We start from the raw sequence: 123,788 nt of genomic DNA, 5'->3' as shown, positions 1-123,788 counted from the left end.
ATGTTAGGTGATGTCCTACCATCTTTCTTGTCTATTCACTTGAGAAACAACAGTAAACGGATTTCACTGTAAGCGAAATGCACAAGCGCAAGACCTTTTATTTGTTCGGCTGTTGTAAAATTTCTATAGTGTTCAAAGCAGTCGCAATAGTCCAGGGATCATACATTTGAATCCACACGGTTTTATGCTAAAAACCCGGGGAGCTTCTGAAATGGGAGTATCTTGTGTACCTTGCTTTGTCCGCCAACTACAATTTCTTAGAGTCTTCTTAGGAGTTGCCGGTAATAGGTTCCAAATATACTTTAAGCTTTCAATGTATTTGAATTGCGTCAATAAGCAAGGTAAGGTCGTAAGGTAAGATCAACATCGTCACGTTATTCTTTGTGTAAAGGTATAAGCTATGATCAGCGTCATCACGTGATTTATTTGTGTAAAGCTGTATGGTAAGATCAGCGTCATCATATGATCGCAATATGCCAGTCTGTTTTAAAATAGACCCTGGTGCTGCTGTCGCAGTTATACCTGAGTCCCTGTACGTATCCATTGGAAAGCCAAAATTAAATGTTACGAAACTCTATAATGTCCAGGGGGTTATAAATTGAATGTCTTGTTCTTTTGTCGAAACCCTATCTAAGGACAACATGTATACCGTAGAACATATATTTGTTGTCCCCGACATTGACCTTAGTCTGTTAGGCAGGCCTGCAATCTAAATTAGTCAAGTTTATCATAAACGAATGGTTACCTAAAATTATGTTATTAAGCAGAAACATCCCAAATGGGAAGAGGAACACCGTATTTCCCTCAAAGGAGGACCTGAACAATATATATCGGCGCATACCGATTCCGCTGCTTCCGAACGTGAAAGCTGAATTATTACAGAAAATGTAAAAGTGAGGTTGACCTTAGCACTGGCAGGTGCGCGGGAATAGTTTGTTTACAAATTAATGATAGTAACATTAGGATATACGTCGATCTTACACAGTTAAATAAAACCGTATGCCGCAAAAACTTTCAATTGCCTATCATAGACCAGAGTCTAGGACGCTTGGCTGGTGAAAAGCATCTTTGCATTAGCAGTTCTTGGCCAATAAATCTCGCTAACGAGAGCCAGTTAAAAAATACGTTTATTACGCCATTCGGTAGGTTTGCATTCAAGCTACCTAAGTGCAGACTATATATTGTGGCTTGAAAAGGGCAAAGACATTGACGATATGGTGAACTGATGCGATATTTGTGATAAAGTAAATCAATGATAGCTACGCCTTTCCCGGATAGGTTGATCGAGATCGGGATCAGACATATTCCACTGGCGTGGTTCTAAATACCTGCTGGTGATCGATTACTGTCCGCGCTACATTGAACTGGCTAAACTCAGTTCCTTGTCGTTGGCTGTTGCCGTAGCACAATTCAAATCAATACTATCGCGGCATGATCTATGCGTCACAATAGTAACGGACGGGGTCAACAATATGCTTCGGACACTTTAAAAATTTTGCACTGAATACGGTATTAAACACATACCCTCAAGTCCGAGGTATCCAATGGGAAATGCAGAAGCAGAGCGCGAAGTGCAAACTGTGAAACGCTTACTGAATGCATGAGAAGACCCTTGTCTCATTTTGTTGACATATCGGGATACGCCGCTTCAGAATGGGCTTTCGCTGAGTCAGATGTTGTTTTGGCGACCGGTTAAAAGCACAATTCCGCAGGCGCCGAAAAAGTTTGAGCCCACACAATTAGGTTCTACCCAATTAAGGCAAAAAGAGAATACTTACCATCAAAACTGTTCACATTCCCTTTCAGCATTTTAGCCAGGAGACGGGGTATACGTGAAAGATATGGGCGGTGAGGGTATAGTTATAAAGGAAAATCCCCGACCACGATCCTTAGATTTGTTGTTGAAACTCCAAAAATCACTTTTTACAAGGAATCGTAGGCATTTGGTTAAACTGGATAATAACGCGAAGTTTGACAAGGACATCGATATTCTTATCACAAAATGCCAGCTAGTCACCAGTGTCTAACAATGAATCAGACTCACAGCTTAAATACTGAAAAACCAAACAGCTCAGGGAATGTTTATATTACACAGTCCAATTTTGTGATTGTTTTTTAAGTTGAAGATGATTTTTTTTTTTACTTTAACAGTATATTGATTTAAATGCATTAAGCTGAAGTATAGAACAATCTACGAGGGGTGCTCCATAAATACGCGGAAATGTGCTCTCATTTCTTCATGTATCATGTAAAAATGAATGAAACAGCTATATAATGTAGATTAAATAATACTGAGTTGACATGAAAAAATCAAAGCCTTGAAATGTCTGATGGTTGCGGGTTTTTTTGGTAGATTTATTTTCTGTTTAAATGCCAGTCTATGAATATACATGAACGAGAAACAAATAAAAATTTAATGTGCCTCATATCTAAGATTAACTCTGCCTGACCCAACTTGTGACGTAACCATGGCCTGGAATACTTTATCATTGATAGATCTTATATAATCTAAATGGTCAGCGTGAGTGGATACAGGTTGAATAAGAACTGCTTTTTCATTGATAATTCATCCGCATTTTTCATGAATGGGACTATTTTGTGTAGCACATGAAGATCATTTGGATGTGATTCGGAATAAAATAAAGATGCTATGATTGTCAGCAGAAATACACTTTAACTTTGGTAGCGGGATAAACCCGCAACCAAAAACTGTTTTCTTTGGATAAATAATAAGTAAATACTAGTCCCCACGGCAACATCATGTGACGTCATTCGGCCAAATTGTGTTTCCTTTTCATACATCATACGCGTAAACAGTACTTACTACTGGCGTATTTTTCAAGCTACCTTTTCTTTAATTTGCTTAATATAAACGTTACAGGCAAACCACGAGTTTATATTCAAGGTAACTTTTAGACATTGGAAAAGTGTGTTGTGTATCTACGTACATCACATTTTCTTAAAGCTCCGCCTCCTGTCAAGTTTTAATAATCTATTACAGTGCATGTTTTATCAGATAGTACAGTTGTACAGATTCCCTTGCTTGATGCAGATTAAAGATGTATAAAACCCGTGGTTGTTTATTTGAGTATCATCCTGACATAATACTAGGGTGCGTGAAATGTGTTACAAATTTCATTACATCTGCCTCTCATATACAGACTCAATCAATGGTTGCATTTTTAGCTTCCAAGGGGTCTTTTATATATTATAAATTACAAAGCTACAATGTCCACAATTTCATTCAGTATATTTTTGTGTTCCTATCATATCACTTTTGTCCCAGAAATAGACCAAACTTAAATCACGGGATATTCTACGTAAAGTAAGCCTGTAATAAATAAACATCCTCGTTCAAATACTAGGAATGTCGTTAAACCTAAGTAAAATTTAAGGAAGTAAATTATAACGCTTAATATACAGATTTGAAACTAGTGTTGTGTTTTGTTACTGCAAATAAGCGTGGACTAATATTCATGTTTGTATATTTTGTTACAAATAATTTACACTATTTATTTTAAAGTTAATTGTAAAGCAATTTCTTTGTTTTTCAGCGCGTTTAGATGTTTTGAAAACGAAAGTAGAGCTACCTGGGAAACGAGCTGACAAACAAGCAAATTCTATGAATCTTTATGCCCTGAGAATGTACACCAAAGAAACTATAAGAATATCATTATACATGTAAAAACTGTCATTCTTTTAAAATAAAACATCTGCTGAGATGTATTTGCTAGAACATAAAAAGATTCCCATAAAACAACTAGATTTGACACTAAGGAGACAGACAGTGCAGTTTGTAATTTGTAAGGGAAAATTCTGGTATCTATAAATGTGATTTTGAAAAATAGTTTTGCTGAAAAGCATCTTACAGTTATTACAAAAAACAATAAAAAAGTAACACCCATATAAACTCATATGATATGACAAAGAGCTTTTAACCTAATCTCTGTTCGTAGTTCAGTTTGATACAATGTTGTTAAGCACAAATGGGGAAATCATATATTTCTTCTATTTCTTACCTTCCGTTTAATTCTAAACTGTTTAAAAAAATAAGCAATTAAGCTGTTCAATCCAATCAACTCAAATATAAAACTATTAACTTTGTTTTGGGGTTTTTTTTGTTGTTGTTGTTGTTTTTGTTTGTTTTCGAGCCGGGTAGGAACTACAGATCTATATCATTAGTTATGGATTTAGATAATGTATCTAATGAAATATCAACTTTTTATCTTTATCAACAGCTTATCAAGTGAAAACAAGCAGACGAAATCGGTTTATATATTTCATCGTCGGAAGAAAATGGCGGAGGACAATTATGTTTTAATTGTGGCAATAGATTTTGGGACAACGTACTCCGGCTATGCTTTCCAGCTTACCAGCGAGTATGACCAGAACGATCCGACAAAGAGAATCCTGTCGCCACAGGCATGGAATGAAGGACCAACGAAACTGACATCCATGAAGACCCCAACATGTCTCCTTCTAGATAGAAATCAAGATATTGATTCGTTTGGTTTTGTCGCAGAAGACAGATATGCTGATTTATGTATGGATGGAGACAACAAGAACTGGTACTACTTCAGAAGATTCAAGATGAAGCTGCATGAAACAAATGTATATCTTTTAATCTGTTATTTTTGTACTTTTAATAATCGTCCTTTAGCAAACGCCCTGCAGTTTTCTTTGATTCATGTAATATTCGTTATTATACGTATTTTGTTTCAACTATTAAATCATATCCTGTTTCCTCAAGTTTAAATTTTAGCCAAAATAAGCAAGTATGTTAACAACTTCTACAATTTCACTAATTATGGTAATTGTTGTAGAATACTGCTATGGTTATAATTATTTGTATGGGTTAGATTTGTATGCAAATGTGAATATAAATTAATCGCACCCATAGCCTGGTACGGGTACCTTTCTAAGATACAAGGTCACTTTTGTATACAACTGACCGTCAGAATATCAGGTAAGTTGCACAAACATCCGGGATGGACTAAATTTGATAATGTCTAAAATTTGGTTTCTTAATTTTTGTCAAGAACCATAGCATAGGAGTTTTATTTTAACCGCTAGGTAATAAAGGCAAAATAATTTATGTGTATTAAAAAGTCAAACTTAAATAAATTGTGTTTTTGATGAATAAATAAAAAAAATTATTTACATGTTATAAACGTTTCCAGTTGTTGTTGTTGTAACTGTTAAAATAATGTTCACTATTCATAAATCTGTTCTTTGATTTTCATAGTCATAAAATATTTCTAGTCTAATTTTTAACAATCCGTTATATAAAAAAAACTTGTTGCAACAAGTATCGTTGAATTTTGCTTTTTAGATAAGAACAAATGTTCAAACATGTTCCTATTCGTGAAAATAGGAAGTAAAAAGATATACCTTGAACCCATTATCTATAAGTGTTCTCGTGTCATGAAATCTACTTCACCTTAACGTTCACAATTGTATTAATCTCTACAGGGATTAAAGAGGACTACACTTATCAGTGACGAGACAGGAAAACAGCTACCTGCACTCACAGTATTTAGCAAATCCATCGAATGTCTGAAGAATCACCTGATTGATTTACTTGGGAAGAAAAACTTTGATGTGAAAGAAGACGAGATAAAATGGGTACTGACCGTACCTGCTATCTGGGATGATACTGCTAAAGGCTTCATGAGAGAGGCTGCAAAAGAGGTCATTTATGTTCAATAGATCATTATAACTTATAATTGTTTTCAGGGCATCAATGAAAAATAAATGTTGAACTTTAAGATGCATTAAAATTGTAAACATAACACGATGACAGACTCAATCAAATCGAATTTCCAATTATTCTATTGGTTGTGTTTTGTGCTTCCAACCAGTCTTACTAACCGTTTTTGAAGCGAAACATGTATTGGCCTTCTGCCAAAAAAAAATTCACGTAAACTCTTGATAACAAATTTTAATATTTAATTAGAAATCATACATGTGTGAAGACGAGTAAACACTTTAACGTTCATATCTCGTTTTCCGATCTAAGATAATTTTGGTGCGATATGAGAGTTTAATAATAATGGTGGTATACACTTTTCTAGCCTGTAAGATAAAGACATAGATAATGTCGACCAGTCTAACTTCTTTTTGTAACCTAACAAACTTACTGAGAGGGCTCTGGCTTTGATTTGTACGTTAAACCAAAGTTTCATAAGCAGTAATATTCACTGTTTTAAGCTTTTAAAGGTGGTTAATCAGGTTTTGGTCAACTAATGGATTTGTTCGGAACGTAATCAGCTGATCATTTACACCTACTTGTGTTCATAAAGTTCTTAATATACGTCAGATTTTCACTGGAAATATTTTTACACTTTGATCTTCCTATCCTGGTTGCGCAACCAAGATAGCATTATTTTAGCATATGTATAAATTTAATAAACACATTTTACCTGAGGAATGATATGAGTACAAGCACTGTTGTATTAAAGCTGTCAAAGATTTGCATTGGCAGGTCTATTGCGCAACCAAGATAGATTGGAAATAAAATAATTCCAAAGCTGCACACTGTTTTAGCTTTTGTTGCAGGTAGTTGAAATATCCCAAAATTTATCACATGCAAATGTAAAACTAGAAATTATATTGAAATCAAAAGAAATAATCCACTTTTTAAACACTTCTGAATTAAAGGGTGGTAAATACAAAATCTCATAAAAAGTAATAAAAAATCCATTTCCAACAGGGATCTAACTCTATGTAATGGGCCTTTTTGTCCCTAAATTACATCTCTTACAGAATATATGAAAACTGATAAATGTCAGGAAAAGTTGTTCAAATCTGTTTGATAATTTTTATACGCCCGTTTGAAAAACGGGACGTATTATGGGAACGCCCCTGGCGGGCGGGCGGGCGGCGTCCACAGACCTTGTCCGGAGCATATCTTCTACATGCATGAAGGGATTTTGATGAAACTTGGCACAGTTGTTCACCATCATGAGACGGAGTGTCATGCGCAAGAACCAGGTCCCTAGGTCTAAGGTGAAGGTCACACTTAGAGGTCAAAGGTCAAATTCAAGAATGACTTTGTCCGGAGCATATCTTCTTCATGCATAGAGGGATTTTGATGAAAGTTGGCACAATTGTTCATCATCATGAGAAGGAGTGTCATGCGCAAGAACCAGGTCCCTAGGTCTAAGGTCAAGGTCACACTTAGAGGTCAAAGAATACAAGAATGAAAACTTTGTCCGGAGCATTTCTCCTTCATGCATAGAGGGATTTTGATATAACTTGGCACAAATGTTCACCACCATGAGGCGGAGTGTCATGCGCAAGAACCAGGTCTAGGTCTAAGGTCAAGGTCACACTTAGAGGTCAAAGGATACAAGAATGAAAACCTTGTCCGGAGCATTTCTTCTTCATGCATAGAGGGATTTTTATATAACTTGGCACAAATGTATACCACCACGAGACGTAGTGTCATGCGCAAGAACCAGGTCCCTAGGTCTAAGGTCAAGGTCACACTTAGAGGCCAAAGGTCAGATACAAGAATGACTTTGTCCGAAGCATTTCTTCTTCATGCATGGAGGGATTTTGATGTAACTTGACACAATTATACACCATCATGAGACGAAGTGTCATGCGCAGTTCCCTTCTTTAGAATTACTTCCCTTTGTTGTTACTATAAATAGCTTATATTGTAACTTTTTCATTACTAGTCGTAGGGACAAATCGAGACCACTTTTCTGTAGTACAACATGCATGCTACATCCAATTTTGAGGTGTATTTTGACCAGTCTCTACCTGGTAAAGATTTTTGTGAGGACTTACAATTTTATATATTTTTTTTTTTTTTTTTTTTTAAGATTTACTTCCCTTAGTTGTTACTATAAATAACTTATATTGTAACTTTTTTATTATTGACCGTAGGGAAAAACCAAGACCACTTTTCTGTGGTACAACATAGATGTTACTTTCCAATTTTAGGTGTATTTTAAGGTATCTCTACCTGGTAAGGAGTTTTTTTGTGGACTTAGAAAACAAAACAATTAGTTATTACTAAACAACCACAAAATTAAAATTCCATTTGCAAATACAGGTGCTAGAGTAAAGAAATTTGCTGTGACGGGCGTATATTGTGACATTCTTGCACTCTTGTTAGAATTTAAGCATGTCATTCAAAGGAGTTGAACCACATTTAACATTTTTCAGTTTTCATATGTTCATATGAGATGTATTTAAGGAACAAAAAGGCCCATTACATAGACTTAAATCCCTATTGAAAATGTGTATTTTATTACTTTTTATAAAATTTTGTAATTACCTCCCTCTGATATAAAAGTATTTAAAAAGTGGTCTATTTCTTTTGATTTCAATATTATTTCTAGTGCAATATTTGAATCTGAAGAATGTTGAGATATTTCAGCTACTAGTACCTGAAATAAAAGGCAAGTTTGATAAACAGCGTGTAGCATCGGAATTCATCTCCTTTAAATCTAATTTTGTTGGGCAACCGAGACAGACAAAGGAAGTTAATAATAATTTTATAAACGCATATTTCTAATTAATTTTTGCAAAACTTTGACAACTTTAATACAATAGTTCTTATATACATATTATTCCTTAGGCACAACATGTTTATTTAATTCATACTTTGGCTAAGATAACGTTATCATGGTAAGGCAACCAGATCAAATTTAAAAAATATTTCCAATGAAAATCTGACGTGTATTAGGAACACAGTGAAAACAAGTAATTGTAATGAGCAGCTAAATTAAATTAAGCTTGAACAAATCCATTTGTTGATCAACATCTGATTAACCACCTTTAAAAATTAATCACAATAATGACAAGTGTCTGCTGACGTGAACAGCATTTCAGATCAGGTGCCTAACTGATTTTGTGTCATTTTGTAGTGTGTGTTTTCTGAAGCACACGGGTGAATAAGCAGATAGTCATAATGAACTTTTTGTTCAGTATTAGCTACATGTAGAGCTATGTACTTGGAAAGTTGAAGCAAACCATATTCTTTAAATAGAGATTATTTAAGTTTTAAACGGTTCAGTATACTTTTGCATATGGAGACTGGAGTACTTTATGTGCCCAGTAACAAGCACTGCATTTAAACACCAGGTCTTTTCACGATATATATTTAGTCCTGTACTTTTCATGTACTTTTTTGTTTCATTTTTGTATGGTTTAACGTCATACCGACACAGCTTTTGATAGCGGAGGAAGACCCCAGGTGTCACTCCTTGTTTTATTTCATCACGGGTTGGCATCTGGGTAGAACCACAGACCTTCCGTATGCCAGCTGGATGGATTCCTCACATGAAGAATTCAAAGCCCCCAGCGAGGCTCGAACCCACATCGAAAAGGGGCGTGTGATTTGAAGTCCGCAATCTGAACCACCTATGCACGGAGGCCCCTACTTTTCATATAACACAGATATTATCAGAGTTTTGATCGATATTACAAATTTGATAATGAATGAACTTAAGCCGGTGCTAGAGGCTCGTTAGAGGTGTTGTACTTTCCATTACCTCTCATGAACAGACTCGGTCAAACTGAGTCTGCTATTAGTTTGCTTGATTGCATTCTACGCTTCCAAAGGATATTTTTACATATTTCATTAGTTAATATTTAATGACCATATCTTGTAATTTACAACGGAAACAGAAAATTGCACCTGTAAAGATATATTTTACTCAGAAACTAACTAAACTAAAGCGTACTAAGAACTGTGAGCCTTAGTTTTATGTCATGATGCAGCAAAATCACATGAAACATTTCTAAGGACATTACCTTAATATTGTTTTTCTTGTATGTGTTCTGAAATTAGTACTTTTTTCTGCGTTATGGTAATTCCTAATGATTATTTCTAAATACCACCACATGACGGTTATCACAACGTTGTTTTTGTAGGCTGGAATTCCCTCTCATCATTTGACTATAGCACTTGAGCCTGAAGCTGCGTCGTTGTTCTGCCAGTACCTTCCAGTTGAGAAATTCAGTGTCGGTGGACAGGTTAAGTTTTCGGACGCAAAGCCTGGTACTACATATATGATTGTTGATCTTGGAGGTAACATCTTGACGTTTTTTTTTTTTTTTTGTTTTATGTATACCGACTGAGGGTCAAGTTTCAAAATGGAATTATGTATTAAAAATTATAGGTACCCGCGCTTGTTCTTGAATTATCTGTCCTTGAAAATAGATCTTTTTCAGTTATATTTTCCTACTTTCAAGGGCAGATAATTCATGACCAAGGCTATGTACCTATGATTTGTTTTATTTCATACTTCTGTTTTTGATTTGATTCTCTGTCAGTAAACACAGTTTGTAGAAGAAACTTATGTCCGTAAGAAAATTTTGTCCCATGTCAATATTGACCATGTGGCAAATGTCCTTAACTATGAATATGACAAAATGATACTTCAAAGTTCTGTCCGTAGGAAAATGTTTGCATATACATATAGAAAACTGTCCAATATGTCTTTAAAGACTAAACTAAGTTATAAAATACTATTAATACATATTAGCCTTAAACTTTTTCGTTGCAAGTGGTCATTTCGGTAATAATTATAACCACAAACTTGGACTTATTACAATTTGCCTAGCGCTCTAAATGTTGAAATAAAAAAATATTACTGTAAAGTTGTTATTTAACATTTTACTCACTTATATTCGCAGGTGGTACGGCTGATATAACCGTTCATGAAAAGGTCTCAAGTGGAAAGCTGAAAGAAATTCACCGTGCAAGTGGCGGCCCTTGGGGAGGTACGTCAGTAGATGGCGCTTTCATTGGTCTGATCAGTAAAATAGTAGGTGGACCAGTACTAGCTACATTCATGAGGGAGCAAACGTTCGACTATCTAGATATGATGCGCGAGTTCGAATCAGTCAAACGTAATGTCAGTCTTTCCACTACCGAAGACGTTAAGATGAAGATACCTGTCACACTTAGCGAGACATGCAGCAAAGTGAGGAGGAAGGACTTTAAAGCGCTCGTGAAAGAGGCTGGAAAAGATAAGCAAATCACATTCGTTGGCGACAAGGCTAAGTTCAAGCCGGCATTGATGCAAGAGCTGTTCAAAAAAGCAACAGATAAAATTGTAAGCCACATGAAAGAAATCCTTGATACCAGTCCTGCTGGAAAGAAGGTGTCTCTCATTCTGATGGTAGGCGGATTCTCTGAATCTGCATTCGTACAGGATGTTATCAAACAAGAGTTCCACGAGAAGAAAGGAAGAAAGGTCCTCATACCAAAGGATGCTGGCATATCTGTAGTCCAAGGGGCAGTCGTGAATGGGCGACAACCAGGCAATATTACATCGCGTATACTTCGTTATACATACGGAGTGAGAATTAGCCCAGACTTTGAACGTGGAAAACACAATCCATTAAAGCTGATAACAGTTGCTGGCGTTGATAGATGTAAAGATATATTTTCGAAGTTTATTGACATAGGTACAGAAGTTGAAGTTGGACATCAAGTAGACGTAAGCTATAAAACGATCGATCCAGCAGCCACGTTATGCACATTTGCGGTTTTCTTTTCAACAAATTCGAACCCTATGTATACGGACGAGGGGTCATGTCAACCACTGGGACAACTTGATGTCGATTACAAAAATCCAAATCACCAGATTAAGGACATCGAAGTTGACTATATCTTTGGGGACACAGAACTGCACATTAAAGCGAAGGATACAGAAAGCAGGAAATCATGCCAAACAACGCTGAAGATGTTTGAGTAACTTTTGACATATAAAACAGTTTCCACAACTGATACCATACGTATGGAAGACGGATAATGTAAGATGAACTTTAATCATTTTCATGCGTGCGCATGTGATTGTGTGTGTTCTTTATATGTACATTCATATATTTCTTTCTTGGTGATCAACTATTAAATAAATGACAGTTTTGGTTTATTATCTAAAACGTAGAATCACACGTAGACACATAGAAAGAATACTATTTCAAAGTGTTGTGAAGACTGCTTCCTTCTATTCTCTGAATATATCTACCAGTGCGATAGATAACCGACATATGTTGGAAACAATGCCGTTGGTGACAGCTAATTCTACCACCTGAATGATCCCGATTGCACGTTGCTCACTTAAGTTAAAGACTTAATGTAGTATCATGTTTCAGTTAACAACACCAAGAACCTACCTTTCAAGTGTTTGTCAAGGCAAGATATAAGATAAAAATCTAACTCTTGCGAACAGAAACATTGGGCGTGATCGGACAGTTAGTAGACTAGATGTACACTGTTTATATTAACACATATATTGACCCCTCATTTTGTTTGAGAATAGTTTCACTCTCGATTATTTAATCAGCTGTTTGCACAAAAGTGAGTGTGTGTGCTTGTGGGGATCCAAATGTTTTCAGCGTTACGCGTGTTTTGTATCTGGATAACCACATAAAAATCTAATCTGTAATATAAGCATTACTGCTACACGCAGTTTATTTTCATTATATTATACATTGAATTTATTTAACCTAACCATAGATAAATAGAGAATAATAGGTTAGTGCCGTAGATGAGAAAGTTTATCTGGCGAGGTGGAGGAGGTTATCGGGTGAGCCGAAGGCGAACCTGATAACGTTCGGGGCCGAGCCAGATAAACTTTCTCCATCTTAGGCACTAACCTATTATTCTATTTATCTTGTCTTTACTTCATTTTCCGATATTTGGCAATTTATTTTACAAAAATAAGTGTGCGACAACCGTTTTAATGACGTCATATTCGTAATGACGTCACTTATATAATGTCGTAATCACCGACAAAATCGCAATAACTTCTTCGTTTTTGAATAAAAATTCATTACTTGACCATTCATTTTCTTAGTTCGGACATTTCTAACACAATGGTGATGGTTTCAATGCAAAATTTCTTATTACAACAATATCGATCAGAAGGACACATGATCAACTGACCGTATATCACTGGTCACGTGTCAACTGACGGTATATCAAGAAAGATATACGGCACCCTGATATCGGGTCGAAAATACTGCAAGTGACGGGAAAAATATATATCAGCAGGCAGCTAGAGGAGAAGCTGTCTGTGAAGAAGCAACATAGGCTTTGGGTTCCCTCCACCTACTTTTGCCTTACAGTCCCTATTTATGTAGGAACAAACACTAAACAAAGATAGATAATGTCTATTTCAAAGAGCATACAGGTAACTGTGACTATTCTTAAAAATTGTATCAAAAGTTAGGGGTTTGGTCCCACCACCTTTCATGTCCTTGCTCAAAAGCCTATGGGTAGGAACACGATATTGTAACGGACATGCCTGACAATATTGATATTACGGACTCAGCAAGTTACCACATTGTTCCAAATATATAATATATATTTGCGTGTGGGGAAGGTGTGTTCGGGTTTAGCTCCTTTTTGAATATCTATATGTATATAAGTGCATCATGACTTTGAAGAGATGGTATCGCTTGGAAGGCTGAAATGTGTTTTTGCTAAATAAAGGTTGTAACTCATGAAATGTTCCTGCCTCTGTAGTCACGTCAGCAATTCAAACGTGGAGGTTATACTAATTTGAAATAAACCCTGTGTTAGAAATAATTAATTCTTTTCTGATTTATATTTCAACTCTTGTTGAATCCATATAAGGTTATTTTTAAGATAAAAGGATTTTTTTATTATACAAATTGTAAATTTCAATGATTGTCATTGTCATTGGTTTGTCATTAGCTTCATCACAAAGCACAAAATACATACATTCAACTAACTTGTAAGTTAAATAATGTCACATCGGAAACTAACTTTCAAATCTTCTAGCCAGAAACCCCTTGCCCGATTTCAAATAATTTCTCAATAATTATCTTTGGTTAAATATTTTCAATGTTGTTCAAATTATTTTGATTTGTCAAAACCATGACTTGTAAGCTAACAGATGGAAGAATTTTCAAATGCCGTCTCTTCCTATATTGTTGGCCTAATTAAAACTAATTTGTATGAAGCTACCAGATACATTCGATTACATTTACGGTAACATTAACGAAATACTTCCGATGTAAACTTCATATTTTACACATTTGTAAAGACTTGTGGTTTTCCATTTTTTCTCTCAATGAAACGCTTCTCATTTCAATACAAAAATCGTTTTATTTAACCATTAAGACAGTTGATACTTTTAAAAGCAGTAAACTGAACAACTATCTGGAGAAATACTTAAGACGTTGAACAACTTTTTGGTACCACTGATATTTTTCAGACTGACTCTTAAAAAGTCTTAAAACAAATCATATTCATACCGTTTAAAATGTTTTATTCAATTCCCGATCCAGGCCAACGTAAATCAGAAGTATTATATTTATATTTCCCTAATGTGTTAAAAATGTAACTGAAAAAAACAAAAGGTATTTCCAAATTTTAAGAAAGTGATACTTTGAAATATTAAGACTGACCAACTGTTCAAGCAACAGTATTGGAAATTATGAAAAATGACAGTTTATGTGATAAGAGAAACACCTCATTTGGTTTATAAATGTGATCTTTAATACAATACTTGACAAGTTTTGAAATCTCTGCTAGAATCCCTTCTACTATTTTATATGAATGACTATTATATATTTTGTTTTATATGCAAAAATCACATAGAGACGAAAAAGCTTTCAATAAGATTGGAGCCTCCTCATTAATATAACATACTAGATTCTCCAATCAATACGTTTGGCGGTCATCATAAAAGGTAATGACAAAACGTAACCTTTCAACCCATTTAAATATTTTGTAGGGTGCATGTAGCTTCCAAGCGCGGTGAAGTTGTTTGCTTAAATAAAATTAAGGTCCAATTTAAAATACAAGATATATACAAAAAAAAGTTAATTTCTAACCAATTTAATTGTGACACTGTGAGGAAACTTACTAGTAATGTATATAATATTTTATATATGCATTGTTTAATATTGTGGATGTGGTTAAGTATAAGAAGTAAGTTATCATCAGAATAAAATCACGTGGAAATTTAGAAACCCGAATACCCTTTACCTGTAACTTTAAAACCCCTGATAACTGCAAAAACTAAATCGCGCACGCATGTTTCCATTGTTCTGCAATCACTTCGATCATCAGGTGGAGCCTGGAAAAATATCGGTTCACTGTCAGGCGGAGTTTTTTCAAATTCAATAATCTCCATTTGAATGCGTGCTTCAATCATCTCTATCTCCCGTGGCGGTACAATTTCTCCGCGAAGAATGCTGTCTGCATACTCCTCTTCTGTCCTCGGTCGTGGCAGACTGTAGCAGCTTTGCGCGTATAAATTCTTCTTGTTCCTGCAATCAACAGATGAAGTATTACTTTGATTAAGAAGGTCACTTGGCGGCGGTGTCTGCCTTGCCTGCCTTTTCTTCCTCCCGCCATTGTTTAAATCAAAACGTATCTCTCCCGTACATAAGTCCTTAATAGGGTCGCAAAACATATCTGGCGTATCTCCGCAGTTTGTATCACATGTTGGGGTATCTTCGTAATTATACCAGTTTGTTGTCCAGTAATCAGCGATGCCATCTCTATTAATAAGAAAACGCATGCCATCCATTGGTTGTTCCGCATCGTGGTTTTCGTCAGAGGTCGGAGGGTAATCGAATGCAGGGTCAATGTCACAGTCATTTATTTGATGCTCCCGGAACTTTTCCCACTGGTAATCTACAAATGCATGATGCATATAAAATACGGGGTCACTTGCAGCGAAGCTTCGGGCCATTGTCCCACCAACCCAGCGGTGGACACCGTTATGGGCGTTTTCCCAACGTCTAGTAAAATCCTGCAAACAACAGAGTTATCAGTGACTACACAATTGTCACTATTTTCAAAAAACCCCATTAGCAGCTTGAAAGTTATAACGATATTTAAAAAACATGCCCGATCTAATCATGTGTAAAACAACTCTAGTAACACGTGTTAAACTTTTATAACGTGCCGTAAGAGAATGAATGTATAGTATGTATTGTTCAAATTATATATTTGAGCCGCACCATGAGAAAACCAACATAGTGCGTTTGCGACCAGCCTGGATCCAGACCAGCCTGCGCATCCGCGTAGTCTGGTCAGGATCCATGCTGTTCGCTAACGGTTTCTCTAATTGCATTAGGCTTTGAAAGCGAACAGCATGGATCCTGACCAGACTGCGCGGATGCGCATGCTGGTCTGGATCCATGCTGGTCGCAAATGCACTGTGTTGGCTTTCTCATGGCGCGGCTCATTTACTCTTCAGTGTAACTCTTTAGGCGGAGCACTGCTAGTGGGCTGATATTTACGAAAGACCCGTGGTGACATTTCAACTTCATTATTTCACGATTTCTGCTTCCTGATTTCACGATTTCCACTTCATGAATTCACGATTTCACGATTTCCACTTCATGAATTCACGATTTCACGAATTCACGATTTCACGAAAAAACTTCACGATGTCTTGATTTCACGATTTCATGATATCACGATTTCTTGATTTCACGATTTCCACTTCATGAATTCACGATTTCACGATTTCTGCTTCCTGAATTCACGATTTCCACTTCTTTAATTCACGATTTCACGATTTCCACTTCATGAATTCACGATTTCCACTTCACGATTTCACGATTTCAACTTCACGAATTCACGATTTCCACTTCACGAATTCACGATTTCACGATTTCAACTTCATGAATTCACGATTTCCACTTCACGAATTCACGATTTCCACTTCACGAATTCACGATTTCACGATTTCCACTTCATGAATTCACGATTTCACGATTTCAACTTCATGAATTCACGATTTTCACCTCACGATTTCACGATTTCCACTTCATGAATTCACGATTTCACGATTTCCACTTCATGAATTCACGATTTCCACTTCACGAATTCACGATTTCAACTTCATGAATTCACGATTTCCACTTCACGAATTCACGATTTCACGATTTCAACTTCACGAATTCACGATTTCCACTTCACGAATTCACGATTTCACGTTTTCAACTTCATGAATTCACGATTTCACCATCGTGAAATCGTGAATTCGTGAAGTGGAAATCGAGAATTCGTGAAGTGGAAATCGTGAATTCATGAAGTGGAAATCGTGAAATCGTGAATTCATGAAGTGGAAATCTTGAAATCATGAAGCAGAAATCGTGAAATAATGAAGTTGAAATGTCACCACGGGTCTTTGTTTGTTGTTGAGGACACTACTGTAAATATGCTTTGTTTGAATATACATAAACTAAACAAAAGAGGATAGGTAAGGGTAGATTTGAATAGACTATAATATATTTCTTGGCAATAAGTTTTGATTAGAAGCCACTCAAATATGGTTCTTTGTCATTTATTGGGTAATTATTGCTAATTTTCTACTTTCTTGTTAAGAATCATGGACTATACATGCATTTTATAACCAATTATATTGCTTGCTTTTTGTAAGATCATATTGAATTGATGCTAAGTCGAAATGTGTAACAGAAAAGCACATATATTTAATACGGCAATAACATTCGTGCCGTACGCATTTTCCAGAAAATGTTAAACCATGCGAGCATACGTTAATTAAGATACATGCTAGTGATCTGCATCAACAATGTATGGTATAAAACCTGTTGTTGAAGGAAACCAAAGCTTAAATATTCAAAAGCAAGGTCACAGAATAATGTTATACCAGAACTTGAACAAAAACTTCTTAGTCAGAAAAGGAGTATAACATCGTGAGAAAAATAGAGTTGCGGAACTTTTGCAGTGCACCTCAGATAAGCGCAGTGAGTTTCGAGCCAAACTTCAATTTTTCATTTAAAAGTATCCTAAATTTCCCATATCTATTTGCGCTGAACAGATTTTTGCTAAAAGCCCATTTTTGACTAGTTACTTACAAAAAGTAATTTTGATGCAATAGCACAGACTAGATTCTTTAAAAATATTAAAAGATACGGTACATTCTACAAATATTACAAATACATGTTTTGTCGTATTTATTTGAGTTCAATGAATATTTCAATATTTTTTAATCCTTTAAGCCAAAATATACCCTCCCAAAATAAATAACGTACAAAAATGGTATGTAAACTGAAATGGTCGACTGTTTAGTAATCTTCTAAAAACGTGGGTACAAAGGTTCTTGCTAACAAAGAAAGAAAACTTACCCCAAGGCGACAAAGAAGCATAGCTGTGTCGATTCTAGACTGTCTAATAAGACTGCCGGTACCTCGAGCTATTTCCCGTCTGAGAGGACTCTGGGGTGTAACCCAGCCGGCAAATGGACCAGAGTTCACCACACCGTTTCCTGGTCCTAACCATTACACACATAAAATTATGTTGGCATAGTAATTGAAACAAAGTTGATGTTTCAAGTTTTGTTTTCAACATGAAATAATAAACATGATATTACTTATTTCACCAATTTACAAAATTTACTAAATAGATATATGTTTTTCTTTAATTAATGTTATATTTTCTGGTCCTTTAGGATCATGGAGTCCATTCAGCATATAATAGAGCTCCGCTTAAGCCGGTGCTATGGAGCGTGAGAGGTGCTGCACATTCCATTACCTATCATGAACAGACTCAGTCAAATTAAGTCTGCTATTATTATTCTTGGTTGCATTCTTTGCTTCCAGTGGATCTTTTTACAGGTTTTATTCACCAATTATAGTCTATATCAAAAGTACACAAAACGTAAAGGTAAATGTGTAAGCAAATTTAGCTGTGTGAAGCCATTTTTACGGGGTGAATATACTGGGTTCAACTGTGTATAATCATGTTGCAGTGTGGAGTAACTGGGTCATACTGAATTAGGCCATATTGTGGTGTGAGGATACTGGAACAAACAAGATTTAGCATGTTATGATAAGAGATATATTGTGGTATAAAGGTATTGGAACAAGTTGGGTGTAGCTATGTTTGCGGTGTGAATAAATTGGGACAAACCGGGTGGAGATGTAGAGCAAGCTGCCTATAGTCAAGTGTGAAGATTTATTAACCCGGCCTGAGTGCTAACATTATGCCAAAATGCACAAATGAAATACACACTTTCTATTGGTTTACTAAATATTAGATGACCACATTTTCTTAACTTTTAACATACTTAGTATGTAAATACAGTTTAGTGGTTAAGTCATCTTTTAAAAATTACACATATTTATCCCATTGATACAAAAACTTTTTGTACGGTACGGTCGAAATAGATCACCATCAGCTCAAACAACAGTGGAATAGTTTACCTAGATGTTCATTGTCCCACATTACGGAAAGTGCTGGACCGGCCTCCATATTGTCATCAATGGAACTATCCCAGTAAGGGATAAATACTCTGGTGTCGACTTGGCGTAAGGCTTCTTCAAACCTTCATAATTGAAACAAAAAGCTGCGTTTCCTTTTCTCATTAACATAAAATATTGCAACTACCTTTGTATAGTGATGTCAGTGTTTTGATGACAATCACGCAGGAAAAAAATGTTTGTGAAGGATTCAACGGGTTGTCGAGACATTAAATAAGCTTAACTATCCGTCCCTGACCTATTCACCTAGATTTATAATTTGTTCATAATTACATGAACGTAACGTAAGGTAGCGTTTCAATCAGTCGGCTTAATGTCTGACAAATTAAAAAAAGTTTCACTACTATTACAGTTATGGGCAAAACACATAATAAAAATCGAATTTCCATCTGTGTACTTACAATGCGAGGAACGCCCTGTGCCACGGCAGGAATGCAACGCCACCGTGAGCCCCGCTACTGCGTATAGCGTTTCTATGCACCCGAGAGAAACAGTCGATTGTACCATCCTAAAACAAATGGAAACTGAAGTCAGTTATGTATGAGATTGGAATTTTACTTGCCACCCGGCCGGTAGATTTCTAAACGAACCATATCCATGCAGTAGACTGTAGATTCGTGTAGTAATTTTTTACGTAAGATTGGATGAACAAAATAAAATATCTTGATAGTTAAAATTTGTTCCTTATACATTGCAACTTGCAACTGGTCTCAAAATATAACACCGTATTCTCTCTCTCCCCCCCCCCCCCCCCCCCACCCCAAACCACTACCTAAAAAAACTGAAAAAAAGTGGTCTCATAAAACAAGTGGTTTCATAATAGACGTGGTCTTTGAGCAAGTTTGACAATGGTGTAATTTTGGCATCACGATGCGCACTTTCATGGGTAACGTTTAACCGTCTAAATGCACAAAACTTTGCGTACCATTCAGTCTTTATACTTACTGTTTTACAAGAGTTTGTTTAGGAATTAATACATCTCATTTTGTGATTTGTCGTTAAATAAAAGCATTGTCTGGCGTTCAGATGCGTAGGAATTATATGAGCCGTGCCATGAGAAAACCAACATAGTGGGTTCGCGACCAGCATGGATCCAGACCAGACTGGTCAGGATCCATGCTGTTAGCTTTCAACGTATTTTGCAATTTGAGAAACCGTTAGCGAACAGCATGGATCCTGACCAGACTGCGTGGATGGTCTGGATCCATGCTGGTCGCAAACCCACTATGTTGGTTTTCTCATGACGTGGCTCATATCGCGAGGGCGCAGGATATCAACAGATCAGCCAAAATGGCAAGGCCACATTAGATTATAATTCACCATCCAGAAAAAAATACAGTTGCTGATATAAAGTCGTCCTTTTATATTATTGCACCAATGTAGTTTGCTTGTCTCTGTCTATATAAAACATATTGGGCTTCGCTGTTCGCTAACGGTTTCTCTAATTGCAATAGACTTCAGACCAGCCTGTGCATCCGCGCAGTCTGGTCAGGATCCATGCTGTTCGCTTTCAAAGTCTATTGCAATAAGAGAAACCAGTTGGTTTTTTCATGGTGCGGCTCAATATTACAGTAATTTACTGTGAATGTTTTGTAAAGGAACAAATGGGGAAAATGTAAATATTGTAGATAATCGAGCTGCGTAGTGTTTTGTGCATTTGGAGCTTAATAATTTCATAAGAGTTTGGAATGCAGCATATGAAGGGTTGCCAAGCCGGTATCGTAAATAAAAGGAAATTGCTTGATTCGGGTAACAGTTTTGCTTTTAATTTCCTTATCACGTGACTGAATTTAATAATATAAAAGGCATCGAAGAAAGGAAAACGAGTGCTTTTCTTGAAACTCAATATCAAAAGTTCGAGGTATTTGGCATGTATATATGATGGGCGTGTAATTTCGTGATTTTGGTCAAAGGGATATGAATTTCATATTTTGAAGATATAATGAATGGAAATTTTACTTGTTCGTTAAGCATTAAATTTCGTAGATTGACTCAACCGTAAAACCCACGACTTTTTTCCTCCACGAAATTTAATGATTAAACAGGATGTCGATGCAAAAGTAGTCTGGCTACCGACTAGATAATTTTTTTTTCAGAAAAAAAATAGTTCTTTTATATATTCTGACTTCATCAGTCTTGGTTCTTATGTTTTGAGAATAAAAGGGACATATACTCAGTTCCAAAAGAAAGTGTGCACTTTTTAAGTTTTAAATATTTCAAAAAAATACCCGACGTTTTTGTTTCATTTTTTCATACACCAACTCTCAAGTATAACTCAAAATCTAAAATGCACACCAATTTGTTCACGAACTGATTTAAATTGTGGTACCAAACATTATAAGTTTTCATGAAAATAACCGAGAAAAAATAACATAAAACTAAGTGCACACTTTCTTTTGGAACTGAGTATAATGATACAAAATTTGTATAGCCTCAGTAGGGTCTGAACAAGCTATACTACCTCATACAGTACATTTAACGCATCATGAAATCTTCGCCTCTCTGCACGCGTGAGTGTTCGGTATTCCCGCCTTATTCTGAAACCAGAAGGAGGCTGTGTCATGTCACGTGGTGCTAGTCGTCTGCGGATGAATCTGGCGCTTCTTTTACTTCTTGTGTTATCTGAAACTTGCAAAATTTCCAAGTCGGAGTCATCTTCATATTCGTCTGAATAGTTATGGTTGAATTGCCATAGCGAAAGTCTGAGGCACCAGATGTAAGCATTTTCTTTCGGCATTACGTCAAGGTCAAGGCTCTTCATGCAGTCGTCAAATGCCGATGTGACATCAACACGCACTGGTTTACCATCGGAACGGTCTTCTTCATCCGTAAGGTCAACTAACATTAGAAAAAAAGTTTTGTTATGCACATGTATATTTTTTATCATATATATTACTTTTCGATCGTACTTATTAACGTACTCTGGCCTTGAAATATGTATATACACATGTACAGAAATTGGACACTGAATGCATAAAAAGAGAAAGCACATCCATTTTTCCTACTCGAACCTCGCTAGAAAAATGTCTAAAAATGGACTTGGATCTCAGAGTTATATTTTGATTTCGAAAGAATATATTAGTATAGATTAAGAACCAGATTACTTACTGTGAGGAGGTCCAGAGGTGACACCACCTATGTTGTCATCGATGATTTTGTCAGAAAGTTTTTGCAGCTCTTTTGTCATGTTGGCGACCGAAGCTTCACACTGATCTTTTTGTGATTGCAATGTGTCAAGCTGTAAGGTAAAATTAATGTAATCGTGTAATGGCAATGTGTCGAGCAGTAAGGTAAAATTAATGTAATCGTGTAATGGCAATGTGTCGAGCTGTAAGGTAAAATTAATGTAATCGTGTATTGGCAATGTGTCGAGCTGTAAGGTAAAATTAATGTAATCGTGTATTGGCAATGTGTCGAGCTGTAAGGTAAAATTAATGTAATCGTGTAATGGCAATGTGTCGAGCTGTAAGGTAAAATTAATGTAATCGTGTATTGGCAATGTGTCGAGCTGTAAGGTAAAATTAATGTAATCGTGTATTGTAATCGTGTAATGGCAATGTGTCGAGCTGTAAGGTAAAATTAATGTAATCGTGTAATGGCAATGTGTCGAGCTGTAAGGTAAAATTAATGTAATCGTGTATTGGCAATGTGTCGAGCTGTAAGGTAAAATTAATGTAATCGTGTATTGGCAATGTGTCGAGCTGTAAGGTAAAACTTGTTTAAACATATTATCGCAGTGTGGTGATCTGTAAGAAAAAATCGCATTGTATCAAACTCTAAAATTAAGTTATTGACATTTCAAGTCGAGATTCATTTAATACGGAACATAAGTTATTTCTGTCAGATTTAAATAAAATTGACAAATACATTGTCAGTAATTTTCACAGAAACATGGTAATATAGATTCATTTACAAAACGGTTCCTCACATTACGCCCAGGTACATCTTTCTGGCCCAGTTAATTAATTGAAGTGATATTTTGTTCTTTCCTAGTAGTTTTCCGCCTCACGAAAATTTATAATGAACTTTAAGCTCTTATTTTACATGCAGTACACTATATAAAATTTACTATACCCAGGTGCCCGCTCGGGATGAAATAATGCACGAAGGGGCACCTGGGATCTTCCTCCACCATTAAAGCTGGATAGTCGCCATATGACCTATCATGTGTCGGTGCGACGTTATATCCAAAAAAAAATTACTAACCATCGAAACAACATTTTCCAATGATTTGCTCATCATTTTCATCCGTTTGCTAATTTTTCTTGTCATTTTGTGGTGTGTCTCATCATCGTAAATTCCATGTCCGACAACTGCAGATATAAACAAAGAAAATATAAGAATTTTCATATCTTGCAAGCGCATCATTGCGCATACTATCGTTGTCTTTTAAGGAATAAGACAACATATTTGTGTTTTGTGACATTTATATTCTAGACTTCTTAACAAAACTATCGAAGTAGAAAAAAAAATCTCATGACGAATGAATTTCTTATTAGTATATATATTGTCAACTACATTAGACATTAGCTAAGGCCTAAAAATATTGTTTGTTTCCAGTATCCCGACCTACCCTAATTTTTTTGGCCCGACTCTAAATGTTTTTATGGCCCTGAAGATTTTTTTCAAATTTTTTTTCAAAAAGTTGCAAAACTGCACTTTTTATGCTTTAAACATGGTCAAAGATGTTAGTAATCAACTTACTGCCGCTGTAAAGGCATAACAACCTTATCTGTATTCATTTTTGACACAAAAATAATCTTCGAAAAGTCCCACTTAATAAAAACAAAATAAATAAATAAATTACCGACCTACCTACCCTAATTCTTTTACCATGTTACCGGAAACAGACATTTTTTTCACGCCTATTGGTTCTTTCTGGCGGGATTCAAACTTGTTACATCTACATATTTCTTCTGTCGTATTTGATTTCGAAAGTCTTATTATTTGTATGTTTACTTTAGTTCCGATGATATTGTTACCTTGAAAATCCCAAACTACTTGTCCACTACATACATGTATACATTTAACAAATGTCTTTGAAGGGGCCACTGAAAGACAATTAAATCTCTTCTCCTTTAACTATATGATGATCAGCGTTGTAAATGGATGTACCACTATATCTTTTAACTTTTTTTCTTTCCTTTTTTCTTCATTTGCTTTTTTAAAAAAAACGCTGTATTTCTATTTGTAAATGCACTAAACTTAGTGTTTCGAAAATATCTCCTGCGTTAACCTCGCAGTAAAACTTTGATGTAATACATGTATCTATCTTTGATTACTGATCACCTTCCTTTTCGGGTATTATTAACAGACTCACAAACAGTGCAAGAGAAAGATTTTTACAAAAATATTATTGGCTGGGAGACATTAAAGTAAGAAAGTGAGACTGGAAACAGTAAAAAGTGTTAAATCTATAGGCAAGGGTAACAAAATCAGGTTACTGCTAGCATACATCCTGCTTGTAAGATTAAATCGTGCATAAGACAACAATTTTGTTTTACCTTTCTTAAGATTCTTCACATTTTCTTTGTATGAAAGGTGATCACGTGGTGACCGGCGGGTCAATAGATTTTCATGTCTTTTCATGCAAAAATATGTGGTCGATAAAACAAATCAATTATAGGCTTTGATAGTGACCCTCCACGGAAATATGTGGGGTCAGTGTGATAAATAGGGGGACTCGGCTAACTCCTCCCCCACTCCCTCTCCCCTCCCCCCACCCATTATTCACACAGACCCCAAATATTTTTGTGGAGAGTCACTACCAAACCCACTAATTAATACCGGTAATGGATGGAGGGTTGTTTTATAAGGGCACTTTGAAAATACGTCTGGAAATTATATGGATTCGTCTATAGGCTAGTATAGAATTAATTATAGTGACACTGCGCCGGAATATGTGGGGTTGTAGTATGATAAATAGGGGCGAGGCGTTAGCCGAGTTTCCATATTCATCATACTGACCCCACAGATTTCTGTAGAGGGACGCTGACAAGCCCTATAATTGATTTGTTTTATCGACCGCTTGTTTTTGCCTAGAACACCATGAAAATCTACGGAGCCTGTGGTCATCACGTGACCTTCTTTAAACCAATGAAAATACTAGAATCTTATGGAAGTAAAACAAAGTACTTTAGAAAGTTTTAGCAGTTCTTTGTGGATACTCATCAAACCGTAGGCTATATCATATAAATATACGTTTGTGATGTTAATCTGAAGACATTGCTATCAGTCCTCATTTTCATTATATAAAACTAGAATGACGGTTGTCAATTTTAGCATGTGTCATTTTGTGTGAAGTGTAATTTTACAGGGAAAAAAATCTATCCCACATATGTTACCACTACGCTTATTCTTGCTTCTCATAAAAATAATAGGATTAGGAAAAATTTGTTCTTCCAAAAGACGTAAATGTGCTAATCCAAATCTAGGTTAGGATAATGACATTCAGAGAGAAATGTAGGCTTAACCCTGAAATGTAATCAACCTCAAACTGAACTCAAAGCCGGTAATTAAGTCGCAAGACGGTGATACCACTTCTTGAACTGAAGCCCACTTGCAATTAGTTAAGTTTGTATACTCATTATAATAATTCTGATAAATGTATTTTATTATTATTATAAGCTTAAAATTATGTGCGCATAGTTTGTTTCAAGTTTATGAGTAAAACATCGGGATACTAAAACACTTAAGAGTGTTCTTAGTCATATTGTGTGCAACTATTGTACATCGACTAACCCATACATCGACTAACCCATTTTTGCGGTTATACATCAGATGTTGCTATGGCCACTGGTACTTTGCGGCTGCACAAAATATCCGATTTTAAATGCACTAATCAGAACCTAAATCCAATCTGTGTCAAATGTTGCAATAGCTGTTTTATATTAATACATGATTCGCTGTATACATATTTGTCCATAGCCTAAAGTTTGTACTGTCGACCGGTCTCTTCTTCAAATTAGGTTTGTCGGGATAAAGACACACTGAGACAAAACCCTTTAGATTCATTTCTAACTTCATGCTTCAAAACACTTAGAGAATAGCTTGACAATTAATATTGAATATTAGTTGTCAAAATTTCGAACCTCGGGCAAATAGTATTGACTATTGACCGGCTATCCATTCAGTAAGTGTTTACTGCTACATTGTTTTAAATAGCATGTTCCTTTATTTTGGTACAGATAAATTTAACAGTAAGGCAAAATGGACACATTTCAATGCTGAATTAAACAAACGGTCACGAATATGATCGCTAAGCGAAATACTTCTTTTAAAAACATGCAAGGGTAATACTTCAATATATGCTAAAACTGAACTTGCAAGTTTATTGAAAGATCAAAATAATTCAACCGATAGAAGTGAGATAATGACAAAATGACCAGTGCAAAAGAAACCTATGTTGCACTTTATTTAATGAAGTTTAAAATACCCTGCTTCCGCACATTTAAAATTCTGTGTACACCAAACAGCGATGTTTTGTGTCTGTTTAGACCATAGAATTTTTTTCCTTAACCCCCTACCTCGAAATTTGAGTCCAAACTACGCAACTACGATGATGAAAGTTGAAATCGCGATTGTGAGAATGCGAAATCATACTGCGTTCTGTCATCATGGTTTCGTATTTTGTGTTCTTATCATTTTCACTATCGTGATTTCCACTTCCTCTACAGGAATTTCGACTTCCAACTTCGACTTTCATCATCATGGATTTGTTTAATAGTGGTTTCGAGCACAACCCTGATAGTGTCGTAGGAACTGAGTCCTAGCTAACTATAGACCACATCAAAAGCATCACTAAGTTACCCCATTTTCGTCAACGTAAGACAAAGTGGGAACGGAGAGTGAGTCTTCGTTGTATTCAAAAGTAAATATACATTTCATCAGTGCAGCAGCACCTCAATATACCCTGAGAAATCTCACGTGTGTCAAACCATCCCTTGTTGCTGCCTAGTATAGACGAAACGGAAAGTAATACTGCATTTGAATGCCTTTTGGTCACTGTCCAGAACTCATCAGATCCCTCAAAGGCACCAAACAGATATTTGGTGACTTCAACTCCTATAAATTATTATAGAATACTGCCCATACTGTGTACCTATAACGAAGCCAAGTATTGATATCTATTATGGCAAACTCCCCTGCCTTAAACGTTAATTTTATGGTTTTATTCCTATCTAATCAACAATGTCTACAATTAATATATCTATGGTTAGTTACACTTTATTTGATTTCCAATTAGCGTTTGTTACTTCATTTCCTGCAACTGTACAAAATTTGCAGAAATTCTATTTGACGGATTTTATTCTATATATAGTCGCTTACGCAAATAAATAGAAAATCTCTTCAAATGATGCCCCTTTTTTCAAGGAAAATGCAGTATGTTTACTCATTGAAACACAGCAAAAATTCTGTTTGATAGAATGCTTAAAACTTTGCATAATGACTGGAAATGTAATAAATAATGTGAAACGAAATAAGGTATTCGTATGCTAGGTTTTGAGTTATCTGCCCTTGAAAATGACCTTAAAGAGCAAAAATCTCTCATTCAGGTGCAGGTAACTCATAAAGTAGCACCGGGACCCCCAGTTTTTTTCTCATAAATTTGTTTCTAATATAATGCTCTATGATCATGCAAAGTTTAAGAAAATTCTCTCCGCTAGTTAAAATTTTCCGTCAGTCCGTGCGTCCGTACGATTTTGTCTGGACTATAACTTTGACACGCATAGACCAATCTTGTTTATATTTGGCATGAATGTTTACCTCAATAAGGAGGAATGTCATGCGCAGACCCCATGTTCCTACCTCAAAGGTCAAGGTCATATTTGGAGGTCAAAGGTCAAATTGAAGTTTGTCCACAGCATTTCTTCTTCATGTAGGCATATGAAATAGAGATCAATATATAATTGCACCTTTACTAATCCTACCAGGTGTCCTGTATTACAAAAGTGCTTCTATTGTGACATTTTGATACAAGCAAAACTGTATTATCTGTACTATTAATTACTTACAGGTATTTCATTTTATTATTGGCTTGTTAAAAGTTTATTTTTTACCATAAGTAGGTTGACAAAATCATAGGAACCATGTTTTGAAGGGTACATCAAACATATATGAATAAATCCTATATGTTTTTGTTGTGCAAAAAAAGTATGATATTGTGTCTAAAACAGTTTTCATTTTCCACTCAATTGTGTAATTGCAAGGGAAGTAAACTAATAGATATCTCTGCTTATAAGTACTAGCCCAAGGCACGAGTTGTCGTTCTTTGTGGATCACAACTTTAAATCAAAAATGAAAACTTCTGTTATTGATATTAACAAAACTATCATAAACTTCACATTTGTGAAATCATTTTTGGTTATTTGAAGGACTTGGAAATAAATTTCTAGACTTTATTTAATGTATATCACTGAATCTCTACTTCATGCACAATAAATAGCATGTGATTACAATACATTTTTACAAAAGCAATGGATCGAGTAGTAAGCTAATAAGCTTTTTTTAGAAACTCTTTCCCGAAAACAGGTACATACTAAATGGCAGTAACAACAATGAATTGTAAAATTAATGCTTGCTTGCAGTCAATTCTTTATAAAAACGTTCAACTTCAAGTGGGGTTTTGATATAACTTGGCATGAATGTTCACCATTAATGTCATGCGCAAGACCCAGGTCCCTATGTCTAAGATCAAGGTCACACTTGGAGGCCAAAGGTGCTGGCGGGCTCGACATTCAGCCCGTGAATGTAGAATGTATTTTTAAACTGGTGGTCTCTGATCTAGATATAGGTTTTATCAAGACGACAACAATTTAAAATTCCTGTTCGTTTATATATTATAGTGACGTCATTGGTTTATGCGTAAATACACATGCGGAAGGAAAACGGCGGTTGTTTTGTTTTGCGAAAAATGAAAAATAATTTTTAGTTACAAAAACAAGAATAATGGAGTTGTCTGTTTTGAAAAAAAGCATCGTAAAGCTCAAGTCTGACGAGGTCTTTAATGTTTTAAATAGATGGTCTTTCTTGAAAAAGGAGGAAGTTCAAGATGTGCGAGAATTGTTGGCTTCAAAGTCAAAACAGTCTAAACAATCTTTGGCACTAGAAGTAGCCAATGTTTGTTGTGTATGTACAGTTTTTTTCCTAAGAGGGGAAGAGATACTGGCCTGTTATTTGGTGGGGGAATACGTTGGTATTTTCACAAAAGGAAATAATAAATTCCTATACTATACGGATAATTTACAGGAAAATTTAGCCAAAAAGTTTGAAGTGTCAAGGCTAGCAAGACATTTCGACCCCAAGACATTTCAACCCCAAGAGACAATTCGACCCCAAGACATTTCAACCCCAACTCCTTGGACATTTCGACCCCATTCAATGATATGCCAGAAAACATCTAAGAATGCCGTCATAATAAATTTATTATAATTAAGCTTTAATCTATAGATAATTGAGCAATTTCAAAATGTTATAACGCTTAATTAGCAATTAAAATGTTAAAATACGGTTATTTTCGCGAAAATAAGATTTTAATAGAAAACACTGTAAGTTAAGCGTTCATAATTAATCCATTTTACTTCGAAATAATAACTAAAAGTTATTAATAAATTGCTTGTTTTATAACCTTTCCATTGATCAAAAAAATATTGAATATAATTTGTGTTTTAAAGAAGTTTAAGCCGTTAGAAAAACATCACTGTTTACAAAAAACATGTACGCTCGGCGTCTGCCCACCCAATCTCTGTCTTACCAGTACTGAAAATAGAAAATGCAACGGATTTGTATACAAACACGATCTCTCCTAAATAATTTAATAACAAACCGTTCTGATTATCTATCTTAAAATAACCTTTATATAACATATTTTCATACTTGGTGTTTATTTATATTTTCAAATCATCTTAAAGACTATTTTAGTACACGGCTATATTAAAAAAAAAAACAAGATTTTTAAATCATGGGCCGATGCGCTGATTTTAATTATGAAAATAACTTTAATAAAGTCACATCTTTAATACCTCTTTATTTATTTATTTCAACCAAATATAAATAATTATAATGTAACTCAAAGAAGTATAAGATGTCACCATCTTCATTACATTGATATTTAAAATCATAATCAGAAAAACGTGATCTTTTGATTGGATTATCACACCTTGATTAATTGTTTGTTGATATACAGCACGTGTATATTTATCAGCAGTGCGCATTGCAATTAACAATCAATTAAGCGACTGTGGTGACATCGGATATTTATAAACATGTGTCAACATTATCTTTAATTTCGGAAAAATGTAAAGAAAACAATAGGAAATTAAACAACACATTGCTTATTTTCGCATTTAATGTTATTTTCGTAAGCGATTTTGACGCACACATAAAGTATTTGCTTTACAGAATACAGAATATGATTTTTGTTATTTACAAACTGCTCTTTTCTTTTCTATGAACGACATTCCTTCCAGTTGTAAAATATCAAAAAAGAAATCCCAGTTACTGCAAAATATAAGAATATATGAGTACTGTTCTGTTAAAAACAGGGAAAAAATATTATCATATTACATATCTGTAAAGAAAATGTGGCAGTCGTATTTTTCTATATTATTTTAGCAAATACACGTGATTTAAAGTATGATTTTAGCAACTTCAAGCGATTTCGGTCACACATTAAAACAAAGAAAAATATCAACCAAAAACGTATGTACTCAATGCCTTTTCAGAAGACAGAGCAACAAGAGAAACACATTAAACCGGAATCCACCTAAAAAATCGGGATACACCGGAATACATTTTCTATAACCGGGATACACCTGTATTTTGTAAGTTAAAGGTATTTTTGAAGTTTTTTTTAATAATTCAATCATATATATCATAAATGAATAAAATACGAAAGGAAAATAAAATAAGTTAACGCAAAATTTCCATTACCGAAATACACCATTATTTTATTAATAAATGGTATTTTTGTAGTGTATATGGCAGAAATCATTCGTGTATAATATAAATAATACTGGCAGTAAGTTTCAGAAGGATAAGTAAAATTCTTTAACGCAAAACGATTTTATAAGAGATTGAAATTCGGCGACCACGCGGGAAATTACCATAACCGAAATACACCCCTATTTCTTTAACAAATGGTATTTTTGAAGTGATTTATGACTGAATTCAAACATATATATCATAAAATATTATTTTTCAAAAGGAAATTAAAATACTTTTGCGCGTTACGTCTTGTACATGATTGAAAATCGGCGTGCGCACTGGAAATTTGTGCATTCGGAATTTCCATGTCCTAGATTCTCTAATGTACACAGGTATTTCTTAAATAAATCGTGTTTTTAGGGTTTATGATAGAATTCAATCATATCTCAAATAAATAATTAATTTACAAAAGGAAAATAAAATGCACAAAACGTTTTTACACGAAGTTGAAAATTTGTTGAGCGCACGGGAAATTTGCGCACTCGTGGATGAACAACAATCGTCGTAATTTTGTTAGCTTTTAAATTAAATAAAAGCTTATCATATTTAACAGCACTTACCTTAAGCTTGTAAAACATTATTTGTCACATGTCACATGTGTGTGCTTACAAATATACTGATTAATTGATATAATCAATAGGTGTGATAATCCAATCAAACTCTATCAGAACTAATCAGAGGCACGTGTTTGTTACGCCGCATATATTCAAAGGACATTAATTGTGCTTTGGCAATAAATACAGTAAACGTTTTTATATTCATATATAAACATGATATAATTCTTTTAAAAACTGATTTTTCATAATAATTTTTCTTCTTAAATTATCAAATTAAACATGAAGAAATAATTCAATTAGTTCCAATAATAAACTTTCCGGTCAACGCAGTTTATTCACTAACATGTATTTTGTGTATGATTCATTTAAAAATAGCATATTCACGGGTGGTAAACGCGCAATCCAATTTCCACTGGGAATACGCTAAAAATGGGTTGCGCGACTTCCGGTGCTGGTGTTGCGCATCAATATATATAAAATCGAGGTAGGTGGGTTTTTGTTTTTGTAAATAATGACACATTTACGAGTGCTTTCGAAAAAAAGCAAAATGCTATTCGACACAAAAATGAATAAAGATCATATGTGTGAAATACCAACTTATTAATTTAAGAATCGGCCCTGTTATCACGAAAACTCTGCCGGCTCGAGCTGTCAAAAAAGCATGGAATCATGAAAAATGCAAATTTTCTAACTCTTGTGCCTTCTTTCTGGAAATGTGACGCTTCTAATGATCAAACGCATGTAAAACAGTCAGGAATATTACATAAAACTTGAATAAAATGTTGCTTTTGGGGGAAAGATTGGCAAAAAATAATCGGGAATGGGGTTGCGCCCCGGGAATGGAGTTGCGCGTATACATTATATACATTATGATGTATACGAGCAGCTCCATTCCCGGTGCGCAACCCCATTCCCGATGATTTTTTTGTCAATTATGTCCCCGTAAGCAGGATTTGAAGCAAATAATTTTGATATTTCTTTACTTTATAACAGTTTGGTTATCATAAAAAGCATCAGATGTCCTCAGATTAGGCATATGAGGTCAGAAACTCCCATTTTTGTTGATTTCATACTTTTTTCACGCTTTGTGTCGCCTGAGTTTTTGTGATAATAGAGCCGAATCATAAATTACAAACCAGATAATTTACACATATGATGTATTTTCATATTTGTGTCGAATAGCATTTTGCTTTTTCGAGAAAATTTATTCTTGTCTCATACTAAGCAAAATCATAACTTCACATACCTCAATTTCGTCCTTTTTTACGCGCAACACCAGCACCGGACGTTGCGCAACCCATTTTAAGCGTATTCCCGGCGGGAATTGGATTGCGCGTTTACCACCCGTGATGTTTATATATATTAATATTTTCTAAAATATGCAACATGGAAGAAATATAAAATGAAAACATACAACTATTTCTGAGGGGTCGAAATGTCTTGGGGTCGAAATGTCTTTGGGGTCGAATTGTCCAAGAAAATAAAATTTTGGGGTTGAAATGTCTTGGGGTCGAAATGTCTTGGGGTCGAAACGTCCAAGATTCGTGTCAAGTGGGTGCCGATTATCAAATGTCAAGCCGTTCAGTAATACCCTGGTCTCAAGAACACTAACAGTTCCATACCATTTGTACAGTGTCCATAAGGACATCGTTGACTTGTACAAGCGGAATGTTAACAGGCTGGTAACATTGCCCGATCGGGCTTTCAACATAAAAACTAATATTTCTTGAAAAATAATGAAGATATTTTCTTATGACTTGGTCCATTTATTAAGCATTAAAAATGATACAAATTGAAATAAAAATAACTAATGATTGCCTTCAGTTTTGGTAGAATTATTTCCCCTTTTCAGATTTTTATGATGCATAATTTTTGAAGTCCAAAAAACATACGTTTTAATGCTAAGTTTAAAACAAAAAAGGGTTCAATAGCTTTCAAATGCTCTAAATTATTGCGCTAGTACATGAATGTATACATTTTATTGTGCTTTCACTTAAAGGGGGATGTTGGTAGCGGTAGGTGGTCGTAGCATGTAGCTAATTGTCATGTTATTAAGAATCATCGTTTCATTTGTTTTATTACCAAGTGATTACTGAAAGGAAACATGACCATCCATTTCCAGCTTGACCATCTGGCCTGCTGTGATTATCTCTCAGTCAGAAATATGTACTATACATGTATACTATATATTTTTCATGAACAACAAAAGTACATTGATATACTAACTGGTAATTGTCAAAGTAGCCAGTATGTACCCAGCCATAACGCTTGGGATCAAGGACCAAACTGTTCACTAATATGTGAGATATTTCCATTTTATTCTATGGATTTCAAGAACAGTTTCTACCGAGACGAATATTTAGGATTTTATCAGAAATAGTTTGTTCTCATTATTGTTTATTTGATGGTTTATTCATATTTTTCAATTAATACCCAGTTTTGAAAATTCTAAATTGACCTACGGAGTTGTCATTAATAATCTAGTACATGTAATCCTGTGATTAATACAGCTACAAGAATAAAATGTGAAATGACCTCTTTTGAGGTGCTTAATCATTAATGACACTATTTTGAGAGCAAGAATATGTGATTGTTACATTGGTCTTTTACATTTTTAAGTATAGTTCAGTACATTGTAATTATTTAGTATAACTGTAATTTACCAGAGTCTGAGTGCAGAATGTGGCTCTCAGTTTGAATAATTACATCTAGACACCTCATGACTAGTAAACCAAGCAAAAAGTACCAAAATTTATTTTCGTACACTTATAACACTTCGTAGGTCTTTCTTATCTACATTTGCAATAGCGCATTTTTGTATATTTGAAACTCACTCTCTTGAGTGAGAGAAATTTTTTTGTAGTAATCCAGGCCAGGTTTCATACCAACATATTACATGTGTCCACTTTGAGTGTACAATGTATTGAATTCATTCTATGGATTTTATACTGCAAATTTATTCTGAAATAAAATTCATAAGAACTCATTTAATTATAAAGATACAAAGTTTGCCGTCATAATATTGTAAAAAGGAATACCAAATAGTATTGCATTATTAACATGGACACGGAATCAAATGCCTACCAGTCGGCGTGATTCAAATTCAAAGGTTGAAGCGCCCCGTCTCATCCTCAAAAGTATACGTCGACTTATGATCTAGTACGATATTTTGATTCAACTTAAAAAATGGTATATACGGAACATTTGCAGACAGCGCACATAACATTTACGATTTTATATTGACCAGCGTATACATATAGTAATCTCATAATTATTTGATATAATTAATAGTTGATTACATCATGCTATTTTTTATTAAATGCATCCATAATAAATTGAACTTTAATCAACTTGGTACTTGCGTTTTGTTTCAGTAGTTATATACTATTGATGAATTAAAGTTTACTGTGACTACACGACCTCAAAGAATTAATAGCAAGAATGGCATTGCAAAGAAAATAATACTACAGCAGCAAAAATCATCGTTTCCTTAATCTCTTTTTATCTTGAAAAAAGAAAGGACTGATAACATCAAGCCAAACCATAAAACACATGTGATGGTAATTAATATGCAAGATAAATATATCTGGCTGACCACAAACTGAGTATCCAGTTTGCAGATGACTATTAATTATTGACCTGCTGGAGTGCTTATATGTTTCCCTGGGAAATGAACATCCCCCTTTAAACATTATAGAACAATGTTAGTTTTAAAAAAATTGTTCATACATCTGCACTAGAAACAAAGTATTAACCCTAAATATATAGAATAAAGGTATTGGCGCACAAGTTTGGAGCAATAGAAAGCCATTGAACCATTTTCTGTTTTAAACATTGCATTAAAACATACTTGTTTTGGACTTCAAAAATTATGCATCATTAAAATCTGAAAAAGGGAAGTAATTCTAACAAAACTGAAGGCAACAAAGATATTTCTAACTTAATATGCATCATATGTTATGCTTAATAAATGGGTCAAGTTTGAAAGAAATATCTTCATTATTTTTCAAGAAATATTAGTTTTTATGTCGAAAGCCCGATCGGGCAATGTTACCAGCCTGGTTAATTGTCATAATTAATAAGGTAAAATTATATGCACTTGTTATATTTGAATATTCTTAAATCAAAGTTGTTTTCACAGGTAATTATCACATATTTACAGTGCTACACTATGAGATACAATTACTTTTTAATGTATAGGTGGTACACTAAGTGTCAAAGTGGTACATAAAGTGTCTGGTACATAAAGTGACTGGTACATAAGGTATTGCACCCGTACAAGCGTTGTACAATTTTTAGCTCATCTGATTTTTTGAAAAAAAATGATGAGTTATTGTCATCACTTGAGCGGTTGTCGGCGTCTGCGTCGGCGTTGCCTGGTTAAGTTTTATGTTTAGGTCAGCTTTTCTCCTAAACTATCAAAGCTATTGCTTTGAAACTTGAAAGACTTGTTCACCATCATAAGCTGACCCTGTATAGCAAGAAACATAACCCCATCTTGCTTTTTGCAAGACTTATGGCCCTTTTGTACTTAGAAAATATCAGATTTCTTGGTTAAGTTTTATGTTTAGGTCAACTTTTCTCCTAAACTATCAAAGCTATTGCTTTGAACTTGGAATACTTGTTCACCATCATAAGCAGACCCTGTACATCAAGAAACATAACTCCATCTTGCTTTTTTCAAGAATTATTGCCCCCTTTTGGACTTAGAAAATCAGTTTTCTTGGTTAAGTTTTATGTTTAGGTCAGCTTTTATCCTAAACTATCAAAGCTATTGCTTTTAAAACTTGCAACACTTGTTCACCATCATAAGCTGACCCTGTACAGCAAGAAACATAACTCCATCCTGCTTTTTGCAAGATTTATGGCCCTTTTGGACTTAGAATATATCAGATTTCTTGGTTAAATTTTATGTTTAGGTCAACTTTTTCTCTTAAACTATCAAAGCTATTGCTTTGAAACTTGCAACACTTGTTCACCATCATAAGCTGACCCTGTACAGCAAGCAACATAACTCCATCCTGCTTTTTGCAATGATTATTGCCCCTTTTGGACTTAGAAAATCATTTTCTTGGTTGAGTATTATGTTTAAGTCAACTTTTCTCATAAACTATCAAAGCTATTGCTTTAAAACTTGCAACAGTTTTTCGCCATCATAAGTGGACACTGTACATCAAGAAACATAACTCTATCCTGCTTTTTGCAAGAATGATGGCCCTTTTTAGACTTAGAAAATCATGGGTAGGACAATATTTCTATTACACAAAAAAAATCAGATGAGCGTCAGCACCCGCAAGGCGGTGCTCTTGTTTTTAACTTGTACTAGTTGTAGAGAACTCGGGAACTCGTTTCACTGGGCTGCTTAGTTTTCTACAAGCTTGTACAGATTTTTGTACCCCCCGACAACAAAGTTGTAAGGGGGGTATACTGGTTTCAGGTTGTCTGTCCGTCTGTCCGTAGATGCAATCTTGTGCGCACCATCTCTCCTTATCCCCTTGACAGAATTTAATGAAACTTCACACAAGTGATCAGTACCAACAGTAGTTGTGCATGGGGCATGTTAGGTTCTTTTAGAAAAAAAAATTGCAGAGTTATGGGACTTTGTTTTTTTTGTTACTATACTATATACATAGACACAATCTTGTGCGCACCATCTCTCCTCATCCCCTTGACACAATTTAATGAAACTTCACACAAGTGATCAGTACCAACAGCAGTTGTGCATGGGGCATGTTAGGTTCTTTTAGAAAAAAAGTTTGCAGAGTTATGGGACTTTGTTTTTTTTGTTACTATACTATATACATAGACACAATCTTGTGTGCACCATCTCTCGTCATCCCCTTGACACAATTTAATGAAACTTCACACAAGTGATCAGTACCAACAGTAGTTGTGCATGGGACATGTTAGGTTCTTTTAGAAAAAAAATTTGCAGAGTTATGGGACTTTGTTTTTTTTTGTTACTATACTATATACATAGACACAATCTTGTGCGCACCATCTCTCCTCATCCCCTTGACACAATTTAATGAAACTTCACACAAGTGATCAGTAACAACAGTAGTTGTGCATGGGGCATGTTAGGTTCTTTTAGAAAAAAATTTTGCAGAGTTATGGGACTTTGTTTTTTTTGTTACTATACTATATACATAGACACAATCTTGTGCGCACCATCTCTCGTCATCCCCTTGACACAATTTAATGAAACTTCACAAAGTGATCAGTACCAACAGTAGTTATGCATGGGGCATGTTAGGTTCTTTTAGAAAAAAAAATTGCAGAGTTATGGGACTTTGTTTTTTTTGTTACTATACTATATACATAGACACAATCTTGTGCTCACCATCTCTCCTCATCTCCTTGACACAATTTAATGAAACTTCACACAAGTGATCAGTAACAACAGTAGTTGTGCATGGGGCATGTTCCGTTCTTTCAGAAAAAAAATCTGCATATTTATGGGACTTTGTTTTTTTGTTACTATACTATATACATAGACACAATCTTGTGCGCACCATCTCTCATCATCCCGTTGACACAATTTAATGAAACTTCACACAAGTGATCAGTACCAACAGTAGTTGTGCATGGGGCATGATAGGTTCTTTCAGCGACAAAAATTGCAGAGTTATGGGACTTTGTTTTTTGTTAACATACTATGTACATACAGTCTGCATATTCAATCTTGTGCGTGCCTAATCTACCAAACCCTTGCACACAATTTAATGAAACTTCACACAAGTGATCAGTACCAACCCTAGTTGTGCATGGTGCATGTTACATTCTTTTAGATAAATATTCTGCATAGTTATGGGACTTTGTTTTTTGTTACTATACTGTATATATACAGTCTATATGTATACAGTCCACATAATTATGCAATCTTGTGTGCGTCAAATTGCAATGTACTGTGTCAGTGCATGCGGGGTGGGGGGGGGTACATTCATCACCTTTAGTGATAGCTCTAGTTGAAGTCTGGAATAGCTCGCAGAAGCCACACAGGCCTAGAAGAGCTTGTATGGGCATCGCATGACTATCACAGCGGACTCTGTATTATTAAAGAGAACGTACAATGTCCGGAAGAGGCTTGCAGGGTGTTATGATCGCAGTATGGGCTCCGTATGACTTCCTTGGTGATTCAAGGTGGTAATCCGCCTCCTTAGAGCAAAAAGGTACCAATATCTGATAATTATAGAAGGTTATGGTACCTTTTTGCTCCAAGAGGGTGGTATATAAACAGGAGTATGTTTTAAGTTCCACCAAGTACTGTCAAGGCGTGGAACCAGAATGGAGGGATGTCTGTACGGATATCCTACAATTGAAAATGGAAATTTTTCAGATGTCAAACTTCAAAAACATAATTGCCTGTGATCAGCAGACAACCCCTATTGATTTTGGGGTCAGTTGGTCTAAAGACAAAGGTCATTTTGATCAGGAAAGGCCACCGTGGGGAGCATGCATGTTTTACAAACACATCTTGTTAATACATGTTTCTGTTTATCTTAAATAAGATAAAAGATTACACACAGTTTGAAGATGAATTATACACTAATTTCAAATGGGTACAGGTGTCTGCAATATTTGCTAGGGCTGGGACGATTTCAAAATTTTGAAACCGGTTAATCATTTGTATGTAATTGAATCAAACCAGTTAATCGGCCGCCATATTTGGAATGCTGTTTTCTTTCCCAAAGACCGTATAAAGGTACTTTCAGCAGCTGACTTCATAAGGAACTTACTGACTTTATCGTTTGGAAGCAGTGTGATAATTGATAAGTCATATTTTGGCGTATTTTATTTTAGATATTGGAAAACAAGCTAATCTGAGACTATTTAACTTATATTCAAGTTGATGTGTTTTAGAGGAAATATACTGTGGGTCTGTGTTTGTGCTGGTCAAAGAAATATATATTAAAGATAAAGTATTTGTGATTTTTATTGTTTGAGAGCGATTATTAGCAGTTTTGCAAAATTGAAACCGATTTCACCTTGTAATCGATTCGGATCCTATTAACCAAGTAATCGTCCTGGGCATTCCTAATATTTGCCAATCATGGCAGTTGTAATATGATAGAGGTACTCTTCATATAGAAAACAAATAGGTAGACTAGAATTGTTATTTTGGACTTACGTAAATTTGAACTTCTAAGGTATGTTTTTGTCAGCTTTGTTGAAAATGCTTATACTTAAAAAATGCTATAATTAGTTTATAAATAATTGTTTTCAGAACAAAGGTGATTTGACAATGGACAAAGTTGGAGAGCTGGAACTGCTTTGTGAGTTTTCTTCTTTTTTCTGTTACAATAAATTATGACACACAATGGCAAGAAACTATTTGTATACAAGTGTGTATCAATCATCATTTAATCAATCTGCAATAGTTAGAAAGTATTAATTACGTTACTGCTTGTATAAAATGCTGGTTCATACTTCTTAGTTTGTGCTATACTGCTGGTCTATATTCTAGACTGAGACATGTTAGCTGGGACCATAATTCAAAAATTTGAAAATATGTGAAAATTTATTTCTGATGTCATGTAATGAAACACATAGCTTTTAGCTTGACTATACGAAGTACATTTTTGTATATGGAGAGCTATCCTACTCACCCTGGCATCAGCGTCCCCAGTCCCCACCTTGGTTAAAGTTTTTTTTTATACTTTCTCTTTCTTTTTTTCTCCTTATCTCTGTAATTACTAGATGGATTTGCTTTTAACTTAAAATAGTTATTCCTCATCATCACCCACATCATATGGCACAAGGGCCATAACTCTAACACCAGTATTTCTTGAATTATCCCCCTTTTTATGAGAATTTCAGGTTAAAGTTTTGATGCACTTTCTCTCTATCTCAGTTATTCCTAGATGGATTTGATTCAAACTGAAAGTAATTTTTCCACATCATCTCCCGCAATGCAGCGCAATATTCATATGACACAAGGCCCATAACACTGGTATTTAATAAATCATCCACCATTTTACTTAGAATTTCAGTTTTGATGCACTTTCACCATTATCTCAGTTATCACTAAATGGATTTGATTCAAACTTAAAATAGTTGTTCAACATCATCACTCACATTATATCACACAAGGGCCATAACTCTTGTGCCAATTATTTCATGAATTATACCCTTTTACCTAAGGAATTTTCAGGTTAAGTTTTGATGCACTTTCACATATTTCGTTATTACTAAATGGATTGGAATTTTGATTCAAACTTAAAATAGTTGTTCAACATCATCACTCACATTATATGACACAAGGGTTATAACTCTTGCACAAATATTGCATGAATCATCACCCCTTTTTAGCTCACCTGGTCAAAAAGTGACAAGGTGGAGCTTTTTGTGATGCCGGTGTCCGTGTCCGTGCTAGTGCGTGCGTGGTGCGTCCGTAACTTTTGCTTGTGACCACTATAGAGGTCACATTTTTTTCATGGGATCTTTATGAAAGTTGGTCAGAATGTGCATCTTGATGATATCTAGGTCAAGTTCGAAACTGGGTCACGTGCCATCAAAAACTAGGTCAGTAGGTCTTAACATAGAAATACCTTGTGACCTCTCTAGAGGCCCTTATATTTTCATAAGATCTTCTTGAAAAATTGGTCAGAATGTTCATCTTGATGATAATTAGGTCAGGTTCGAAATCTGGGTACGTGGTGTCAAAACAAGGTCAGTAGGTCTAAAAATAGAAAACCTTGTGGCCTCTCTAGAGGCCATATATGTCAAAGATCTTCATGAAAATTGGTAGAACATTCACCTTAATGATTCAGGTCCAAGTTTGAAACTGGGTCACGTGCCTTCCAAAAAACTAGGTCAGCTAGGTTCAAATATAGAAAAACCTTGTGACCTTCTAAAGGCCATATTTTTCAGGGGTATCTGTCTGAAAATTAGTCTGAATGTTATCTTGATGATATCTAGGTCAAGTTCGAAAGCTGGGTCACGTACGCGGTCAAAACTAGGTCAGTAGGTCTGAAAATAGAAAAAACCTTTGTTGACTCTCTCTAGAGGCATATATTGCATGAGATCTTCATGAAAAATTGGTCAGAATGTTCATCTGATAATATCTAGGTAAGTTCGAAGTGGCTCCTCATGCCTTCAAAAAATTAGGTCAGTAGGTCAAATATAAAAAACCTTGTGACCTCTTTAGAGGCCATATTTTTCATGGCGATCTGTATGGGAAAGTTGGTCTGAATGTTCATTTGATGATATCTAGGTCAATTTTGAAAAGTGGGGTCACGTGACCTTCTTCAAAAACTTAGGTCAGTAGGGTCAAATAATAGAAAAAACTTGGACCTCTCTAAAGGGGGGGCCCATAAATTTTTCACGGGATCTCAGGTATGTGAAAATTGGTCTGAATGTTCATCTTGATGATATCTAGGTCATGTTCGAAACTGAGTCAACTGCGGTCAAAAACTAGGTCAGTAGGTCTAAAAAATAGAAAAACCTTGTGACCTCTCTAGAGGCCATACTTGGTGAATGTGAATCTTCATGATAAAATGGTCAGATGTTTCACCTTGATGATATCTAGGTCAAGGTTTGAAATGGTCACGTGCCTTAAAAACACACGGTCAGTAGGTCAAATCTAAAAAACACCAAACTTGTGACCTCTCTAGAGGCCATCTTTTCATGGGATCTGTATGAAAAGTGTCTGAAGTTCATCTTGATGATCTCTAGGTCAAGTTTGAAATGGGTCACAAGCGAGTAAAAAAAACTAGGTCAGTAGGGTCTAAAATTATTACCATCTTTTGGACTTCTAGAGGTCTCATTCATTTTTTCATGGGATCTTCATGAAAAATTGATCTGAATGTTCACATGATGATATTCTAGGTCAGTTTTGAAAAACCGGGGGTCACGTAGCGTGCGTCAAAAACTAGGCGTAGAGTCGGTTAAAAATGTAAAACCCTGTGGACCACTCTAGAGGCCATATTTTTCATGTGATTTCATTGAAAATTATGTGGAGGAATGTTCACTTGATGGAAATCTAGGTAAAGTTCAAAACAGGGTCACGTCCTTCTAACATAGTCATAGGTCAAATAATAGAAAAACCTTGTTACCTTTTCTAGAAGAGGACCATATTTTTCAATGGATCTTCTGGAAAAATGGTCAGAATTTTTTTTATCTTGTAAATACCTAGGTCAAGTTCCAAACTCAGTCATATGAGTCAAAAATCATAGAAAAAACGACGTCTACTCAAAACGGGTCATTTGGGAAGAGGTGAGCGATTCAGGACCATATGGTCCTCTTGTACTTGAATTTCAGGTTAACGTTTTCTCTATCTCAGATATTTAGCTTGACTTTTCGAGAAAAAAGTAGATCTATTGCAATTTCGCCCCAGTGTTGCGTTGATTGCAATTGTTAAGTTTTCTTAAGTCAAATATCTCTGTTGCTATCCAAAGCATTGGTTGAAACTAAAATACAGTTTCGATATCAAAGTTTCTACACCAGGAGAAAGAAACGATCCCCATAACTCTGTTTGAATTTTTACGAGTTATTCCCCTTTTGAACTTAGAACTTTTGGTGTAAGTTTTTTGATAATGTCAAATTTATATCTCTGTTACTATCAAAGCTATCGAGTTGAAACTTAAAATAATTATTTACTATCAAAGTCTACACCAGGAGAAACAATCCCCATAACTCTGATTTGAATTTGATCGAGTGATGCCCCTTTTTGACTTAGAATTTTTTTGTTTAAGTTTCTGATAAAGTCAAATATCTCTGTTAATATCAAAGCTATTGACTTGAAACTTAAAATAGTTATTAACTATCAAGGTGAACACATGGAGAAACAGTTCCCATAAATTTGATTTGATTTGAATGTTGTCAGAGTTATTCCCCTTTTTAACTTAGAATGTTTGTCTAAAGTTTTATAAAGTTTTTACTGGCAAAGCTCTAATATTGGGGATCTGATTTTTGAGTCTTGAAGCCACTTCGAGAAGTCGAGGCGTGTCATACGGCACAGCTCTTGTTACTAATGGATTTGATTCAAACTTAAAATAGTTTTCACCTTATCACCCCACATCATATGACACAAGGGTGCATAACTCTGACACCAATTTTTCATGAATTATGCCTCTTTTTACTTAGAATTTAAGGTTTATTTTGATGCATTTTCACTATATTTCAGTTATTAAGAAGTTGGTTTGATTCAAACTCAAAGTAGTTGTTCCACATCATATGACACAAGGTGCATAATCCTTGCACCAAAATTTTATGAATGATGCCCCCTTTTTGCTTAGAATTATACTTATATAGTGTTTTGATACACTTTATCTCTCTTATGACTTAATATATTTGAAACAGACTCAAGCTTTTGTGCAGTATCCTCATCCATTGGAGTCATTAAACAGTCCAGTGACAGCTCCAGTTTCCTCAGATGTGCCCAGTTTCACTACACTGTATACAGCATTGAAATAGTCAAGTACACTGTCTCCTGTGACAGCTCTTGTTTGGTTTGGCAGTTAAATCAAAGTGAAAACTATAAGAGCTACAGCTTTGAAACTTTGCACACGTGTTTATCATCATTAGAGGACTTTGTAGGCCAAGAACTCTAACTCTGATATGCATTTTGTCAGAGTTATGGCCCTTTTTTACTGAGAAAATTCGAGTATCTTAGTTAAATTTTTTGTTAAGGTTTCTTTTTCTCAAAAGCTAAAAGAGGTAAAGCTTTGAAACTTTGCACACTTGTTTATCATCATTAGAGGACTATGTAGGCCAAAACCCATAACTCTAATCTGCATTTTGTCAGAACTATGAACCTTTTTGTACTTACAAAATCTGAACTAATTCTCTTTTCTTACATATTGTCATGCACTTGCAGATGAGAGATGGCACCCACAGATGGTGCTCTTGTTTCTTATACATTTTTATAGATGAAAAGAGCGCTATAAAAATCTGGTATATATAATGAAATGGGTAAATGATAATATACAAAAATTAGCTGATGTTGATGTTTTTAGTGGTCAATAGGACAAAATTCTAAGGTTTGCTATAGTGAATATAAGAATAAGACGTGAAATACAAAAATATTGATATTATGTGCTTATGAGAAGTCAGTTCATTATAAGTTACAAAAAAAAAAAACAACTTCAATGTTGTCACTACAAGGACTAATAGAATTTCATTGTTTGGCAAATGTACTTTCTAAAAAATTTCTTCCTTTTTTATATGCTTGATGAATTTACGTAAGTTGCAATTATTGTTTCTATCTCATTTCAGGTTTACAAATGTATTCTACAAAAAAGACAGTGGAGTGCCTATCATCTCTCGGAGAAACAAGGTAAGTGCATAGAACTTGCTTATTATAAAACAACGCAAAGGTTAGTTATTACAATTACTAATACTTGTGTAAGAATTTTATTAGTCCCCAACTGGTTGAAAACCAGTTTCGGCGACTATAGGAATGCGCTTTTCCGTAATTCCGTCTGTCCGTCTGCAATTTCGTGTCGGTCCTTAACTCTGTCCAACCTTGAAGGAGATTTTATATTACATGGCACCAATGTTCCCAATGATGAGACGGACGTGTCATGCGCAAAACCCGACCCCTGGGCTCAAAAGGTCAAGGTCACATTGGAGGTCAAAGGTCAACGGGCTTTTTTCTGTTCAGTCCACAACTCTCCCATCTTGAAGGGATTGTAGTATTACTGGCGCACAAATGTTCCCCATTGATGAGATGACGTGTCATGTGCACAGACCCCTAGCTCAAAGGTCAAGGTCACAATTGGAGGTCTTTTTTCCTGTCCGGTCCATAACTCTCCCATCCATGAAGGGATTTTATTATTTACTTGGCACAAATGGTACCTCATAATAAAACGATGTGACATGCACAACTTTCAGACCCCTAGCTCAAGGTCAGTTCACACTTGCAGTCAAAATGTTAACATAGCAATGAACAGGGTTGTTTCGTGTTGTCTGGTCTATCCAAGCCAACATAAGGATTATAATATCACTTAGCACAAATGTTTCCCATGATGCAGACAAATGTCATGCGCTAATCCGGACCCTAGCTCCAAGGTCAAGGTCACAATTGGGGAGTCAAAGGTCAACAGAGTTTGTTTCCTGTTCCCGTCATAACTCTGCCATCTATGAAGGGATTTTAATATTACTTGGCACAAATGTTCCCCATGATGAGACAACATGTCATGCGCAAAGCCAGATCCTAGCTCAAAGGTCAAGGGTACAATGGAGGTCAAAGGTCATAAGGTTTTTTCTGTCCGATCAGACACTTTCATCTATCAGGGCTTTCAATATTACTTGGCATAAATGTTCCCATGATGAGAGGAGGTGTCTTGCGCAAACCCTAGTACCCTAGCTTAAAGGGTCAAGGTCACACTTGAGATCAAAGGTCAAGAGGATTTTTTTCTGTCTGGTCTATAACTTTGTCATGCAAAGCAGATTTAGATATCAGTTGGCACAAATATTCCTGGATGAGACAACATGTCATGCGCCAAGAACCAGTCCCTAGGTCTAAGGTCAAGGTCCATATTTAGAGATCACAGGTCTCAAATTCAGAATGATTTTGTACGGAACATTTCGTCTTCATTGCAGGGAGGGATTTTGATGTAACTTGGACCAAAGTCACCACAATGAGGCACCTTGTTTTTAGAATACATCCTTTTGTTTTTATTATAAATAGATTTTATTGTAACTTTTTTATTACTGGCGGTAGAGAAATGAGCCCACTTTTCTGTGGATACCGCATGCATGTTGCATCCAATTTTTAGGTGTATTTTGACCTATCTCTACCTGGTAAAGAGTTTCTTGTGGATTTATATTATATAGATTTTTTTTTTTAAGATTAATTTCCCTTTGTTCTTACTGTAAATAACTTATATGATAACATTTTTATAATCAGCCAAAAAAATTCAATATGAAAACAACTGTGGGTTTTATTATATGACATTTTAATCCAGTTGTGTTGTATAGTAACATTTGTATATATAGTACATTATTGTTTTATACATCATTGACAGATATCAGATCATTATGTTTACGCAGTAGAGAAAATTAGGTGCATTCTAGTAGGGGACGTTGTATTGATGGCAATACTTCATTCACTTGTTTTTTGGTGCATTGCTTAATTATGGTGTGCTAAAAAAAACTAGGAAAGTTTCTACGATTAAAGTGTCTTCTGTATCTTGCATTATCCTCCAATCAGATGTTATGAGCAATACAGGACCATCATGCAATCTTATCAGCAGCAAAACATGCAGGTAAGCAATATAGGGCCATCATGCAATCAGCAGCAAAACATGCAGGTAAGCAATATAGGGCCATCATGCAATCAGCAGCAAAACATGCAGGTAAGCAATATAGGGCCATCATGCAATCAGAAGCAAAACATGCAGGTGAGCAATATAGGGCCATCTTGCAATCAGCAGCAAAACATGCAGGTAAGCAATATAGGGCCATCATGCAATCAGCAGCAAAACATGCAGGTGAGCAATATATGGCTCATGCAATCAGCAGCAAAACATGCAGGTAAGCAATACAGGACCATCATGCAATCAGCAGCAAAACATGCAGGTAAGCAATATAGGGCCATCATGCAATCAGAAGCAAAACATGCAGGTAAGCAATATAGGGCCATCATGCAATCAGCAGCAAAACATGCAGGTGAGCAATATATGGCTCATGCAATCAGCAGCAAAACATGCAGGTAAGCAATATAGGGCCATCATGCAATCAGCAGCAAAACATGCAGGTAAGCAATATAGGGCCATCATGCAATCAGCAGCAAAACATGCAGGTAAGCAATATAGGGCCATCATTGCAATCAGCAGCAAAACATGCCGGTGAGCAAATATATGGCTCAAGCAATCAGCAGGCTAATACATGCAGGTAAGCAATATAGGTCATCTTGAATCAGAAGCAAAACATGCAGGTAAGCATCTGGGCCATCTTGCAATCAGAAACAAAACATCGCAGGTAAGCAATTAGAGGGCATCATGCAATCAGAGCAAAACAGCAGGTATGCAATATAGGGCCATCATGCACTCAGAAGCAGAACATGCGGGTAAGCAATTAGGGCATCTTGCAATCAGAAGCAAAACATGCAGGTAAGCAATATAGGGCCTCATGCAATCAGCAGCAAACATGCAGTGTAATGCATTCTAGGGGCCATCGTGCAATCAGCAGCAAAACATGCAGGTAAGCATATAGGGCCATCTTTGCAATCAGAAGCAATACATGCAAGGTAAGCAAGTTAGGGCATCTTGCCATCGAAGCCACACATGAGGTAAGCAATATAGGGCCATCATGCAGTCAGCAGCAAAACATGCAGGTAAGCAATATAGGGCCATCATGCAGTCAGCAGCAAAACATGCAGGTAAGCAATATAGGGCCATCTTGCAATCAGCAGCAAAACCTGCAAGTGAGCACTTAGGGCCCTCTTATGCAATCAGCAGACAAAACATGCAGGCGAGCAATATATGGCTCATGCAATCAGAGCATAAACATGAGGTAAGCAATATTAGGGCCATCCATGCAATCAGAAGCAAACATGCAGGTAGCAATATAGGGCCATCATGCAATCAGCAGCAAAACATGCAGGTGAGCAATATAGGGCCATCATGCAATCAGCAGCAAAACATGCAGGTGAGCAATATACATGTAGGGCCATCATGCAATCAGAAGCAAAACATGCAGGTGAGCAATACAGGGCCATCATTGCATCAGCAGCAAAAACATGCAGGGTGATGAGCAATATAGGGCCATCATGCAAAAAGGCAGCAAATCCATGCAGTGTGAGCAATATACATGTAGGGCCCATCTGCAATCCCAGAAGCAAAACTATGCAGGTGAGCAAAATAGGGCTCATTCCCACGCCGCCCCCTGAACCCCCCCCCTCCGAGCAACATAGGGCCATCATGCAATCAGCAGCAAAACATGCTGGTGAGCATATAGGGCCATCATGCAATCAGCAGCAAAACATGCAGGTGAGCAAAATAGGGCCATCATGCAATCAGAAGCAAAACATGCAGGTGAGCAAAATAGGGCCATCATGCAGTCAGCGGCAAAACATGCAGGTGAGCAATATAGGGCCATCATGCAAGATAGTATAAAAAATTTTTTAATTATACGTCGTTGCCTTCACATGTTCGTTGATATATCTTGTGTCACATCTTTGTATGAGTTCTTTATGTATATTGATAATGTAAGATTTAATTAATGAAGTCTGTAATTTTATAATTTAACAGGTTCTTCATCTTTTGCTGATGTCAATAACTCTCCATCTAAGTTAAGGACTCGGTTAATAAAACAGATCAAGAACTATTTTCACAAGGTATGTATTCAGTATTTGAAATCCCAGCAGCAGGTTTTATCAGTATGGCTTTAAAGTGATATGGTTTGCAGTTGATTGGTAAAGTTTATTATGTACATGTATGACTGTAACATTTAAAGCTTGTTACAATGTAGGTTCATGTTATAGCGTCTGTCATTTTCCAGTACGTATCAGGGTTACCAAAAATGTACACTGACGCAAAAATGTGAATAAAATGTTTGAAAAAGTACCAAGTATTTTGAGAGAATGTAAACTCCATTTCAGTCAGTCTCGAATTTGAGGGAATATTGCAAGGTATTATGAACAGCCATTAGAAGTTCACAAACATTAAGGTAACCAAAATGTAAGTCAGATTCATAAGCAGATTACTGTTTTCCTTTAAGGTAGAACGCGACACTTTGCGAACTTTCGAGTAGCGTCTTGAATTTTGCAAGTGTAAAGTTGCCAACATACCCAGATGCAGTATATTTTATATTATAGAGCGAAACAGTTTTCGTACATGAGACGTAGTGTTGTGATACCAAAGCCCGTTTTGAAACTGACGTTGCGCGTATCCTTGGCAACTGTTACGGGAACTGCAAGGCACCCGCCCCACCAAATTAAATTATAATTATTCGACGAGAATTATTATTCTTTATGGTGATGTAAAATCATTGTTTTACACCGTTAAATATTTGAAAAAGGGAAAGAAAATCACCGTTTTTGACTAAAAATTGACGTTTAGTTTCGCAGAATTTTATTTGGCTTTTAAATCCGCATATGAAACAAATCCGCTGAATTAAATTTTGGAATTTTTTCAATCTAAACGGTGTTTAAGGTATACAAATGCAAATAAAACTGGGGGGTCACCGACTTAGTTTTTTTGTTCCATGTTCCATATATTATATAAGTGCCACTGGAGCAAAAAAAAACATCGAAGGGATTGGTATCTTTAATGTGTCATGTGGCACAACTGTGATAATTAGTGGATATGTGCCTCCTAAATTCAGGAAGTTATTGGTTCGTTTCTACATTTTGTTTAATTTAAAATCCAGATATGCCTCTATAAGGCGTATTTTTACATTTATGATATTTCTGTAAACTTTTTTCTCCGCAAAACCTTAGACGTCCATTTTGATGTACCTTGAGTTCACGTCTGTCGGGACTGTTGTCGTTAAATCATTCTTTTCAGTCAACAAGTATCTGCATTTACAATGTGTATAATTTGTGGTGATCACTTAAACCTTAGACTTGATATTTACGTAAATAAAGTTACGTCAGAGCGACAAATGTGACGTTGGAGTTTTGATAAAAATAGGCTTTAATCTTGGTTTAATGTACAACAAGCCTAAAATTTGACTAAAAGGTAATATGATATGAATTTATTTAATCGAATGAGTATTTGTTTCTGTTAAATCTTCATTTTAAGATAAACTCTACTGTTAGATCAAAATAGCCTTTAAAACTCTGTTACTGTGGGGAAATTTATTACGCAAACTATTACATTATTTCCACTACCCCAGATAAAAATACGTAATTAACGGGTGCTCGTGTGTGTCTTGTGATCAATTTTTAACCTATTTAAGAAGAATTTAGTCAAAAGAGTCCTTTTCAACTTGGCAAGGATTTCTTGCATTTCCTCTTAAATTCATGATTAGACATTGATTGATACAGACACAACATTGTAAACTTTTACAAAAATAATAAGAAAAATTAAAAGCCTAATAACGTTATGTCATCATGTTGGAATAAACATAAATTTTACGTTTTGGAAATATTTCGATTGTTTCGAGAGTAGTTAGACACCCCGATTCAATAAAGAGCAGCCATGGGGAAAACAGGAATTTTTATATTCATGTGCGGGGCGGTTGTCTAAAAAGGGCTTAATTTATTACTAATGCTAGATAGAAAACACCATCCTTTCCAAAGAGGTTTTAGCTCTCCAGAGATGTGTTTTAGAAAGGTTATCCTTGTATTCATAGAACATATAGAAAAAATATTCATAATAATATTTTTCATAATATTAGAGTACTATCAAAACGTAACAAATAGGAGTAAATACTGTGCTAAAATGATAAATATTCCATAAAATAAAAAAGAAAGAAAACTGTTTATTTGTTTTAGGTTTAGCACTGTTTTCTGTTACAATAGGCGGTTAACCTAACCAGTGTTCCTCAACAAGTAACTTTCAACTTCACCACATAAAATCGGAGGTGGAGGACGAATGATTTCGGACAGATACCTTCTACCAAATTGTCACGCCCTATCCAGGGATCGAAAAAGCGATTCATAGAACTGAGCTAAGCGGATTGGGTAAAAGAAAGAAACACAGAAAACAGTGGTTGTGATGGAAACTCGCTGTAACTCATCAGCGGTTAAACATGTATAATTCTATGTAGTAATTATCTATATGAGCGACTCAAGAATCGTAACTTTCTACATAGGACCGACGGCTCAAACTTGCTAGTCCTGGTTTCGTATTTACGAGATACCGGATACTAGGATTTGTACCAGTATATGTATATGTGTAAGATTTTATTTTTTATTTATTTTTATTATAATAAGCGTCTGAGATGTCAACATTCAGAATGTAACAATTTTCAAACAATTTAGCAGTTCACTCATCAGAATTTTATAAAGCTACGCTTATGCGTTAATGTAACTTTAGGATAGTATTCAAATCAATACCTCTTGTTGAGCCGTGCCATGGGAAAACCAACATTGTGCATTTGCGACCAGCATGGATCCTGACCAGCCTGTGCATGGCGCGGCTCATATCATGATTGTCCTGGAACTCATATCTCAAATAGTGCCCTTTGCTATAAAATTTCAAAATACTCTGACTAGTAAAACCAAATCCCACCGTCAAAATATGTGAACATTTGCGTGGAACTGAAAATTAACTGGAAGAGACCATAGAAACTAATCGTATTGTCATATGTTACCAGGCTGGAGAAGTTAGAAACGAAATAGTAAAACTGTATGACATTGGGATGTGCGTAGTGCGTGCGTGCGTGCGTGTGTGCTTATGGAGGAAAAGGGATAATATCAAGAAAAACACGAAACAATTAAGCTTTACTCTCATGGAGGGCAAACTTATATGAAACTGCTGTATAATACTGATCTATGATATTTTAAAATAATTATGCTTTAACTTTTTGTTTCAAATGTGAAACCTCAGAACTATCTACACAATTGCATATGTATGAATTCTTCATTTTAGCTGTGTATTACAACGGAAAACTTGTTAAATTGGTACTTTGAATAAGAAAAAGATGAAAAAAATCATTATTATATAGAAAATATATTAAAAGCGAATTTCAAAATGGCTGAATTATGATGTCTCGACCGTATCTGCAGACGTCGAATTATGGTACAAAATTTACATATGGGGGTGGGGGGAATAAAATCACATGTACAGAAAAAACTAAGTCGGTGACCCCCCAGTTTTATTTGTCATTTGGACTTGGTATACATTTTAAACACCGTTTATTGAAAAAATTCAAAAATTTAATTCAGGGATTTTTTAATATGCTGATTTAAAGCTGAAAAATGCTGTGAAACTGAACGTCAATTTTTAGTCATAAATGGCGATTTTCTTTCCATTTTTCAAGTATTTGTCGGTGTAAAACAATGATTTTTACGTCACCATAAAGGAAAAAATAATTCTCGTCGAGTAATGTATAATTTAAGAAAATTTGTGTGCTGGTGTTGTTGGATTACCCGTAACAGTTGCCAAGGATACGTGGCAACGTCAGTTTCAAAAACGGGCTTTGGTAGTCAACTTAGACGTCTCGTGTACAAAAACTGATTGGCTTTAATGGTATAAAATAAACATAGATAGATAGATAGATAGATTTATTCAGGTATAAGATCATATACACAATCTAAAATTACAAATATCGCATTAAACATAGATAAAGAATACAAATAGATAGTTTGATAAAAGTTATAAAAAGACAATGATTTAATACTAATAAAAAAAAACAAAACTGCATCTTGTTTGAAATATGGTCAACTTTACACAAGCAAAGTTTCAAGACGCTACTCGAAAGTTCGCAAAGTGTCGCGTTCTACCTTAATAAGCTAGTGTTAGAAGTACATAATACTCCAGTGGGACAGCTTGAGATGTAGACAAGATGTACTTACCTGCTTTTAGAAAGCAGCTCACATAATTAAGTACAGTATTACAGCAACAGTCTGCTAATTATCCGCAAAAGGATTATTTCATATCAAAAGTGTACTCTTAAAATGGTGCTCCATCATGTCAAAAAGGACCTAATGGTGTCATATAACAATTTAGGCATTTTATTTTCTACAACCTTTAAAAACAGTTGTATCTTTGGTGTTATATTTAGATTCTGAATTAGAAAGCACAGTAATTACTGGAAAGCCTATATGAGCCACACCTTGAGAAAACCAACATAGTGCATATGTGACCAGCATGGATTCAGACCAGCCTGCACATATGCACAGTCTGATCAGGATCCATGCTGTTCGCTCTCAAAAGTGACTGCAACTAGAGAAACTGTTAGAGAACAACATGGATCCTGACCAGACTGTGCATATGCGCAGGCTGGTCTGGATCCATGCTGGTCGCAAATGTACTGTGTTGGTTCTCTCATGGTGCGGTCCATACCCGGTATATTTTTGGAAAGATCTTTAAAATCTCGGAAAACATAAAACAGTTTTATTGCTTTTGTTCACTTTTCCCTGATTGAATTTTTATACCCCTGGCATGAGACTACTGATGCGGGAGGCATATAGTGATTGTCCTGTCCGTTCGTCCGTCCGTACGAGGTTAACCAAATGGGACCGTTTCGTCTAGCATCAATACCCCAAACTAGAATGACTTGATACTAATGCAGATGTAACCTGTGACCATTCCTCATCTTCAGACATCACCTGACCTCAGTTTGTCCTTGACCTTGCTTGAACTTGACCTCGTTTTGAACTTAGGTTGCTTTGTATCGACAAGGATGCCACCGGGGGCATCAAGCGTTCATTGAACACAGCTACTTGTTTAAATGTAACAATTATTTTTGTCACAGATTGTTGAAAATATGATTTGTTTACTAAAATAGACAAATAAGCCTTTTTGACATTTCTTTAAAATGATTTTGTCAAATGCGTTTCTCAAACTACCGTTTTTTCATGGTTCGTTCGATTGAAATATATAAGCTCCAAAAAATTATTCGAATAGATAAGCGTTCATCTGCTTGACATGGGAAATTCTGAGATACCACCATTACATGATTTTTAGCTCGACTATACGAACTTAAAATAGTTGTTCCTCATCATCACCTGCATCATATGGCACAAGGGTCATAACTCTGGCACCAATATTTCATGAATTATCTTCCCTTTATACTTAGAATTTCAGGTTAATTTGGTGCACTTTCACTAAATGTCTGACTTATTACTGAATGGATTTGATTCAAACTTAAAATAGTTGTTCTACCTTACCACCCACATCATATGACACAAGGTGCATAACTCTGGACCAATTTTTCATGAATTATGCCCCCTTTTTACTTAGAATCTTACGTTAATTTTGATCCATTTTCACTATATCTCAGTTATTAGGAAATGGATTTAATTCAGACTTGTTCTGACTTGAAGTAGTTGTTCCACATCATCACCCACATCATATGACACAAGGTGCATAACTCTTGCACAGATATTATATGAATTATGCTCCCTTTTTCAGTCAGGGGTGTAACTGTTTTAAGTTATGTAACCTATTTCAGTTACTTTTTCAAGCATTTTATAACCTGATTATTAGTTATAAAAATATAGTTAACTCAGGTAAGTTATTCCAAAAAAGTCTTTTTGCTGTTCTCACAAAGTGACATTTAAAGTGTAAATAGTAGCAAACTGTGGTTAATCAAATTCTCTTTTATCCATCATTCATTGGAGTCATTAAACACTCCAGTGACAGCTCCAGTTTCCTCAGATTTACCCAGTTTCACTGTCCAGCATTGAAATAGTCGAGCATGCGACAGCTCTTGTTTCATAACCTATGGGACTGAACTTCAGGGTTTTGTATTAGTTTGTAGGGATAACGCATGTTTTTTTGTGTTATAACATCTGCAGCATCCTGAGGGATTGGTTGGTGCCCAAGCCCGTTAGGGCGAGGGTACCAACGTATCCCAAGGGATTCTGCAGATGTTATAACACGAAATAAACATGCACTAACGTTATTCTAGCATAAAATGCGTAAAGCGTGATAGATGCATACAATGTCACTCAACGTCATTAAATTACCACGACATGTGTGGGAATGTCAGAGTTGTTGTTTTACATTGACCTCATTTCGTTTTGAATTATCCGTTTTGGGGCCAAATGACGTTTACACTTTGCCACGGAACGCGCATATTTAAAAAGGTGTTATAACGGCACGCAAGCGCGAGAATCTTTCTGTTAACACACGTTTCCTTTCCTGTTAAAACACCCCTGAAAAGTGACAGAAACAGCAGTTTTGTGCTAGAATGTGATATACAAGCTGAATACAGAATACATGTACTTTTAGGTGTAAATTAAAGTATTATAATTTAACCGTGTGTATTCCAGGGTTGCAGCGTATCATTACTGTTACGCGAGGGCTTGCTGTGGGGACGTTTGTATCTTCCAAATTCAAAGAAGAAAGGTTACCAGCCGACACAATGTTTATACTTCATTTACTACCCGCAATCTCCTGTCATTATCTTCAGCGGCATGAAGGCAGCATTTGCAGAATTTGTTTCACAGGTTTGTACGGTGCTGAAATAGTTAGGATTACAGTGGCTTTTACTGTTTAAATGTATCTTTAGTGGCCTAAACATGGCATTTTTACACATAAGTTTAATTCTTGTTTATAGCTCACCTGAGCACTAAGTGATCACTCACTGCTCTGTTTAAATGTTGCTTCAGTGGCCTTCACATGGTGTTTGGAATATAGCATTTTTATGCCCCCGAAGGGAGGCATATAGTTTTTGAACAGTCTGTCGGTCTGTCCGCAATTTTCGTGTCTGGTCCATATCTTTGTCATCGATAGGTGGATTTTCAAATAACTTGGCATGAATGTGTACCACAGTAAGACGACATGTCGCATGCAAGACCCAGGTCTGTAGCTCAAAGGTCAAGGTCACAGACGTTACAGGTCATTTTTCATGATAGTGCATTTGTGTCCGGTCCATATCTTTGTCATCCATGGATGGATTTTCAAATAACTTGGCATGAATGTGTACCACAGTAAGACGACGTGTCGCGTGCAAGACCCAGGTCCATACCTCAAAGGTCAAGGTCACAGTTAAACGTTAAAGGTCATTTTTCAAGATAGTGCATTCGTGTCCGGTCCATATCTTTGTCATCCATGGATGGATTTTCAAATAACTTGGCATGAATGTGTACCACAGTAAGATGACGTGTCGCATGCAAGACCCAGGTCCGTAGCTCAAAGGTCAAGGTCACACTTAGACGATAAAGGTCATATTTCATGATAGTGCATTGATGGGCGTGTCAGGTCCATATCTTTGTCATTCATGCATGGATTTTAAAATTATTGGGCATGAATGTGTACCACAGTAAGATGACATGTCGTGCGCAAGACCCAGGTCCGTAGGTCGAATGTCCTAAACTCTAACATCGGCCATAACTATTCATTCAAAGTGCCATCGGGGGCATGTGTCATCCTATGGAGACAGCTCTTGTTTACATTTGAGTTTAATTCTTCTTAATAGTTGACCTGAGCACTAAGTGATCACTCACTACTTGTTGTCTATCCACATTTTTAGCTCATCTGATTTTTTGAGAAAAAAAAGATGAGTTATTGTCATCACTTGGTCGGCGTCTGTGTCGGCGTCGGCATTGCCTGGTTAAGTTTTATGTTTAGGTCAGCTTTTCTCCTAAACTATGAAAGCTAGCTATTGCTTTGAAACTTGCAACAGTTGTTCACCATCATAAGCTGACTATGTACATCAAGAAACATAACTCCATCCTGCTTTTTGCAAGAATTATGGCCTTTTTTGGACTTAGAAAATCATGGGTAGGACAATTTTTCTATTTTACAAAAAGAAATCAGATGAGCGTCAGCACCCGCAAGGCGGTGCTCTTGTTTTTCATCCATGTTTCCTCTGAAGCCAGAGAAATTCCTTTGCTAACCCACTCCAAGTTGGGGGTTGCACCTGTACAAGTTGTTTTAAATCACTTTAACAAAGTTATATTTGAAACATTTTGTTAATAAGTTTGCTTCCAGTGGCTGTACATACATGTATAAATAGCTCCCTAACACCTTGAACTGACCATAAATTGGCCATTTTAAAAAAACAATCATGTTACAATTAAATTTCTCTATCTGCTGATAAATCGCACAATCATACAATCACCTGATTCCAGATGTGAATGTCTGGACAGTTTACATCATTTGAAAAGCTGTGACCTAATGCCAATACCAGATATTGAAAATGAATCCAAAAGACTTGACAATTACTTGCTTTTATTGCAACATTTCATAGTTGTGCTGATATTTTGCATGTAATATTATAAAAGCTAAATTTTATATAATCTACTGCTTTGACAAGTTTGTAAGTTGATTAATTGCAAATTAACAGAAAAAAAAAATGGACATATATGCAATATTATGTCTAGTGAATATGCGAATTACTTTGGATTGTAAATCACACTCTTAGAACACAGAAGTGAAGAGAAAAAGAAAAACATCTAACCTAAATGAATGATATAATGTTTTTTGTAAGTTCTATACCATTATATTTACTAATAGTTTTGATAAACATTGTAACACTGTTTTGTATGCTTACCTGGAATGTGTAAACCGTGAAACATGTATTTCAAAATGACATAGTGCTAAAACAAGCACAAATATTCATCTCTGTTTAATTAATATTTACATGTTTCCAGTGTGATAAAATTAAAGTGTTTGTATCTTATACAATGAATTACTTCTTTATTATGTCTGCCACCACACAGTCGTGTGGGAGACATATTGATTTACTCCAGTCTGTGTGTGTGTCTAATACAAAGCTTGTCCGCACTCTTAAGTCGAACATTTCTCATCCGATCTTCACCAAACTTCAACAAAATGTGTCTGCCTATAAGTGCTTGGCCAAGTTTGATAACTAGCCAAATCGGCCTAGGCACTTCGGAATTATTATGCCCCCGAAGGGAGGCATATTAGTTTTCAACTGTCCGTCCGTTCGTTCGTTAGTTCGTTAGTCACAACGTTAACTTTTTGCATGAAGGCACTTTACTCGCGAACCACTGCATCCAGGACCTTCAAACTTCACGTGCTGATAGTACTTATTGAGTACACCACCCTAACTGACTTTGGGGTCACCAGGTCAACGGTCAAGGTCACAGGGGCCAACGTTAACTTTTTGCATGAAGGTATTTTACTCGCGAACCACTGCACCCAGGACCTTCAAACTTCACATGCTGATAGTACTTATTGAGTACACCACCCCTACTGACTTTGGGGTCACCAGGTCAAAGGTCAAGGTCACAGGGGCTAACAATAACTTTTTGCATGAAGGCACTTTACTCGCGAACCACTTCACCCAGGACCTTCAAACTTCACATGCTGATAGTACTTATTGAGTACACCACCCCTACTGACTTTGGGGTCACCAGGTCAAAGGTCAAGGTCACAGGGGCCAATGTTAACTTTTTGCATGAAGGCACTTTACATGCGAACCAATGCACCCAGGACCTTCAAACTTCACATGCTGATAGTACTTACTGAGTACACCACCCCTACTGACTTTGGGGTCACCAGGTCAAAAGTCAAGGACACAGGAGCTAACGTTAACTTTTTGCATGAAGGCACTTTACTCGCGAACCACTTCACCCAGGACCTTCAAACTTCACATGCTGATAGTACTTATTGAGTACACCACTCCTACTAACTTTGGGGTCACCAGGTCAAAGGTCAAGGTCACTGGGGCCAACGTTAATTTTTTGCATGAAGGCACTTTTCTCGCAAACCATTTCACCCAGGACCTTCAAACTTTACATGCTGATAGTACTTTATGAGTACACCAATCCTACTGACTTTGGGATCACCAGGTCAAAGGTCAAGGCCACAGGGGCCAACGGTAACATTTTGCATGAAGGCACTTTACATGCGAACCACTTCATTCAGGACCTTCAAACTTCACATGCTGATAGTACTTATTGAGTACACCACCCCTACTGACTTTCGGGTCACCAGGTCAAAGGTCAAGGTGCTGCGGGAGCATTTGTCACCATTAGTGACAGCTCTTGTGGATCTTGAATTACAAAAAAAAGACTCAGATTTCATGCACATTTTTGCCCCCAAACCGGCACCTATACTCCTTTTAAGAGTAGTAGTAAGTAGTATAGGGTGTATATATCCTTTTGGTGTTGAGAAAGCGCATGTACATGTGGATTAAATAAACAGTATATAAAGACTGACTTAACTATTTAGATGATTAGGCAGTTGTGGGAGACATGCGCTTTTCTCAAAAGCATCTCTAGTTATATTTGATTTAAACTTCATAGCGTTACTTTAAATACCATGTCACTTTTTAATTTATATATATGTCCTCTTCATTAATGTAAGCACTTCCATAAATACAATGCTTATACACTTACATATATTTCAGTGCTTTGTGGTGGCCCTGGGTTATAAACAGTTAACAGAGCTCAGTTTGACAGGACACCATTACCCTTCTTTGGCGGAACTTGCAATGGACAAGTTTTCTGAGGTAATACAGGACTTTTTCTCTTCATTTTGGGAATGCCACCGTCACCCGTACAATTGGGAAACTTGATACTTGATTTCTTTTCTAAAAACATCTTAAAATGTTTTATGGTTTATTGAATTTAATGAGTAAGAGTTTTCAAAATCGCAAAACTATTATTGAAAAGCCAAAACATCCTAGGCAGTAATAAGGGTTTGGGATTTTTAAGTTCAACATGGGGAAAAAACATACTTTTTAGCTCGAATATTCGAAGCATAAGTGGAACTATCCTACTCGCCACCGCGTTGGTGTAACGCCTTGGGTAAGTTTTTTTTACCTGTCAACATTTTGACAAAGCCTTTTGAGATAAAGCTTTGAAACTTTCAACACTTGTGTACCATCAATATGTCCAGTTTTAAGCAAGAGTACATAACTCCATCAAGGGTTTTGGCTGAATTATGGCCCCCTTTAACTTGCAAATCTTGGTTAAGTTTTTCATACCAGTTCATATTTTGTGTAAACTGTTTGACATATGGCTTTGAAACTTTTATCACTTGTTTATTATAACAGTCTCTATCTGTAGGGAAGAGTACACAACTCTTGTCAACTATTTTGGCTGAGTTATGGCCCTTTTTGGACTTGGAAATTGGTACAATTTTCGAAGAAGTCCATGTTTTGTTAAAACTATTTGACATGTGGCTTTGAAACTTTGAACACTTGTTTATCATCATTATTTCCATCTGTAGGCAAGAAGACATAACTCAATTTTCTCATGTTCTTATACTTTGCAGGGTGGATATACAAAGTATCAACAGACACACAGATTGGGTGGACCTCTCAGTGATGTCACATCCAGGAAAAGAAAAGGTAAGTTATAGTTTTTAAGGTAGTAGACACATATTAAAAATTGGCAAATTACATATTCTTTGAACGCGATTTTAACATTCTCTGTCTGATATTTACAGATAGTTGAGATGGCAAAGGTTAACCGGTTAACCGAGTAGTTGTTCTGTGTTCCGAGTATTGATTACAAAATTTAGTAATTGAGTACTCGAAAAAAAAAATATTTAAAAATAAAGAAAAAAAGACTAGAAACACGTCAATTTTAATGCCAAAGTGTCTACCTGTCATCTTTTCGATAAGTTATCCAGATTATAAAAACCCGAAGGTATGAATTGATGCACAGTGGTCAGTAATGACCCCTGACAGGTAACACGTGTATGCAAAATCATAATCGCTGTAAATTGTAATTATGCCACTTATTGCAGTATGGCTTATATCATAAACAATTAGAAAATCGCACCACACCTGTGTGCAAACGTTAAAATTAGCAGTACATCATAAAGAACATATCCTTTATTATTTAAAAAGTAAACCAGTCCAGTATTATGCCGACTTCGCAGTTCTCTGCAGAAGTTAGGCTTAGTGTTTTATTAGTTGCCGACAAATTGAATAATTGTGATATTAAATGAGCTGTTAAAATTTACTCAATTTTCGTATGTTTTGCGTTTTGACATTCTGATTATCTTACATAAAATATTACTTGTAATATATCAATTAACTGTTACAATGTGTGTTGGTTTTACATTCTCGAGGTTTTCCTTTAGCACAAAGTAATTATTTACCACTGTATCCAACAATAAAAAAATGGTGTTGAAACATTATATCACTGCTTACGGGAGCCAGTCTCACTTGGGCATAGAATTTCTCATGTGAGGAAGCCATCCAGGTGGATTATGGAAAGTTGATGTTTCACCCAGATGCCTGGGCTGAAATATAGTACAGAGAGACACCTGGGGTCCACCATGAAGAGCTGGAAAGTCACCTTGTGACCTTGAATTGATAATTGTGTTGGTTTAATGTTAAACCCAACAAAAACAAAAAAATAAATATTTGGACCAAAGCCCATCTAAGCAGTAGGAACACTTAAGTATTGCTTTTATAATGTGCTAGGTTATATTCACAATGGCAGAGCTGATAGGTCAGCCAAAGGAAACTGTTCAGCTTGGTATGAATGAATTATGAGTTTAAGTAAAACTATAATTGAGCCGCACCATGAGAAAACCAACATAGTGCATTTGCGACAAGCATGGATCTAGACCAGCTTGCACATCCGCGCAGTCTGGTCAGGATCCATGCTGTTTGCTTTGTTCACCTTGATGATATCTAGGTCAAATTTGAAACTGGGTCACGTACGGTCAAAAACTAGGTCAGTAGGTCTGAAAATAGAAAAACTTTGTGTCCTCTCTAGAGGCCATATTTTTCATGGGATCTTTATGAAAATTGGTCAGAATGTTCATCTTGATGATATCTAGGTCAAGTTCGAAACTGGGTCACGTGCTGTCAATAACTAGGTCAGTAGATCTAAAAATAGAAAAACCTTGTGACCTCTTTAGAGGCCATATTTTTCAAGAGATCTTCATGAAAATTGGTCAGAATGTTGACCTTGATGATATCTAGTTCAAGTTCGAAACTGGGTTACGTGCGGTCAAAAACTAGGTCAGTAGGTCTAAAAATAGAAAAACCTTGTGACCTCTTTAGAGGCCATATTTTTCAAGAGATCTTCATGAAAATTGGTCAGAATGTTGACCTTGATGATATCTAGTTCAAGTTCGAAACTGGGTTACGTGCGGTCAAAAACTAGGTCAGTAGGTCTAAAAATAGAAAAACCTTTTGATGTCTCTAGAGGCCATATTTCTCAATGGATCTTCATGAAAATTGGTGAGAATGTTCAGCTTGATGATATCTAGGTCAGGTTCGTAACTGGGTCATGTGCGGTCAAAAACTAGGTCATTAGGTCAAATAATAGAAAAACCTTGTGACCTCTCTAGAGGTCATATTTTTCAATGGATCTTCATGAAAATTGGTCAGAATTTTTTATCTTGATGATATCTAGGTCACATGTGCTCAAAAACTAGGTCACTATGTCAAATAATAGAAATAAGAAAAGAAAAGGTAAATTTTAATCTTTAAGGTAGTGGACTAATATTAAAAATCGGCAAATTACATATTCTTTGAACGCGATTTTAACATTCTCTGTCTGATATTTACAGATAGTTGAGATGGCAAAGGTTAACCGGTTAACCGAGTAGTTGTTCTGTGTTCCGAGTATTGATTACAAAATTTAGTAATTGAGTACTCGAAAAAAAAAATATTTAAAAATAAAGAAAAAAAGACTAGAAACACGTCAATTTTAATGCCAAAGTGTCTACCTGTCATCTTTTCGATAAGTTATCCAGATTATAAAAACCCGAAGGTATGAATTGATGCACAGTGGTCAGTAATGACCCCTGACAGGTAACACGTGTATGCAAAATCATAATCGCTGTAAATTGTAATTATGCCACTTATTGCAGTATGGCTTATATCATAAACAATTAGAAAATCGCACCACACCTGTGTGCAAACGTTAAAATTAGCAGTACATCATAAAGAACATATCCTTTATTATTTAAAAAGTAAACCAGTCCAGTATTATGCCGACTTCGCAGTTCTCTGCAGAAGTTAGGCTTAGTGTTTTATTAGTTGCCGACAAATTGAATAATTGTGATATTAAATGAGCTGTTAAAATTTACTCAATTTTCGTATGTTTTGCGTTTTGACATTCTGATTATCTTACATAAAATATTACTTGTAATATATCAATTAACTGTTACAATGTGTGTTGGTTTTACATTCTCGAGGTTTTCCTTTAGCACAAAGTAATTATTTACCACTGTATCCAACAATAAAAAAATGGTGTTGAAACATTATATCACTGCTTACGGGAGCCAGTCTCACTTGGGCATAGAATTTCTCATGTGAGGAAGCCATCCAGGTGGATTATGGAAAGTTGATGTTTCACCCAGATGCCTGGGCTGAAATATAGTACAGAGAGACACCTGGGGTCCACCATGAAGAGCTGGAAAGTCACCTTGTGACCTTGAATTGATAATTGTGTTGGTTTAATGTTAAACCCAACAAAAACAAAAAAATAAATATTTGGACCAAAGCCCATCTAAGCAGTAGGAACACTTAAGTATTGCTTTTATAATGTGCTAGGTTATATTCACAATGGCAGAGCTGATAGGTCAGCCAAAGGAAACTGTTCAGCTTGGTATGAATGAATTATGAGTTTAAGTAAAACTATAATTGAGCCGCACCATGAGAAAACCAACATAGTGCATTTGCGACAAGCATGGATCTAGACCAGCTTGCACATCCGCGCAGTCTGGTCAGGATCCATGCTGTTTGCTTTCAAAGCCTATTGCAATTAAAGAAACTGTTAGCGAACAGCATGGATCCTGACTATGTTGGTTTTCTCATGGTGCAGCTTATATAGTACAAAGCAACTTCATGCAACCTATTTATCGTACACACTTATTTTGTTAGAAAAAAATATATATTCACGATTCCATATTCAAGAAACTTTTACCCTTAGTTAACCACTTGCCCTGTATGTTTTTATGCCCCCGAAGGGAGGCATATTAGTTTTCAACTGTCCGTTCGTTCGTTCGTTTGTCACAACATTAACTTTTTGCATGAAGGCACTTTACTCGCGAACCACTGCACCCAGGACTTCAAACTTCACATGGTGATAGTACTTATTGAGTACACGACCCCTACTTACTTTGGGGTCTTCAGGTCAAAGGTCAAGGTGCTGCAGGGGCATTTGTCATCATTAGTGACAGCTCTTGTTATCGGATGTGTTCTTCTTTAAACATATTGCTGTGTTGAACTATGGGTCCGAATATACTGCTGCCTTGAACATATTAGTGTTATATAATTTATCCTGATATGACTGTAACTCTGGTTCTGGAGATTTGTTGCAGTTGCTTTTCATTTGTGTTTTTAGCGCAGGTAGTGATTGAAAATGACAAGCTTACAGATACAAACAGAGAACAGAAGCGAAGAAGATTGGAGATTCTAGACGAGAATTTCAGTGAAAATGTGCAACCTACCTTAGAGAAAGTGGAGTACAGGGTAAATAAATACATCTACACAGACGTGGCCTTTTCAGTAGAAATTTTGGAGGATTTGAGTATCTTTTTTCAGACAAATTGAACCACAATTAACAAAATTGTCAAAATTTATTGTTGAGCCCGCTTGCGGTGAGCTCGATATAGTCACCACTTCCGGTGTATGTACTTGCCTCCGTGCGTGCGTCTGTCTGATTTTGTGTGGACCATAACTTTGACATGCATGGACCAATCTTGTTTATATTTGGCATGAATGTTTACCTCAAGGTGTGTCATGCGCAAACGCCATATTCCTATCTCAAAAGTCACGGCGCATTTTTTTTTTCATGCATGGTAGGATTTTTAGCTTACCTGTCACGAAGTGGCAAGGTGAGCTTTTGTGATCACGTGGCGTCCGTCGTCTGTGCGTGCGTCTGTCCGTAAACTTTTGCTTGTGACCACTCTAGAGGTCACATTTTTCATGGGATCTTTATGAAAGTTGGTCAGAATGTTCATCTTGATGATATCTAGGTCAAGTTCGAAACTGGGTCAGGTGCGGTCAAAAACTAGGTCAGTAGATCTAAAAATAGAAAAACGTTGTGACCTCTCTAGAGGCCATATTTTTCATGAGATCTTCATGAAAATTGGTCAGAATGTTCACCTTGATGATATCTAGGTCAAGTTCGAAACTGGGTCATGTGGGGTCAAAAACTAGGTCAGTAGGTCTAAAAATAGAAAAACCTTGTGACCTCTCTAGAGATCATATTTTTCATGAGATCTTCATGAGTATTGGTCAGAATGTTCACCTTGATGATACCTAGGTCAAGTTCGAAACTGGCTCACTTGGGGTCAAAAACTAGGTCAGTAGGTCTAAAAATAGAAAAACCTTGTGACCTCTCTAGAGATCATATTTTTCATGAGATCTTCATGAGTATTGGTCAGAATGTTCACCTTGATGATACCTAGGTCAAGTTCGAAACTGGGTCACGTGGGGTCAAAAACTAGGTCAGTAGGTCTAAAAATAGAAAAACCTTGTGACCTCTCTGGAGGCCATATTTCTCAATGGATCTTCATGAAAAATGGTCAGAATGTTCACCTTGATGATATCTAGGTCAAGTTCGAAACTGGGTCACGTGGGGTCAAAAACTAGGTCAGTAGGTCTAAAAATAGAAAAACCTTGTGACCTCTCTAGAGATCATATTTTTCATGAGATCTTCATGAGTATTGGTCAGAATGTTCACCTTGATGATACCTAGGTCAAGTTCGAAACTGGCTCACTTGGGGTCAAAAACTAGGTCAGTAGGTCTAAAAATAGAAAAACCTTGTGACCTCTCTAGAGATCATATTTTTCATGAGATCTTCATGAGTATTGGTCAGAATGTTCACCTTGATGATACCTAGGTCAAGTTCGAAACTGGCTCACTTGGGGTCAAAAACTAGGTCAGTAGGTCTAAAAATAGAAAAACCTTGTGACCTCTCTAGAGGCCATATTTCTCAATGGATCTTCATGAAAAATGGTCAGAATGTTCACCTTGATGATATCTAGGTCAAGTTTGAAACTGGGTCACGTACGGTCAAAAACTAGGTCAGTAGGTCTGAAAATAGAAAAACTTTGTGTCCTCTCTAGAGGCCATATTTTTCATGGGATCTTTATGAAAATTGGTCAGAATGTTCATCTTGATGATATCTAGGTCAAGTTCGAAACTGGGTCACGTGCTGTCAATAACTAGGTCAGTAGATCTAAAAATAGAAAAACCTTGTGACCTCTTTAGAGGCCATATTTTTCAAGAGATCTTCATGAAAATTGGTCAGAATGTTGACCTTGATGATATCTAGTTCAAGTTCGAAACTGGGTTACGTGCGGTCAAAAACTAGGTCAGTAGGTCTAAAAATAGAAAAACCTTGTGACCTCTTTAGAGGCCATATTTTTCAAGAGATCTTCATGAAAATTGGTCAGAATGTTGACCTTGATGATATCTAGTTCAAGTTCGAAACTGGGTTACGTGCGGTCAAAAACTAGGTCAGTAGGTCTAAAAATAGAAAAACCTTTTGATGTCTCTAGAGGCCATATTTCTCAATGGATCTTCATGAAAATTGGTGAGAATGTTCAGCTTGATGATATCTAGGTCAGGTTCGTAACTGGGTCATGTGCGGTCAAAAACTAGGTCATTAGGTCAAATAATAGAAAAACCTTGTGACCTCTCTAGAGGTCATATTTTTCAATGGATCTTCATGAAAATTGGTCAGAATTTTTTATCTTGATGATATCTAGGTCACATGTGCTCAAAAACTAGGTCACTATGTCAAATAATAGAAATAACTAGGTCATACTCAGTTCAACACTGGGTCATGTGGGGATAGGTGAGCGATTCAGGACCATCATGGTCCTCTTGTTATGTTACTTGGCATGAATGTTCACCATTATGAGACAACAGTGTCATGCGCAAAAACAAGGTCCCTAGGTCCAAGGTCAAGGTCACACTTGACAGCTGGTAGGTTCTACATTCTGCGCGTGGGCATACTTGTTATTTTTTATAAGCCCGTTTGAAAAACGGGACGTATTATGGGAACGCCCCTGGTGGGCGGTGTCCACAGACTTTGTCCGGAGCATATCTTCTACATGCATGGAGGGATTTTAATGAAACTTGGCACAGTTGTTCACCATCATGAGACGGAGTGTCATGCGCAATAACCAGGTCCCTAGGTCTAAGGTCAAGGTCACAGAGGTCAAATGTCAAATTCAAGAATGACTTTGTCCGGAGCATATCTTCATGCATGGAGGGATTTTGATGAAAGTTGGCACAATTGTTCATCATCATGAGACGGAGTGTCTTGCGCAAGAACCAGGTCCCTAGGTCAAAGGTCAAGGTCACAGAAGTCAAAGGATACAAGAATGAAAACTTTGTCCGGAGCATTTCTTCTTCATGCATGGAGGGATTTTGATATAACTTGGCATAAATGTTCACCACCACGAGGCGGAGTGTCATGCGCAAGAACCAGGTCCCTAGGTCTAAGGTCAAGGTCACACTTAGAGGTCAAAGGATACAAGAATGAAAACCTTTTCCGGAGCATTTCTTCTTTGTGCATAGAGGGATTTTGATATAACTTGGCACAAATGTTCAACACCACAAGACGAATGTCTTGCGCAAGAACCAGGTCTAAGGTCAAGGTCACACTTAGAGGCCAAAGGTCAGATACAAGAATGACTTTGTCCGAAGCATTTCTTCTTCATGCATGGAGTTTTTTTGTGGACTTCCATTTGCAAATACAGGTGCTAGAGTAAAGAAATTTGCTGTGATGGGCGTATATTGTGACATTCTGGCACTCTTGTTGAAATAGTAAGTTGTAGGTTTGATAAAAGCTGTAGTAGTGTAGTAAACATTGTTAAGCGTTTTTATTCATCAGAACTTCGCAGTCCAAGTTCACAGTGACCTTGAAGGTAAAAATGAAACGTCCAGTTGCGTCTGAGAAGTCATCATGGGAAGCATGTGTGTGTCTCAACTAGCTCTTCTTATTTCAGAAATTAAATTATCTTTGACACTTTAAACTTGCAATGCTTCAATCAGGTAGTTAAGTTTCACTTGCTTCTCAGCGCTATGGGTTCAAGATCACACTTTGGGTGTAAAATGCTTTATGTAAGGCAGTCATCCAGCTGGTTTATTAAAGGTCAATGGTTCTGCTCTGAAATGATGCTTAGAGGGACATGTAGGATGTTCCTCTGACATATAAGGGTGAAAAGTTACTGTTTGACATAAAATTGTTGTGGTGTTACTTAAAACCCTTTTAGTTTAAGTGATTATGTCTTTTGTCAATTGTACAGGAAAAGTCTGCCTTGTATGATGTCTGTATTTGTTATTGGGTGTTCTATGTCAAAGTTTCAGCAAGTAGTCATCTTTTTTTATATTTCTTATTCAGGTCGAATTGCCATACAGAAACAAAGAAATTGTACCAGAATTGAAAAACGATGGCAATTTGCTACACAGCCGAGTGCGTTTCCGTGGAACTAGTGTACTGGAAGGACTAAGAAATCTTGCAGCAGCTTCTTATGCCACTGTGCCTTTACCAAAACATTTAACATGCATTTCATCAAGAGCTAGGAACACCTTTTTATTAGCAAAACCACAAAAAACTGTAAATACATCATCACAAAATGTGACTCACAATCAGACAAAACATGGGAAGTAGAGGGAAGACGTATTTGGTGCATTTTACTAAACGATAATTTTAAAAGACTTTCAATATACTGGAAAAATGTGTAGTTTCTTGATATGAACATGTACAACAATATGTTTGAATCATGAGAAGCTAAAATGTTTTATATGAACATGACCAATATTCAGTAAATATACTAGCTATCATCATCAGAGTCACAAAAATGGTTTTGCTAAGTACATTCAGTATAATTATGAGGTAAGACTAAAAAGTTCAAAACTGACATGATATTAAGACAAATTTTAGACTTTATTTTATCGATGTTTCTGTGCTATGCCTTTTTTCAAAATAAACAAGTAAAATGGAAGTTCTAAAAAATATAACTAAAAAAATATAAGATTTCATACATTTGATAAACTCTTCACATTGCCTAGTCAACAAAATATCGAAATGAATTTTGGCAAAACTGTAATGTATAATCTGAGATACAAGTATTTTCTATGGAAATTATAAAGAAACAGGTGTTAGAAAATGGCGATATTACTTGTTATCCATCAATCATCTAACAATATTTTGGAATTCAAGCTATTTGGTTGAAATGTTTCTTTACTTATATATTTAATTTAAGAAGTGTCTTTACATAAGTGATTAATGTCACCAGTCCTGTTATTTTATCTATTGGTTTAAGTGAAAAGTCATTTATATCATGATTTTGTACAGTATAATGCAAAGCTATATTTGAAAAATAGGGCAGACCGGTAGATTTTTATACGCCCATTTCTGAAAGAGTGGGGCGTATTATGTGAACACCCGTAGTGAGCAGCAGGCGGGCGGCGTCCAAAGCATGCCTGCTCTGTAAGTCAAAACAGTTTTCATCCGATCTTCACCAAACTTGCTGACAATGTTTGTGGGCATAATATCTCGACCAAGTTCAATAATCAACCAAATCGCCCCAGGCACTCTTGGATTATGACCCTTGAATTACTCTAAAAACTTTGAATTTAGCCTCTTGGATTATGGCCCTTGAATTACTCGAAAAACTGCGAATTTAGCCTTGTCTGCTGTCTAAGTCGAACAGTTTTCATCTGATCTTCACCAAACTTGCTGATAATGTTTGTGGGGATAATATCTCGGCCAAGTTCAATAACCAACCAAATCGCCCCATGCACTCTTGGATTATGACCCTTGAATTACTCTAAAAACTTCGAATTTAGCCTCTTGGATTATGGCCCTTGAATTACTCGAAAAACTGCGAAATTTAGCCTTGTCTGCTCTCTAAGTCGAACAGTTTTCATCTGATCTTCACCAAACTTGCTGACAATGTTTGTGGGCATAATATCTCGGCCAAGTTCAATATCCACCCAAATCGCCCCAGGCACTCTTGGATTATGACCCTTGAATTACTCTAAAAACTTCGAATTTAGCCTTTTCCACTCTCTAAGTTGAACAGATACGATCTTCACCAAACTTAAATTTTTGCAATATTTTTTATATTTCGTAAATTATTTTCAACTTGCAGAAAAGATTAGTATATATTGGCAATAAAAGTAAAACTGGAAACACATTTCCATTGTTGTATTTTGTAATATTGTTACATCATAGTTTTTAAACCTTTTTAGCTCACCAGAAAAAGAAGTACTTTTTACAGAAATGTGTCATAGTCTCAACATTAATTATGCAGATTTTTCTTATGTACTAGAGCTAAATATAGAAATATCTTCAAACATTTTCTGCTGAATTATTAGTTTGCTTTTAAAATAATTTCATGGGGACCCTTCTATCAAAATTGTTCATATTCATCTGATTTGCTATAAAAAATGCCAACCAGAGCTAAAAAAAAATTAAAGAGAAAAACCTTCAAACATCATTGTTTCATAAACCACTGATAGGATTGAAATCAATTTTCAGAATTGTTCCTTCTGTGACCCTATACCTTAAAGATGTTAAAATTCTGGAACTTTTATGATGCTTTAGTATGTTTGCTGAACTTTAAAAGAGGAAAAATTAAGCCACGCCATGAGAAAACCAACATAGTGCGTTTGCGACCAGCATGGATCCAGACCAGCCTGCGCATCCGCGCAGTCTGGTCAGGATCCATGCTGTTTGCTTTCAAAGTCTATTGCAATTAGAGAAACCGTTAGCGAACAGCATGGATCTTGACCAGACTGCGCGGACACGCTATGTTGGTTTTCTCATAGCACAGCTCAATTATGTTTCTGATATTTTTATGATCTTTCAGATTTTATTGAATTAAGTATGATATATATTATTACAACTTTAGTTGAAGAGTTTTTAGCTTTACTTTGTACATATTTTGCATACTTAGTAAGCATGATCATCCAATTTTTATGAGAACATTTTATTGTCATGCAGTTTGAAATCAGTTAAAGTCTTCTCCCTGTAAATTGTACTTTTATCATTCAGTTGTATTAATGGTACAGTATTTTGTGTATCATTTTATTAAGTACTTTATTTTTAAGTACTCTTTTACCTTACATGAAATATAATGTTAATATAGGACTAGAAAACAGGCTGTTAATGTACACTTTTTCAGTAACATCTTTTCTGAATTTAAGGCTATATATAAAGAACTAAACAGATTGGTAATAGGGACCTTTAAAACATTGTAAGTAAACATGTATCTTGACTAGATTTGAATTTTTAATAGCATAAATTTCAATTTTAGTTGTAAATTTCAACCATTTTGGTGGTGAGTGAGTGACACCTTAAAGTTATTTATTGACATATCTTAATAAAACTCTTAGGATATCTTAGCATAAAAGCACCATTTTCTGGTAAAAGAATTGTAGAATTAACCTTTAGCCTGCTGGCGGCAGAAGATTCTGCCTTTGCGACCAGTGCAGACCAAGCTCAGCCTGCACATCCGTGCAGGCTGATCATGGTCTGCACTGTTCGCTATTCAGTCAGTAAATTTTCAGCTAACACCCCTTTGAATAATAAGTGTTACTGCCCACATTGAATGATGGACCAGTCCATTTTAAAAATTGAGCAGGCTAAAGGTTAAAAAATATATATATACAAAATTGTTCATAGGTCAGAATTTTACATGGAAAAAAACCCATATTTTTTAGCCATAAAGTTGACACCATGGAACATTTTAAAAGTTAAAAGTTTCTTCTGTCAGCCCTAGAGATCTTTAGATTGTTGTTTAACTTGTATCAATTTCTTGCAAAACAAGTAGAAATTCTAAAATAAAAACGCCACACACTGCATTTTTTTATCAAGTGTTTACCCAACTTAGCCAGCAGGAAATCTTTAGTCACTCTGTAGTTAATGCCCTTAAGTTACTCAGAATTGCAAAAAATACGGGCACTAAACCAGATTGTTACCCCTGATGACGCGCAGACTGTAGCCATGGTAATATGAAAGTTTACTTGGTTTTAAATTGTCATTGACATAAGACAGTAAAAGGATCTAGTCTTGTGGACACATATATAGTTTGTTCAGGTGGTCTTCAGACGAAATTTACATGACTTGTGTGATAGACCCATTGATTATACTTTAATATTGTTAATAAACATTGTTGTTCAAATGAAATGGTATTTGTTATCTATTTATACTACTGATAATTCAAGTACTGGTCATAAGACTGGTTTTGAACAATATAGGATTGTGTTTCTACATCTGCTGGTCAGTTAGTCTATTTGCCCAGTGATTATCTTCCAGCCGTCAAGGATTTTTATATTACTTGGCACACCATGCACAACACATAGACCTCGTATAAGGTCAACATGATTTTTTACTTTCCATTCAGTAACTCAAGTACCAATCACGGGATTTTAATGTTACTCGGCACAAATGTTCCCCATAACAGGAATATTTCAGAAAACCCAGACCCATAGCTCAAAGGGTAAGGTCACATTTAGAGCTCATGCACAGACATCAAATCCCCTCGCTCAAAGATCAAGATCACTCTTGCAGTGGTTCTCCTGACTGCTCCATAACTCAGCCCCCAACAAGGATTTTGATATTTGGTGGTATTCATGTTCTTCAATAGACTGTCGTGCTCGGCATATAACAAAATGATTGGTCGTTTTCAACATCAAGATCCTTAGCTCAAAGGTCGAGCATGTACTTGGAGTTCAAAGGTTAACTACTTTTTGTGTGTCCGCTCGGTAAATCAAGTAATTGTTATGTTACCTAACAATTATGTTCCTAGTAATTACACTGTTGGTCATATGTAACTGCCAGACCCGTAGGTCAAAGGTTAAGGTCAAACGTTCAACAGTGTCTGGTGTCTGCTCAATAACTTATCCATGAACAGATTTTAATATTTATTGATACATCAAAATGATGAACTGGTACCCAGACCAAACTTAAAGGTCAAGGTCATCTTTAATATGGTGATTTCCTTTACATTTCAATTTTGTTTCACTATTTTCCCAGCTGTTTATAAATGAAATACGATTGAAATATTCTCTTTACATTAATAGATGTTAAAAGAAACTATCAACAGTTCCTATAGATCTTCAGAAATGCAAATTTAAATCCAAGCATTTTGCTTTTATATTTAAGCCTATTTATAATCGCCTCTGTTAATTAAACCCATACGAGCGACATCTCCAAAATATGATTAGTTAAAGTCGGAAGACAGTGCAAGATACAGAACACGCTGTTTTAAGCACCCATTCACGTGACTATTATCCCAATGTTAATTATTTCAGTTAGTGGAATTGGTAATCGAACTCAAAACCCCTTGTTTCGTAGTCTGTCAGTGTTACCCCCGGATTACACGGTCTGTTCTTCAAAACATTTTGCATTATATCATACTGTATATATATAAAGCAGGATATTGTATATGTATTATTGACATTAATTTCTCATTTTCAGTACTTTAGAGCATTTTAATGATATGAAAACCATACATAGTCATTTAGTATAACATGTCTTCTTACCAAAAACAAAAGAATATTGGGATGTTATGAAAATAATCTATTCTGAAAAACACCACCCTCTGAAAATGCTCCCTTGAAAACTGACGTTTAGCAATTACGCGTATGTAGACAATTAAAACCTGGAAATTCACAATGAATTTTCTCTTTACAATAGCAATAAAAGTAAGCCAAAAGAATAACTGCCACATCCTCATATGACTCTATACCAAATTTCAACAGCATGTAACAAAATTTTGGACTACTTCACAAGTAACACTTGGTAGTCACTTAATATTTGGTGTAATCAGTCCATATCTGAAATACTCGGTGAAGCCAAAAAAATTATTCCTGAACTAGGATGAAGATTATTGGAGAGGTCTAGCGTTGGCTTTTAAACTAGGAGGATTTAGACTAATCTACTGATTTTACGGCGTTTACGGTGAGCCAATCTAAAATTGCCCAATGCGCATGCGCACAAGTAAGTTGTGAAATCCTCCTAAGACGAAAATAATTGTTCATTTAAAATAAAGAAATATAGTGTAATACTATAGTTACAAATGTTGGAAACGGCTCAGTTATTAACAAAAAAAAAATATATATAGATATATATTTACCATTCTTTTTCGCAGTATTCAAAGATATCCATATGAATTGAATCACGTTAAAATGTATTTCGTTCAATGAAATGAATTTATTGTCCAACTGGCGTGTTCGTTTGCCCCGTTCGGAAGATCTGCCGGAATAAGAAGAGTTCTTTAGAGCTTCTGTGTTTTCCATCCGATAGTCGGAGATGTTAATCACGTGATCAAAACAAGGCGGCAATTCGACATATAAACCTTACAAACTGAGTAATAAACTAGAACAAATAAAATGTTTAGAATTTCTTTTTCAGATAGCACATTAACAATAAAAATCTCTGAAAAAATACGTTTTAAAAAAGAATGATATATTTTTTCACTTCCGGCAGACGTCCGTTCGATTTGGATTTTCTTCTTAGCTTTTCTAAAGCTTCTCGGAAGCTATTCTCTTGGGCACAAACGAACGGGGCAGTTGACAAACAAGCCTGTCAGGTGAGGTTCTCGCAAAAATGGTAAGACGCTAATTTTGCAGCTTTCACCAGGGCCAAGTTCAGTGTACAATTATTGCAGTGGTAGCTTTTGAACATTTTTAAATGAAATTCAGTAACTAGGAAATGCTTGGGCCTACAGTCCTCGGACTGGCGGGGGTTGATCATAACATGAAGATGACTTATTGACTAATAGGTCACAGTGACCTGCAACAGGGAAACTGTTTTTCGCCTATAGCACAACCTATCATATAATCGGAGACATAGATAACAATTGTTATCTATGTCTCTGATATAACTTTAAAAGGAGCAACACTGGACCTCTCCTAGGTTTCTTTTTTAAAAGAAGCCTACTTGTATAGAATTATGGTGAACAAAGCTGACATCTGACACTTGATGCGATTATGGTAATTAAGGTATTACCGTTTTCCAGTTATTAAGGAAATATCTGGAATAATCCCCTTTTAAACAGGTCGTTACTGAATAAGGACATGCAAACGAAATTAACGTGTTTTGTTGTTATTTTTTGCTAACAATTGTATTTGAAAAAAATAGGTATCCATTTTTGTAACAAAATCATGAAAATTTTCTAATTTAGGGTGTATCTGCCAGTAAGCACATTGCCCGCTCTTTGCAGCTTTACAAAACTGCATGCAATTTCGATTTTTTTAAGATTTATACAGAATTTCGTAGAAGTAAGATCGTGGAGAAACTATTATTGAAAACTTTGGCCTTTACAATTGTAGTTAAATGACAGTATTATGAGCTCTAGTCCTTATTTTATTACCTTAACTATGAGGATTCATGAAGGTTTCTCTTTTATTGTTATTCCATGTTCCATTCTCTCGTGCACTCGGGGACAAATCAAGGAAGAGCACGTGAAGAATGTAAGGAAAACAAGTTACAGATTGAAACAGGCACTGGTATCAGTGGACGATATAATACAGCAAGTAATATATTTCTTTTTCATTATATTGGTTATGTTTCTTTTTCTTTTTTACTATTTCATGGTAACGTAAGAAACTACGTTTTTACGTTATTACGTGAGGAAGCAGTAAAATGCCTAAAAGCTACAAAGTGCCCACATCTAGAACACTATTTGTTACATACTGAATTTAGAGTAGGGACCGAGGTAAACATTTTATGATTAATGCAGAAGATTTTCAGTTTAAATGCTTTGACATTTGTCATATAGAAATATATGACATTGTCGTGGAATGGCTTACAGTTTGTATTGCACGAGATGATCGTGCCTTAGTTTTTCGCCCTGGGCAAAATACTCGTGGTTAGTGTTGACTGTCATCGATCGTTTTCTGAAAACGATTCGCCTGTACTACTTGTATTTTCACCAGATAGAGTCTTTATAGAAAAGTTGCATGGGTGCCCCTAAAATTCGAACAATGGTTTTGTTCCTCTAAACAGGGGTCTCAACAGAAATAGAAAACATAAACCTTATCTTGGACTCCTCCACCGTTATCAACAAACTTAGTGTGATGCATCCTCGAGCAGACACTGACACCTTCATGATCCCAAAGTAAAGCCTTAAACTTGAACTGTTCCGTTTTTATTTGCATGCTACCAGCTCGGTTCTCTGACAAATGCAACTGTGACGTGTAACATACAGCTACAGAGTGTGACAAAGAATTCGAACGCAGTATGTAAGAATATAGATCAGCTGGGAAAATCTGAAGGTAGGGTGTTCATCATAATTTCCTATCTGATGGCATAATGGCTTCTCAGATTTCAAATTACTTAAAAAATAGTGGTAAGATGAGAAATATAATGTATAATAAGTCTTGAGTTGTTTAGTCGAATCGTCCTCATATATCTTGGTGCACTTTACTGCAGAAACGTCTTTGTACAAAAATACGAAGGCTTTCTTTTCCCATGGAGGCTTTTTTACCTTGCTTTGATTTTGTACGAGCCATGGCAACTGCATTGGCAAACCGAGAACAGCTATTGCAATATTTAAACCCAAAGAGACTGCGTTCTGTGATGATATACAGTACTGTACTGACAATCTTTCAGTCTACTTAGTTGAACATAGTTGAAACGCCGATGATAGTTTACACCGATCGATCTCCTGTAGCATAGAGACTTTCAGTCATAGAGGTGTGAAGAGAATGTGTCACATTGGTCTTTAATCTTAACATATCACTAATTCTTTATGAATATGTAAAGTATCAACAAACCTTGCATAAATTCGAGTTAGCCCGACAAGGTTTCAAGGGAGATATTAAATAATGGACCACCAGATTCGTCCTGCATGCTTTCTCTCACGCAATTAAGTATCGAGTTAATACCTCACGTAGTATTCGAGTATCCCCCGACATGTTTCAAAAGGAGATAATAAAATGGACCGCTAGAGTTTGGTACTTGTTGTTACACCCTCACTGACCTCTATCAATATGCAAAATATGAAGTCAATACCTTACATAATATTCAAGTTATGCCCCGGACAAGGTTTTCAAAAAGGGAGATAATTAAATAATGGGACCACCGAGAGGTATTGTTCCTTGTCACTGCACTTTCTCTCACTGACAATATGTAAAATATCGAGTCAATACCTCACATAGTATTCAAGTTATGCCCCGGAAATGTTTTAACGAAGGGAGATAATTAAAATATGGGACCACCTAGAGTTATGGTTCCTTGTCAGTGCACGCCTACTCACTGACCTCTATCAATACGTTAAGTATAAAGTCAATGCCTTAAACGCAGTATTCGAGTTATGCGCCAATGTTTTTCAAAAAAGGGAGATAATTCAAAACAGGAGCACCTAGAATTATGTCACTGCACTTCCAATCAATGAGCTCTGTCATTGTATAAAGTTACAGCTTGGTACCTTCTATATTTTTTCAGCTGAAAGTTGTTCGTCAAAACCAGTTGCCGAAAATTAGTGTAAGTGTAAGGTTCAGTTAGTCGACAACAAGTGTAAAATCCTGAAGTTTCCAATGGTTTCTGTATCTGACTGCACTGCAAATGTATTTTCATTCTGCAATTTGTTTTACGTGTATTCTATGTTATATACAGACATATCTTCCTTTTCTGTCTAGTAAGTCTTACTAGAAAGGGTATCATCGAGCGGGTTATTCGAGTTGACGTTAAAGAGGAGTATTACGCATGCGTAGACAGGCTACGTAGTCACTGTTCGGAGCTGTATTCAGAAATCTGGTGCCTCCGCGTGGCATTGTGGAGAAACAACCATTACAGCTCCGCCAGAGATATTCTAGCCGAAGATATATTGTTCGGGATCAATGCGAACTCAGAAGATCATGTGGGGCCAAAGAGAGCTAAACGGGATACCGAGCAAGTGGACGAAATTGCACCAGACGATATTACCATACCACCAACAGGATACAGGATAAGACAGGAATACCCGACATTGACTGTTGAACAGAGGCAAAAATATCATGTAGCTGTCAGAAAACTTTACGAGGTATTTTTCTCCGAGTTTCATATTATGGATACATTAGATGACAGACCACAAGAAGGCCTGATTGTTTTCATTCTTATATGTTCAGCTTTCATAGAAATCTACTAAAATGTCATCTGCCTTTTACTGTTACAGAAAGGAACGTTCTCGTGCTTTGCTCGGGTTCACAGGTTAGGAATCAAACTAAAGGGAGTTCATAGAGGTGAGGCGTTCCTGCCGTGGCACCGCGCGTTCCTCGCCCTGTAAGAAGTTTAGAAATTAATCAAATATATTTCAGCGACAAAAGACCGTCGTATAATTTTGTATGGGTCGGTTTTAAAACATTTATGTCATGTCTATTTTTATGGCTGCATTAAAGTTAAAACTATTTGCATGAAATAAATACCTTTTTATGAAATTTTCCAAAGCATTTCCTATCATTAAAATGATGTCATGTGCATGCCGAATATGTGCATGCACACTGCGCAAAAATGAAAATATTTTGCTTATATAGATGCTGCGATTTTAATTTTCTTAAATATACAAACATGTAGATTATATTAAAGCACATACCTTCCTCAGATTGTACAAACATCTGGCTCTTAATCTGATCATAGCAACAAAATACTACTTAATCAAGAACTGTAAATGTACAGATACATGGATTTATATATATAGGCCTAAACGAATGTTTTACATGATCTGGAGAATTAACATGAAGGTCAACCTTTATATCGTAGTTGTAATTCCTGCAAACAGATTTTTTTTGTGTGTAGAAATATCTTAAAAGTTGCAATCGTGGTTATTGCTGTGCAATGACATTTTAGTGGATTTTCTATACTATGAGACTATAAGGATGACAACGATATTTTCAGTGTGTTTCATTTTATTGGGTGCTCACGGTCTATCTGAAGACCGTTACTCAAAATATTTAAAGAAGTCAGTCTTTAAAGTTGACGAGATATTTGACCAGGTAAATTATTATTGATATTATATACGCTTTATATTCATTATTAATTAATTTTCCTTGACATATAGAAATACAAAATCATTTGAAATAGAAATGACAAATATGTTGCCGTAGGAGAAAAATAATCTGTTTTCGGTAAATTGTCATTTTTTCCAGATTGTCCAAAGGTGGTAAATTACTGAATCATTTATTAACACACCATTTGAGCCGCGCCATGAGAAAATCAACATAGTAGCTTTGCGACCAGCATCCGCGCAGTCTGGTCAGGATCCATGCTGTTCGCTTTTAAAGCCTATTGCAATTAGAGAAACTGTTAGCGAACGGCATGGATCCTGACCAGACTGCGCGGATGCGCAGACTGTTCTGGATCCATGCTGGTCGCAAAGCCAATATGTTGGTTTTCCCATGGCACGGCTCATTTATTATACAAGATCGTCTGAAAGTATCCATTTTTCTCACTGTGTCTTTCCTTTTGGTTTGACCATACTGTATGCACCTGCTTAAGTTTCGTCATTAGAACTGCACGGCATATTTTATCATACGATGTAATGCCTGTAGTAGCGGCGATACGACAGATATGGTAGGACTATGAATGTGTTGTTTGCAGATTCGATCCTCAGGCGAGCTGTAAATTTTCATTAATATGGTTTGACGGAAGGGAATGTGTCTGAAGTCATTCATATTCCACCACTTATTGATGAGGAGAAGTTGTCAGCTACTGGTATAGAATCTATCGGATTGTTGCTGTAACATAGCTACAATACACTATAACCTGTACTAAACACCACCTCTTAGTCAAGATCACTAGTATAAAACCTATTTAGGAAGCCAGTATATTCTTATGTCGTTCAACCATAAATAATGTTTTACCTGTTTAGAGATCACCTGTCAACGAAGGTCACTTTTTCAGATCCAGTGAGTGGTCTTTAGAGACAATTTTCACTGTACTGAACAACATACCAAACAAATATGGCTTTATAAATAAAAAAAGTCAATTTCTCAAAGGAAACTAGGGAGCCTCCGTGATCGAGTGGTTAAGGTTGCTGACTTTAAATCACTTGCCCCTCACCGATATGGGTTCAAGCCTCATTCGGGGCGTTAAATTCTTCATCCAGATTGCTTCCGCCCGTGATGAAATAATGCACGGAGGGGCACATGGGTTTTTTTTCTCCACCATCAAAGCTCGAAAATCGCCATATAATCATTGTAACGGTAACGGTGCGACGCGAAACCGAACAAAACAAAGAAAGAAAACTAATTGTTAATATTTACATGCATGACAAAAAAAAAGCTGTCGACTTTGACATCTGAAGCAGAGGTCTGCAATGCGCAACTAGAAAATGTGACAAAGAACTTGCATGCTGTCTGTGAGAAGATAACACAGTTGGGAACATCTGAAGGTAAGCGTCTTGTTTGATCAATGTAAGTGCGTATGTTTAGCACTCTCTTATAATTTATGCTCTCATTCTTGAGACAAATATTGTGTTAGGTTAGCTTCTTGTGACCTTACATTTTCATACATTTATTTTAGTTTAGATTTAAACGGTGTCGCAGGTGCGCAATGCTAATTGCCAAATGCTAATATCTAATGTTAAATGGCAATAACTTATCGCTAAATGCCAAATTATTAATACTAAATAATACATACAAATTGCTCAATGCCAAAATGGCTAATGCTTATGCATCAAATTAGTAATGATCTGTATCCCTTAAACTTATGAACGTAACTTTAAATTACGCGAAAAGATATGGTTCTACTTGTCTTATTTGAAGCAATAGTACTGTACCGGGCCATTAAGAAAACATTTTTCACTTAGTCAAAGTTATATAATGGAAACCAATGACTACTTAAAGGCTGTATTTCTCCCATTGAATTATTCAGCTTTTTATTTGAACAAGCACTCAGCATTTAGCATTTATCTTTTCGCATGAAGCAATGATCAATTGGCATTAAGCATTTGGCAAATAACATGTTGCATAAACTATTTTGCCTTCAGCATTTACTTTTTCATACTAATTTATTTTATGTCGATTTTTGTGAAGCAAGTTCTATTTTAACTCATATTAATCACTCTCGACACCTCATTCTCGATGGACTCCATCGCCACGAGGGGATAAGAGAAGAGGCCAGTTTCCCTTTAAATGCTGAGTGCCAAGCAAGGGAGCTGCTTGTACCATTTTTCACGTATTTGGTATGACGCGGTCGGGGATCGGACCCACGGCCTCCCGCACTCGAAGCGGACGCTCTACCACTAGGCTTTCGAGCATTTAGCACCGCTGTTCGGGGCTATCGCGGCATATGTGTTAAGTCAAGTTGTTATGATGGTAAAAAGTCGAAACACCAATAGATAATGAGTTTGTGCATAATTTTGAATTGTTCTACATCACTCGCATTTCCCAAAAAGAATTCATATTCCGCAACAATTAAAAATTTCTCTGCTCTCTATATATACGGGCTGAATGTGGCTTTCCTTAGAATTTCATCCTTTATTTTATGCCTATCGCTTCCACTTTCAAATGGTAACGCTTATGTGTAAGAACGCCGTCTCTTCCACTATTCTGATACAAGGCAAGTTAGGCTGATGCGAACTCGTGAATTTACATAAAGTGATATCAGGTTTTCGTTTCTCCGAGCATAACTACTCCAACAGTTAAGTGTGTTCTGCTTGTTGTAGTCAACCTGACTGAAACCAACAGAGACATCGAGCGGACCATAAGAGTTGACGTTAAAGACAGCTACAGCACATGCGCGGATAAACCGAGTGCTTCCTATTCGTTACTTAATTCCAGAATCTGGTGCCTCCGTGCCGCATTATGGAGAAACAATCTCTACAGCCAGACCAGAGAAGATCAAGCAGAAGATGCACTGTTCGGAGGTAATTTGGACAAAACAGATGGAGGGGGATTAACGAGAGCAAAACGGGGTACTCGGCGATTGAGAAGAATTGCTCCGCGAGATATAACTACACCCCGTACCGGATACCGGATACGGAAGGAATACCGGACATTGACTGTTGAAGAGAGGCGAAAGTATCATGCAGCAGTCAGAGAACTTTACGAAGTATGTTCCACGAGTTTATATCTCTGACAATAATTCAACATAACCAAAAAAGTGTTTATAACAATGATATTAGATTACACTTGAAGAAACATTCTGTTTTGAGAACATTGCGTCGAATAACAGCTTTGTTCGAATGATGACTAACACAACTACACTATTTCATGACTTCCTTAACTATTTTAAATTTCTTTAAGAATTGTACAATTATAAACGCGTTCAATTTGGGGTACAGCCATTGTTTCAGACTATGAGTGAACATATATGTGTGTGTATAAAAGTGTTTAAACAAGACCTTTGGTCTTAAAATTTCCGAACACCTTCAGTTTCCTATGTTTAAACTGTCAAAATTAAAGACATGTTCAATAACCTCTGTATATTTTCGCATACACTATTTTTATAGGACAGGACGTTTAACTGTTTTGCTCTGGTTCACAGAAAGGGTATCAGACTGACAGGAGTTCATAGAGGCGAAGCTTTCTTGCCGTGGCATCGTGCATTTCTCGCATTGTATGTTGTATGTAAACGTTACATCTAACAGTCACATCGAACATTTATTGTCCGCGCGTGAAATGCTTTCCAGCTATGTTTTTAAACATTTATTTCAGTGTTTGAACACTTCTTTTATTTTTAAAGTTCTGTGTGTGTTCTTTATTGATTGTTCAAAAAGAATCTGCAAAATAACGCAAATTTACTGATTCTTAAACATTAGATCGTGCTACGACTGAAAGAAAACAGCAACGACTTTTGTAGCAGCATAACGTGTATTATGTGAACACATTATTTGCTTGAAAGGTAGTAGGTGCTGCAGACAAAATAAATAAAAATTACGACAATTGTGTATGCATGCTATACTAACCATTCCTAAACACCAAATGCTATTGATACAACATGTATTTGAAAAATCATATGTTAGAGAATCAAAATACTTCACTAAGTTATTTCACAATTGATAAATAATATTCATTACATGACTCTGATATAAATACTCGTAGAATTGATATTTTATATGTTAATTGAGTCGCACCATGAGAACACCAACATAGTGCCGATGATCTGCGACCAGCATCTGCGCAGTCTGGACAGGATCCATGATGTTTGCTAACAGTTTCTCTAAGCGAACCGCATGGATCATGACTAGACTGCGCGGATGCGCAGACTGGTCTGGATCCATGCTGGTCACAAACGCACTAAGTTGGTTTTCTCATAGCGCGGCTCAATTAACTCTACATAGCTAAAAATTCATTTTAACTACATTTTTTTTTCTAGATACGAAGAGGCCCTACGACAAATCGACCCCGATGTCTCATTACCATACTGGGACAGTACAATAGACTACAATATGGCCACCCCAGTTGAGTCTGTGATGTGGGATGAAGAACATTTAGGTATTGCATCTTTTGTCGATACTTAATTTGAGAGGAGCGGTTGATATGGTTTCAACTTCAAATTGGTGATTTCAGATACAAGCTGCAATGGGGATATAACTGTGCACACCCCCGTACAATATCAATTCTGAATTTCCTGACACAGTTTCAATAAATGAGCCGCGCCATTAGAAAACCAACATAGTGCATTTGCGACCAGCATGGATCCAGACCAGCCTGCGCATCCGCGCAGTCTGGTCAGGATCCATGCTGTTCGCTAACAGTTTCTCTAATTGCAATAGGCTTTGAAAGCGAACAGCATGGATCCTGACCAGACTGGAGATGCGCAGGCTGGTCTGGATCCATGCTGGTCGAAAACGCAATATGTTGGTTTTCTCATGGCACGGCTCAAATGTTCTATCTTCTTCACGATAGACACGACAGAGCTTTCTTAATCTGATAGAAAATTGTATCGTTGTAAAGTTTAGCAAGACTGAAGAATTTATACACAAATACTTTGATAAGCAAATGCATTTGTGTCTCTGGCCTAGCAAATAATGGTATACACGAATTGGACAAATATTGACAAACCAAAGAGCCGACGATCAGTCGGTATCAACCATCAGTATCTCATCACTGTCTGCACATCGTCAGAAACAGCAAGACCCGATATTTCGTCAACACAGGCCCAATGTCACACCCTCGTGATATACTTTTTTTTTCGCATCTGAACTCCAAACAATGTTTTTCTTCAACGATAAATGACTAAATGAGATGTAATATTTCTTAATCAACATCTCATCACTTTCTGGACATCGTCAGAAACAGTAAGGCCCGATATTACGTCAATACAGGCCCGATCCAACTTTGCAAACAAGTAATCGGGTCGATGTGGAATGACATATCGGCTAGATGTCGGCTCTCCAGTTCTTGAAAATATAACGACAGGTAAATAGCCTACTAATTACAATTCAACGTGCATTATGTAGCACATAGTATGCGTTTCCTATGCAGAACAACATACTGTTGATAAATTGTGTTAAGTTATTCCCTATACATGTTTGCCAGGAACTGGGTTCGGTGTCGTAAATGATGGTCCATTTGCAAATTTTACAACAAACGATAATCCACTCAGAAGGAGAATTGGTAATGGGAATGGTCGTCTGATGCGGCCGGATAATGTTGAACAACTTTTTCAGGACGGATTCTGTAATCTTGGCGTAAGTATCGAATGTAGGGATAACGCATGTTTTTTCGAGTCATAACATCGGCAGAATCCTGAGGGAATGGTTGGTACCCGAGTCCGTTAGGGTTATTCTAGCATAAAACGCGTTAAAACCAGGTAATTGAATATATTGTCCCTCAACGTCATTAAATTTCCATGAAATGCGCTGTAAAGTCTACCTGTTTTTTCACGTTGACGTCGCTTCCTAACTGAATTATCCGTTTTTAGGCCGTAATACGTTTACGCTTTGCCACGGAACGCGCATATATAAAAAAGTGTTATAACAGCACGTGAGCGCGAGAATCTCTCTGTTAACACATGTTTTCTCTCCTGTTAAAACACCCCCGAAAAGTGACACCAACAGAAGTTTTACGCTAGAATACACGACAATATGAATAGTATAAGACGTGCTACAACATACAGTGTACCATTCTGGCATTTCCCTCGTCCTAAGTAACACATTCACCTGTTCTGTAGTCCATTTTAATCAACTTGGCGTTGCGTGGTTTCGCGACGGTTGACTCCATTATTGTGCAGGGTATGCAGTATATTCGGCAACCTGTTTTCTTACTCATTAGCCATCTACCTTACACTGTAATGTTGCGTTTACACACGTCTGTAAACTATGGTTCAAGATCATAGGCCTAGGCTCACGTCGTAAACGCAGGTTCACAACCGAAATTAATAGTCGATTTTTTAATCCTAATGTATCGACCGTAAACCATGGTTTACATTTGATAAACTACGTTTCTCGAATAAACTATGAATTTCGTTCATTATCCTATGTGGTTTGATTGAATTACGTTCTCTGAACCTGACTTTTCGTAAGATATTAATTTTTGTGGTTTCAGATTCCGAAGTGAGAATTATGTGCCGTTTGTCTCACTAATTATGTTATCCCCAATGAAGTAAACACAATGTATTTTTTCAACATCATTTGTTTTGTTTTTTTTGTTTTTGTTTTTGTGGAGGGGGCGGGGGGTGCGGTTAACGCCGTTTTTCAACAGTATTTCAGTCATGTAACGGCGGGCAGTTAACCTAACCAGTGTTCCTTGATTCTGTACCAGTACAAACCTGTTCTCTGCAAGTAACTGCCAACTTCCCCACATGAATCAGAGGTGGAGGACTAATGATTTCAGACACAATGTCGTTTATCAAATAGTCACAGATAACATACACCCCGCCCGAGGATCGAACTCGCGACCCCGCGATCCGCAGACCGACGCTTCAACATCAATAGTATGTAATATCCTTACACTACCTTCACAAGTTAATTAAGATGGTTCATCACAACAATACCCTATGCTCGCCTTAGTTTGATATGGAAAGCCCATAATATCTAAGATTTTCAAACATCTTTACCGCACAGATTTCATCCAGTGTTTTGTGGTAGCCAGGCTTTCTGTACTTTCAGTACTTTGATTATATTAAGCTGTTTATGTTACCGGAATTAGAAATCATTAACATTAACTAGATAACCAGATAATCAATTCGATATTTATCTAGTTAACTCGAATATTTTCACTCATAGCCTTCGATAATCCATATCATATATGAAACAATGACACCGTTTTTACAGCATATATCCAGACGCTTGGAAAGTTTACATAATAGCGTCCATAGATGGGTCGGTGGAACAATGGTGGGAAGTTTATCGGCAAGTGACCCAGTTTTCTACATGCATCATGCATTTATTGACTACATATGGGAGAAATATCGAGAAAGACAGAAATCTGAAATTTGTGGTGGAATAGACCCAGGGACTGACTATCCAATATTTGACGAAACATTTAACAGACCAACGCCGCCGGAACATATGCCAGAAGAAGAAATGGACGGAATGGAATTTTTGATAAACAGACAAGGTATTGAAAATTTTTGGACTACAAACTGGTATGGTTATGAAGAAACACCTACCTGTGCCAACAATTGTGGTAACAGTGCCGACATGTTTTGTGACGAGGACTTGAATATGTGTGTTGGTGAGACTGTTGATGATCTAGAGGACGAGCCTATTTTCATGCCACAGAGAATGTCTGCAAGCATCAAAGAAGTCGCTTCCATCAGACAAAGTTCAAACAGCATATGTCGCACTCAGGTAGTATGCATTCACACAAACATATTACAGAATGCATAATTATCAATCGTACAGAACAGAATTTATCTAAAAGCTGCTAGGAAATTTGCTCCATTGTGACTACGAAAGACCCTTGGTGACATTTCAGTTTCAAGAATTCACGATTTCTGAGTATGATTTCGTGAAGTAGAAATCATAAAGTATTTAAATGAAATCGAGAATTCTTGAAGTGGTATTTCGTGAAATCATGAAATCGTGAACAACTGAATTCTTTTTGACATGAAATATGGAAATCGTGAATTTATGAAGTTATGAATTATTGAATAATTGAATTGAATTTTTGAAATACTGAATAATTGAAATCGAGGTCTTGAAATTGTGAATTATTTAAATATTGAATTATTCAAAGAATGAAATACTGAATTTAGAAATCGCGAATGACTGAACTTCAGGAATTCAAGAATTCACGACTTTTGCATGAAACTTGGAAATTGTGAATTATTGAATTTCAAGAATTCAGGATTTTAAAAATTCAAGATTTTTGAGTGAAATTTAAAAATCGTAAATTTGTGAATTGTTGAACTTCACGATTTCAAAAATTCACTATTTCAAGAATTCACGATTTCTGCGTGAAATTTGGAAATCGTGAATTTGTGAAATCGTGAATAATTGAACTTCAAGATTTCAAGAATTCACGATTTCAATATAGTACACAATATATGCGTGAAAAGTACACAATATATGCGTGAAATTTGGAAATCGTGAAATTGTGAATTATTGAACTTCAAGAATTCATGAATTCACGATTTCAAGACTTCACGATTTTTGCGAGATATTTGGAAACCGTTAATTATTGAACTTCAAGATTTCACGATTGCAAGAATTCACAATTTCGAAATTTTACGCAAATGGAATGAACTCTTGAAATCGTGAATTCATGAATTCTTAAATTTCAATAATTCAAAAATTCACGATTTCCAAATTTCATATAAAAATCGTTTATTCTTGAATTTGTGAATTCTTGAAATCGTGATTGCTTGAAATTCAATAATAAACGATTTTTCACAATTTCACGCAAATATGGGGAATTCTCGAATTAGTGAATTCATGAATTCTTGAAGGTCAATAATTCATAAATTCACGATTTCCAGATTTTACGCAAAAATCATAAATTCTTGAATTCTTAAAGTTCAATAATTGACGATTTCACAAATTCACGATTTCCGAACTTCACGCAAAGATCGTGAATTCTTGAAATCTTGAATTCTTGAAGTTCAATAATTCACAAGTTCACTAATTCACAAATTCATTGTTTCCAAATTTTACGCAAAATCGCGAAGTCTGGAATTCGTGAATTAATGAAGTTTAATAATTCACAATTTCATGATTTCCAAATTTCACGCAAAATTCATTTCAAACTCAATATTTCAATCATTCAATAAGTCAATATTTCAGTAATTCACAATTTCAAAAAAATCAAAAAAAATCTCGATTTCAATGATTCAAGATTTCAATAATTCAGAATTTCACAAATTCAAGATTTCAATTATTCAATATTTCACAACTTCATGAATTCACGATTTCCACATACTTCATGTCAAAAATTCAAGAATTCAATTATTCACGATTTCACAAATACCACTTGAAGAATTCTCGATTTCATTTAAATACTTCATGATTTCTACTTCAGGAAATACATAATAAGAAATCATGAATTCTCAAAATTGAAATGTCACCACCGGTCTATCGTACATTGTAGATCTAAGAGTTTAGACTGTTTTACTGAACTTGCATATAAAATATGTGCTAAGGGAGTATAGTAACAATTTTCTGCAAAATTTGTATCATGTATTCGGATTGGGCGTATAAATTTGTAGATTACAGGATCTTAACCTTCATCCTGCTAAATTTCTAAAATGGACTGGTCCATTATTCAATTTGGACAGCATCACTGATTGTTTTAAGGGGTTTTCACTGAAAACTTACTGACTGAATAGCGAACAGTGCACGGACGTGCAGGCTGATCTTGGTGTGCACTGGCTGCAAAAATCGGACTGAAGGTTAATGTTATAATATGGATATCAGTAGCAATCGTAAGTGGATCTTTAAGATATTTAGGAGGTATGTGGTATATGTTTTTTTTTTTATTATATCCCTATATAAATTCTGTAAAAAAAGCAGCTTGTATTTCACAATTAGATATGAACAGGCAGAAAAAACCCCGTTTTGTACCTTTAAGTTCCGTATTGTACCTTTTGTATTGTATGCTGCCGGACTGCATGATTGACACAGTTCTATAAATAGCGCACATAAAAGCTTCACTTAGTTCCATTTAGTATATATCCATAAACATTGAAGATTTCGTTCAATAACAAAACAACACACAGAAAGGTAGACCTATATAATAAAAGGGTCATGCGTTCAAGAAGTCATCGTATTTAAAACGGAAAACAGTCTAACAATCTTGATCGAGAATAGTTCTAGAAACGAAATATTTTATGTTCTACGACAATATCACGATTGCCCAATATCATTTATAACACTGTAATAAAAACGATGCAAAATGTACATATTAAAAACATTTATCCGCATTTATAAGAGAGAAAAATGTTTTATGCGTGACAATAGATATAATTTGGAACTGTTTTTTTTTTTAAACAAGATCAAAATGAATATTCTTGATAAGTGTATTGTTTTCGTACAAAAATGGCACCATGGAATTTTAACGGTAATTAAATGAAGTAAGTGTAATTGATTAAACATAATAGTGCCGTCCAGTTTATTCTTCCTACCATGACGTAACCATATTTCTAGTCTATTTAAAGTACCCGATGAATTCTTTATTTCCCGGGACTATAGAAATTTTCGTTCGTTATTTAACATATGCCGTCATGTGAGAAACGAGTATTAAATTTAATTACAAATCTTTGATTGTTTTACATTTTAGCCATATTATCTGTCATGCCGGACCCAAGAGCCACCGTCTACAATCGAGGGAGTAGCATCTGCTATGGTTAACCACGAGATACCCGTGCCAGCTAAAATATCTAGAATAGAAATGAAGATCCAGAAAAATAGAGAGAAAATGTATGAAACTCCACCAGAGAGTGAGCCAGCCTTTTTCAGAGAAACAATCCGCAACGACTGTCGAACAGTTGATACGGTGGTGTATGACATTTTAGTAGCAAAGCTTCGGGGCAAAAGGTTTGGAAAACGCAAAACTGTTCCATTACCGGAATAAAGATGCAAGACATTGTTTCTTGTTCATTTTATTCTACATCCCTTCCAACGAAGTCGATATTCACATGGTCGGTCAGCAGACTATAACACACTGGTTTAATGCTGTGAACTTTCATGCTATTCAAAGGTCAAAGGTCATACTGACAATGAAACCTTCATTATAACTAAACAATCATGAAATCAAACGTGCGTCAACTGTCAAAAGATGACATTAAAGATCAATAAAGAGGTCAATAGGTCGACGTAAACTAACCCACAGCTTAAAATGTTTTCCATTAATAACTGAATAATGTTTCAGCCTGCGTACATGAAACTTTTATGGTTGATAGTTTTAGTAAATAAATCCATCTGATTTTGCAAAGATTGCACTAACCAGTCGTCCATTAATATGAACCAATGTCTAAGTATATGAACAGAACACTTCATAGAATAATTTATTATAACCAGTTGATAAATTATTTTTATTTTTGAGCTCAAGGTCACGGAAAGCCTCACCGAGGTCAGAATAAGAATTACCAAGGTCATAGAAAGCCGTACCAAGGTCACAGGAAGCCTTACCAAGGTCAGATTAAGCCTTACCTAGGTCACGATGAACATTATCAATGTCAAAATAGATTTTTTGGCATAAGATAGCTTCTAACTTTATGTGATATGTGTATGCTATGTTGTTATATGAAAGCCATGGATAGCAGTGTCAGTAAATGTGCTCAGCGTCAGTGCTGGTAGGGTGACTTAGGCCAAGAATGTCCACTATTTCAAGGGGTAACCCGGCCTCAATTCTTAACAAGGCATGTTATGTACTGGAATTTTCGTAAAAGTTTGTAAATTCTGAAAAGGCAGGCATAAATGGTGGCGAGCTGAGAAATCCAAGATGGCGTCCAAGATGACCGCTATAAAATGAAAACGGCGCTTTTTAAACAAAAAATGTTTTTCTTAATTCTTTTTTTTTTTGTAAAATAAACTGCATGCATTGTTTTGTAGAGTTATTGCAACACACCCAATCTGACTAAAGTACTTGATCTTCTAAACGAAGATCTGAGAACGACCCATTCACATTCGTCTTCTGTATATTTTGGATTTCCAGTATTGCTATTTTTATTTTATCCAATCAGACGACATGTTCGAATGTTAAAGAGTAAGAAAAATGTGCAATTATTCCAGGGCTCGAACCCAGGACCCCTCGCTTACAAAGCAAGTGGCCTACCGACTGAGCTAACCGGCTATCTGATACATTATGACATAAGAATTGTAAATATCAAAAGTCAAGGCTACAGGTAGATTTGCAAGATGTTGTAAGTTAGGCTCTGATTGGCTAGCGAAAGGGTTGTCAGAACGAGGTAATGAATAGGTCGTTCTCAGATCCTATGCGTAGCGTAATAGGATATGTACTTTAGTCAGATTGGCAACACACCTTTCATGAATTGTAAAATATTTATATTGATACATTTAAAGGTAAAAAAATATGGCAAAACGGGTCGAATTCCTCTTAAAAATTCCTGTTATGAAGGTATGAAAAACAAATGTTGTGGTCAGTTTCTAGTTCTAATTTATGTTTTGTATTATCCCAAGGATAGGGATGTTTTCTACATTTTGAGGAGAGAACATCAGAATAGCTACATATTTGGTTCATTTACGGTAAGTATTTCAAATTCTGAATATTACTACATTGATAAATTTTGTTTATATTTGTTATCATTGACAAGGATAATGTCGTATTATCTACAGCGAGGTTTTCAGTGCTATTCAATTATTGTGCGCTTATTGCACGCCTGGTAAACTACAGAGCTACCTCTTTAAGAGGTATACGGTAAACTGCTCTGTCGCAACTTCCGAGGTAGTGCACGTCGCGATAAAAGAACATCAACAAAGTGTCATCATATTTTTTGCATTTTTACAAGCAGGGTATCGAATATCAAAATTTGGGGAATGGTAGGCGATGTAGATATGATTTAACTTTACAGAGAACTTTAAGTTTGCTAATTCATTCTTAATTTGTGGCCGTGGTGATGTTTACCAACAAGCTGATTTAGCAGTAAATTTGGCCATTTCGTCATGAAAGCACTTTCATTATCGACTATTTACATTTTAGCTAATATTAAGAAGCAAACCGAGTAGGCATGAGATAGCTGTGAAATATACAATGCATTTTGGAAAAAAAATATACTGAAAATGGTAAGGGGAGTAAAATTATTCACTTTTTATTGTGAGAGATAGCTCTGTCGTGAAGGAGATAGTCATGTCGCTAAGGAGATAGCTCTGTGTTGCATGAACAGGGCTTAAACGTTTTAATATTTACAATGTCACTAGTGAGTGACAATAATAAACGACATCTGCTTATTTTTTGATAGGGATAACTTAGGAACACAAGTACTCGCTATTGGGTTTTCAGAACGCACGAACGGACAAGGGGACAACTACGTAATTCCAGGGGATTTTTTATGGAGCACAAGTAATTCGCTATCAGGATGCACGAACGGACAAGACCGCAGCTACGTAATTCCAGAAATTGTTTTTCTTTGAGCAAAAGTATCTCGCTTTCAGGATTAAAATTTTCAGGACTCACGAACGAACAAGGCGGCAACTACGAAATTACAGGTAATTTTCATGGAGTATAAGTAGCTCATAATCAGGATTTCAGGACACACGACCGAAAAAGGCGGCAACTACGAAATTTCAGGTAATTTTTCATGGAGCATAAGTACCTGATAATCAGGATTTCAGTATGCACGAACGAACAAGGCGGCAACTACGAAATTACAGGGTAATTCTTCATGGAGCATAAGTACCTCATTATTAGAATTTCAGTATGCACGAACGAACAAGGCGGCAACTACGACATTCCAGAACCTCGTTATCAGGATTTCAGGACGCATGACGGAACAACGCGGCAGTTACATAATTCCATGGGAATTTTTTATGGAGCATAAATACCTCGCTATCGGGATTTCAGGACGCAGGAACGGACAATGCAGCTGCTACGTTATTCCGAGGGGTTTTTTTTGGAGGGGGGGGGGGGGGCGGGGGGATTCATGGAGCATAAGTACCTAGTTATCGGGATTTCAGGACGCATAAAGGAACAAGGCGGCAGCTACGTTATTCCATGGGAATTCTGGAGCACAAGTACCTCGTTATCTGGATTTCAGGACGCAGGACCGGACAATGCAGCAGCTACGTTATTCCAGGGAGAGGGGTGGGGTGGGGGGGGGGGAATTCATGGAGCATAAGTACCTCGTTATCTGGATTTTAGGACGCACGAACGGACAAGACAGCAGCTACATAATTTCAGCGGAATTTTGCATGGAGCATAAGTACTATCAAAAGGTACTTACGTTGATTATCGTAGTCATTTGAGGTCTGCTTTTAAATATGTTTGATTGAGATTGATCATTACAATTTTGTTAAATATATCAATTAATTTATTAACGCTGTATTAACGCTGTGAGGGTAGCAAGGGTACCAGCATAGATATTCTGTACCTTGTACGAGTGTTCTGCAATTCTGATTGCACTTGAATGTATTAGGTTTAAATTACATTGCTGAATCTGATAACCTCGATGTATCATAAAAGAAACAAGAGGGCCATGAAGGCCCTGTATCGCTCACCTGACCTATTGACCTAAAGATCATCAAGATCAACATTCTGACCAAGTTTCATTAAGATATGGTCATAAATGTAGCCTCTAAAGTGTTAACTAGCTTTTCCTTTGATTTGACCCGGTGACCTAGTTTTTGCCCCCACATGACCCAGATTCGAACTTGACCTAAAGATCATCAAGATTAACTTTCTGATTAAGTTTCATGAAGATACAGTCATAAATCTGGCCTCTAGAGTCTTAACAAGCTTTTCCTTTGATTTGACCTAGTGACCTAGTTTTTTAACACACCTGACCCAGATTTAAACTTGACCTATAGATCATCAAGATTAACATTCTGACCAAGTTTCATTAAGATATGGTCATAAATGTGGCCTCTAAAGTGTTAACTAACTATTCCTTTTATTTGACCCCCGTGACCTAGTTTTTGACCCGACATGACCCAGATTTAAACTTGACCTAAAGATTATCAAGATTAACATTCTGACCAAGTTTCATTAAGATATGGTCATAAACGTGGCCTCTACAGTGTTAATTAGCTTTTCCTTTGATTTGACCCGGTGACCTAGTTTTTGACCCGACATGACCCAGATTCAAAATTGCCCTAAAGATCATCAAGTTTAACATTCTGACTAAGTTTCATGAAGATATAGTCATAAATGTGGCCTCTAGAGTGTTAACAAGCTTTTCCTTTGATATGACCGAGTGACCTAGTTTTTGACCCCACCTAACCCAGATTTGAACTTGAGCTATAGATCATCAAGATTTGACCAAGTTTCATTAAGGTATGGTCATAAATGTGGCCTCTAGTGTAAACTAGCTTTTCATTTGATTTGGCTTGGTGACCTAGTTTTTTATCCTACATGACCCAGATTCAAACTGGACCTTAAGATCATCAATATTAACAATCTGACCAAGTTTCATGAAGATACAGTCATAAATGCGGCTTCAACAGTGTTAACAAGCTTTTCCTTTGATTTGACCTGGTGACCTAGTTTATGATCCCAGATAACCAAATATCGAACTCATCCAAGATTTTATTAAGGGTAACATTCTGACCAAGTTTCATTAAGATTGGGCCAAAAATGTGACCTCTATAGTGTTAACAAGCTTTTTCTTTGATTTGACCTGGTGACCTAGTTTTTGACCCCAGATGACCCAATATCGAACTCGTCCAAGATTTTATTGAGGGTAACATCCTGACCAAGTTTCATTAAGATTGGGCCAAAATTGTGACCTCTAGAGTGTTAACAAGCTTTTCCTTTGATTTGACCTGATGACCTAGTTTTTGACCCCAGATGACTTAATATCGAACTCATCCAAGATTTTATTGAGGGTAACATTCTGACCAAGTTTCATTAAGATTGGGCCAAAAATGTGACCTCTAGAGTGTTAACAAGCTTTTCCTTTAATTTGACCTGATGACCTAGTTTTTGATCCCAGATGACCCAATATCGAACTCGTCCAAGATTTTATTTAGGGTAACATTCTGACCAAGTTTCATTAAGATTGGGTCAAAAATGTGACCTCTAGAGTGTTAACAGTCAAATTGTTGACGACGGACGGACGGACGGACGGACGACGGACGACGACGGACGCCGGACACAGGGTGATCACTAAAGCTCACCTTTGAGCACTTCGTGCTCAGGTGAGCTAAAAACTAGAAGTTTACTTATTTCGAACGCTTTAAGGAATTTTAAAAACACCATTAAATTATAACTGCAGTCACTGAGAAAACTGGATATGAAAAGCACAGTTATATAATGACATTCCAAATTCAAATTTTCCTTTATTTTTATGTGTTTTATTTATACCCAACAAAATATTACAAACATGTGCAATTCAAATTGCAATACTGCAATCTTGATAAGTAAATAATAAAACTAGCTCTGTTTTGCAATACACTAATGAAGATAAACTTTTAAACTAACAGTGCAGAAAGTTATAAATTTAACACAAAACATTTGTTTTCAACATTTTTTCACTATCTATCTATCTATCTATCTATCTAAAAATACATTTACGTTGAAAAAGTGAAATGAACGTGATCATTTCTTTATTATCAAGAAAAAAATCTCATCGAATCTAAACGGTTCATATTTCTTAAGTAAAAATCCTCAGTTGCGAAGATCGATAAAAAAACTTGTTTATGTTATTATTTGGGTGAGCCAATTACTTAACACGGATGAAATTAGAATATATTAACTGAAAGGTCATTGACACCACGATAGCAATGTTTTCCCATATCAAGTAAACATTAAATGTGTGTCCATAGGGCGCTGGTGCCACCACTCCTGTTATTGTACATGATTTCATGACTCTAGGTTAAAATATTTCAAGACATATGCAACACTAACTCTTAAGCATTTCATGCGTAATTTTCACTGCGTAAAGGACCATAACTCTGAATCGCTAAGCGAAATCACAAAAGAGAACACCAGATGCAAAACTTCTCTTAAGTTTTATGACCTTATCTCAAGTACATTTTGATATACATGGAACTTGATTAAGTCAAGGGCCAAAACTCTAGTCTTGCAAAGTGAAATGGAAAAAACACATGATATGATGACTCTAGGTGAAAAATATTTTATGATACATGCAAAACAAACTTTTAAGCACTTTACAAAATCATTGGCAATAACTCTGGCTCACATGCTAACAATCCCCAAATGTTGAATGACTCTAAGCAAAATACTTTTTAGATACATGCGATACAAAGTTATATGCCCTTTATGCATATTTCTGAGTTTGAGGGCCATTATTCTGACATGACTGACAAAATTCTGAAATAAAATCCAATGTGCACAACTTCACAGGCTTAATAATACTACTATGATGTTTCCTGATTCTGTGTCAAATGTTTAAGATATGTAGGCTACGACACAAAGTTTTATACCCTTTTATACACATTTTGACTAAGGCAAAGACAGCCAGAGGACAGACAAGGACAACTTTAAGTGCACCCACACACAAAAGAAGAAAGGAGGGATGTTATGTTATCTTAAATGATTCGTTACATCTGTGTTGTTAAGCTTATATACATAAGCAAGTACCACAAGATGCAAAATGATACAAACGTTCAAACAAAACAAATGTATGTTACAAATGTAATATAAAGCTATACTTAAATCAAATCAACTTTGCATTTCAATGTTCGATTATAAATCACATTCCAAATTTTTACAATACAAAGAAGAAAAATCAAAGCACATAAATTTAAAGAAATTGCAATGATTTATCTATGAAAATACATACATGTCATAAGAACGCGTTATTAACGCAGTAAAAGTATGTGCTCCAACAATACCTAACACACACTGCGGGTAGTTAATTATAATAGAGTCTGTCTAAATATGTGTAAAAATAATTTCAGTCAAGTGATAAAATTCTAAATATACTTATATCGACAATCTGCACAAAACATTTCTCCGTGAATGGTAGCATAACATTTAGTATATCGTTAATTGGTATATGATAAATAATACAAGAGGACCATGATGGTCCTGAATCGCTCACCTGTCCCCACATGACCCAGTTTTGAACTGAGTACGACGTCGTTTTTTCTATTATTTGACATAGTGACCTAGTTTTTGAGCTCATGTGACCCAGTTTTGAATCTGACCTAGATATCATCAAGATAAAAATTCTGACCAATTTTCATGAAGACCCATTGAAAAATATTGCCTCTAGAGAGGTCACAAGGTTTTTTATTATTTGACCTACTGACCTAGTTTTTGATGGCACATGGCCCAGTTTCGAATCTGACCTAGACATCATCAAGGTGAACAATCTGACCAATTTTCATGAAAATCCTTTCAAAAGTATGGCCGCTAGAGAGGTCACAAGGTTTTTCTATTTTTAGACCTACTGACCTAGTTTTTGACCACAGTTGACCCAGTTTCGAACTTGAGCTAGATATCATCAAGATAAATATTCAGACCAAATTTCATACAGATCCCATGAAAAATATGGCCTCTAGAGAGGTCACAAGATTTTTTTATTATTTGACCTACTGACCTAGTTATTAAGGGCACGTGACCCAGTTTCAAACCTGACCTAGATATCATCACGTTGAACATTCCGACCAACTTTCATACATATACCATGAAAAATTTGGCCTCTAGAGAGGTCACAATGATTTTCTATTATTTGACCTACTGACCTAGTTTTTGACGGCACATGACCCAGTTTCAAATTTGACCTAGATATCATCAAGTTGAGCATTCTGACCAATTTTCATGAAGATCTTATGAAAAATATGGCCTCTAGAGAGGTCACAAGGTTTTTCTATTTTTAGACCTACTGACCTAGTTTTTGACCGCACGTGACCCAGTTTCAAACTTGACCTAGATATCATCAAAATAAACATCCTGACCAATTTTCATGAAGATCTTTTGAAAAATATGGCCTATAGAGTTCACAAGTTTTTCTATTTTTAGACCTACTGACCTAGTTTTTGACCGCACATGACCCAGTTTCGAACTTAACCTAGATATCATCAAGATGAACATTCTGACTAATTTTCATAAAGACCCCGTGAAAAATATAACCTCTAGAATGGTCAAAAGCAAAAGTTTACGGACGGACTAACGCACTAACGGACGGACGCACGGACGACGGACGCTGCGCGATCACAAAAGCTCACCTTGTCACTTTGTGACAGGTGAGCTAAAAAGCAATAGTTTCGCTAATTTTACTTTTTTTCTATAAGAATGTCAGTGTAAAATTAAAAGTGTCCTTTCGAAATGGCATATGTCTCTATGCTTTATACATTCATTTCATAAATTTTCAAAATAAAACTTTTTTTTTAAATGAACCATCTACAATGAAACAAATAAAACAACTGGTGAACTTTCTGGTAAACGTAAATAATATTTTATTACACTCTCATTAAACGATGACAAACTTGTGTACAAGTTGCATACACCTTTGGATACAATAACTGCCTTTTCAGATTCTGGCATAACTTTTTCGTGGAAATGTCATTTTAAACATTAGTAAATAGTAATATATATGTATCAGCACCTTCGTGCAGTTTTAAACTTTAAACATACAGGTATTGTTAATCTTCCAATTGAATGTTATTAATATCAATTTATACATTATAATAATTTGACATGTTAACTATATCCAACGCAAATTATGAGCACACTCGGTTTGACTGTGTCTGTTCAGGGGAGGTAATGAAATCACACGCTACATCAAACATATTTGAATGACTCAAAGATCCCAAAGAACCAGAACATATAACAACACCGGGTGCAAATTTCTTTTGACGGAAAGTAAACCAGAAACATACAGGATAAATAGTATGACATTTACAACAACAATCGAATCGAACAATTTCGATAAGCTATTGAGAAAAAAATACGCAGTTTAAAATTATAAAAAATCATTTTTGAGATTAAAACATGGGGCAATGATGGCCCTATATCGCTCATCAGAGTTTATCTGACCTACTGACCTAGTTTTTGACCCCAAATGACCCAGTTTTGAACTCAACCTAAAGATCATCAAGACAAACATACTGACTAAGTTTCATATAGATTGTTTCACAACTGTTGCCTTTAGCTATATAGAGTGTTCAAAAACCTATCCTTTGATTTGACCATGTGACCTAGTTTTAAACCCCAAATGATCCAGATCAAAACAGAACCTAGAGATCATCAAGACAAACATTCTGACCAAGTTTCATAAAGATTGGGTCACAAATGTGGTCTCTAAGAGTGTTCACAAGCTTTTCCTTTGATCTGGCCTACTGACCTAGTTTTTTACCCCACATGATCCAGTTTCAAACTTCACCTACAGATCATCAAGACAAACATTCTGACCAAGTTTCATAAAGACTGGGTCACAAATGTGGCCTCTGGAGTGTTCACAAGCATTTCTTTTGATCTGGCCTAGTTTTTGAAAACAAATGACCCAGTTTCGAACTTAACTAGAGATCATCAAGACTTACATTCTAAACAAGTTTCATAAAGATTGGGTCATAAATGTTGCCTCTAGAATGTTCACAATCTTTTCCTTTGATCCGGCCTACTGACCTAGTTTTTGACCTCACAAGACCCAGTTTCGTAAATTTCCTAGAGATCATCAAGACAAACATTCTGACCAAGTTTCATAATGATTCGGTCACAAAAGTGGCCTCTAGAGTGTTTACAAGCTTTTCCTTTGATCTGGCCTCCTGACCTAGTTTCTGACCCAACATGACCCAGCTTCGACCTTGACCTAGAGATCAAACATTCTTACCAAGTTTCAGTAAGACTGGATAACAAACGTGGCCTCTAGAGTGTTTACAAGCTTTTCCTTTGATCTGGCCTAATGACCTAGTGTTTGATCCAACATGACCCAGTTTCAAACCTGACCTAGAGATCATTAAAACTAACATTCTGACCAAGTTTCATAAAGATTGGGCCACAAATGTGGCCTCTACAGTGTCCACAAGGCAAATGTTGACGCACGACAGACGACGTATGCCGACGGACGCCGGACTATGACCGGTCACTATAGCTCACCTTGAGCACTTTGTACTCTGGTGAGCTAGAAAAAACACATACTAAGAACTCTACAAAACATCATTCTGCAGTATGTTATTACACTTTCCTAACATAAGCTATTTTTAGTCACAAGCCAATAATTTTGATTGAAATTTCACTACATCAGAAAATAATTTAACATGTATTCACACAAATTGACTTATGAATTTTTGAAATATCTGAATAAAGTTATTTTCCACGAAGACAAAACTCACACTGGAAAACGTGAAATAAACATGCTTATTGTTTTGTAGAATAAGAAAAACACAACGAAGCTTAACCCTTAGCCTGCTTGCGGCAAGTGATTCTGTCTTTCCGACCACTGCAGACCAAGATCATCCTGCGCATCCATGCAGTCTGATCATGGTCTGCACTGTTCGCTATTCAGTCAATAATTTTTCAGTGAATACCCCTTTGAATCATAAATGGTAATGCCCAGGTTGAATGATGGACCAGTCCATTAAAGAAATTTAGCAGGGTAAATATTAAAGTGTCATGTTTCGTGTGTTAAAGCTGACATATTCTTAAGAAACTACCATTACACTTGAAGTGATTCACGAGTTGAAACAAACATGTATATAACAAATTAAGTCAGTAATCTGTATCCTATCATTATACTTTTAATTCAGTATTCGAAAATGAATGATATTTAAACTAAAAAATGAATAATAAAATGTGTTAAAGGAACATTTATTCAAACGTCATCTTTGAAAACAAAACAAACTAAAAACAACAAGGAGCTGCGTTCAATAAACGCTTGATGCCTCCGATGGCATCCTTGTCGATACAAAGCAACCTCCAAAACGAGCTCAAGTTCAAGGTCAAACTGAGGTCAGGTCATGTCTGAAGATGAGGAATGGTCACAGGTTACATCTGCATTAGTATCAAGTCATTCTAGTAAGAGGTATTGATGCTAGAAGAAACGGTTCCATTTGGTTAGCCTCGTAAGGACGAATGGACGGACAGGACAATCACTATATGCCTCCCGCATCAGTAGATGCCGGGGGCATGAAAATAAAATTAACATATTTATGTACACAAACAATGGTGCACGTAAGGTAACAACAATGCGCTTAATAAATTTATAAAACGCCAAATTGCGAATTAGTACAAAAACTAACAAACTTTAAGCAAATCAATTTACTTCATTGCGTAGCACTACATATTATTAGCAAGGTTACATACATTTGATTAGGATTTCCTACATTCATGATAAAATTCAGTGGAAGATGATGATATACCTTTTAAGTATACAATTAAAAAGAAATTACAATATCTATATTGTGGAAATACAAATTGCTACAGAGACATAATATTTGTCATCTATTATTATGTGCACAAAAATCGAATACGCACAAAAGTGGAACTATAAAACAGATACAAACAATTCCATAACAATCATCTACTCTCAGAATACAATCTAGTCTATTGATTTGTAATTTAGTAATCTGTCTCATTTTCAATAGTTACATATTTAAGTCACACAGTACAGAGCAACAACATCAGTCAATTCAGCAGAATCATAGATACATAAAAACATTGGTATTATATAAATAAATCTGTATGAATACCATCCCTCGAAATAAACAATAGCCTTTCTAACGCAAAATTGGCTAAACATCATGGTCAGAAAGTACATTATCTTTTTATGTAATCAATGTAAATACCAGTGTTCGCATATGAAACATAAAAGTCTAAAAGAAATGCGAAAGGTAATATACTCATGATACAAGATTATGTTAGTAACATAAAATTGTATGCCGTTCCGAAGTTTTCGTGCAAGAGGAAAGAGATGTATTGTACAATCGCAAAAATGTTTTGACATTCCTTTTGGTTACTACGGCAGCCAGCCAGAATTTTGCATTGATGAACTAGATGTTAAAGGTCCATTACTAAGGGAAAGTGAGTTGGCAATTTTTTTCATAGCCAGTGCATAGACTTCTGCAAGACACTAAATAATGAAGATTGGCAGGTCAAAATTTACAGAAGGTCTTTGGAACTCAAAAAAATGTATGTGTATTATGTTGAAATTTCAATGAATCGACAGAATGACCCCCCAGGTCTTTTTAACTTTCTTCATACTTCATAGAAAAATAATTGTACATATACTGCGATTTATTTCGAATTTCTACATACCAACTTTCATTTTCCAATAAAATGAAATAGTTTCTGTGCTTTTTAAAAGAAATTAAAATGTTCACTTTCCTTAGTATTGGACCTTTAAGGAATTTGCAAGCGGTTCATCGAAAGAACATTCCTGCAGAGTCTGATTCATACTCGCTTGGTGATTTAGGAGGAGATCCTCGTTATTAAAATTGTGGACGACAGAGGGATGAACGGCAAGCATAAAACGATCCTAAAAGCTCATCATGAGCACTTTATGCTTAAGTCATCACAGAACTACTATAGCAATATACCTTACTGACTAATAGTATGATTAAGATGATAGTAAAGTTATTTTTTGACACAACTCCATTGCAGTTTCATTTGAATATTCATTCAATATTTTTAATAGCATTAGGGCGTTCTTATTTTAAGAAGATTTAAATTATGCAACATACATCTGTTTATTCTACAGCAACGAAACATTAGGATCTACAAATCAAAGTTCGTTACTCAAATGCTTTGTGATACGTTTGTCATCTAATTTCATAAACTTGTAAAGTTAATTAAAACACATCAGTCACATGACTTGAGTTTTGTGAACTGAGTAAATTCGATATTCAGATTGTTTAAATCAAGATCTTTGTATGACTAAAGAAATTCTAAATAGATTTAAAGTGAAAAATCTGAACGTTCATTTTGAACACCGAATTATTAATCATATTCAAACTTCTGTGCTAAAGTCGTTCTCGTAAACAACCTCGAAATCAGAAGATAATTCAATGGAATGTTTGTCTGTACAACTGTGTGTTGTAACTTTCACAGGTTCGACCGAATCAGACCCTAGAGACATTTCGAACGCAGACGAATTTTTCAATGTATGTCCACCTGCTCCTTCAGTTAAATGAGTCGGTGAATAAAAGGCCTCTCGGGACGTTTCGGTGCAAGCATGTTCAGATATCTCAGACAGATTCTTTACAGACGATGTACTTACAAAATCATCCGTTTTCCGTTTTGACGATTTAAGACGCAATACTTGAGGAGTTGAATTAACAACATCTTCTCTGTTCGCTTCTTGCCCCGTCTTTTTGTCAAACTGGGCATCGTGTGTGTTTTTGTGAAATGTACCTGTAGCGGTTTCAGTTCTGTCGTCCGATCTGTTTTGTTTCCCATCAGGCTTAAAATACAACAACCGAACTGTAAGTTGTGTGACGATACTTTCATCTAACTCGTCTTTAACTCGTAAACTTTGAAGTGTTTCTCGTGCTGATTTCAATGCAAGTAACACCTCCCCGTTTAGCATTTTGTTTGACAGAACTTCAAACACGAGCTGAAACAGTGTGTTTAGTTTACTGTTATCTTTTTGTTTAAGAATGAAGTACTCTCGCAAAAGGAACAGATCCATCACTAGGCGAAGTCTTTCTATTTCCATCCCTACTTCATCCCAAAACTGTTTTGTCGTTAACTTTCGTCCTTCTATTAACATATCTCGTAGAAGTTGTGGATTAACCAGATTTTCTATTTCCGGTGCTTGTGTGAATGCTATTCCCGAAGACTCGACATTTTTTACATCATTGTAGATAGGTAAGAATTGCTTTAGCTTCTCCACTTTTCTTGTCGCGATGTGCAAAGCACCAAAGTTATTAGGATTGTCTATTTGAATCAGTAGACGTTTTATTTCTTGGTCAGTAAGACCACAACTTTTCAGTGATTGGAACTCTCGAGTTATCTTCAATATTTCCCTCTTTCTGTCATTCACAGAACCAACAAAAGACTGAAACTTATCGGAAATTTTCGCTCGAGCTCGCTTCAAGATATTTGTATACCGTTTCAAATCTTTTGTGATAGGTTTGGAACAATGTGGACAGTGTTTACACAGGTCTCCATGCCGGGAACTTGTTTCGCGCTCCAAGTTTAACTCAAGGCGATGGACCTCAAATATACAGTTACAGTTAGGAAGTTGAATAAATCTTGAACCACTGTCAAACGTTTCGCCAATATCATTACGTAAATAATCACTTTGACACATGATGCATATACACGTTTCGCCACAAAGTCCACTACACAAATGTCCACATTTTAGTTTCCTCATGCAGCGTTCCTCACAGGGGTCATCTCGGCATTCTTCGTAACATTCTTGTTCACACGCATTGTGCTTACATTTGTAGTTGCATTTATCTCTGCACTGTTCACATTCTTCCCAACATTTCCTTTTGCAAAGCAATCCATGTGAGCACATCCATCCACACGGCTTACGGCAAGGCGGACAAAAGTCACTGCACGGGTATGTACATTCATGTCCACAAGGTAAGCGTTTTCGACATGTTCCTTTACAGCCTTTGTGTATCCTCCCATAAAAACATGTACCACATGTTCCCGAACATTTATGTTTGCAATTCAGTACTTCATTACAAGGTGTTTTACATACAAACGCACTAACATTCTCAAAACACTTCATTTTTGCAGTATGTTTGCATGGCAAAAATTTCGTGACTTCTTTTTGGCAAACGTTTTCATGCTTCTTAGTTGAGACACAGTCATGACATGTTTTGTTACAGGGATGTCCACAAGGTAAGAGGAAGTCACAAGACACCTTGCATTTCCACTGGAATGGGTCCATGTGACAGGGCATTCTTGCTTTGTGATCACACATAGGTATTTTCTTCTCTACAAACGTGTTGCACTTCCCGCACTTTTGCCAACATTGTTGTGTACATTTATGACCCTGTTCACACACAACTTTATTACAAGGCATCACACATGAAGCCTTCTTATGATCGCTGTCGATCACGTGACAACTCTTTGGACATCTATGTCCGCATGGAAGTTTTCCATCGCATGGCTTTTTGCAACCCCCGTTTGGTACCTTTTCAAAGTCTGATGCTTTTTCGGCATACACAGTTTGTTCCGAATGATTCTGGCAGCGCAACGTTACGCTACTTTTCACAAGACCTTTATTCCTCATATCATGTACCATGTCTGACCACATTGAACTGTTTTCTTCCAACAATTTAAAATTGCCAAGAACGTAAAGTCCTTTCTTTGCCCTAGACAGGGAAACACATATTCTGTTCTCGATGCCAACGAACCCTATCATATTTCTTCCTCTTTTTCTTCTTTCAACATATGAACTACTGCGTACCAGTGACAGTAAAATTATATCATTTTCTTCACCTTGGAAATTATCAACCGCTGTAATTCGTACACCCTCAAAAGTTGCCTTTGGCATTTCCCTGCGCAACAGTAATACTTGACCCATATAAGGTGTGATAACTGTGATCTGCTCTGGTGCATAACCCTGGTTTAGAAAGTATAGGCACATTGCAGCTATAAATTTTGCTTCATGAGGGTTTGAGTAGCTTGTAGAATCTTCTTGTGTTGCTTCCGGCTCCTCGTGGTCAATAAATTGGACATTTTCATCGACCCCCTTTATATTGTCATACTTAAGAACGTTTTCATGATCTCTGAGTTGAGGGTAAAGACTTTTATGTCTCAACAATGATGAAATGTTTGGTCTCATTCTGTGCTGCTCCTGCAAAGTCACACATGGAACATCATTTCGTACCATTCTTTCAAAAAGAGAAACGTCCATACTATATTTCTTTGAAAGTTCATAAACAGTTGTAGATGGTCGCAGTTGTTTGTGGTCACCTATAAGTATAAGGTGTTGGCAATTTGAATTTAGTGTTGTCACAATATGTGATTCTAGTACTTCTGCGGCTTCTTCCACTATTATTATTTTAGGAAGTACTGACTGGAGAAGTTTCCTATATTTTGCCGCTCCTGTTGTTGTCATCCCCATAATGTCAGCTTCTTTTAATATCTCAAGCGTTTCCATGTCTCTTACTTCTCCAAGTTTTTCAGTTGCTTTATTAAACTCTTCTTCATGGGTTTTCACGTCAGCTTTTAACTTTTGCCGATACATCTGTACCCAGTAACAATAAAGATCACGGCGTTGATTTGCTTGCAGTCTCCACATATCTTCTAACGCGTCTGCCTTCTCAGTAGTAAATTTCTTTGCCGAGTTCAACAAATTTCTAATCTTGTGCGCCATTTTCCTCTCATCAAACTTCACAAGCCATTCTCCATCATTTTTGATAGGTTTTGGCTTTTTCTTTCTTTCTGTTTTATCAAAATCGTACAGAAAATCGTCATCTTCATCCAGCTGCCGTTGTTCTTCTAAGTCTTCATCGTCATCGTCACTTTTGATTTCTTCATTCTGATTGTGACCACCGTCATTGTCTGCAATGTTTTCCAGAGCATTTCGTATGGAAGGTATATCCTTTTTCTTTCCTGTCAGTTTCAGCCAATGCATCATGACTAAGTCAGTTGAAACAACTTTGCCAGCAATAAGCGTGTAGACTTGTTGACGAGTGATATATTTTGTCACATGTTTCAGCAATATTTCTACATCAAGTATCGTTTCATGTACTTTGTAAACAAGAGTGCGAAGATAGTTTGTTTTATCATCTGTCTGATCACCTGATCCTGTTACACTGTGTAGCTGATGTCGGATGTTTTCGGTCAACTCCGAGATCCATGATTTGTAAATTTCCGCACGTCTACCAAGATCAAGATCCCAAACGTCAATTACTGAATTCTGTTCATGATTAGGGAGCTCAATAACATTTTCAAGTATGGCCAGTTTCCAAACACGCCTAAATTTATCTCCCTCTGTACCATTCTCACTTTCTGTAACACTATGCTTACCAACAACTCCAAGCCATTCAGATAAGCAGTCTTTCAATGATTCTTCGGCTCTACCAACTTCAAAAGCTACTTTCTGTCGATCTGTCATAAACTGACTTAGGTGTGAGAATGAAATTATTTTGGCTGAAGTCTTCTTCAGCTGCGTACTTATATGTTCAATTTTGCGTTCACTTTCTCGCAGTTGACTTCTACAGTCTCTTTCGCTCTGCATAACACGGAACGATCTTTCTCTGTTTTCCTTCCTACTTTGTTTGATGTTCCGTAAAATGAAGGGTTGCAGTGTGTCTGACTTACATCTTCCACCAATGCGAACTATCTTCCCATCAGTAAACTGACTGATTCCTTCAAGAAACTGATCTAATGCATGGTTGGTATAACAAACGACTAATATTGGGCACTCTTGTTTGTTTTTCCAGTAGCTGGTATTGTTGAGAAGCAGTTGTGTGATTTTCAGCCCTACATATGTTTTCCCAGTTCCTGGTGGTCCCTGGATAATTGCTAGTTCTTTTGTAATAGCTCTCTGTATTGCCTCATACTGCGATGAATCTAATCCAAGATCCGTTGCCGATGGCCATAGTGGTGTGTTAAGCACCGGAAATTTTGAAATTGCTTCTTCTTCCTTTAATAGGCAAGTAAAGTCGTATTTTGGTCCTCCAGCATGAAGCAAGTACTTGGGTGGTTTCAGGGTAGTTTCACAATCGATGAGGTAACGTTGCAGAGGCATTTTATCATCCATTTCTTGCAAACCCTCTAGAACATATCGGAATGCTTCAAAATAAGCTGTTGTTTCTGCCATTACAAATACATCATTTGGAAGAATCTGAAGCATATCTTCTTTATTTTCAAAATACACTTGAATGTACCCATCACTCAATTCTTTGGCATCTCTCTCAGTTACTGTGGCGTAAAAGACGTTCTCAAAATTATCTTTTGACAGGCAAACAAGTGAACCATACAGAAGTCTCCTTGATGAAGTCCAGTTCATCTTCTTAAAATATGTTATATCGAACTGAAGTATATGGTTGATTCCTCTGCCTGAGCAAACTGGTCGCAATATTTGAACAGAATGGTAGAGACGAATGTCCCGTAGTCGTTTCACTTGTATTCCCTCTTTGATACAATTTCTGTACTCAGTAACACCTTTTCTAAGAGGCTGAACATAGTCTTCTCTAAGTAGCCGAAACTGGATATCAAGGTACGTGTCCAAATCATCGTACTTGCCCTTTGCTTTATTGGCTCTGAGGAAAGGTTTTTCATCTATTTGCAAATCTCCTAAAGTTGGAAAAATTGACATATCTCGAAAGTTGTCCGGGGGTGGTCCCATATCCTCAAAGTCCGGTAATATACCACCTAAGTTTACTTTCCTTACTTTTCTTGATTCACGTGCTTCTTCTGTCTTTTGCCTTGCTTCCTTTTCCCTTTTGAAAATTTCCTCGACATCTTTCAGTGCATCTTCAAAACCATCTACATTATGTTCATCTCTTACCTCTTTTAATGCAGTTATCACACTCTTGCATTTGCTCAATGATGACGGTAAAGTTGTGATGATAACGCTTATTAATTTTGACACGTTACTCAAAAATCTGATCAGGTTATCATCAAAACTCCACAGGGACTGGGTGCTTTTATCTTTCATACTTATATTGTTGAGCAAATCAGTTAAATTGTGAAGAAAACTTTTTTCAACTTCTTCAAGTATTTGCCTTCGATATGCCAACATAGTGGATTCGGATATCTTGCACAACAAAAGTATTACATGATATATTAACCTCGGTTCTGGCGTTTTACGGATAAATTCAACAAATCCACTACGGGAGTGAACCATATCTAAAAGAACTTCATCAGGGTTGTCCCTCTGTGAAAACTTGATAACATTTCCTCTAAAATTAGAGGGCTTTTTAATGCTATTAGATTTTACCGATTGTGTTGTACCACTGTCCGAGTCAGAATCATTTGGAGGTGGTTTCTCATCCCTTGGTCGTCTATCATGTGATGCAGGCCTTCTTCCTCTAGCACTCTGTGCTTCATTGTTTTGTAGGTCAAACTCTCCATCTTTGCTCCTGCGGGGACGTTCACACGATGTACCTCCGCGTCTGCCGCCTCTCACGCGACCACGATGTGAGAGATTTCCTCGATGTTGCCTTTTCGTCCCACTTGTTGCATTAGTCTCATCTGTTTCATTGTTTGGTTTTGGTCTATCATCACTGAAGTTATCTCCCATGCGGCCACGTGATCGACCTCTGCTTGCCAATGGCGGCCGACCTCGTCCTCGGCCTCGACCTCCTTCTTCTCCTTGAATACTAGCTTCTGTTGACAAACCATCATTTTCATAATATATTGGAAGCGGAAATAACTTCCCTGTGTTGTTTTCATCATCAAGTGATGCCATCAAAACTGAAAATATAAAACATTTTATGTTTTCAATTAGAAACAAATGTGCAGGTGATATTAGATGACAATGTCTACAGTTGGTTAAATATGAACGTTTTAATCGTTAAAAACGACCGAAACGTACTTCTAATATAAAACAGTGCAATTTAATTCCTTCTTCATCATATTAAACTCCTACTGCGTGACTTAAAAAGTTGTCCTTCACATTTCAAAGATCAGACTGGTAGTTTATATTTGACTTAAGTTTATTTTAATTTATTATGAATGCAATGTCTTAATTTTTTTAATAACATGCAAGCTCATTACCAAGGTCGATTGTTCCTAAACAATATGCGAACAATGTTAATGTTCGATATGATGAAAGATATAATCTGTGCACATGGTGTACGTGGAAATAAAATAATGTAATGCCAAGTCATGTTATGTTTAAGGTATTTATAATTTACCTAATTCAATGCAACCCGCAATATTTGATATGGAGTTAATGCCATTTTAAAACGCTTATGTAACGGTGATCAGTTAACTAGAGCAACACTTCATAGTTCAATAAACTGCTAGGTAGCAACCCCTCGTATATGAAACGATCACTTGCTGGAAATTTGTCGAAAACCATTTTGTTTAAAACGTGTAAAACAGTGATTCCTGTCTGTAAAGACGATCCTTGGTAAATAAAAAATATGACGGTCTCTCAACACAGATATTATTTTATCTATTAACAGTGAAACGCGAAGAGCAGGCTTTACAGTCGTGAACATTATTTTGAGTGGTCTTCACACATGTTCTACTGTTGTGACTAAAAACTGTGCCACTCATCGAATTCTTAAGTGGCAATACCCAGAGTTTACATGCCCCAGGATAGCGTTATCAGTGAGTGTATCCGGTATTAATAATATTTAAAATCACGTTAATAAAAAACTTTAGATTTTTTTCTTCAGTTACTTCTAATTTCTTTTCAGCTCACCCAAACACGAAGGGCTTGGGATGAGCTATTATGATCGCTCACCGTCCTTATCTTCAAATGAAATTTCCTGTGAAACTTTTGGTCAGAATTGCATCAAACTTTGTTAGTTGAGTCCTGACATGGTCCTCTATCAAATTTGTTCAAATGTTTTAGGATAACCCCTTTAAGGAGCCACCTTAGCTAAAAAAAACAAGAGCTGTCACTAATGGTGACAAATGCCCCCGCAGCACCTTGACCTTTGACCTGGTGACCTTGACTTATGACCTGGTGACCCCAAAGTCAGTAGGGGTCGTGTACTCAATAAGTACTATCAGCATGTGAAGTCTGAAGGTCCTGGGTGCAGTGATTCGCGAGTAAAGTGCCTTCATGCAAAAAGTTAACGTTGTGACGAACGAACTAACTAACGATCGAATGAACGAACGAACGGACGGACAGTTGAAAACAAATTTTCCTCCCTTCGGGGGCATAAAAAACTTGTGCTGACTGCCTCTCGTGAACCGATTGATGGATCTTCATCAAATTTGGTGTGCACCATCACTGTAACGCCATTTCTCAATTTTTCCCTTTTGGGACGCTTGATCCCTTTTACGGGCCAAGGATAAAAATAGAAATATCTTTAAAACGGCTTCTTCTCATAAAACGTTTGATAGATATTCTTCAAACTTGCTTTTATAGCATTTTTATAATGTCTTCACCTAATTTTATTTAAATAGAGGTGCTCGACCCTATTAGAGCTGGAAAAAAGAAACGCATTTCAACAACTTGTTCACGTCTATTAACCGTAGAATCTTTATTAATTAAACATGATCTGTTGCATTATTGTAAGGTACACTCCCAAATCTGTTCAAATTTGGGGCACCCAGTACCTTTTAGGGGCGAGTAGAGCTTAAAATTGAAATATCTGTAAGCGACTTTTGCTCATGAAAGGCTAGATTTTCACCGAACTTTGAAACATCATTGTAAGATCATCTCCCAAATTTATTCAAATGTGGGAAGCTTGGTCCCTAGAGCTAAAAATAGAAATACCCTTTCACGACTTGTTCTCATGAACTGCTGAACAGATCTACAACAATGTGTGTCTTTGGCATTATTATAAAGGCTTCGCCAAATGTTGTTCAAATGGGGGCACATGTTCCCTTTTAAAGGTCGCTAGAGCTAAAACTAGAAATATCTTTCCACAACTTCTAATAAACTGCTTGATGGATCTTCATTAAACTTAGTCTGTATCATCAACATAAGGTCCGCCCCCAAATGTGTTCATTATAGAGGCATCCGGTCCGTTTTAGGGCTAGAGGTAAAAACAGAAATAACTTTGACTTGTAATCAAGGAAAAATTGATTGGTCTTCATCAAACTTAGTCTGTAGGATAACTGTACGGTCTTCTTCTAAAATAGTCAAATGAGGGCAACGGTCCCTTTTAGGGGCCACTTGGGCAAGATAAAGGAATACCGTAAACAGCTTCTTCTCATGAACTATTGGATGCAGATAACCATTATAAATAGACCTTCCAGAACACTAACAGCCAGCTCCAGCTGCCTTTGTATAAATTTTACACCCCATTCTAAAAACCTAAGAAGCATAGTTTTTTTTAACTGTACCTAATTTATTAATCAGCTTCTACTGCCTCTGGAACTTAGTCATCCGAAGCATATTACAATCCTCTTTCAGAGCTGCACATTTTCTACATTAAGCTCTGAAACACAGGTGAGCGATCTAGGGCCATCATTGCCCTCTTGTTTGTAATGTAATAAAGTGCGAATTTCAACATGATCTAGAATATAAGTATTAAAAGTAATCAAAACTACAAAAACTTTTTAAAACAAGTCACTTTATTTTTAACCAACGTTTCGGCTACATTAGCCTTCTTCAGGGTTCAAAATAAACAAGCTTTAGAGGGAGTCGGGTACCTTTTCTTTAAATAACAGTACTTGCGTACATGATCTAGACGCACACGTTCAATAAGTGTTTTTCCCCGTTTATGGCAACAAATCGACCAATTTCCCTAAAAAATTACTTACTGTGGTACAAGATATATTTATATATATCTTGACTTCAGTATCACATATTCTTTTGAAAAACTTTAGCCTTATAAGGGGATCAAAGTCACAACTTCTCGTTTTGTACACTTCTTATTAAGCCGGTAGAGCTCAGTGACTTCTTATACAGAGTTAAAAACTGATACTTGTAGCCTTCTACAAAGTACTAAGGTAACCTTTCATATGTATTTACCGTCATTCAATAACCCACAAACTTACAAAAGAGGGAGTCGGGTACCTTTTCTTTAAATAACAGTACTTGCGTATCAGATGATTATTAGGTCACTATGTCAGCATGTAGTGAAGCAATGTCGTCACTATATCAGCATGTAGTGAAGCATTGTCGTCACTATGTCAGCATGTAGTGAAGCACTGTCGTCACTATGTCAGCATGTAGTGAAGCACTGTCGTCACTATGTCAGCATGTAGTGAAGCATTGTCGTCACTATGTCAGCATGTAGTGAAGCACTGTCGTCACTATGTCAGCATGTAGTGAAGCACTGTCGTCACTATGTCAGCATGTAGTGAAGCATTGTCGTCACTATGTCAGCATGTAGTGAAGCATTGTCGTCACTGTCTATGTCAGCATGTAGTGAAGCATTGTCGTCACTATGTCAGCATGTAGTGAAGCATTGTCGTCACTATGTCAGCATGTAGTGAAGCATTGTCGTCACTGTCTATGTCAGCATGTAGTGAAGCATTGTCGTCACTATGTCAGCATGTAGTGAAGCATTGTCGTCACTATGTCAGCATGTAGTGAAGCATTGTCGTCACTATGTCAGCATGTAGTGAAGCATTGTCGTCACTATGTCAGCATGTAGTGAAGCATTGTCGTCACTATGTCAGCATGTAGTGAAGCATTGTCGTCACTGTCTATGTCAGCATGTAGTGAAGCATTGTCGTCACTATGTCAGCATGTAGTGAAGCATTGTCGTCACTATGTCAGCATGTAGTGAAGCATTGTCGTCACTATGTCAGCATGTAGTGAAGCATTGTCGTCACTATGTCAGCATGTAGTGAAGCATTGTCGTCACTGTCTATGTCAGCATGTAGTGAAGCATTGTCGTCACTATGTCAGCATGTAGTGAAGCATTGTCGTCACTATGTCAGCATGTAGTGAAGCATTGTCGTCACTATGTCAGCATGTAGTGAAGCATTGTCGTGAACAAAATGAAACTTAACCAAAACATGTAAAGGAAAGACATTAAGAGATGTGTTGCGCATTTTTCATTCACAATCAAACAAAACAGATACTACTTAGATCTACTGTTGCAAAATGGTAAAAATGTTTCCTGATAATTCATTAAAAAATCTACATACTGTAAAATTATTGTGGGGAAAGTCGTTTTCTCGGAGTCAATTAGCGAAATTTAATTTCAACAGAGTAGTATCTTCTTTTCATTTTACGTTTAAAAGTTTCAATCCATGAATTTTTATCCCCATGAAATAGCTGTTTTGACCCAAACCACGAAATTTCATGACCACGAAAGAAAATGTTTTCACAGCATCTCATTAAATGTCTAGAAAGTTCTACGACTTACCTCATTTATTGTTGCAGTGTAGAAATATGTCCATTTTCATTTTTTAAATCACGTGTCTTTATTTCATATCCACTTCGTCTAAGTTATGCATGTGACTGTACCATAATCAGCTTTGTTTGCATGTCCTTGATAAAATGATATCAACCTGCAACATTAAATTTATGAAGGTATTGTAATTGAAACAAACTAGTAAATTATAGATGTCAAACTGACTTTGATAAATACAGATCTTAAAATGCGGCGACATTATTTATTTACTTTTCCGGGGCAGCCGTATTAACCACGATTTCATGACCTGCAATGACCTATACCACACAACTAAGTTGGCAAATCAGTGATAACGTGTTATAAGTATTTTAGCTATACGAAAGATTTATGCAACAGTGATCAAATTTTCATTCTGCGTCTTGTGCAACGCTGAGTGAATTGATAAAGCATTCATCCCGAATAACGCTGTTTGTGTCGGTCAGACATAGCATGTATATTGACATAACTGTAAACAAATATGATTAGTATGTCTAATCAATACAAGTAAACAAATCCAGTTAAACCTTTTTGAACAATACAAAAAAAAAGCTGTGTACTGTCGTATTAACAGGTGTGGTTTTCAGATCAGGTACACAAGGGTTTCTGGTGACAATTATGGCTCTTGCGTGTAATAAGCTATAGCCATTTTTATGCAAGATTTTGTTTTCTCGCATGATGTTCAGCTGTAGAAAGAGACCACTTCAGATGGTTTTAATCCCAAATCGGTATTTGGAGAGGATCTGTAATTTGCACAAGAATAACATGCTGATTTCGCCATATTTGCATTGTGGGTCGATATATCTTTGAAATAAGGATAATCCCGCCAGATCGAAACAGTTCTTAGTCCGTATCATAAAAAAAATCGTATCTACTTAAAACTGTTCTTAAAATCCTTACGCTTTTCAAGTGTTGTACGTAAAAGTGTGAAATTTACTTTGTCAGATACTGTGGACAATATTTCTGACAAAAACAGAACAGACAAATCTGCTCCGTCATTGCCTTTTCAGACGAGTCAAAAACAACAAAACTTCACATGCTGAACAACGTTCCTATAAAGTTTCATGACAGGTCACATGATTTGCGGCACAAACCTTAAGACCTTTTTTGCAGATTTTGACTAAGTCAAGGATCATAATCTGTTCTGGCGGAGTGAATCCCCCCCATCCCCCACCACCCCATCCCCGTCCCACCAAAAAACAACATCGGGTGTACAACTTGAACTTCACATGTTGAACAACAACCCTATCATGTTTCATGCCTTTAGGACAAATACGTTTTGAGAAACGAACGGCACAAACGTCTAGACTAAATTCATGAACAATTTTTACTTTCAAGGACCATAACTCTGGTCTTAGTTTGTGAAAATAAAAAAAAAACCTGGCGCACAGCTTCACACTCAAGAGTAATAATCCTATGAAGGCTTCAAGCTACACGACTATTGGTCAAATACTTTTTGTGATGTACACGACAAAAACTCGGACGGACGGACAAAGCTTCTTTTTCGTGGCAAGAGGGGCACTTAGAGACCAAGAGTCATCAACCTCACAGGACTGCTATTCAGCATGTGAAGTCGACATCTTGTATTTTAAATGGGATTTCACAGACCCAGACCAGTGTTACTGTCAATGACTTCACTCAGCCAGACCAGAACTATGGTCCTTGACTTATATAGTCAGACATACACATAGAGTTTAAGAGCTTAAGATTATGTTGCATATTTCTTTAAAAAAATGTTTCACATAGAATCATGCTGCCATGAACAGTGACATGAAGTTGAGATAATATTGTCCTATGGACACAAATCTAGTTTTATGTGTGTTTATTTTGTGTTATTTATAAGCATAGGCCTACTGGTAACGCATATTGTCTTCGTTGATCCTGTTAAAGCTGCTTTCCACACTCTAATTAAATTTCGTTATAGAAAAAATAATTCTACTTGTACGTGATCTAATAATTCTGGTTTCAATAGTGAAACATTGATAATTGTTAAATTCGGCGTACTTTCAAAGATTTCAATTGTAAACTACGACACGTGTAACAGTTATAAGATAACCACTTTTTGGCCAACAGTAACAGAAACAGCAGTAACACCGTTTGCAAACACTAACGTTTATTGGTCGACGGAGCTTAAAAATGTGCGGCACAGGATCCTTTTCAGGGAATATATAATACAATTCATCATACATCATTTTACAGGTATTTAAAGATATCTACTGTCTTTCAAATTTATTGTGGCCCAGGTTTTTATCTCTGGTATGATTTAGGTAGTTCATTCAATCTTCTACCTTATGTCTTCTATGAGAATGCCGTTAGAAGTACTTTCCCAAAGATAGAACATTGCGTGTTCAAGCATCTGAAAGACAATATAAATACCTTTAAAATGGTGTACAGTAAGTGGTGTCATATTCCCTGGCATAGTAACTATTTGCTCTTCATGATATTCACTAACGGCGTTTCTCCCTTGACAGCTACATACAAAATTGATTAATACACCCTATTCATTCTCAAAGTATGCGCGTTGCCCTACATGCATTTAAAAAAAATTAACATCACGTTTAAATTCATGTATAATGAATTGTGTCACATTCCCTGACAGTTTGTCTTTAAGCTGTTGAATATACCCCCAACGAACATTTACATTGCATATAAGGCCGTATATTAGAATATTCGCCGTTAAGTACCTAATTTCTTTACCCAGAAGCCTTACTGCATTTTGTTACTGTTTGCCAGCTAAGTGTGCGCTCTTTTGATTATCATAGTCTACTTTCAATTTCACATTCTAAAAATAGGTTTCGGTACCCCGAGGAAAATAAGCGATGACAAAGTAACAAAATGGAATTTAGATAAAATAATTGCTATTTGTATAGTCTGAAACCATAAAGAAAATATAGACAAATGATAAGATTGCTTGTGATTCTATGGAAAGTAGCTTTAAGGGTAAAAACCACACACAAGTGTTTGAAGCTTAATCAATAAAATATAGAATCTATATATGCAGGTTAGATCTCTGATGTTGAGCTTCAAGCACCTGTGGTAAAAACCTATTATATAGATCAGCACAAAATGCACCAGCGACGAATTAAAAACACGTTTTATAAAGAAACACCTGGTGCGGCAGTCAATAACAACGATGTCTCGATCCGAAACTGGTACACTCTCGGCTTAAAACCGTGCCATAAAAAACAATGCGCTGGTGTCGAGTTACGCCATATTTCTACGAAAAAGGAAGTTATTTGTCTAAACAGGCTGTGAGTGTGAAACAGAAATATATGCGCCTATCCATCTAAGCTCAGTTTTTCTGACTTAGGCCTACCCTAATCTTATTTCAATTATTTCTTCTATCAGTATTCATCCATGCTATCAATACACATTTGTATCAACAAACTATAACACTCCCTTAACCTGTTTTAAACTATCAGTATCTTAAGTTATATAATAATCATAATACAATTAATATATTGATATTTACCGTATTATGCGGAAGTCCACGTATCCAGTTTTCAGCATTCAGTCGATACAATTTCTAAAAACGTTTTACCATTAAATTAAATTTGTTTACGCAGATAACATTTTCGGAAAATCAGATAGCCGTATTCATAGAACTAAAACCGAAAGTACCCTACAAGGAAAATGAATTATTTAACGCGATAGATCAATGTCTTTTTTTTTTTTTGCAAAATAGCAGACCATACTTCGTATCCAGACATTCTTCCAGAGCTTAATCGAAAAATAAATGTTTGTTGTATTTTAGCGAGGATACGGAGATGACCGATGTTTCACGAATATGTAAATACCTGTAATTTATATTTGGTAAGGTTGATTTAATAATATCAATATTATAGGTGTGTTTGATCTGCTGATTCATCGAGAAATGACTTAATAGGCATAATTATTATCAAATATGAATATAAATAGAAGAAAAAATGGTGAAAAAGTTCCGGCAAAATAGAAATCTATTGGATATTATTATACTTAAAAATGTTAGAATCTACCTTTTTTTTTTTAAGAATTCGCACAAAGGGAGTGATGTCAGTCAGCCACCAGCTTTTAGTGGTTGAAACCCATTGACTTGATATCAATACTTTGACGACTTAGTTTGTAACTATGAAGTTTTTTCTCAACAAGAGCTGCCGGAGGACAGCAACGCTCGACTGTTCAACAGCCTTGTCAATTGAATGAAAATTAGCGTGGCATAAAACTGCCACCACTTAGCTATTAATTTTCATGAAAACTTTAGTTAAAATGAAGCGAGTTTTCACGTTATTTATAGGATTTCTTGAAAACAGAAACATATCACGAAGACTAGTTAAATATCTTAGCATGAAATTATGATAGACCACATAAAGAATGTTTTCATGAAATTTTCGCGAAAATATATTTAGTGGTTTTTATCAGATAAATTTTCATGAAAGCAAAAATATATTTGCTAGATTAGCTCAGTTGGTAGCGCACCTGACTTGCAAGCAGGGGTCGTGGGTTCGAGTCCTATATTGGACAGATGTTTTCTCCTAAAATACAACATTGGCGACGAGGTAAATTGGAAAGTGCGTGCTGCAGTGGCCAGCGCATGCAGTATTTGCAGGAGCAATACTCTGTTGGAAGCTGAACAGTTGATACTTCGCTCTGCGATTTCACTGTAAAGGAAGGCTAAGTGGTAAGGTTATGAAGAGCATGCTGTTTGCAGGGCTATACTCTGTTGGAAGCTGAACAGTTGATACTTCGCTCTGCGATTTCACTGTAAAGGAAGGCTAAGTGGTAAGGTTATGAAGAGCATGCGGTTTGCAGGGGCAATACTCTGTTGGAAGCTGAACAGTTGATGCCTTGCTCTCGATTCCACTGTAAAGGAAGGCTAAGTGGTAAGGTTATGAAGAGCATGCGGTTTGCAGGGGCAATACTCTGTTGGAAGCTGAACAGTTGATGCCTTGCTCTCGATTCCACTGTAAAGGAAGGCTAAGTGGTAAGGTTATGAAGAGCATGCGGTTTGCAGGGGCAATACTCTGTTGGAAGCTGAACAGTTGATACTTCGCTCTGCGATTTCACTGTAAAGGAAGGCTAAGTGGTAAGGTTATGAAGAGCATGCGGTTTGCAGGGGCAGTACTCTGTTGGAAGCTGAACAGTTGATACTTCGCTCTGCGATTTCACTGTAAAGGAAGGCTACGTGGTAAGGTTATGAAGAGCATGCGGTTTGCAGGGGCAATACTCTGTTGGAAGCTGAACAGTTGATGCCTTGCTCTTGATTCCACTGTAAAGGAAGGCTTAGTGGTAAGGTTATGAAGAGCATGCGGTTTGCAGGGCTATACTCTGTTGAAAGCTCAACAGTTGATACTTCGCTCTTCGGTTTCACTGTAAAGGAAGGCTAAGTGGTAAGGTTATGAAGAGCATGCGGTTTGCAGGGGCTATACTCTGTTGGAAGCTGAACAGTTGATACTTCGCTCTGCGATTTCACTGTAAAGGAAGGCTAAGTGGTAAGGTTATGAAGAGCATGCGGTATTTGCAGGGGTATACTCTGTTGGAAGCTGAACAGTTGATACTTCGCTCTGCGATTTCACTGTAAAGGAAGGCTAAGTGGTAAGGTTATGAAGAGCATGCGGTTTGCAGGGGCAATACTCTGTTGGAAGCTGAACAGTTGATACTTCGCTCTGCGATTTCACTGTAAAGGAAGGCTAAGTGGTAAGGTTATGAAGAGCATGCGGTTTGCAGGGGCAATACTCTGTTTGAAGCTGAACAGTTGATACTTCGCTCTGCGATTTCACTGTAAAGGAAGGCTAAGTGGTAAGGTTATGAAGAGCATGCGGTTTGCAGGGGCAATACTCTGTTGGAAGCTGAACAGTTGATACTTCGCTCTGCGATTTCACTGTAAAGGAAGGCTAAGTGGTAAGGTTATGAAGAGCATGCGGTTTGCAGGGGCAATACTCTGCTGGAAGCTGAACAGTTGATACTTCGCTCTGCGATTTCACTGTAAAGGAAGGCTAAGTGGTAAGGTTATGAAGAGCATGCGGTTTGCAGGGTTGTACTCTGTTGGAAGCTCAACAGTTGATACTTCGCTCTGCGATTTCACTGGAAAGGAAGGCTTAGTGGTAAGGTTATGAAGAGCATACGGTTTGCAGGGCTGTACTCTGTTGGAAGCTGAACAGTTGATACTTCGCTCTGCGATTTCACTGTAAAGGAAAGCTAAGTGGTAAGGTTATGAAGAGCATGCGGTTTGCAGGGGCAATACTCTGTTGGAAGCAGAACAGTTGATACTTCGCTCTGCGATTTCACTGTAAAGGAAGGCTGCGTGGTAAGGTTATGAAGAGCATGCGGTTTGCAGGGACAATACTCTGTTGGAAGCTGAACAGTTGATACTTCGCTCTGCGATTTCACTGTAAAGGAAGGCTAAGTGGTAAGGTTATGAAGAGCATGCGGTTTGCAGGGCTATACTCTGTTGAAAGCTGAACAGTTGATACTTCGCTCTGCGATTTCACTGTAAAGGAAGGCTAAGTGGTAAGGTTATGAAGAGCATGCGGTTTGCAGGGGCAATACTCTGTTGGAAGCTGAACAGTTGATATTTCGCTCTGCGATTTCACTGTAAAGGAAGGCTAAGTGGTAAGGTTATGAAGAGCATGCGGTTTGCAGAGCTATACTCTGTTGGAAGCTGAACGGTTGATACCTCGCTCTGCGATTTCACTGTAAAGGAAGGCTAAGTGGTAAGGTTATGAAGAGCATGCGGTTTGCAGGGTTGTACTCTGTTGGAAGCTCAACAGTTGATACTTCGCTCTGCGATTTCACTGGAAAGGAAGGCTTAGTGGTAAGGTTATGAAGAGCATGCGGTTTGCAGGGCTATACTCTGTTGGAAGCTGAACAGTTGATACTTCGCTCTGCGATTCCACTGTAAAGGAAGGCTAAGTGGTAAGGTTATGAAGAGCATGCGGTTTGCAGGGGCAATACTCTGTTGGAAGCTGAACAGTTGATACTTCGCTCTGCGATTTCACTGTAAAGGAAGGCTAAGTGGTAAGGTTATGAAGAGCATGCGGTTTGCAGGGGCAATACTCTGTTGGAAGCTGAACAGTTGATACTTCGCTCTGCGATTTCACTGTAAAGGAAAGCTTAGTGGTAAGGTTATGAAGAGCATGCGGTTTGCAGGGGGCAATACTCTGTTGGAAGCTGAACAGTTGATATTTCGCTCTGCGATTTTACTGTAAAGGAAGGCTAAGTGGTAAGGTTATGAAGAGCATGCGGTTTGCAGGGGCAATACTCTGTTGGAAGCTGAACAGTCGATACTTCGCTCTGCGATTTCACTGTAAACGAAGGCTTAGTGGTAAGGTTATGAAAAGCATGCGGTTTGCAGGGCTATACTCTGTTGGAAGCTGAACAGTTGATACTTCGCTCTGCGATTTCACTGTAAAGGAAGGCTAAGTGGTACGGTTATGAAGAGCATGCGGTTTGCAGGGCTATACTCTGTTGTAAGCTCAACAGTTGATGCCCCGCTCTCGATTCCACAATAAGGTTAAGCCTTAAAACTTAAAGTGAGGAGGAGTGTAGTGATTCGAGGCTCATGAGTAGTCAGGAACCCGGTAAGCTCAGTTTGTAGAGCACCTGACTTGCAAGCTGGGGTCGTGGGTTGGAGTCCTACACTGTGCAGATGCTTTCTCCTAAAAATACAACAGTAATTTTAGTTGGAACTGGGGCTCGAACTCACGACCACTTGTTTCGTAGTCAGACAGTTACCACTGGACCGCTCTCTTATGAATATCTATTTACCGACATAAGATTTATATCATTTAAGAAGGTTAGCTGGTATCATGAAACTTTATCTGGTACGTTGTGGCAGTTTAAAGCACTAACTAGCAATTTTTCATGTTAAGATATTTATCTTGCACTCATGAAAAATTGTTCTGTTTTCACGATATGTTTTAGTTTCATGAAAACCTTTATTTTCGCGAAAGTTTTCATGTAAACTAATAGCTAAGTGGTGGCAGTTTTATGCCACCATAGAAACTAAAGTAAAAAAGGACAAAGGACATAATTTTGTAAAAATGCAAGGCAGAGTTATGAAGCATGTGCACTGCATGTTAGATCATCAATGTGAACAAGTGTGTGAAATTCCATTTAATACCACATACAAACACTTAACCAGAAATTGCCAAGTCGAAAAAGGGGCATTTGTAAAAAAAATCAACAAAGCAAAACAGTTATGAAACCTATACAGTGTAAGTCAGTTTATCACAGTGAATAAGTATGTGAAGTTTCAATCCATTCCTACAAGTGGATACTGAGATACCAGCTTATCCATCTCAGGACACCGACGCATCGAGTACATTCTTCGAAAAGTCGAGCCAAAAACGAAGTACAAGCATAACTGTATGGGAGTTAATGTAGTCATAATGACGGTAATTACGGGTCTGTAATCGTAATATAGGAGATAGGCACAATGAAAAGACTACTAGTACCGAACTGCTTTGGTATTTGTTGTCTCACATATTAATTCTGGCATTTTATTACTGGTGCTCGAATCTTCTATCTATCTATATGTAATGCATAACGCCTCTTTTCGAGTATTACGTGCAGCTGTGCGCGTGTACAAGAAATTTAAAAGTAGAATGGACAGGAGAATAAAAGTAATACACGATGTGTATTGCAAGCATGAAAAACAGTGTTAAAATAGTGTTAAAAAACAAGAAGGATTTACAGATAAAAGCAGTTTAAAAACAGGTCTATCATGTTAAGCATTGTGTGCAAGTTTGGCCACACCCTGCTTAAGCTAGTTCAGGGTGGGGGCTTGCACAAGTTGTGCTGGAAGGGAATTCCAAAGCACTATGGTGGCTGGAAAAAAGAGTACTTATAGTAATTACAGGGAGTGAGGATCTGGGTATAGGAGTGGGGATGCATATGTCTTGTTAGACGGGATGGGGGCTGACATAAGGAGGAAGTGGTACAGCAACCAAACGGTTCATTATTTTGTAGAACATAAGGTGGCGTGAATCAGATCTCCCATTTTCAACGGTACGCCATCTCAGCTGATTTAGCATGTTTTTGACACTGCTGCAAGTGGAGTAGTCTTCTTACAAAGAATACAAGTTAGGGAAATAGGCCGGTAATTTGCAGGATTGCTTTTGTCGCCCTTCTTAAATAGAGGAGTGACATTGGCCTTGGACCAGTCAGCTGGGATAGTGCCCGTGTCAAGGTACCTTTGGAAGAGCTTAGTGACTAGTGGTGAGATTTGTTCACTAAGATTTTTGAGAAGGATCGGCTTTAGACCATCAGGACCACGTGCTTTGTCTATTTTAAGGGAAGTGAGGAATTTCTTAACACCATTTATGCCGATAGTGACCTTTGGCATTAGGATATATTTTGGCTGGTAGTCAGTTGGTATAAAGAGTAGAGCCTGCACTTTCATTTTACAGAGCTGGCCTAATTTGAGAGGTGACATAGGAGTGAATACAGACTGGAGTTGACGATTGAGGATATTGGTCTTCTTTTTGTCTTCAGTATGAAGTTGACCTTTTTCTAGAAGAGGAGAAATGCCTCGGGAATCTTGCTTGGCATTTTTGGCAAGGGAGAAAAGTTTCTTGCGAGAGAAGTTTGACTTGTTTGGGGGTTATCCGGATCATCTTGACCTTCAAGGACATAATCTATGTAGCTGTCATGGGTTTGTTTGATATTTTTTAAAAATTATGTAATGTTGTCTGACCTTTGGATTAGTGTTATTTTTGACCTTTTGGAACATCTCATTTCGTTTTCTAATTTAATGTTTAATGC

The 123,788-nt window shown here is 36.4% G+C and overlaps 5 protein-coding genes across 6 annotated transcripts; 3 read left to right on the top strand and 2 right to left on the bottom strand.

The window, feature by feature from the left end:
- Positions 1–3,324: 3,324 nt before the first annotated feature.
- LOC123549539 (heat shock 70 kDa protein 12A-like) lies at positions 3,325–12,811 on the top strand. The gene is made up of 5 exons (XM_045337706.2): positions 3,325–3,478; positions 4,239–4,611; positions 5,473–5,691; positions 9,892–10,048; positions 10,657–12,811. The coding sequence occupies exons 2-5, from the start codon at positions 4,297–4,299 to the stop codon at positions 11,721–11,723; spliced, it is 1,758 nt and encodes a 585-aa protein (XP_045193641.2). The 5' UTR covers positions 3,325–3,478; positions 4,239–4,296; the 3' UTR covers positions 11,724–12,811.
- A 2,155-nt stretch (positions 12,812–14,966) lies between these two features.
- Positions 14,967–23,622, bottom strand: LOC123549540 (tyrosinase-like protein). The gene is made up of 7 exons (XM_045337708.2): positions 23,452–23,622; positions 22,354–22,483; positions 21,707–22,083; positions 19,647–19,753; positions 19,189–19,310; positions 18,112–18,257; positions 14,967–15,761 (listed from the first exon to the last, which is right to left on the bottom strand). The coding sequence occupies exons 1-7, from the start codon at positions 23,611–23,613 to the stop codon at positions 14,967–14,969; spliced, it is 1,839 nt and encodes a 612-aa protein (XP_045193643.2). The 5' UTR covers positions 23,614–23,622.
- Positions 23,623–29,104: 5,482 nt separating this feature from the next.
- Positions 29,105–72,391, top strand: LOC123549541 (uncharacterized). Its single transcript, XM_045337709.2, has 9 exons — positions 29,105–29,373; positions 40,015–40,063; positions 45,006–45,066; positions 48,986–49,071; positions 55,624–55,800; positions 59,673–59,774; positions 60,542–60,617; positions 64,585–64,712; positions 68,603–72,391. The coding sequence occupies exons 5-9, from the start codon at positions 55,768–55,770 to the stop codon at positions 68,870–68,872; spliced, it is 609 nt and encodes a 202-aa protein (XP_045193644.2). The 5' UTR covers positions 29,105–29,373; positions 40,015–40,063; positions 45,006–45,066; positions 48,986–49,071; positions 55,624–55,767; the 3' UTR covers positions 68,873–72,391.
- Positions 72,392–75,594: 3,203 nt separating this feature from the next.
- Positions 75,595–90,167, top strand: LOC123550645 (uncharacterized). Its single transcript, XM_053546687.1, has 10 exons — positions 75,595–75,750; positions 76,383–76,491; positions 77,857–78,239; positions 80,477–80,585; positions 81,861–82,246; positions 82,647–82,753; positions 83,513–83,631; positions 84,679–84,830; positions 86,415–86,933; positions 89,860–90,167. Exons 1-10 carry the CDS (start codon positions 75,595–75,597, stop codon positions 90,151–90,153), a joined length of 2,334 nt encoding a protein of 777 aa, XP_053402662.1. The 3' UTR covers positions 90,154–90,167.
- Positions 90,168–95,521: 5,354 nt separating this feature from the next.
- Positions 95,522–117,654, bottom strand: LOC123549542 (NFX1-type zinc finger-containing protein 1-like). Of its 2 annotated transcripts, XM_053545248.1 has the most exons (3): positions 117,520–117,654; positions 114,024–114,168; positions 95,522–109,488 (listed from the first exon to the last, which is right to left on the bottom strand). In XM_053545248.1, the coding sequence occupies exon 3, from the start codon at positions 109,481–109,483 to the stop codon at positions 103,109–103,111; it is 6,375 nt and encodes a 2,124-aa protein (XP_053401223.1). In that variant the 5' UTR covers positions 109,484–109,488; positions 114,024–114,168; positions 117,520–117,654; the 3' UTR covers positions 95,522–103,108. The 2 variants fall into 2 exon arrangements, with proteins under 2 accessions (XP_053401223.1, XP_053401224.1); XM_053545249.1 differs by lacking the exons at positions 114,024–114,168; positions 117,520–117,654 and adding an exon at positions 109,610–109,660.
- Positions 117,655–123,788: the final 6,134 nt, after the last annotated feature.

The sequence above is a fragment of the Mercenaria mercenaria genome, chromosome 6, assembly GCF_021730395.1.
Source record: "Mercenaria mercenaria strain notata chromosome 6, MADL_Memer_1, whole genome shotgun sequence".
In the NCBI taxonomy this organism is placed as follows: domain Eukaryota; kingdom Metazoa; phylum Mollusca; class Bivalvia; order Venerida; family Veneridae; genus Mercenaria; species Mercenaria mercenaria.
This window is presented reverse-complemented; position numbering and strand designations above follow the sequence as displayed.

What these genes read in the sequence shown, in the direction of transcription:
- LOC123549541 (XM_045337709.2), top strand. Translation starts at nt 55,768, where the DNA reads ATGAAGGCAGCATTTGCAGAATTTGTTTCACAG. An exon ending in TTGCAGAATTTGTTTCACAG is followed by an intron (nt 55,801 to 59,672) that starts GTTTGTACGGTG and finishes CATATATTTCAG; the next exon opens with TGCTTTGTGGTGGCCCTGGG. An exon ending in CAATGGACAAGTTTTCTGAG is followed by an intron (nt 59,775 to 60,541) that starts GTAATACAGGAC and finishes TATACTTTGCAG; the next exon opens with GGTGGATATACAAAGTATCA.
- LOC123549540 (XM_045337708.2), bottom strand. Translation starts at nt 23,613, where the DNA reads ATGATGCGCTTGCAAGATATGAAAATTCTTATATTTTCTTTGTTTATA. An exon ending in CGTTAAATGTACTGTATGAG is followed by an intron (nt 19,754 to 21,706) that starts GTAGTATAGCTT and finishes CATTTGTTTTAG; the next exon opens with GATGGTACAATCGACTGTTT. An exon ending in GTGGGACAATGAACATCTAG is followed by an intron (nt 18,258 to 19,188) that starts GTAAACTATTCC and finishes TGTAATGGTTAG; the next exon opens with GACCAGGAAACGGTGTGGTG.
- LOC123550645 (XM_053546687.1), top strand. Translation starts at nt 75,595, where the DNA reads ATGAGGATTCATGAAGGTTTCTCTTTTATTGTTATTCCATGTTCCATT. An exon ending in TGGACGATATAATACAGCAA is followed by an intron (nt 75,751 to 76,382) that starts GTAATATATTTC and finishes GCATGCTACCAG; the next exon opens with CTCGGTTCTCTGACAAATGC. An exon ending in TCAGCTGGGAAAATCTGAAG is followed by an intron (nt 76,492 to 77,856) that starts GTAGGGTGTTCA and finishes TTTTCTGTCTAG; the next exon opens with TAAGTCTTACTAGAAAGGGT.
- LOC123549539 (XM_045337706.2), top strand. Translation starts at nt 4,297, where the DNA reads ATGGCGGAGGACAATTATGTTTTAATTGTGGCAATAGATTTTGGGACA. An exon ending in TGAAGCTGCATGAAACAAAT is followed by an intron (nt 4,612 to 5,472) that starts GTATATCTTTTA and finishes TAATCTCTACAG; the next exon opens with GGATTAAAGAGGACTACACT. An exon ending in TATGATTGTTGATCTTGGAG is followed by an intron (nt 10,049 to 10,656) that starts GTAACATCTTGA and finishes TTATATTCGCAG; the next exon opens with GTGGTACGGCTGATATAACC.
- LOC123549542 (XM_053545248.1), bottom strand. Translation starts at nt 109,483, where the DNA reads ATGGCATCACTTGATGATGAAAACAACACAGGGAAGTTATTTCCGCTT.